General features: G+C 45.0%; 1 protein-coding gene across 1 annotated transcript; it reads left to right on the top strand.

The window, feature by feature from the left end:
* The first annotated feature begins 35,363 nt into the window (after window positions 1-35,363).
* Window positions 35,364-116,527, top strand: LOC140723735 (E3 ubiquitin-protein ligase TRIM69-like). The gene is made up of 7 exons (XM_073038281.1): window positions 35,364-35,402; window positions 36,472-36,567; window positions 105,292-105,525; window positions 106,955-106,977; window positions 107,065-107,183; window positions 112,230-112,361; window positions 115,423-116,527. Exons 1-7 carry the CDS (start codon window positions 35,364-35,366, stop codon window positions 116,004-116,006), a joined length of 1,227 nt encoding a protein of 408 aa, XP_072894382.1. The 3' UTR covers window positions 116,007-116,527.
* The last annotated feature ends 27,652 nt before the right edge of the window (window positions 116,528-144,179 follow it).

A 144,179-nucleotide genomic window follows, 5' to 3' on the forward strand; every position in this document is an offset into this window, starting at 1 on the left:
GTCACTTTTATGTCATAAGGATATACAACACAGCAAAGCAGTAAACTAATCTTCACCTTTCATTCGACAGAAACAGTCACACAGCGTTCAGTCCCACATCACATCCCAGTTTGCTGAACTGCGCCAGATTATCACTGAGAAAGAGCTGAGCTTACTCAGGGATCTCAGGGAAGAAGAGAAGAGGATTCTCAACCCAATGGAGAAAAATCTTCTTAAGATTCAAGAGAATATAAGGATTATTCAAGAGGAAGTCACTAAGTTAAAGGGACAGATGGATCAAAAAGACAGTGTGATGTTTCTCAAGGTGAGGGATTATATTTCAATTTATTTCTGTCAATTTGAACTAAATGAACAGTGTTATATTTGAAATAAACACAGCACAGCGGCCAATTCTACCAAATCAATTGCCGCTGCTGGTGACCTCACACAGAGTGTTCTCCTTGCATGACGAACCTCCAATCACTCCGCTGATGACATTCTAAATATCGGAGATTGATATTCGATCCTTTATTAGCAATATACAATATCTAAGAGATTAATTTTCAGCATAAATAATTGTAGATTAAACTGCAATTAATAGGTCAACAATAGATATGGCATCTGCCAGTCCCTTTATCAAAACAGCCCAGAACAAAGTACGAATATGTAACTTATTCCCTTCACTTTTACCACATACCCACTCACGTGACTGGTTATCGTAATAAACACATAACACAGAATACAATGCAGACAGAAAACAGACGTGTTGCTCCTACACACAGCATTTACAAATGACAGTAAACTGTTTCTCACCAGACAATTGATGCAACTATTCAGGGTTGTTGTTGTCCGAAAACTGGACTTCCACAACTTCTGTACATCCCAGGACAGAATGCAATCTTCTCTGAAATGATTTACTCTGACCATAACACAGAGCTGCTGATTGTGTCCTTAATTCCAGCATTAAATATCCTCAAAAACTCCCATTAACACCCAGTTCCAGTCACAGGCTGTGAGTGTGTCTGGTGCGGTGGGTGTGAGGGTCTCTCTGTCAATCAGTGAGAACAAAGAATGTGACCCACACATCAGACGTATCTTCCATATCCGGTTTCTATCAGATTACAGAAACTTTTACTGCTCTACGTTTTCGGATTAGTTTTACATAAGATTGTGTCCCATTCTCCGCTCATTCCACCCATTCCAAAAAACTTACCCCTGACATCTCCTCTGTACTACTTGCAAGCACTTTAAAATAATAAAGTTTGGCTCTCGGGTTAGCCATAAATGAGGTAATTTTTTCCAACTGCATACAATCAAATCCATCACTAATCTTAAATTGTTCCATTTTTTTCATTCTGACGTCTTATCCAGATGGTAATGCACAGCCTATCCTGTCTTTCCTGTAAGTTTCATCCTCTCAGTAATGGTCTAACTTTCAGAAACTTTCCCTGTAAGTTACCCCATGGTTCTGTATTGTCCGTGTGTGTGAGTGTCTGTGGGAGTGGGAATTTTAAACACCTTGTAATGATTTGGATGAAATTCAGGATGTGGACATTAAGTCCAAGTCTTATCAGATTTGTACTTTTATTTATTTCAGGAGGAAGCTCATCGAAACAGGAGGTAGGACATGCTCTTTACTGAAACCCTGTATGGATTTGTAAAATACTTGAAAATTCCAGTTCATCACCAGCAGTTTAATATTTACAGAATCAGTGACCATGTCCAGGAATTGTCAGTGACAGATGAGGCCCTACCGGTTGAAAAATTCGATCGCTTCTATTTGTTGAACACAGTGCTGAGAGAAACACTTGATGCCATTAGCCGAGGTAAAACTTAGAAAGATTCATTTTTTCTTGTTCATGAAACACAATTAATTTATAATCTGAAGCAAGGATTGGCTGCGATAATGGACTGAAGGCGAACTGAAGTTTATTCCACATCAACCCCACCGACTGGGAGGCATCACTGTCACATGGTCAGCTGGAGATGTCAGACCCCTGAACACACCAGCACAGGGTCACAATACAACCAATACACGGGACTGGCAGATGAACCACTGTGTTCCAATCCCCGGCACACTGCACTAACATACCAGGACATGAGTTTGGATCTACCAGAGGAGCTGGGAATTTAATACTGACGATAATATTGTAGGGAATAAAAAGTAGGTATCAGTGTGGTGACAGGGATTGTCAGGAAAATACAAAAGTCCTTCGTGCACTTGCAGTGCAGATTCTGACTGACACAGGTATTCACCCTTCTGGGTCCACAACTCTCACAGTTGTTAGAGAGAGAAGAGGGGAGCAGTAGTGATAGGGGACTCAATTGTCAGGAGACAGACAGGAGAATCTATGGACGTTAATGGGGCACCCGAATGCTATGCTGCCTCCTAGGTGCCAAGGTCAGGGACGTCTCAGATCGTGTCTGCAGCATTTTGGAGAGGGAGGGTGAAGAGTCAGCCATCTTGTTGCATTTTTGGACCAATTACATCGGAAGTAAAAACAAAGAGGTCCTGAAAAGAATCTGGCTAGCTTGGTAGAAAGATCAGAAGCAGTACCTCCAGGGTTGTAATTTCTGGATTGCTGCCTGTGCACATGCTGGTGAGGGTAGAAACAGGATAATTTGTCAGATAAACATGGCTGAGAAGATGGTGCAGGGGGCAGCGCCTCAGGTTCTTGGATCATTGGGATCTGTTCTGGTGGAGGAATGACCTGCTCAAAAGGGATGGGTCGCACCTGGACCTGAGGGAGAACAATATTCTCACAGAGAGGTTTGATAGAGCTGTCGGGGAGGGTTTAAACTAATTTGTTGGGTTTTGGAACTGGAGTGAAGGGATAGGACTGATGGTAAAAATGCAAAGATAGCGTGCAGTCAGACTGTCAGATAGGGCGGACAGCGAGGACAAAATTGCAGCCAGTTGGGTGAGTATGAGTGCATTAGTGATGCAGAATTTAAAAGGGTAGCAGATACAGTACACAAAGTGTTATATCTCAATGCATGGAGTATGAGAAATAAGGTGGATGATCTTGTTGCACTATTACAGATTGTCAGGTATGATGTTGTGGCCATCACGGAAACATGGCTGAAGGATGGTTGTAGTTGGGAGCTGAATGTTCAAGGTTACACAATGTATCGGAGGAAGGAAGGAAGGCTGATGGGGTGGTGTGGCTCTGCTGGTAAATCAGCAGCAAGATGTGACATAGGATTAGAAGATGTTGAATCTTGCGGGTTGAGATAAGGAACTGCAATAGTAAAAATGCCACTGACACTAGTCATATACAGGCCTCCCAACAGTCAGAGGGATGTGGGCCACTGATTACAACTGGATATAGAAAAGGCTAATGAAAAGGACAATGTTATGATAATCATGGGAGTTTTCAACATGCAGGTCAATTGGGAAAATCAAGTTGGTAAAGGATCTCAAGAGAGTGAGTTTGTTGAATGCAATGTGATGGATTTCTAGAGCAGTTTGTCGTTGAGCCTACTCGGGGAACAGCTCTATTGGATTGGGTGTTATGTATTGAACAAGAGGTGAGTAGTTAAAAGAAACCTTAGGAGGCAGTGCTCACAACATGACTGAGTTCAACTTGAAATTTGATAAGGAGAAAGTAAAGTCTGACATTGTAGTATTTCAGAGGAGTGAAAGAAATTACCGTGTTCTCAGAGAGGAGTTGGCCAAACAAATTGGAAGGAGATGCAGTCAGGGATGAGAGCAGAGCAGAAATGGTGTCAGTTTCTGGGAAAATGAGGAAGGTGAAGGATAGATGTATTCCAAAAATAAATAAGTACTCAGGTGGCAAAATAGTACAACCGTGGCTGACAAGGGAAGACAAGTTAATGTAAAGGCAAAAGAGAGGGCATAAAACTAAACAAAAATTAGTAGGAAGAAAGAGAATTGGGAAGCTTTTAAATATCTACAGAGAGGAACTAAAATAATGATTGGGAGGGGAAAAATAAACAATAAATTGAGTTGAATTGAATTGACTTTATTACTTATATTCTTCATATACATGAGGATTAAAAATCTTTAAGTTATGTCTCCAGCTAAATGTGCACTGTGCGATTTATAGTAATTTATGATGAATAATATGTCCAACAGGCTGATTAATATAACATAGAAATTCAGTTAAGTCCACATGAGTTAATCATTCTGATGGCCTGGTTGAAGAAGCTGTCCCGGAGCCTGTTGCTCCTGGCTTTTAATCTGTGGTACCGTATTCCGGAATGGTAGCAACTAGTACAGTTTGTGGTTGGGGTGACTCTGGTCTACAAAGATCCTTCAGGCCCTTTTTACACACCTGTCTTTGTAAAACAAGTTAGCAAACATTATCAAATTGTTTTTCAAGTATTGTAAAAAAAACAAAACAGAGATGAGAGCGGATATAGGACCGCTAGAAAATGAGGCTGGATATATAATAACGCGGGATAAAGAGATGGCAGATAAACCAAATATTTTGCATCAGTCTTCACCGTGGAATACACGAGCACTGTGCCCGGTGTTGAAGAGTGCGAGGGAAGAGAAGTGAGTGCAGTTACTGTTACAAGGGAGAAGGTGCTCAAAAAGCTGAAAGACCTAAAGGTACATAAGTCACCCGGACCAGATGAACTGCACCCTAGTGCTCTGAAAGAGGTTTTGGTAGACATTTTGGTGGCATTTCAAATGATCTTTCAAAACTCATTGGACCCTGGCATGGTGCCAGAGGACTGGAAAATGGCAAATGTCACTGAACTCTTTAAGTAAGGAGGAAGACAGCAGAAAGGAAATTATTGACCAGTTAGACTCACCTCTGTGGTTGGGAAGAAATTGGAGTCAGTTGTTAAGTATGAGGTTATGGAATACTTGGTGACACTGGACAAGATAGGACAAGTCAGCATGGCTTCGTTAAGGGAATATCCTGCCTGACAAACCTGTTGGGATTCTTTGAGGAGATTACAAGCAGTGGGGATGCAGTGGATGTTGTATATTTGGAATCTCAGAAGGCCTTTGACAAGGAGCCACACATGAAGATGGTAACCAGGTTATGAGATCATGGTATTACAGAAAAGTTACAGGCATGGTTAGAACATTGGCTGATTGGTTGGGAACAGCGAATGAGAGTAAAGGGATCCTTTTTTGGTTGGCTGCCGGTGACTCGTGTTCCACAGGGGTCAGTGTTAGGACACCATCATTTTATGCTGTATATCAAGATTTAGCTGATGGAATAGACAATAAGATATAGGAGCAGAAATAGGCTATTGGGCCCATTGAGTCTGCTCCATATCCAGATCCAATTCTTCCAGTCATCCCCACTCCCCTGATTTCATCCCATACCCTTTGATGCCCTGGCTAATCAAGAACCTATCTATCTCTGTCTTAAATATGACTTGGCCTTAACAGCCACTTGTGGCAACAAATTCCACAGATTTTCCACCCACTGACTAAAGTAATTTCTCTGCATCTCAGTTCTAAAAGGAAGTCCTTCAATCCTGAAGTCATACATTTTTGTCCTAGAGTAGATGGCTTTGTTTCCAAGTTTGCAGATGATAGAAAGTTTGGTGGAGGGGCCGGTAGTGTTGAGGAAACAGTTAGGCTGGACAAGGACTTGAATGAGGAGAACGGGAAAAAAAGTGGCAAATGATATACGATGTTGGAAAATGCATGGCCATGCACTGTGGTCGTAGAATTAATGTGCAGATTTTTTTTTTCAGATGGGGAGAAAACCCAAAAAGCTGAGATTAAAATGGACTTAGCAGTCATTCTGCAGAACACCCTAAAGGTTAACTTGCAGGTAGAGTCAGTGGTGAGGAAGGCAAATCCAATGTTAGCATTCAATTCAAGAGCAGGGATGTGATGCTGAGGCTTTATAAGGCACTGGTGAAACCTCACCTTGAGTATTGTGAACAATTTTGGGCTCCTCATCTAAGAAAAGGTGTGCTGGCATTGCAGAAGGTTCATTTCATAAGGATGATCCCGGGAATGAAAGGGGTATCATCCGAGGAACATTTGATAGCTCTGTGTCGGTACTCACCGGAATTTAGAAAGTTCAGAGGGGGATTTCACTGAAACCTTTCGAATGTTGAAAGTCCTAGAGAGAGTAGATGTGGAAAGGATGTTTCCCATGGTGGAGTTTAGGACAAGAGGGCACAGCCTCAAGCTAGAGGGGTGTCTATTTAAAACAGATGCGTAGAAATTTGTGCCAGCAGCTGGTGAAATTGCGGAACTTGTGTGTATTTAAGGCAGAGCTTGATAGGTTCTGGATTGGACACAGCATCAAAGGTTATGGGGAGAAGACCAGGTGGTCGGGCTGAGGAGGAGAAAAAATTATCAGCCGTGATTGAATGGCGGAGCAGACTCGATAGGCAAATGGCCTAATTCTGCTCCTATGTCTTATGGTGATCAGACCACTACATTGAAGCATTGTGAGAATGAGCTCGGACACACCAACAAGCATTGACATGGGTCAAGATTTCATCTCGGGAGAAACACACACAGCATAACCGGCCTGGCAAAGCTCCCTCACACACATACACAGGAACGATTGGCAGATTGTAGTCAGAGCCTCAGCAACGTACGTTGTTATTTCCCTCAGTAACCAAGAAACCAATTTCTTCATACAGTCATTTATTCAGTTAAACAACTCAATCACGTCACACGTTGACAACACACACCAGACGTATGATGACACACAGAAACAAACAAATTCTTCAATGTGCACTCTCTCCTTCAATGTGTATTGTCACACACACACACACACACACACACACACACACACACACACACACACACACACACACACACACACACACACACACACACACACACACACACACACACACACACACACACACATACACACACACACACACACAATATATACTACCAGAGTGTGACACACAGCCACAGAAATAGGCACAAATTTCCATTTAGTATTGAAATCTGCCATCCTTACCCAGTCTGTCTGTTCTGTGACACTGAGCTGCCCTCCGACATGACGTCACATCAACACTTCACAGACAGACTCCGGGGTGAGATTCCTCAGGAGGATGATCTGGGAGGGTTTGATGGATGTTGAACTCACGGCCCACTTCATCAATCAGCAAGACTAAGATGTCTTCTTGAGCATGGCCCATTTGTGTGTGTTTGCCCCCCTCTATCCGTCTAACCATTTCCCATTTGTGTACCGGCCCAATTTTATTTTAAAATAGTTTATTTTTACCTTTTTTTTACGGTGTTTGAGGGCAAATTCCATTTTCTAACCTCCCTCACTATCAGAATGTTACCCGATAGACCATTCAGAAAAATTTCCCGTCTCACTTCCAGTCCGAGGCCTCTGGTTCTGTACTCCCATTTCTTGCGAAAAGAAACATTATTTAAGCTCCTGATGAATTATTTACCTCGATAAGTGGTCATACCTGAACATCCTACACTACAACTGAATAGCCCAAGCTTATCCTTTCTCTGCTTTTAACCCAAGCCCCCAGTCCTGGTAACATCCTCCTGAAGCCTCCTGTCCAGTGTAATGACATCCTCCTCATATTCGGGAACCGGAAATGCAGACAATGCTCCAAGTGTGGTCTATCATCGACATCAAAGGCCTTGCTGAACTTCATGTGGACAGTGTGGAATAGACTGATGAATACAGGACTGAAGGTGTTTTTTTAGATTGGGTCAAGAAGGGCGGCGTGGGAGCTAAATTCTGAAGGAAGGCAGTTTTTTTAAAACAAAACTTTGCGTACCAGAACGGCGAGACTGCGCAGGACAGCGCGGAGAGTTTAAAAAGATGACCACCCTATACAGAGGGCAGCGGAGTGGGTGGCAGCAGAGTGTAGGGCTTTGGCTCAACGGGCTTAGGTGGTAACGGGAAGAGGCGAGAGCGAGGCACCGACTCTTTTTCTTCCCTTGGCAAATCAGCCTGGACGGACGGGGGAACAACAGGACACATTAGCTAACGGTTTAAAAAGTCCGTGTGTTTGGCGAAGTAAGTGAGTGAGTAGACCTATCTTTCTTTGTTTCATTCTTGTAGAATTAGGTAGCATGTCTGCAGGGTTAGTGTTTTGTTCAGGGTGTCAGATGTGGGAATCCTGGGAGACCTCCAGCCTCCCTGATAGCCATATCTGCACCAGGTGAACCGAGATGCAGCTCCTCGGAGACCGTGTTAGGGATCTGGAGCTGCAGCTTAATGACCTACTGCTTATTAGAGAAAATGAAGAGGTGATAGTCAGGAGCTACAGGGAGGTAGTCATCCCTAGGCTACAGGGGTCAGAAAACTGGGTGACTGTCAGGAGAGGGAAGGGAAATGCCCGGATAGTGGAGAGCACCCCTGTGGCTGCCCCCCTCAGCAACAAGTATATCGTTTCGGATGCTATTGAGGGGGAAGACCTGACAGGGGACGGCCACGGTGACCGGGTCTCTGGCACTGAGCCTGGCGCTGTTGTGCAGGAGGGAAGGAGGGAGAAGAGGAATGCGGTAGTCATAGGGGATTCCATAGTCAGGGGAACAGACAGGAGATTCTGTGAGCCTGGTAGAGATACCCGCATGGTGTACCGTCTTTCAGGTGCCAGAGTACAGGTTACACCTGAACCCGAAGGGGATCAATATCATAGCGGGAATGTTTAACAGAGCTGTTAGAGAGGGTTTAAACTAATTTGGAAGGGGTATGGGAAACCGGAATGATAGAGTGTAGGAGGGGGAAAACAGAAATAAATCTAAGATAGTGAGCAGTAAAGATGTCAGGAAGGACAGGCAGGTGATGGAGCAAATTTGCAGCCAATGGGATGAGTTGCACTGCAATCAAAACAAAAATTACCAAATACTGGACTTAAGGTGTTATACTTAAATACACACAGCATAAGGAATAAGGTGGATGATCTTATCGTACAGCTACAGATTGGCAGGTATAATTTTGTGGCCATCACTGAGACGTGGCTAAAGGATGCATGTCTCTTAGAGCTGAACGTCCAAGGATACACAGTGTATCAGAAGGACAGGCAGGTAGGCAGAGGGGGTGGCGTGGCTTTATTTGTAAGAAATGATATTAAATCATTAGAATGAAGTGACATAGGATCGGAAGAATCTTTATGGGTTGAGCTAAGAAATCACAGGGGTAAAAGGACCCTGATGGCAGTTATATACAGGCCTCCTAACAGCTGTAGTGAGGTGGACTACAAATTACAACGGGAAATAGAAAAAGGCTTGCCAGAAGGGCAGTGTTATGATAATTGTGGGGGATTTTAACATGCGAGTGGATTGGGAAAATCAGGTCAACACTGGATCTCAAGACAGAGAATTTGTAGAATATCTACGAGATGGCTTTTCAGAACAGCTTGTTGTTGAGCCCACTAGGGGATCAGAGGTACTGGATTGGATATTGTGTAATGACCCAGAGGTGATTAGAGAGATTGAGGTGAAGGAACCCTTTGGAGGCAGTGATCATAACATGATTGAGTTCACTGTGAAATTTGAGAAAGAGAAGCCGAAATCCGATGTGTCGGTATTGCAGTGGAGTAAAGGAAATTACAGTGGCATGAGAGAGGAACTGGCCAAATTTGACTGGAAAGGGACACTAGCGGGAGGACGGCAGAGCAGCAGTGGCTGGAGTTTATGCGAGAAGTGAAGAAGGTGCAAGAGAGATATATTCCAAAAAAGAAGAAATTTTCGAATGGAAAAAGGTTGCGACCATGGCTGACAAGAGAAGTCAAAGCCAAAGTAAAAGCAAAGGAGAGTGCATTCAAGGAAACAAAAATTGATGGGAAGACAGAGGATTGGGAAGTTTTTAAAAGCTTACAAAAGGAAACTAAGAAGGCCATTAAGAGAGAAAAGATGGAAGGAAGCTAGCAAATAATATCAAAGAAGATATAAAGTATATACAGAGTAAAAAACAGGTGAGAGTGGATATAGGACCGATAGAAAATGATACTGGAGAAACTGTAATGGGAGATAAGGAGATGGCTGAGGAACTGAACGAGTATTTGCATCAGTCCTCACTGAGGAAGATATCAGCGGTATACCGGACACTCAAGGGTGTCAGGGAAGAGGAATATGCGCAGTCACAATTACGACAGAGAAAGTACTCAGGAAGCTGAATAGTCTAAGGGTAGATAAATCTCCAGGACCAGATGGAATGCACCCTTGTGTTTTAAAGGAAGTAGCTGTGGAGATCGCGGAGGCATTAGCAATGATCTTTCAAAAGTCAATAGATTCTGGCATGGTTCCGGAGGAGTGGAAGATTGCAAATGCCACTCTGGTATTTAAGAAGGGGCAAGGAAGCAAATAGTAAATTATAGACCTGTTAGCTTGAGAAGTGGTTGGGAAGTTTCTGGAGTCAATTGTCAAGGATGAAGTTACCGAGTACCTGGAGGCATATGACAAGATAGGCCAAACTCAGCATGGTTTCCTTAAAGGAAAATCCTGCCTGACAAACCCATTGAATTTTTTTGAGGAGATTACAAGTCGTCTAGACAGGGGAGATGTTCTGGATGTTGTGTATTTAGATTTTCAGAAGGCCTTTGACAAGGTGCCACACATGAGGCTGCTAAAAAAAGATAAGAGCCTATGGAATTACGGGAAAGTTACGTAGGTCGATAAAGCGTTGGCTGATCGGCAGGAAACAGAGAGTGGGAATAAAGGATCCCATTCTGGTTTGCTGCCAGTTACCAGTGGTGTTCTACAGGGGTCTGTGTTGGGGCCACTTCTTTTTACGTTGTATATCAACGATTTGGATTATGGAATAGATGGCTTTGTGGCTAAGTTTGCTGATGATACAAAGATAAGTGGAGGGGGCGGAAGTGCTGAGGAAACAGAGAGTCTGCAGAGAGACTTGGATAGATTAGGAGAATTGTCAAAGAAGTGGCAAATGAAATACAATGTTGAAAAGTGTATGGTCATGCATGTTGTTAGAAGAAATAACCAGGCAGACTATTATTTAAATGGAGAGAGAATTCAAAGTTCTGAGATGCAATGGGACTTGGGAGTGCTCGTGCAGGATGCCCTTAAGATTAACCACCAGGTTGATTCAGTGGTGAAGAAGGTGAATGCAATGTTGGCATTCATTTCTAGAGGAATAGAGTATAAGAGCAGGGATGTGATATTGATGCTGTATAAGGAACTGGTAAGACCTCACTTGGAATACTGTGTGCAGTTTTGGGATCCTTATTTAAGAAAGGATGTTCTGACATTGGAGAGGGGTCAGAGAAGATTCGCTAGAATGATTCCGGGAATGAGAGGGTTAACATATGAGGAACATTTGACCGCTCTTGGACTGTACTCCGTGGAGTTTAGAAGAATGAGGGAGAACCTCACGGAAACATTTTGAATGTTAAAAGGCATTGACAGAGTGGATGTGGCAAAGTTGTTTCCCATGGGGGGGGGAGGGAGAGTCTAGTACGAGAGAGCATGACGTAAGGATTGAAGGGCGCCCATTCAGAACGGAGATGTGAAGAATTTTTTTTTTAGCCAGAGGGTGGTGAATCTGTGAATTTCTTGTGGCAGTGGAGGCCAGGTCATTGGGTGTATTTAAGACAGAGATTGATAGGTATGTGAGTAGCCAGGGCATCAAAGGTCATGGTGAGAAGGTGGGAGAGTGGGATTAAATGGGAGAATGGATCAGCTCATGATAAAATGGTGGAGCAGATTCGAAGGGCCGAATGGCCGGTTTCTGCTGCTTTGTCTTATGGTCTTATTTGAATGCACCAGTATACAGAATGAGGATCTTGTAGCACAGGTAGAGTTTGGCAGACCACACTTGGAGTATTGTGAGCAGTTTTGGGTCCCTTCTATCGGAAAACATGTACTGGCATTGGAGGGGGTCCAGAAGATTCACAAGAATAATTCAGGGAATGAAAGAGTTAACATATGAGGAGTGTTTGATGGTTCTGGGCCTGTACTCAATGGAGTTTAGAAGAATCGCTGATTTATTATCCCTCTCAACCCTATTCTCCCGCCTCCTCCCCATAACTTTTGAGACTCTGACTGATCAAAAAGATTACTTATTAACTTCTGCTTTAAACGGTCGAAAACGGTAAGCGCACCCTCCGACTATAGGGATGTCCATTTAGGACAGAGATGAGGAGGAATTCCTTTATCCACAGGATAGTGAACCTGCCACAGGCAACTGTGGAAGCCAAATAATTGAGTATATTTAAAGCAGAGTAACACACACAAATTGTTGGGGGAACAGTAGGCCCGGAAGTTTCTATGGAAAAGAGTAAACAGTCGACGGTTCAGACTGAAATATTTCATCAGGCCCTGTGTTGCTTAAGGGTTCCTGCAAATTCATCCCCTGTCTTAATGAGAGGCTGTGAGGGATGGGGTTGTGGGAAAGGGGACAAAGTCATCCTCATCTGCCATCTTTGTCCCCTCTAGCTTCTCATTACGTCTACATACACAGTTCACCCACGGGCGTTCCACCCCTCCCTCACCTGGTTCAATCTGCCATTCATCTCTCCCCTACTGGTTCCCATTATCACCTCCTTCACTGTCTCAAACCATCACACTCCCCCACTTCACACTCACAAATGAATGTGAACATTGTATGATTGGCCTGTTCCGGGGCCCCGCTGCCCATCTCTCCCCCCGATCCCCTGGGACTCTCTAATTCTCTGCTTCTCCCCTCAGTGTCTGTCACTCTGAATGTGGAAACGGCGTATCCGTGTCTCGAGGTGTCTGAGGATCGGAAGAGTGTGAGACGGACCGGGACCCGGAGGAATCTCCCGGACACCGGGAAGAGATTCACACACTGGCCTTGTGTGCTGGGATCGGAGGGATTCACATCGGGGAGACATTACTGGGAGGTGGAGGTGACGGGGATTCGGTTCTGGTGTCTGGGAATCGCCGCAGAGTCTGTGGAGAGGAAGGGATTGTTCAGTCTGAGTCCGGAGACCGGATTCTGGATCATCGGGCGGGATGGTGACGTGTTACATCGGGATTATGACGTGTCCCGTGGTCTCCCCTCCCCCGAGTCCCTTCTCGCTGCCGGTCACATCCCCAGGAGGGTGGGAGTTTATCTCAGTTACGAGTCCGGGACAGTTTCATTTTACAACGCGGAGACCAAGCCCCATCTCCACACCTTCACTGGCAATAAATTCACGGGGAAACTTTATCCTGTCTTCGCGACCTGGGATGGAAACCACTGGCTGAGAATCTGCTCCGGTTCCGCTCCGGGTCTGTAAACGGGTCGGGTCCCGGGACCGGCGTCAGGAGTAAAGTCCCTGTAAATATCAAATGTGCGGAGAGTGCAGCTAAATACGTGGCTAAGGAGATAGTGCAGGAGGGAGGGCTTCATGTTTCTGGACAATTGGGCTTTGTTCCCGGGAAGGTGGGACCTGTTCCGACGGGACGGTTTGCCCCTGAATTGGAGGGAGACTAATATTCTTGCGGGTAGATTTGCCAGTTCTGCTCCGGGGAATTTAATCTAGATTTGCAGAGGGAGGGGAACCAGAGTGTTAGAGCAGATAGTGAGGTGGAGGAGGATAAGGAACGTGAGAGGACTGCATGTATAGACGGAAATGAAAAAAAAGCTTTATGCATGATAGAAATATTCTCAGGTACATCTATTTCAATGCAAGGAGTATTGTAGGTCGGGCAGATGAGATTAGGGTGTGGGTTGACACGTGGGATTACGACATTACTGCTACTAGTGAGTCTTGGTGGCAGGAGGGGCAGACCTGGCAGCTTAATGTTCCGGTAAAATTAGAGAAGGACCAATTTTGTGGAAATGAAAAAGGATCTAGGAAGAGCGGATTGGGAAAAGTTTTTTTTTCTGGCAAGGATGTGTTCAGTAAGTTCAAAGGTGAAATTCTGAGAGTGCAGAGTTTGAACGTTCCTGCCAGGATTAAAGGCAAATTTAACAGGCATAGGGAACCTTGGTTTTCAAGGGATATTGGCGATCTGGTTAAGAAAAAGGGAGAAGTGTATAGCAGGTAGAGGCAACAAAGAGCAAATGAGGTACTTGAAGAATATAGAAAATGTAAGAAAATATTAAAGAAGGAAATCAGAAGGCAAAAAGACATGGGGATCCTTTGCAGATAATGTAAAGTTAAACCCAAAGGATTTCTACAAATATATTGAGAGTAAGTGGATAGTAAGGGACAAAATTAGTCCCCTAGAAGATCAGAGTGTGGAGCCTCACGAGATGGGGGAAATCTTAGACAGATTTGTTTGCATCAGTATTTACTCAGGAAACTGGCATAGTGTATATGGAAGGAAGGAAAACAAGCAGTAGTGTCATGGAACATTTGTAGATTAAAGAGGAGGAGATGCTTGCTGCCTTACTGCGAATAAAGGTAGATAAATCCCCCGGGGCTAACTTGATATTTCCTCGGACCTTGAGAGAGACTAGTGTAGAAGTTGCAGGGGCCCTGACAGAAATATTTAAAATGTCCTCAGTCACGGGAGCAGTGCCAGAGGATTGGAGGTTCGCTCATGTTATTCCGTTGTTTAAAAAAGGCTCCAATAGTAAACCAGGTAAATACAGGCCAGTGAGCCTGACATCAGTAGTATGCAAATTATTGGAAGATGTTCTGAGAGATCGGATATACAAGTATTTGGAAAGCCAAGGGCTGATTAAGGACAGTCAGTATGGCTTTGTGCATGGTAGATCGTGTTTAATGAAACTTGTAGAGTTTTTCGAGGAGGTGACCAAGAAAGTAGATGAAGGCTGTGGATGTTGTCTACATGAACTTTAGTAAGGCCTTTGACAAGGTCCCACATGGGAGGTTAGTTCAGAAGGTTCAGACACTAGGTATCCATAGAGAGGTTGGAAACTGAATTCGAAATTGGCTGTGTGGGAGAAGACAGAGAGTGGTACTGGATGATTGCTTCTCAGACTGGAGGCCTGTGACTAGTGGTGTGCCTCAGGGATCTGTGCTGGGACCATTGTTTGTTGTCTATATCAATGATATAGATGTCGTAAATTGGATCAGCAAGTTTGCTGATGATACCAAGATTTGAGGTGTTATAGACAGCGAGGAAGGCTTTCAAAGGTTGCCGAGGGATCTGGACCAACTGGAAAAATGGGCCAGAAAATGGCAGATGGAATTTAATACAGACAAGCGTGAGGTGTTGCCTTTTGGAAGGACAAACCAAGGTAGGACATACACAGGAAATGGTAGGGCACTGAGGAGTGCGGAGAAAAAAAGGGATCTGAGAGTTCAGGTACATAATTCCATGAAAGTGGCGTCACAGGTAGACAGGGTTGTATACAAATCCTTTGGCATCCTGGCATTCATAAATCAAAGTACTGGGTTACGGACTGGGTGCAGGTCAATGGGATGAGCGGAATAAAGTTTCCGCACAGACTAGAAGTGCCAAATGGCCTGTTTTCTGTGCTGTAGTGTTCTATGGTTCTATGGAGTGAAATAAACACGACATGAAAATTATCGATCGATTAATTTTAACTCGTTCACCGCATCCGTCAACGGAACAGAAACACCGGGGATTCAGCAGCAGCTGTGGGCGGCGTGTCCTGAGATCCCCCGGGTCCTAAAGTCCACCCGTAATGAGACAGGTTAAATTGGACAAGTGGGGGCGATGCTGACCGGAAAAGACAGTGAAGATTGTTCATTAAGTTCATCTGCCATTTCTTTGTCCCCCATTACTACTTCACCAGCATCATTTTCCAGTGGTCCAGTATCAACTCTCATCTCCCTTTCACTCTTCATGTAACTGAAAACTAAACTTTTAGTATCCTGATTTATATTATTGGCCAGTTTGCCCTCATATTTCGTCTTGACCATTCTTATGGCTTTTTCCGTTGCTTCTTGTTGGATTTTAAGAGCATCCGAACAATTTAACATCCCACTCACCATTGCTACCTTATATGCCATTTCCTTAGGTTTAACACAATTATTACATGCCTTTTCCTGCTCAAACTGTGAATTAATTTAAAGTCAGTCCCATAATTTAATAAAGTTTTAATCTGAAAACTATCTACCCACGCAAAGATTGTACTGAAGACTGCATTTGATTTTTCTTCAGCCTTATACGCTTCACATTGAAATAGTATGTGTTTCGACAGTTTCATAATGACAAAATGTATACGACACAGAATGTAGTTTTCCAATTAGTTACAAGGCATAATTAAGCATAGTGTGGACATTTCTATGTCATGTCAATAGCATACCTTGCCTTATTTTAAGCCCTTCTTCTATAAACCCAACAGGTTTATGTATTCTGTAAAGGTGTCTGTCCTCATGTCTAATATCCTATGTCTTGCCATAAGCCCCTAATTCTTAACACTACCAACGCTTTAGCTTCTAATTTGCTCACATGAAGTTCGATATCCACAGCTTAACATTTAACAGCTTTTGATGCTAAACAGTCAACCCCATCATTTCCCTCAACAGTGTGATGTGCAGGGCCCATAATGTGCAGACATATGAAGCAAACTTAATATATGAAATACCGTTTGACAAGTTTGCAACAGTCAATCTGACCGACTGCCAGAATGACCTGTTTAAGACTCATCAAAACCGAAATGTATTCTGAGCAAATTATAAGGACCAATTTCCTCCACCCACTGTAAGCCTAAACTGTTGGCAAAGTATTCTGCCTTCTATGCTGATAAATGACTATAAGTCATTTCTTTATCATTACCTGCAATTCAGGCACACAAAAACAGCCACACCAACATCCCCAGTTAACTTTTCTTTTGATTCGTCTGTAAAAATGTTTACTGTAGGATAATAAATTTCATTAATATACTGATGAACCAACAGACTCTCAGGCAGAACCGAATTCGATCATGTAACCTAAAATCAACTGAAGCCATGGGAAAAAACAAGATGGGGTTACAGAGAAAGCTACAGTGGGACATATTGTATCATCAAATACACCCATATTCCAAGCGTGGTAAGAACCCAGCCACCCAAAACAAAAAACACTCTTCTTGTGATGTTCCCAACCGTCCTCTAGCACAACTTTAACAGGATGATCGTTTCCTTGCCCCCCCAAATTAATCCAGTGTGTTGACATCAACTTGAACCTCTGTTACTTTGAGGGCAATTGTCCAATTGCAATCAGTAAAGCCAAAACAGGAGACAACATTACTGCACTAGAAAACAATCTTAAAGTCTGTAATTGTATCACATACAAACATTTTTAATTTGAAGATGAAGCTGATCCATAAGCCACACAGACATGATCAAGAACAGATCAAATTAAACAAATATAATTGGTCAACAATGATGTTCATGTTGCACCCAAGTATACCCACATAGATGTCTGAGGAGATTTAATGCTCCTTTACATGTATCAATTATTTTACTGATGGGTGCTTCCATGTCAGCTTATTATCCATTCACATACTGAGAAATCTTACCACTGACACTTCCCCAAGATATTAATCATATAATTTTTATCAAGTCTATCAAGTGCAAGTCTATTAATGCTGTTTATAAACCACGTCATGTGTTTTAACGACTGAAAGCTTAAAATCCTCATCAATCTGCCCACTGTTTGGCCTGTTAATTGTAAATTGCAATTAATACCTCTAATCCATAAAACGACGTAACCTGTATATTGAGAATTACCCGGGGTAACCCATTTTCCCATCTCAGAGAAAATGTCATTCATCATAATATTAAATAATGAATGGCTACAAATACCGCCCTGTGGGATCCCAGTCTCTATCTCATAGAAACACAAACATAACATGCCGACCCGTACTTGCACAGTCCGTCCAAATAAAAATCTCAGAAAAATACAATCTCCCCTCACTCCTAATTTAATCAAAACTGCTTTCTTCCCTATCATTTCCCTTTACAGTATCAAGAGATACTGCTGTCACAACATCTTTATTTAAATGTGCTTTCCGAATATCATCGTCCAAGCCTAAAACTGAATCTAATGTCATTTCACACTTCCAAAATCCACTCTAATAAAACACTTTATCACCACTCTTTCCAAAATATTACTCAAGCGCTTGATTACCATACGTTCCATAAGTTTACATAAATGAGACATTCACGATATAGGCCTTTAACAAAAAGGATCAAATGGGGATCTGCCAGCTTTTAGAATCGGCACTACTATTTCCATTTTCCATGAGGAAAGTAGATGCACAATTCAAACATTAAATATTTTCACAAAAGAGAATTATATACAATTACAATTTCAAATATCACTCTTTCCTGGGGACACCTGACCTGCATTATTAATTGACTTCTTAAATTCATACAAAGACATCTCTCCATCAGTGATACTATCATTGCTACAGCTGACTTCCAGCACATCAGGGTATTCACTGAAAAACATATTCCTACATTGTTTAACTTCTTCACTTAAATTATCCTGATTATGAATCTCAGCAAATGACCCAGCCAGGAACACAACCTTCCTTGTTTCAGTAACAATCATTTTGCCCTCATTAATCAACACTGGAATATTATGATCCCCACAAAACCCCCCATTTTCTAAATCATACCCCAAACATCTCCAAGTTTAATATCCCTTCCAATATTATCTCCATATAATCTCCTTCCTCACCACGGCCTTTGCCCTTTTATTGTTAATAATGTCACTCTGAGACTGATGCACCATCACATAAAAACTCACATTTCTCCCAATTTGCTTCCTGTACCGTTATAAATCCAAATCCAAACTCATAAAGACAGGAAGGCTGACTGACGTTCACATACACTAATCACCCTCTTAGTTCCCATTTGAGCGACAGGCAAAACAGCCAATGACAGCAGGGGTCAGTGTTACGTCTGAGCTACGATAGGTTGGAGGAAATCGGTCCATGATCAGCCCCTCCTCTTCCGCTCCATCGCCATGGCGGAGATCAGCGTTACGCTTCTGTCGGTGTAGCCGGCCTCGGCGCCCACAAGGACGGGTGTGATTCCCTTTCGCGCCTCGGTGGGTCTGTTTCGGTGACGTCTGTGGTGGCTGACGAAACAGGCTTTGACAGGGAGCGAGCGAGGACCAATGACTACAACTCCCAGAAGCCCCACTGATGACATTGTGGTGTTGTTTAGGGGTAAGGTATAAAAGAAAAATGGAGTAAAATGTAATGCATTACGTTTTCTGTACTGTGTCGTGCCTTCAATAAAAAAAATAAAATAAAAAAGTGATTCCAGCGCGAAATAGATACAATATAGAACAATACAGCACAGTACAGGCCCTTCGGCCCACAATGTTGTACCCACCCTTAAACTCTGCCTCCCTAAGCTTAAATTCCTCCATATACCTGTCTAGTAGGCTCTTAAACTTCACTAGTGTATCTGCCTCCACCACTGACTCGGGCAGTGCATTCCACGCACCAACCACTCTCTGAGTATAAAATATTTCTCTAATATCCCCCTTGAACTTCCCTCCCCTTACCTTAAAGCCATGTCCTCTTGTATTGAGCAGTGGTGCCCTGGGGAAGAGGCGCTGGCTGTCCACTCTATCTATTCCCCTTAATATCAACTATACCTCTATCATTTCTCCTCTCATCCTCCTTCTGTCCAGAGAGTAAAGCCTTAGCTCCCTTATTCTCTGATCATAATCCATACTCTCTAAACCAGGCAGCATTCTGGTAAATCTCCTCTGTACCCTTTCCAGTGCTTCCACATCCTTCCTATAGTGAGGTGACCAGAACTGGACAGAGTACTCCAAGTGTGGCCCAACCAGAGTTTTATAGAGCTGCATTATTACATCGCGTCTCTTAAACTCTATCCCTCGACTTATGAAAGCTAACACCCCATAAGCTTTCTTAACTACTCTGTCTACTTGTGAGGCAACATTCAGGGATCTGTGGACATGTAGCCCCAGATCCCTCTGCTCCTCCATACTTCCAAGTATCCTGCCATTTACTTTGTACTCTGCCTTGGAGTTTGTCCTTATAATGTGTACCACCTCACACTTCTCCAGGTTGAACTCTATCTGCCACTTCTCAGCCCACTCCTGCATCCTATCAATGTCTCTCTGCAATCTTTGACAATCCTCTGCACTATCCACAACACCAGCAACCTTTCTGTCTTCTGCAAACTTGCCAACCCATCCTTCTACCCCCACATCCAGGTCGTTAATAAAAATCACGAAAAGTAGGGGTCCCTGAATTGATCCTTGTGGGACACCACTAGTCACAACCTTCCAATCCGAATGTACTCCCTCCACCACAACTCTCTGCTTCCTGCAGGCAAGCCAATTCTGAATCCACCTGGTCGAACATCCCTGGATCCCATGCCCTCTGACGTTCTGAATAAGCCTACCGTGTGGAACCTTATCAGATGCATTACTAAAATCCATGTTGATCACATCCACTGCACAACCCTCATCTATATGCCTGGTCACCTCCTAAAATAACTCCATCAGGCTTGTTAGACACGATCTGCCCTTCAGAAAGCCATGCTGACTGTCACTGATCAGACCATGATTCTCTAAATGCCAATAGATCCCATCTTTGTGAATCTTTTCCAACAGCTTTCCCACCACAGATGTAAGGCTCAGTGGTCTAAAATTATCCGGCCTATCCCTACTACCCTTTTTGAACAAGGGGAGAACATTCGCTTCCCTCCAATCCTCCGGTACCATTCCCGTGGACAATGAGGACATAATGATCCTAGCCAGAGGCTCAGCAATATATTTTCTCGCCTCGGATGTAGAACTGGGAAGTGGCAGATGGAGTTCAACACAGATGAAGAGATTCATTTCTGCAGGTCAAATTTGAACACAGAATATAATATTAATGGTAAGACTCTAGGCAGTGTGAAAGGTCAGAGAGATCTTTGGGTCCATATCCATACGACACTCAAAGCTGCTGTGGAGTTTGGCAGTGTCGTTAGGAAGGGGTCAGGTGTGATGGCCTTCATCAACCATGGGATTGAGTTCAAGAGCTGTGAGGTGATGTTGAAGCTATATTTCTCCTAACCTGTACATAAGTAATTGTACCCCAACACGGCAGGGGTTGTACCCCAACACTACACCCCAACAGAATAGGATATTTTAAGAGATTCTTCGATAGGTACATGGAGCTTAGAAACATAGAGGGTTATACTTTCTAGAGAGATCTTATGCAGTTTCTGGAGTAGGTTACTTGGTCGGTACAACATTGTGGGCTGAAGAGCCTGTAATGTGCTGTACATTTCTATGTTCTATGTCAAGGGCAGGCAGAGGGATTAGTTTAAATAGACACCAGGACAGGTTGGAAAGGTTGGGCCGAAGGGCCTGTGTCAGAGCCGTAAGGGAGGGGTTCTGTCCCAAACATCGACTCTAGTCCCCTCAATAGATGTTGCCTGACTTGCCAACATTCTTGAAAACTGCATTCAGTTCTGCTGAGCATTTTGTACGAAGGATGTTTTGTGCTGGAATACAGCAGAGGAAATTCTTCATGAATGAGGGGGCTTATGTCCAGAGACCTTCAGTGATAGGAACAGACTCAGCCCATTCAGCCCATCGAGTCCCGGTAGCTTCTTTACTTGTACAGTTGTAGCAGTGTATGCTCATAAGCCTGCTCTCAAAATTCCAACCTGATCACTATGGATCAGCCTGGGGAGGCCATAATAAATGAAATACCGCTCCCAGGAAAATTTGGCCACCGTGGACGCCCTCTGATCCTTGGTAGGGAAAGCCTGAGCATATCTGGTGTAGTGGTCCGTGATGACTAATACATTGGCCGCGTTGCTGCATCGGGGTCTATCAACAGGAAATCCATACACACCAGGTCCAGAGGCCCTGCACTCTGCAAATGTGACAAGGGAGCTGCCCGTGTAGACAGTCTCTTCCGTCTTATGGATCGAATGCACGACTTGCTGTATTCTTCGCCCTCCAGCTTCATTAGCGGCCGGTAGAACCAATCTCTGAGCAATCGATTGGTCTTTTCAAACCCCAAATGGCCAGAGTCATCAGGAAGTGACTTCAACACTGTCCTCCGATACTTCTCAGGCTGAATCGGCTGAGAAGGCCGAGGCTGGTCCGAAGGCGACATGACCCGGTATAAACACCACAGCAGAGACAAAAGAGACACAGACCTTCAGGTAATCTGCTCTACTGGTCTATAAATGATAAAAATATGATTCTAGTCACAGTCATTTCAAAGGGTTTCATTTATTTTCAGTCACACTGTTACAGCGGATTGTAGACAGCAGAATGGCTCGAAAGACACGAGGGACCATCTGGGGTGTCCTGAAATAATAACTGGGTTAGTGGGGTCAGGTGACCCACACCTTGCACAGGTAACACCGCTAGTGGAAGCGGAGGTTTGAAATCGGAGTTTCCCCTCTCCCAGATGAGCAACCATCCGTGGTTAACGGGCCCCATCTGCCCGGAGCAACTGGTTTCAAGGCGCCAGTGGCCCTCCTTTGCCTCTTCTCCTGTCAGTGAGAACAGCTCCGCCAGGTGAAGGCCAGGAGTCGGATCTGGGTGTCAGAAGCTGTTTGAAACGCGCGCCATGAAGAGCATTTGTTTAGCAGTGGGAACTCGTCCCCACTACCACCCTTCGGCTGTGACCACCTTTGGAGCCTAGAGAATGGTTATATGGGAAAGATAAAAAACAAAGTTTTTGTTGTGATGCAAGCCACTGTATATTTGTATTTTTTCTACGTAAGAATATGTTTTCATTCGTTTCTTTGTAAATACTTTTCTTCAGTACAATCTTTTGGCAACTTTTTTACTTTTCCATCTTGCATTAAATAAAACCCCTTGCACTAACGTGCTGGTGCGGACTGATATCGGTTTGATTTTCAACTGGTGACCCTCGTCGTGTACACACCTGATAGCGAGGTGTGACACCCCCAAATACATTTTAGCTTTTCCCAGAGCAAAAGCCATTTCAAACAGTTCACAAATTAGCTGCCTCCACCTTACAGAATAGCAAAACCAAAGTTCAAAATTCAAACTGTATTTATTAGAAAAGTGCCGTGAGATTCATCACACCCCAATCCGTGTGTACCCCAAATGTACAGACACATTCCCAAATCTACCCACTCACCCAAATCTACAGATACACCCACAAATCTACCCACACACCATATCTGTCTGGACAATCAAATTCGAGTGTACGCGCTTATTCGATAATACACCCATAAATTTAAACACATCCCCATATCAGTGTATATCACCATATTAGCCAACACATCCCTAGATCTGTGCCCATCACAAAATCCCAAATGCAGCTCCAAATCTCAATGCATCCCACAAATCAGTCTGCACCGTCAAATCCACCGATATCCCTATATCTGCGTGCAAACATAAATCTATCTGCACCCTCAGATCCGTGTGCAGCCCAACCCCGCTGACACCCCCAACTGAAAATTAGATTATCCCAGAGCAAGAACAATATCAAACAGTTCACAAAATAGCTGGCTCCACCTTACAAATGTAGCAAGAACAAAGTTCAAAGTTCAAAATGTATTTATCAATAAGGTACCTATGACTGAAACAACCCTGAGATTCATCACATCTCAAACCGACCTGCACCCCCCAAACCCCCACATTCGCTGCCACACCCCTACGTCTGTAGACTTCCCCAAACCTGTGCGCACTCCTAAACCCACTGACACCCCACTTACACATTAGATTCTCCCACAGCAAGAATGCCTTCAACTTAAACTAACATCAAGAACAAAGTTCAAAGTGCATTTGTTGTTAAGGTATGAAAAATGAAAAGCGTTCATTTTCATCACGACCCCAAATCTGTGAGCACCTAATTAACTATGCGCATCCCCGAAATCTGTGTACATTCCAGAATCCGTGCGCACCCCAAACCCACTGACACCTTCCAAGTGCACATTAGATTATACCAGAGCAAGAATCATTTCAAACATTTCCCAAATACCTACCGCACCATAAAAAAGTATCAAGAACAAAGTTCAAACTTCGAAGTGTATTTGTTGATAAAGTATCTATAAATGTAACAACCTTGCTCACTCTCACGGGACAGGAACGACACGCTGATGGGTCGAAGCGTTTGTTTCAGCACTGCGGTTTCTTTGACTGTCTCTTGCGTGAGAGGAACAACAGGGTGACGGGCCGAAGGGTAGTCTATGTACTGTCCTGTTTGTGACTGACTCTAACGCTGGGAAATTATATGCAGGATGAAAAGGGCAAAACCTAACTGAGTTATTGGCAGCCTGACAAGTCGTGCTGTGAGAATAAAGCATGAACAAAGAAGTGTTTGTTGCATGAGAAGCTGCACAGTGTCCCTGATCAGAGTGTGTGTGTGATAAGGAATATTTTTAACAGCTGCGGACTCTGTACTCGGGGACTCGCTTGACTTGCAGATTTTCACTAGATCTGTGTGGGTGAACTGAGCAACCCAAGCTTGCTAATAAACAGTATGTACTTTTAAGTAAACTATCTTGTATGTATGTGATAAGGAATATCTTTAACAGCTGCGGACTCTGTACTCAGAAACAGACCCTTCGTACATCATCCTGGCTGTAAGAGTCAATTACAGACACAGCACCACGTAGACCGTCAGGCCCATTATCCTGCTGTTCATGTCACATTAGGGTCAGGCACAAACGTGTGTGTGTATGAGAGAGAGAGAGACAGAGAGAGAGAGAGAGAGAGAGAGAGAGAGAGAGAGAGAGAGAGAGAGAGAGAGAGAGAGAGAGAGAGAGGGAGGGGGGGGAGAAGGAAAGGCCATTCGGCCCATCATCCTATAGATTCTGTCCCATTACAGTGAATCACAGATACGACAGCACAGAAACACTCTTTCAGCCTATCTCGCTATTCGTTTTATCCCATTGTCCACAGGCACTGTAACACTGGCAGAGACACTTCAGCCCATCAAGATACCCATTATATCCCATTATCAGTAGAAACTATAGCACGGGGAGAGGCATTTCGGCCCATTGTCCTGCCGCATCTCCCACATTCGAGTCAGTCACGGACACTATGGCATCGAAACAAACTCTTCGGCCCATTTCTCTGTTGTTCCTGTCATGTTTGCGTCAGTCACAGACACAGTACAGCAACGAAACAGACTGTGACTGAACAGGTTGGTAATGCTCATTCTCCGCTAACCTTGACCCTTTGCCCGGTTAGTCACTCCCCCTCGTTCTGTCCATGGTCTAGTTTCCCCAGTGTTTCACGTCCTTTTCCCTCCCGTTCCGCAACTCTTGGGAGTCCACCGTTTACACACCGCACAGTGAAACAATGGGTAGCTTGGCTAATCAAAACAATCCTTTCTTTTAACTTGCACTGCTGGTCTATAACTCATAAGAATAAGGATTCTAGACACAGTCATTCCAAACATTTTTATTTGTTTTCACTCACACCGTTATAGGGGTTTGTAGACAGCAGAACGACTCCAAAAGACCAGAAAGACTGTTTGAAGCGAACTGGGTTAGTGGTCTCAGGTGCCCCACAGGTAACACCACTGGTGGGGAGTGCATTATTACTTTATATTCATCTGGATCTGTGTGCATCCCAAAATCCATATGCACACCTAAATCCCAGTGCACACCACACATCACTGTGCACAGTGAAATCCACCGACACCCCCAAAACAGTGTGCAACCTCTGTTTAAGGACACCCATAAACCTGTGTGCACAAAATCGGTCTGCACCCCTAAATCAGTGTGCAGCCCCAATACGCTGATACCCCACCTGCACATTAGATTACCCCAGAGCAAGAACAATTTCAAACCGTTTACAAAATACCTGCCTCCACCTGACAAAAACAGCAAGAACAAAGTTCAGAATTCAAACTGTATTTATCAGTAAAGTAACTTTGAATGAAACAACCTTGAGATTCGTCACATCCCGAATCGACCTACAGCCCCTAATTCCCCATATTTGCTGACACACCCCTGAATCTGCGCTTATCCCCAAATCTGAGCGCACTCCTCAGCCCAGTAACACCCCTCATACATGGAATATTATCTCAGAGCAATAATCATGTCAAACTGTTCAGTAAATAGCGGCCTCCACCTTAAACTGATAGCGAAGAAAGTTGAAGGTGCATTTATCATTGGTTTTCAGAAATGAAACAATCTTGGGTTTTGTCAAAGTACCAATTCCGCAGACACGCCAAATCCGTGTGCACCCACATATCAGTGAGCACCTCCAAATCTATGTGCACTGCCGAATCCGTGTGCACCCACATATCAGTGAGCACCTTCAAATCTATGTGCACTGCCGAATCCGTGCGCACCCCAAACCCGCTGACACTCTCCACATGCTCATTAGATTATCCCAGAGAAAGAATGATTTCAAACACTTCACAAATAGCTGCTCCACCCTGAAAAATAGCAAGAACAAAGTTCAAACTTCGAAGTGTATTCATTATTAAGGTAATTATAAATGAAACAACCTGAGATTGGTCACACCCTCAGATCCGCCGACGCTGCCACATTTGCTTTGTGTGAGAAGCCAGAGTGTGGTATTAGATGGTCTCCTCTCTGAATAAAGGCCTGTGACCAGTGGAGTGCCGCAGCGATCGGTGCTGGGTCCGTTGTTGTTTACCATCGGTATCAACGATCTGGATGATAATATGATACAGTACATCAGCAAGTTTCTGAATGCCACCAGGATTGGGGGTGTAGTGAACAGTGAAGAAGGCTTTCACGTTTTTTCAGCATGATCCCATCCAGCTGGAAAAATGGGCTGAAAAATAGCAGATCGAATTCAGTGCAGACAAGAGGGAGGTGTTGCTCTTCCATTGAACCAAACAGGGTCGGTCTTACAAAGTGAACGGAAGGGCACTGAGGAGTGTAGAAGATCAAACGGATCTGGCAATACAGGTCCATAATTCATTCAAAGTGGCTTCAAAAGGATACAGATTGTTTGGAACATTGGCCTTCATAAATCAATGTATCGATTATAGGAGATGGGATGTAACGTGTGAGATACTGATGAGGCCTTGCTACGAGATCTGTGTTCGGTTATCGTCACCTAGCTGCAGGAAAGTTGTAACTAAGGTTGAAAGAGCACAGGGGAAATTTACAAAGATGTTGCCAGGTCTGGATTATCTGAGATAAAGACTGAATAGCTTAAAACTTTATCCTTGCAAAGTGCAAGATTGAGAGTAAATTTGATAGAGGTGTACAGAATTAAGGGGGTATAGATAGGCAAGATTTTTCTGCTGACGTTGTGTGGGACTACAACCAAAAGTCATGGGCTAATGGTGAAAAGTGAAAAGCTTAAACGGAACATGCAGGTACCCTCTTCGCTCAATAGTTGAAATAGTTGCCAGCAGCGGGTCATTGTGAGCTCGATTACAAGGTTTAAGCGAAGTGTGGATAGGTACAAAATGGTAGGGGTAGAGAAGACTATTTAATGGTTCAGCGTGGCCTGCACGTTGCAAATGGCCTGATTCTTTGCTGTACTTCTCTATGATTCCATTTCTATTTTTTGTCCCTAATTCGGCCATACGTTTCCAAATCATTACAAATCGTTACACATCCTTTTAGCAGTACTAAGCGGGGATTCACCAGTTAGGGGGACAGACTGTGGGTTCTGTTGACGAGAATGAGACTCCGGAAAGCAATGATGAATCTCACATGCCAGGGTGAGAAACACTTCGGATCGAGGAAGTAGTGTTCCTCAGTGAGTGGATGAGATGCTGGAGGTCGTAGTTTACAAGTGACAGAAATGTGTTTCCGGGAAAACTCTGTATCTAGTGATCATAATTCTATCAGTTTCAAGATAATTGTGAAGATTGATATAACTGGTCCTCGGAATCTGACTGTAGTTTGGAAACACTACAATTTCGATGTCAACAGCAGAGTTCAGGCCGGTGTAGATTCTGCTGATCTATAACGCATACAAATAAGGATTCTAGGCATAGTCATTGCTAACAATTTTATTCATTTTCACTCGCACAGTTACATCGGTTTGTTGACAACAGAACGGGCCCGAAAGACCCGAGGGACGGTTTGGGGCGTTCTGAACTAATAGCTGGGTCAGTGGGGTCAGACACCCCACACCTTGCACAGGTAACACCACTGGTGGGGAGGGTACTGTTCTTTAATATTCATCTGAGCATGTGGGCACTGATCTATGGTTTAACTGAGGCATTTGTTGTGGAATAAAACTATGGCATTTTAGAATCCCTTTCTAAAATGATCAACTTCTGCATCTGAAATAATTATTATAGTCTGGTCACGTGACCCTCAGACCGACCGGACAATTTCCTGCTCCTTCTCGGTCAGGCGGAGGCGGATATAAACCCAGAGTCTGTCTTTGCTTCAGAGGTGTAGAGGTTGGATTTGACGGTTGGTGAATAGTTACGGTATATGAGAAAGTTAAAAGACACCATTTGTTGTGAAGGAAACCTCTGTATATTTGTAAATGTTTGTGCATACATGTTCGTTTTCAGTTTTCTCTTTGTAAATAATTTCCCTCTGTACAACCTTTTGGCAGCATTTATACTTTTTCCATCTTGCATTAAATAAAACCCCTTGCACTAACGTGCTGGTACGGACTGCCATTGGTTTGATTTTCAACTGGTGACCCTCGTCGTGTACACTTCCCCACACCTGATAGCGAGGTGTGACACCCCCAAATACGCATTAGGTTTTCATAGAGGAAAAATCATTTCAAACAGTTCACAAATTAGCTTCCTCTACTTTACAAAGCAGCAAAACCAAAGTTCAAAGTTCAAACTGTATTTATTAGGAAAGTACCCTGAGATTCATCACACTCCAATCCGTGTGTACCCCAAATCTACAGACACCCCCCAAATCTACCCACACACCCAATCTCTCTGCACAATTAAATTGGAGTGCACGCGTTTATTCGACAACACACCCATAAATTTATGCACATCCCCGTATCAGTGTACATCACCATATTAGCCGACACATCCCGAGGTCTGTGCCCATCTCAAAATCCATGTGCAGCTTCAAATCCCAATGCATCCCACAAATCACTGTGCACCGTCAAATCCACCGACATCCCTAAATCTGGGTGCAAACCTAAATCTATCTGCACCCTCAAATCCGTGTGCAGCCCAATCCCGCTGAACATCCCCACGTAAAAATTAGATTATCCAGAGGAAGAACAATATCAAACAGTTCACAAAATAGATGGCTCCACCTTACAAAAGCAGCGGGATCAAAGGTCGACGTTCAAAATGTACTTATCGCGGTTTCCTGTGACGTCATCGTCGAGAATAGCAGCTTAAGTCACTAGCACCTCTGGAAAAACGCGTATTAAGTCCCGTTAACCCATATTATACTATTTTTCGAAAAATATTTGAAATGAAAAAAGGGGGAAGAATGGTGAAAAATAACGGAAAGAAAAAAGCGACACTGCGGAGCCGGCATCCGAGAGGAGTGCAGCGAGCGGCTCTCCGACCCGACCGTGTGTCACCGACAGCCAACCAAGATAGGATCCTTATTCTCATTCGCTGCTTCCTACTAATCAGGCAATGTGCCAACCATACACGAAACTTTTCCGTAATACTGTGGGCTCTTAAGTTGGTAAGCAGCCTCGTGTGTGCCATCTTTTCAAAGGCCTTCTGCAAGTCGAAATATAAAACATCCGCTACATCCCCTTTACCTATCCTACTTGTAATCTCCTTACGGAATTGCAACAGGTTTTTCAGGCAAAATATATTTCCTGAACGGAACTATGCCGACTTTATCCTATCTCGTCCAGTGTCACCAATTATTCCATAACCTCATACTTAACAATTGACTCCAACATCTTCCCAACACTGAGCAGAGGGTAACTGGTCAATAATTTCCTTTCTGCTGTGTTTCTCATTAATTAAAGAGTGGATTGACATTTTCAGTTTTCCAGTCCTCCAGTACCATTTCATAGCCCAATGATTTTTGAACGATCATTATAATGCCTCCACAATTCCTGCCGCTACCTTTCCAGAGAATGCGGTTCCTCTGCTCTGCCCGATTTGTTTACATTTAGGTCTTTCAACATTTTGAGCACCTTCTCCCGTCTAATAATAAATGCACTCACTTTTCTTCCCTCACACCTTTGTGCTAGTGTCTTCCACAGTGAAGATCGAGGCAAATTACTCATTAGTTCATCTGCCATCTCTTTGTCCCCTGTTATTTTGTATCCGATCTCATTTTCTCGCGGTCCTATATACACTCTCAACTCTATTTCATTTTGTTACATATTTGAGAAAACATTTGCTCTCCATTTTGATATTGTTTGCCAGCTTGCTTTCATATTTCATTTCCCCCCCTCCCAATGATTCTTTCAGTTCCTCTCTGTAGGTATTTAGAAGCTTCCCCATCCTCTGTCTTCCCACTAGTTGTTGCTTTGTTGCATGCTCTTCTTTTTGCTTTCACATTAACTTGACTTCCATCGTCAGCCACAGTTGTTCTATATTTTGACACTTGAGTATTTAATTAATTTTGGAATACATCTGTCCTGTACCTTTCTCCTTTTCACAGAAATTCACACCATTTCTGCTACATCGTCATCACTGCCGGCACCTCCTTCGAATTTGCTGTGCCAACTCCTCTCTCATACCGCTGTAATTTCTTTTACGCTACTGAAATAGTGCAATGTTAGATTTTACTTCCTCCCTATCAAATTTCAAGTGGAACTCAGTCATATTGTGGTCATTGCCTCCTAATGCTCCTTTTATCTTACATTTACTCAGCACCTCTGGTTCAATACAAAGCACCTAACCAAGTCGAGCAGATCCCCTAGTAAGTTCAACAACAAACCGCTCTTAAAAGCCAAGACATAGTATTCAACAAATTCACTCTCCTGAGATCCATTACCAACTTAATTTTCCCAATTGAGCTGAATGTTGAAATCTCCCTTGGATATCATAACATTGTCCTTTTGATCGGCCTTTTCTCTCTCCAGTTGTCATCCGTGGTCCACTTTCGATCTACTGTTGAACGGCCTGTATATAACTGCCATCAGGGTCCCTTTCTCTCTCCAGTTGTCATCCGTGGTCCACTTTCGAGCTACTGCTGGGAGGCCTGTATATAACTGCCATCAGGGTGCTTTTCTCTCTCCGGTTGTCATCCGTGGTCCACTTTCGAGCTACTGTTGGGAGGCCTGTATATAACTGCCATCATGGTCCTTTTCTCTCTCCAGTTGTCATCCGTGGTCCACTTTCGAGCTACTGTTGGGAGGCCTGTAGATAACTGCCATCATGGTCCTTTTCTCTCTCCAGTTGTCATCCGTGGTCCACTTTCGAGCTACTGTTGGGAGGCCTGTAGATAACTGCCATCATGGTCCTTTTCTCTCTCCAGTTGTCATCCGTGGTCCACTTTCGAGCTACTGTTGGGAGGCCTGTAGATAACTGCCATCAGGGTCCTTTTCTCTCTCCGGTTGTCATCCGTGGTCCACTTTCGAGCTACTGTTGAAAGGCCTGTATATAACTGGCATCAGGGTCCTTTTATCTTTGCAGTTTCTTATCTGAACCCACTGGGATTCTTCTGAGTGTACGCCACGTGTCCCTACTGATTTTCCAGCCGAGCCATGTAACACTCTCTGCCTACCTTCCTATACCACAGAAACACTGCGTAACCGTGGACATTCAGCTCCCAAATACCACCATCCTTAAGCCATAATTCAGTGATGGCCACAGCATCATACCGAACAATCTGTAACAGTGTAACAAGATCATCCACCTTATTTCTCATACTTCATGCATTGTGATATAACACTTTGAGTACAGTATCTGCTACCCTTTTTAATTCTGCATCCCTAATGCAGTGATACTCACCCTGCTGACTGCATTTTTGTCCTAGCATCTGCCGCCCTTCCTGACAGTCTGACTGCACGCTATCTTTGCGTTTTTGCGATCATTCCTATCGAGAGTCCCTTCAATCTAGTACCAACCCCCAACACCTGCCAAATTCGTTTAAATCCTCCCCAACAGTTCCAAAAACCTCTCTGTGACAATATTGTTCCCACTCGGGTTCAGGTACAACCCGCCATTTTTGAACAGGTCATAGTTCCCCCTGAAGAGATCCCGATGATCCAAGAACCTGAAGCCCTGTCCACTGCAACAGCTTCACATCCTGTTTCTACCCTCTTTGGTGCATGGCACAGACAGCAATCTAGAAATTACAACCCTGGAGGTGCTGCTTCTCAGCTTTCTACCTAGCTTTCTAAATTCTATTTCCAGGATCTATTTGCTTTTACTTCCCATGTCACTGGAACCAAAATGTACCAAGATATCTGGTTGTTTCCCACCCCCTTTAAAATGCTGCGGACACGATCCGAGACATCCCTGACCCTGGCACCCAGGAGGTAACATACCATTCGGGTGTCCCGTTCACGTCCAGAGATTATCCTGTTGGTTGCCCTGACGACTGAGTCCACTATAAGTACTGCAACCCTTTTCTGCCATTCACATCAGTGAGAGTTGCGGGTTCAGGAGGGTGTGGGGGGAAGACCTGTGTCAGTCAGAGTCTGCACTCACAGCACACGAAGGACTTGTGTATTTTCCTGACAATCCCTGTCACCACACTGATACCCGCTTTTATTCCCTACAAAATCATCAAGTCAGTATTAAATTCCCAGCTCCTGTGGTAGGATTCAAATTCATGTCTTGGCGTGTTAGTGCAGTGTGCCTGGGATCAGGACACAGTGTTTCATCTGACAGTCCTGTGTATTGGTTGTATTGTGACCCTGTGCTGGTGTGTTCAGGGGTCTGACATCTCCAGCTGATCATGTGACAGTGATGCCTCCCAGTCGGTGGGGTTGATGTGGAATAAACGTCAGTTCCACTTCAGCCCATTTTCACAGCCATTCTTTGCTTCAAGTTAAAACTTAATTGTGATCTCACAAATAAGGATAAATGAATCTTTGTAAGTCTGACCTCGATCAATGGCATCATGTTGTTCTCTCGGCACTATGTTCAACAAAGGTGATCGAATTTTTCAATCGGTAGGGACTCATAAAAACACAGATTTGAATTGACTTAGACTTACTGCTCACACCCTGAATTTCAACCTGCATTACAAGGTGTTGAAAAGTCTGTGGTCACTCACTCACGCGAACAATCCAAAACCACTGGGAAAAGTACATGAAATATTTCTGTAAGTTAGACCATTATTGAGAGTTTGAAACGTACAGGGAAGACAGGACTGGTGTGCATTTTGCATTTGAATGCCACATCAGGGTGATAAGATGGAGGAATATAAGATCAGGGATGATTTGGATTGTGTGCAGGTGGGGAAAGCAGCTCTATTTATCGGGAGACATGTGGAGAGATGAAATTCCAGCTGGATTTTAATAAATCCCAGAAGAAATTTAGTGACAGGAGTGGTGGAAGCAGAGCAGCAGAGATTGAATGTAATTTGGAAACTGGACCAGCACGTAAGCGTCCATGGAGTTCGGAGCACTGTTGCTGGGTGAGGAGAGTAGCTGGGAAGAGGATTGTGAAGCAGGGAAATTGACAGCAGAAGATGGACCGAATGGACTATTTATGATGGAGAATCGGATACAATCCCATGTGAAACTTATCTGAAAAAGTAAAGAGACAGTGAACGTTTCCCTAAACTGCTAGAAGCCGGATATGGAGGATAAGTCTGATGTGTGGGTCACATTCTTTGTTCTCACTGATTGACAGAGAGACCCTCACACCCACTGCACCAGACATACTCACAGCCTGCGACTGGAACTGGATGTTAATGAGAGTTTTAGAGGATTGCATTCTGTCCTGGGATGAACAGGTCCAGTTTTGGGACAATAACAACCCTGAGTAGTTACATTAATTGTCTGGTGAGAAACAGTTTACTGCCATTTGTAAATGCTGCGAGCATGAACAACCCATCTGTTTTGAGTCTGCATTGTATTCTGTGTTATGTGTTTATGAGGGTAACTAGTCACGTGAGTAGGGACATAGTAAAAGGGAAGGAAATAAGTTACGTATTCATCTTTTTTTCTGGACAGTTTTGAGCTGGGGACGGGCCGATGTCATATCTTTTGTTGACCGATTCGTTGAAGATTAATTACAATTAATTGTCTTGAGGTTCCATCGCTTCAATATTGTATGTTGCTGCTAAAGAGTCGAATACATATATCTTCGACATTTTGGAAGGACATTATTGAAGTGATTGGAGGGCGCCTAATACAAACATAACAATCTGTGCGACAGGTCGCGCAGGAAAACGGACAGCGAGTGCTGCTGGAAGATCATCAACTCGGGGAAAGACGCCCGAAACTTGTTGGCCTGCCATCACATCGAGATGTCCGGAGAGATCAGTTTGGGAACCCTTGCTCCACGGATTATGTCCATGGCATAAAAAATGTCGGGAACCCCTGTTGTACGGGAATGCTGCCGACTGGCACACTCCAGGCTGCAGGAACTCCATTGAAACAATAGGGTTCCTGTACTACTGGGCAGGGAGGGGCGGGTTGGGTGAGGAAGCCTCTTAATTACTGTAGTAGGGAAGTAGCGACGTGAGCGGCAGCAGTCCTATCGGCTCCAACGAATGTAAAACACTAAATACCACATAGACATTGGCACGGTTTATCCTTGTGAATATTTTTATGGTGAACAAAATTTATTTTGAGAAAGAAATATCAGCTTCTGGCCAGTGTCCTGAGCGAGGGAGACCGGGCCTTCCAGTGGAGATGGATCGGACATGGGTGAAGTCGAGAAGTTTCTTCACACGAAGGGCACTGGAAATCAGGAACTGGCCGAAAAAAATATTCCGAATGATGTCCAGTCCTGTGATTTTTCCTGCAGCCACAGGTCAGACATCAACACTGCACCTGTCTCCTCACTGCACAATATTCTCTCCACATCTCCTTTTTCGTGGCATGAACTAATTTAATGGCTGCTTTCAATAATTACAAATCAATTGTTTTACACCACAGACTGGCTCTCTTTAGACGGGGAAAAACCGAGCTGCTGGAGGAACTGAGCGGGCCAGGCAGCGTCTGTGGAGGGAAATGGACAATCGACATTTCGGGTTTGAGACAGTCCAGATGAAGGATCTCGACCCGGAATATCGGTTATACATTTCTCTTACTCGAGATTCCTGCATCTTCAGTCTCTTGTGCCTCGCTTTTCAGAACTTCCCTTAGACTGAACCAGGCTCTTCTCTCCCGCTTCATTTCTGTTCTGCTTCTTCTTTAGTCCATCACGCCTTCTGGGGCACAGGCCATCAGAGTTCCTTGCCCATGGCGAAAGTTACCTGCCCTGTGGCTTCTCCTTTCACCACACGACTTCAATCGTCTTCAAGTGGAAGGTCCTTCCGATCCCAGGGATGAGGTCTGTGGAGATTCAGTTGACGTTTCTGTAGCACTGGGTTTTTACGGGATGGAGTTGCTATCCCCATGCCCAACCCTCGTCCTCCCGCAGCGGGGTTTGGGCTATCATTGTCCGAGTTTTTATTCCATTTTACCGATTTATTATCCCACCCTGATATGGACATGACCACGATTCCTATCCACTGACATATACAGTACACCGACATAATTTTAATTCCCTGGGGCTGCACCTCCCCTGGTGGCTGACCGCGGTACTGCAGGGGATCGGCTGCTCCCAGGAAGTGAAAGCATTCTGAATCAGGAACTGCTGGGAGTTAACATGGCTTCGAAAGGACAGGCCGAGAGTTTAACCGACGAGGTAATTTGTGCTATCTGCCTGGATTTCTTCACCGATCCGGTTATACTGGAGTGTGGACACAACTTCTGTCGCTCTTGTACCACACGGTTTTGGGAAAGGGAGGAGAGAAACTCCTGCCCGGAATGTAGAGAGGTGTTTGCTGACCGCACCCTCAGGGTGAATCGGGCCTTAGCAAATCTGGCTGAAAAAGTTAGGAACCTAAACCTGAACCCGAAAGGGAAGGAAAGTAAACGTCACTGCGAGGAACATGAGGAAGAACTGAAGCTGTTTTGTGAAACGGACAAGACACTGATCTGTCTGGTCTGTAGGGACGCGCAGGAACACAGAGAGCACCGCTTCATGCCGATTAAAGAAGCTGTTAAAATCTACAAGGTAAAACTAACGTTAATTTGATACTCAACCTATCCTTTCTTGTCCTACATAACACCGCATGAGCCTCCAAAACGCACACATCACTCTCTGTAACTTTCGCCATCTCCCACGGGATTCTAGCATCACTCCGTCCCACAGCCCACCTCCGCACCCCGAACTCTCCGCTCTGTATACGGATCGCGCTCTACGTACTGTATCGCCCTTATCCACTCGCTCCTCCCCACTGATCTCCCTCCCGAAACTGACACCAGTAAGCGGGACAAGTGCTATACCTGACTCCTACACCTCCTTCTTCGTCACCACTCAGGGCCGCAAAAAGTCCCAATACCTCCCGTTTCTTCCATGGCCAATTATCCTCTAGTATCAGAATCCTCCTTCAGCTCTTTACCTCTTCCACCTGTCCCCTCTCAGCTTCTCACTTCATCACCCCACCCCCTACGTTCCCCCTCACGTTGTCTCACCCGTCACCTGTCAGCTGGCTCTCATCCCCAACCTTTTTATTCCGGCTTCTGTTCCTTTCCTTCCCAGTCCTGATGAAGAGTCTCATCCCGAAACACCGACTGTTTATTTCCCCTGAATAGATGCTGCCTGACTCACTGAGTTCCTCCGGCATTTTGGTGTGATTATCGGGTTTAATCGCCTGTTTATTTTGATCCATCGTTTTTTTTTTCTTTTTCCTTCACACTCTGACTTCCAGGATCAGCTAAAATCTTCCTTAGACTCTCTCACAAAAAAGAAATCAGACTTCCAGGAAAAGGAGCAGCAACAGAAAGAGAAGATTTCCGGAATTCGGGTGAGGCTTCCTTAGCGGAATTTCTGACATTACTGTCGAGTTTTGCTCCCTTTAATACAGAATTGGCGAGTATCGCAGCTCCAGTGACCTGGGTTCGATCTGCTGTCTGTGTGGAGTTTGCATGCTCTGCCTGTGATTATGACAGATTAAGACACATTCCAAGGACATGCTGGATGAATGATAGATAGATAGATAGATAGATAGATAGATAGATAGATAGATAGATAGATAGATAGATAGATAGATAGATACTTTATTCATCCCCATGGGGAAATTCAACTTTTTTTCCCAATGTCCCATACACTTGTTGTAGCAAAACTAATTACATACAATACTTAACTCAGTAAAAAATATGATATACATCTAAATCACTATCTCAAAAAGCATTAATAATAGCTTTTAAAAAGTTCTTAAGTCCTGGCGGTAGAATTGTAAATTACAATTAACCCTGTGAAGGTGGAGGAGGGTGCATGTGAATCAGGTGGGAGTTAATGGGTGAATGGGGAGGATAGGTAAACTAATCTTCACCTTTCATTCTACAGGAACAGTCACACAGCCTTCAGTCCTACATCACATCCCAGTTTGCTGAGCTGCGCCAGATTATCACTGAGAAAGAGCAGAGCTTACTCAGGGATCTCAGGGAAGAAGAGAAGAGGATTCTAAATCCAATGAAGAAAAATCTTCTAGCTCTTCAAGAGAATATAAGGATTATTCAGGAGGAAATCACTAAGTTAAAGGAACAGATAGATCAAAAAGACAGTGTGATGTTTCTCAAGGTGAGGGATTCTATTTCAATTTGTTTCTGTCAAAGGGCACTAAATGAACAATGGTATATTTGAAATAAACACAGCACAGCGTCCAATTCTAACAAATCAATTGCCGCTGCTGGTGACCTCACACAGATTGTTAGACGTGTATGACGAACCTCCAGTCACACGAATAATAACCTTCGAAAATGTTGAAGATATGTATTCGATCTGCAACATACAATTATGAAGCAATAAAACTTCAGCGTAATTAATTGAAAATTAATCAGCAACAAAGCGGTTAACAAACGATATGATATCCGTCCGTCCTCAGCTCAAAACTGCCCAGAACAAAGCACGAATACGTAACTTATTCCCTTCACTATTACCACACCCCCACACACGTGACTCATTACCATAACAATCACGTAACACAGAACACAATACAGACAGGGCTATCAAAGACAGAAAACAGATGTGTTGCTCCTGGGCACAGCATTTACAAATGGCAGTAAACTGTTTTTCACCAGACAATTGATACAACTATTAAGGATTGCTGTTGTCCCCAAACTGGACTTCCACAACTTCTGTACATCTCATGACAGAATGCGATCTTTTCTGAAATAATTTACTCTGATCATAACACAGAGCTGCTGATTGTGTCCTTAATTACGACATTAAATATCCTCTAAAACTCCATTAATACCCAGTTCCAGTCATAGGCTGTGAGTGTGTCTGGTGCGGTGGGTGTGAGGGTCTCTCTGTCAATCAGTGAGAACAAAGAATGTGATCCACACTTCAGACTTATCCTCCATATCCGGTTTCCGTCAAATTAGGGAAACTTTCACTGTTTCTTTAACTTTTCAGATGTTTCACATTAGAAACGTAGAAATATAAACATGGAAAACCTACAGCACAATACAGGGCCTTCAGTCCACAATTCTGCATGGAACATGTCCTTACTTTAGGAATTACCTAGGGCTGCTCATAGCCCTCCATCTTTCTGAGCTCCATGTACTTCTCCAGGAGTCTCTTAAAAGACCCTACCGTATCTGCATCCACTACCTTTGTCGGCAGCCCATTCCACGCACTCAGCATTCTCTGCATAAAAATATTACCCCGACATCTTCTCTGTACCTACTTCCAAGCAGCTTAAAACTGTACCCTCTCGTGTTAGCCAATTCAGCCCTGGGAAGAAGCCTGTGACTATCGACACGATCAAACTCTCATCATCTTATACAGCTCTGTCAGGTCACCTCTCTTCCTCCGACGCTCCAAGTAGAAAAGGACGAGTTCACTCAACCTACTCTCATAAGGAATGCTCCCCAATCCAGGCAACATCCCTGTAAATCTCCTCTGCACCCTTTCTATGGTTTCCATGTCCTTTCTGCAGTGAGGCGATTAGAAATGACACAGCACACCAAGTGACGTCTGACCAGTGTCCGATATAGCTGGAACATTCCTTCTCGGCTCGGAAACTCAATCCCATGGTTGATGAAGGCCAATGCACCGTATGCCTTCTTAACCACAGAGTCAACTTGTGTAATAGATTTGAGTGTCCTCTGGACTTGGACCCCAAGATCCCTCTGATCCTCCACACTGCCAAGAATCTCACCATTAATACCATAGTCTGCCATCATACTTGACCTACCGTAATGAACCACATCACACTTATCTGGGTTGAACTCCATCTGCCACTTCTCAGCCCAGTTTTGCATCCTATCGATGTCCCACTGTAAACTCTGACAACCCTCACACTATCCACAACACCCTAAACATTTGTGTCATCAGCAAATTTACTAACTCATCACTCCATTTCCTTATCCAAGTCATTTATAAAAATCACAAAGGGAAGGGGTCCCAGAACAGATCCCTAAGGCACACCACTTGTTACCAACCTCCATGTAGAATTTGACCAGTCCACAACCACACTTTGCCTCTGTAGGCAAAACAATTCTGGTTGCACAAATCAATATCTTCTTAGATCACTTGCTGAAATCCATATACACTACATCTACTGCTCTAATTTCATCAATGTGTTTTGTCATATCGTCAAAAAATTCTATCAGGCTCGAAATGCCTTTGACCTGCCTTTGACAAAGCCATGCTGACTATTCGTAATCATATTATGCCTCTCCAAATGTCCATAAATCCTGCCTCTCAAGATCTTCTCCATCAACTTACCAACCACTGAAGTAACCCTCACTGGTCTATAATATCCTGGGCTATCTCGACTCCCTTTCTTGAATTAGGGAATGACATCTGCATCTCTCCAATCCTCCGGAACGTCTCGCGTCCCCATTGATGATGCAAAGATCATCGCCAGCGGCTCAGCAATCTCCTCCCACAGTGGCCTGGCGTACATCTCGTCCGGTCTCCATCAGAAACAATCTCCTCCCACAGTGGCCTGGGGTACATCTCGTCCGGTCTCCATCAGAAACAATCACCTCCCACAGTGGCCTGGGGTACATCTCGTCCGGTCTCCATCAGAAACAATCTCCTCCCACAGTGGCCTGGGGTACATCTCGTCCGATCTCCATCAGAAACAATCTCCTCCCACAGTGGCCTGGGGTACATCTCGTCCGGTCTCCATCGGAAACAATCTCCTCCCACAGTGGCCTGGGGTACATCTCGTACGGTCTCCCATCAGAAACAGTCTCCTCCCACAGTGGCCTGGGGTACATCTCGTCCGGTCTCCATCAGAAACAATCTCCTCCCACAGTGGCCTGGGGTACATCTCGTCCGGTCTCCATCAGAAACAATCTCCTCCCACAGTGGCCTGGGGTACATCTCGTCCGGTCTCCATCGGAAACAGGCCATTCGGTCCATCATCTTCTATCAATTTCCCTGCTTCAGAATTCTCCTCCCACCTACTCACCACACCCAGCAACAGAGCCCCGAACTCGATGGTCCCTCACGTGTTTATCCAGTTTTCTCATTACATGCAATCTCTGCTGTTCCGTTTCAACCACTCCTGTGGCAGCGAGTTCCTCTTCACTAAATTTCTTATGGGATTTATTAAAATCCTTCTGGAATTTCATCTCCCACAATTCTTCCCATAAATAGAGGTACATCACCATCCCCCCCCCTCACAATTAAATCCATCACTGATCTTAAATTCCTCCATCTTATCACCCTGATGTGGTATCCAGATGAAAATGCACAGCCAGTCCTGTCTTCCCTGTAAGTTTCATCCTCTCAATAATGGTCTGACATTCACAAACTTTCCCTGTAATTTACCCCATGGTTTTGTATTGTCCGTGTGTGTGAGTGATTGCGGGAGTGGGAATTTTCCACATCTTGTAACGATTTGGATGAAATTCAGGATGTGGGCAGTAAGTCCAAGTCTAATCAGATTTATGTTTGATATTTTTCAGGAGGAATCTCGAAGGAACTGCAGGTAGGGCATACTCTTTATTGAAAATCTGTATAGTTCAAAATTGCAATTTATAACCAGCAGTTTAATATTTACAGGATTGATTACAATGTCCAGGAATTGTCAGTGACAGATGATGCCCTACCAGTTAAAAAATTCGATCACGTCTATTTGTTGAAAGCAGTGCTGAGAGAAACACTTGATGCCATTAATCGAGGTAAGACTTAGAAATATTCATTTCTCTTTGTTCAATTGATTTCCAACTTGAAGCAAGGATTGGCTGTGATAATGGACTGAAGGGGAACTGAAGTTTATTCCACATCAACCCCACCGACTGGGAGGCATCACTGTCACATGGTCAGCTGGAGATGTCAAACCCCTGAACACACCAGCTCAGGGTCACAATACAACCAATACACAGGACTGTCAGATGAACCACTGTGTCCTGATCCCAGGCACACTGCACTAACACGTCAAGACATGAGTTTGAATCCTACCACAGGAGCTGGGAATTTAATAACGACTTGATGATATTGTAAGAAATAAAAACAGGTATCAATGTGGTGACCAGGATTGTCAGGAAAATACACAATAGACAATAGGTGCAGAAGTAGAACATTCGGCCCGTCGAGCCTGCACCGCCATTCTGAGATCATGGCTGATCATCTACTATCAATACCCGGTTCCTGCCTTGACCCCATATCCCTAGATTCCCCTATCTATAAGATACATATCTAGCTCCTTCTTGAAAGCATCCAGAGAATTGACCTCCACTACGTTCCGAGGCAGTGCATTCCAGACCTCCACAACTCTCTGGGAGAAGAGGTTTTTCCTTAAATCTGTCCTAAATGACCTACCCCTTATTCTCAAACCATGCCCTCTGGTACTGGACTCTCCCAGCATCTGGAACATATTTCCTGCCTCTATCTTGTCCAATCCCTTAATAATCTTATATGCTGCAATCAGATCCCCTCTCAATCTCCTTAATTCCAGCGTGCACAAGCCCAGTCTCTCTAACCTCTCCTCGTAAGACAGTCCGGACATCCCAGGGATTAACCTTGTGAATCTACGTTGCACTTCCTCTACACCCAGGATGTCCTTCCTTAACCCGGTGAGACCAAAACTGTACACAATACTCCAGGTGTGGTCTCTCCAGGGCCCTGTACAAATGCAAAAGGATTTCCTTGCTCTTGTAGTCAACTCCTTTTGTAATAAAGACCAACATTCTATTAGCCTCCTTCACTGCCTGCTGCACTTGCTCATTCACCTTAAGTGACTGATGAACAAGGACTCCTAGATCCCTTTGTATTACTCCTTTACCTAACTCTACACCGTTCAGATAATAATCTGCCTTACTGTTCTTACTCCTAAAGTGAATAACCTCACACTTATTTACATTAAACTTCATCTGCCAAGTATCTGCCCACTCACTGAGCCTATCCAAGTCACCCTAAATGCTCCTAACATCCTCATCACATGTCACACTGCCCCCCCAGCTTAGTATCATCAGCAAACTTGCTGATGTTATTCTCAATGCCTTCATCTAAATCGTTGATGTAAATCGTAAACAGCTGTGGTCCCAATACCGAGCCCTGTGGCACCCCACTAGTCACCACCTGCCATTCCGAGAAACACCCATTCACCGCTACCCTTTACTTTCTATCTGCCAACCAGTTTTCTGTCCATGTCAGTATCTTCCCCCAATACCTTGAGTTCTGATTTTACCCACCAATCTCCTATGTGGGACCTTATCAAATGCCTTCTGAAAATCGAGATACACTACATCCAGTGGATCTCCCTTGTCTAACTTCCTGGTTACATCCTCGACAAACTCCAATAGATTAGTCAAACATGATTTGCCCTTGGTAAATCCATGCTGGCTGGGCCCAATCCTGTCACTACTATCTAGATATGCCACTATTTCATCTTTAATAATGGACTCTAGCATCTTCCCCACTACTGATGGCAGGCTGACAGGACGATAGTTCTCTGTTTTCTCCCTCCCTCCTTTCTTAAAAAGTGGGATAACATTAGCCATTCTCCAATCCTCAGGAACTGATCCTGAATCTAAGGAACATTGGAAAATGATTACCAATGCATCCGCAACTTCCAGAGCCATCTCCTTTAGTACCCTAGGATGCATACCATCTGGACCTGGGGATTTGTTAGTCTTCAGTCCCATCAGTCTACTCATCACCGTTTCCTTCCTAATGTTAATCTGTTTCTTTCCTCTGTTACCCTATGTCCTTGGCCCATCCATACATCTGGGAGATTGCATGTGTCTTCCCTAGTGAAGACAGATCTAAAATACTTATTAAATTCTTCTGCCATTTCTCTGTTTCCCATAACAATTTCACCCAATTCATTCTTCAAGGGCCCAACATTGTTTTTAACTATCTTCTTTCTTTTCACATACCTAAAAAAGCTTTTGCTGTCCCCCTTTATATTGCTGGCTAGCTTGCGTTCGTACCTCATTTTTTTCTCCCCGTATAGCCTTTTTAGTTAATTTCTGTTGTTCCTTAAAAATTTCCCAATCATCTGTCCTCACACTCACCTTAGCTCTGTCATACTTCCTTTTTTAATGCTATGCAATCTGTGACTTCCTTTGCTAACCACTGTGGTCCCTTTCCCCCCCCCCCCCCCTCTGAATCCTTCCTTCTCCGGGGGATGAACTGATTTTGCACCTTGTACATTATTCCCAAGAATACCTGCCATTGCTGTTCCACTGTCTTTTCTGCTAGGATATCCATCCAGTTAAATTTGACCAGCTCCTCCCTCATGGCTCCATAGTCTCCTTTATTAAACTGCAACACTGACACCTCCGATCTGCCCTTATCCTTCTCAAATTGCAGATAAAAACTTAACATATTATGGTCACTGCCTCCTAATGGCTCCTTTACTTCAAGATCGCTTATCAAATCCTGTTCATTACACAAGACTAAATCCAAAATAGCCTTGTCCCTGGTCGGCTCTCGTACAAGCTGTTCCAAGAAAGGCACTCTACAAACTCCCTATCCTGGGGTCTAGCACCAACCTGATTCTCCCAGTTCACCTGCATGTTGAAATCCCCCATAACTACTGAGACATTACCTTTGCCACATGCCAATGTTAACTCCCTATTCAACTTGCACCCAATATCTTTGCTACTGTTTGGTGGCCTGCAGACAACACCCATTAGGGTCTGTTGCCCTTACTGTTCCTCAGTTCTATCCACACAGACTCTACTTCTCCTGATCCTATGTACCCCCTTGCAAAGGACTGAATATCATTCCTCACCAACAGGGCCACCCCACCCCCTCTGCCCACATTTTAGTCCCTACGATAGCACGTATACACTTGTACATTCATTTCCCAGGTCTGATCTCCCTGCAGCCATGTCTCCGTTATCCCAACAACATCATAGTTACCCATTCGCACCTGAGCTTCAAGCTCATCCGCCTTATTTCTGACACTTCGTGCATTCAGATGTAGAATTTTTAGCCCATTTCTCCTCTCTCTGTTTAAATCGCTGCCTATTGTGCTTAACCCAGCTCCGCGAACTCCCATCGGGCTATACGCCCCTTGAATTTTGTTGTTCTTCCTAAATTTACTTATTCTTTCTGCACATTCAACTCCATGTTCCGTCAGACCATCCCTCTGTACGTGTGTCCTCCTTATCACTTGTTCCGCCTCACCTTTCTCTACTACACACTTAATATTCCGGAACCGTGTAGTCCCCACCTATCCATTATTCTTCATCTCGCTATCCTCTCTCGCATTCTGGATCCCTGCCCCCTGCAAATTTAGTTTAACCCCCCCCCCCCCCCCCCCGAGAAGCACTATCAAACTTCCCTGCAAGAATGTTAGTACCGCTCCAGTTCGGGTGTAAACCGTCCCGTCGGAACAGATCCCACCTTCCCTGGAACAAAGCCCAATGATCTAAAAACCTGAAGCCCTCCCTCCTGCACCATTCTCTCAGCCACGTATTAATCTGTATAATCCTTCTGTTCTTTCCCTTTCTTGCACGTGGCACAGGTAGCAATCCTGAGAATGTTACCTTGGAGGACCTGCCCTTTCGCTTCGCACCTAACTGCCTGAACTCACTACGCAGGACCCCCTCACTCATCCTACCCACGTCGTTGGTCCCTACATGGACCACAACATCTGAGTTCTTGCCCTCCCTCTCAAGAATAACCTGCACCCGATCTGAGATGTCTCAGACCCCGGCACCAGGGAGGCAACATACAATCCGAGACTCCCGATCTTCCCCACAAAATCTCCTATCCGCCCCCGACTATAGAATCCCCTATCTCTACCGCTCTCTTCTCTTCCCTCCTCCCCTTCCGAGTCGAGTGTCCAACCTCAGTGCCAGAGACAGGACCACTGCAACTTGTTCCTTCATGCGCTGTGAGTGCAGACTCTGACTGACACAGGTCTTCCCCCTTCCGGAGCAGCAACTCTCACTGTTGTTAGAGGCAGAAGAGGGGAGTGGTCGTGATCGGGGATTGAATCGCCAGGGGAACAGACAGGAGAATCTATTGATGTGAACGGGACACCCGAATGGTATGTTGCCTCCCAGGTGCCAGAGTCAGGGATGTCTCGGATCGTGTCCGCAGCATTTAGGAGCGGAAGAGAAAACAGCCAGATATCCTGGTACATATTGGTACCAATATACACAGGAATTAAAAGCAAATTGGCCATGAAGATAGAATTTAGAGAGCTCTGTATAAAGCTGAGAAGCAGTACCTCCAGGGCAGTAATTTCTGTAATGATGTCTGTGCCACGTGCCGGTGTGGGTAGGAACAGGGCGTTTTGGCAGATAAATGTGTGGCTGAGAAGCTGGTGCAGGGGGCAGAGCTTCAGCTTATTGGATCATTGGGATCTCTTCTGGGGGAAGTATGACCTGTTCAAAAGTGACGGGTTGCACCTGAACCCGGGGGGGGGGGGGGAACAATATTCTCTGACAGAGGTTCGATAGAGCTGTAGGAGAGCGTTTCAACTAACTTGGCAGGGGGGTGGGAACGAGAGTGAATGGACTCTGGATAGGACTGATGGTAAAAATACAAAGATAGCGTGCAATTAGACTGTCAGATAGGGCGGACAGATGCGAGTACAGAATTGCAGTCAGCAGGGTGAGTATCAGTGCATTAGGGACACAGAATCAAAAAGGATAGCAAATACAGAACTCAAAGTGTTAGATCTCAATGCATGGAGCATAAAAAATAAGGTTACAGGTTTTCGGGTGTGATGTTGTAGCCATCGCTGAATCGTGACTGAAGGACGGTTGCAGTTGGGAGCTGAATGACCAAGGTTACACAATGTATCGGTGGTATAGGAAAGTAGGCAGAGGGGGTGACATGGCTCTGCTGGTATATCAGTAGAAAGTTGTGACATAAGATACGAAGATGTTGAATCCCTGTGGGTTCAGTTATGAAACTACAAATGTAAAAGGACCCTGATGGCAGTTATATACAGTCACTCCATCAGTAGCTGGGATGTGGACCACAGGTTACAACTGGAAATAGAAAAGGCATGTCAGAAGGACAAATGTTATGTTAGTCATGGGAGATTTGAACACGCAGGAGAATTGGGAAAATCAGGTTGGTAATGGATCTCAAGAGAGTGAACTTGTTCAATGCTTAAGAGATGGCTTGTTAGAGCAGTTTTTCCCTGAGCCTACAAGGAAATCAGCTCTACTGGATTGGGTGTTATGTATTGATCCGGAGGTGATTAGGAAACTTAGGGTAACATTAGGAGGCAGTGCTTACAACATGACAGAGTTCAATTTGAAATTTGATATGGAGAAGGTAAAGTCTGATGTTGTAGTATTTCACTGGAGTAAAGGAAATTACAGTGGTCTGAGAGAGGAGTTGGCCAAAGGAAATTGGAAGGAGATGCTGTCAGGGATGAGAGCAGAGCAGAAATGTTGTCAGTTTCTGAGAAAATGAGGAAGGTGAAGGATAGGTGTATTCCAAAAATAAATAAATACTCAAATGGCAAAATAGTACAACCGTGGCTGACAAGGGAAGTCAAGGTGATGTAAAAGCAAAAGAGAGGGTATTCAACAAAGGAAAAGTTAGTAGGAAGGCAGTGGATTGGGAAGCCTTTAAGTACCTACAGAGAGGAACTAAACGAAATATTGGGAGGTGAACAATGAAACATGAAATTGAATTGAATTGAATTGACTTTATTACTTTCGTCCTTCATATACACGGAGTAAAAATCTTTCTGTTACGTCTCCATCTAAATGTGCTAAGTGCAATTTATAGTAATTTATTATAAATAATATGTATAACATGCTAGTCAATATAACATAGAAATACAGTTGTCTCAGCACGAGTTAATCAGTCTGCTGGCCTGGTTGAAGAAGCTGTCCTAGAGCCTGTTGCTCCTGGCTTTTACGCTGCGGTACCGTCCGGATGGTAGTAACTGGTACATTTTGTGGTTGGGGTGACGCAGGTCTCCAATGATCCTTCAGGACCTTTTTACACACCTGTCTTTCTAAAACAAGCGAACAAACAATATCAAATTGTGTTTCGTATTGTAAATAATAGAGATGAGAGTGGATATAGGATTGCTAGAAAATGAGGCTAATTGGGGAGAAAGAGATGGCAGATGAACTAAATGAGTATTTTGCATCAGTCTTCACTGTGGAAGACACTAACACTGTGCCAGATGGTGAAGAGTGTGAGGGAAGAGAAGAGAGTACAGTTACTGTTACAAGGGAGAAGAAAAGCTGAAAGGCTTAAATGTGCATGTCACCTGGACCAGATGGACTGCACCCTAGCGTTCTGAAAGAGGTAGCAGTAGACATTGTGGGGGCATTTGAAATGATCTTTCAAAAATCATTGCTGCCAGAGGACTGGAAAATTGCAAATGTCAATCCTGGGGGGACCAATATCCTAGCGGGGAGGTTTGCTAGGGCTACAGGGCAGACTTTAAACTAGTAAGATGGGGGGGGGGGCGGAAATCAATTTGAGGAAACTATGAGAGAGGAGGTTAGTTCACCAGTAGAGCAAGTAAGTAGACAGTGTGTGAGGGAGGAAAGGCAGGTGATGGAGAAGGGATGCGCTCAGCCCGAAGTTGTAGGGGAGAAGAAAGAAAAGGATAATAAATTTGAATGCATTGCTAGGGATGAAAAGAGAGGAGGAGGTGGAGAGTATCTTAAATGTATCTATTTTAATGCTAGGAGCATTGTAAGAAAGGTGGATGAGCTTAAAGTGTGGATTGATACCTGGAATTATGATGTTGTAGCTATTAGTGAAACATGGTTGCAGGAAGGGTGTGATTGGCAACTAAATATTCCTGGATTTAGTTGCTTCAGGTGTGATAGAGTAGGAGGGGCCAGAGGAGGAGGTGTTGCATTGCTTGTCCGAGAAAATCTTATGGCGGTGCTTTGGAAGGATAGATTACAGAGCTCCTCTAGGGAGTCTATTTGGGTGGAATTGAGGAATGGGAAAGGTGTAGTAACACTGATAGGAGTGTATTATAGGCCACCTAATGGGGAGCGTGAGTTGGAAGAGCAAATGTGTAAGGAGATAGCAGATATTTGTAGTAAACACAAGGTGATGATTGTGGGAGATTTTAATTTTCCTCACATAGATTGGGAAGCTCATTCTGTAAAAGGGCTGGATGGTTTAGAGTTTGTGAAATGTGTGCAGGATAGTTTTTTTGCAACAATACATAGAAGTACCGACTAGAGATGGGGCAGTGTTGGATCTCCTGTTAGGGAATGCGATAGGTCAGCTGACAGATGTATGTGTTGGGGAGCACTTCGGGTCCAATGATCACAATAGCATTAGCTTCAATATAATTATGGAGAAGGACAGGACTGGACCTAGAGTTGAGATTTTTGATTGGAGAAAGGCTAACTTTGAGGAGATGCGCAGGGATTTAGAGAGAGTGGATTGGGTCAAGTTGTTTTATGGGAAGGATGTAATAGAGAAATGGAGGTCATTTAAGGGTGAAATTATGAGGGTACAGAATCTTTATGTTCCTGTTCGGTTGAAAGGAAAGGTTAAAGGTTTGAAAGCGCCATGGTTTTCAAGGGATATTAGAAACTTGGTTCGAAAAAAGAGGGATGTCTACAATAGATATAGGCAGCATGGAGTAAAGGAATTGCTCGAGGAATATAAAGAATGTAAAAGGAAACTTAAGAAAGAGATTAGAAAAGCTAAAAGATGTTACGAGTTTGGTTTGGCAAATAAGGTGGAAGTAAATCCGAAAGGCTTCTACAGTTATATTAAAAGTAAGAGGATAGTGAGGGATAAAATTGGTTCCTTAGAGAATCAGGGTGTTCAGCTATGTGTGGAGCCGAGGGAGACGGGAGAGATTTTGAACGATTTCTTCTCTTCGGTATTCACTAAGGAGAAGGATATTGAATGGTGTAAGGTGTGGGAAACAAGTAAGGAAGTTATGGAACCTATGACAATTAAAGAGGTGGAAGTACTGGCGCTTTTAAGAAATTTAAAAGTGGATAAATCTCCGGGTCCTGACCGGATATTCCCCAGGACCTTGAGGGAAGTTTGTGTAGAGATAGCAGGAGCTCTGACGGAGATCTTTCAGATGTCATTAGAAACGGGGATTGTGTCGGAGGACTGGCGTATTGCTCATGTGGTTCCATTGTTTAAAAAGGGTTCTAGAAGTAAGCCTGGCAATTATAGACCTGTCAGTTTGACATCAGTGGTGGGTAAATTAATGGAAAGTATTCTTAGAGATAATATTTATAATTATCTGGATAGACAAGATCTGATTAGGAGTAGCCAGCATGGATTTGTGCGTGGAAGGTCATGTTTGACAAAACTGATTGATTTTTTTGAAGTAGTTACGAGGAATGTTGACGAGGGTAAGGCAGTGGATGTAGTCTATATGGACTTCAGCAAGGCCTTTGACAAAGTTCCACATGGAAGGTTAGTTAAGAAGGTTCAGTCGTTAGGTATTAATGCTGGAGTAATAAAATGGATTCAACAGTGGCTAGATCGGAGATGCCAGAGAGTAGTGGTGGATAATTGTTTATCGGGATGGAGGCCGGTGACTAGTGGGGTGCCTCAGGGATCTGTTTTGGGCCCAATGTTGTTTGTAATATACATAAATGATCTGGATGATGGGATGGTAAATTGGATTAGTAAGTATGCTGATGATACTAAGGTAGGAGGTGTTGTGGATAATGAGGTGGGTTTTCAAAGCTTGCAGGGAGATTTATGCCGGTTAGAAGAATGGGCTGAACGTTGGCAGATGGAGTTTAATGCTGAGAAGTGTGAGGTTCTACATTTTGGCAGGAATAATCCAAATAGAACATACAGGGTAAATGGTAGGGCATTGAGGAATGCAGTGGAACAGAGAGATCTAGGAATAACAGTGCATAGTTCCCTGAAGGTGGAGTCTCATGTAGATAGGGTGGTGAAGAAGGCTTTTGGAACGCTGGCCTTTATAAATCAGAGCATTGAGTACAGAAGTTGGGATGTAATGTTAAAATTGTACAAGGCATTGGTAAGGCCAAATTTGGAATATTGTGTACAGTTCTGGTCACCGAATTATAGGAAAGATATCAATAAATTAGAGAGAGTGCAGAGACGATTTACTAGGATGTTACCTGGGTTTCAGCACTTAAGTTACAGAGAAAGGTTGAACAAGTTAGGTCTCTATTCATTGGAGCGTAGAAGGTTGAGGGGGGATTTGATCGAGGTATTTAAAATATTGAGAGGGATAGATAGAGTTGACGTGAATAGGCTGTTTCCATTGAGAGTAGGGGAGATTCAAACGAGAGGACATGATTTGAGAGTTAGGGGGCAAAAGTTTAAGGGAAACACGAGGGGGTATTTCTTTACTCAGAGAGTGATAGCTGTGTGGAATGAGCTTCCTGTAGAAGTAGTAGAGGCCAGTTCAGTTGTGTCATTTAAGGTAAAATTGGATAGGTATATGGACAGGAAAGGAGTGGAGGGTTATGGGCTGAGTGCGGGGAGGTGGGACTAGGTGAGATTAAGAGCTCGGCACGGACTAGGAGGGCCGGAATGGCCTGTTTTCCGTGCTGTGATTGTTATATATGGTTATATGGTTACTCTTTTAGCAAGGAGGAAGGCAACAGAAAGGAAACTATAGACCAGTTAGCCTCACCTCTGTGGTTGGGAAGAAGTTAGTGTCAATTGTTAAGTATGAGGTTATGGAATACATGGTGACACTGGATAAGATAGGACAAGTCAGCCTGGATTTCTTAAGGGAATATCTTGCCTGACAAACCTGTTAGGATTCTTTGAGGAGAATACAAGTAGGATAGATAAAAGGGATGCAGTGGCTGTTGTATATCCAGAATCGCAGAAGGCCGTTGACAAGGTGCCACACATGAAGCTGCTTACCAAGTTAAGAGCTCATGGTATTACAGGAAGTTATTGGCTTAGCAAGAGCATTGGCCGACTGGTAGGAAACAGCAAATGAGAGTAAAGGGTTCCTTTTCAGGTTGGCTGCCAGTGACTAATGGTATTCTACAGGGGTCGTCATTTTATGCTGTATATCCGTACACCCACCTCCCTCTCTCTCTGTCGGAATGTTACCCCATAGATTCCTCAAAAAATGTTCTGTCACTTTCAATCTGAGCCCTCTGGTTCTGTACTCCCATTTCTTGGGAAAAGACTCAGCTTATCTGAGCCCCTTATGAATTATTTACCTCCTGTCCAGTGTAATATACCTCCTGTCCAGTGTATTTACCTCCTGTCCAGTGTAATGACATCCTCCCCATATTCGGGGAACCGCAAATGCAGACATTACTCCAAGTGTGGTCTATCATCGACATCAAAGACCTTACTTCAGTTTATGTGTCGAATAGTCTGATGAATACAGGACTGAAGGTGTTGTATTTGAATGCACCAGTATAAGGAATAAGGGAGATGATGTTGTAGCACAGGTAGAGATTGGCAGTTACAACGTTGTTGGCATCACTGAGTTATGGTTGGACGGAGATCCTGGCTTGAATACACCTAACTAAGTCAATAACTTTCTGTAATACCATCAACTCTTAACTTGGTAAGCAGCTTCATGTGTGGCACCTTGTCAGCGGCCTTCTGCGATTCCGAATATACAACTTCCACTACATTCCCTTTATCCATCCTACTTGTAATCTCCTCAAAGAATTCCAACAGGTTTGTCAGGCAAGATATGAAATGAAATCCTTACAGATAGGTGACATAGGATTGGAAGATGTAGAATCATTGTGGGTAAAGTTCAAAAACTGCAAGGGTAAAAAGACCCTGATGAGAGTTATGTACAGGCCTCCAAATAGTAGCCATGAATAGAAATGGGGTACAGATTACACCAGGAGATAGAAAAAAGGACAAGGAGGTAGATTGGGAAAATCATGAAGGTGCTGCCTTCCAAGAGCGCGAATTTATACATTGCCTCCAAGATGGCATTTTAGATCCGCTTGTGGTTGAGCCCAATGGGAGAAAGGCAATTCCAGAGTGGGATTTGTATAATGAACCAGATATGATTTGGGAGATTACGGTAAAAGAACCTTTAGGAACCAGTGATGATTAAATGATAGAATTCACCCCAGAGTTTGAGAGGAAGATAACGTCAGATGTATCAGTATCAGAGTGGAGTAAAGTTATTTATGGAGGCATGAGGGAGGATCTGACCAAAGTAGATTGGAAGGGGACACGAGCAGGGATGATTGCAGAACAACAAAGACTGGAGCTCCAGGGGAAATTCGGATAGATAAAACCCAAAGATGAAGAAGTATTATACAGGGAGGATGAGGTAACCGTGTTTGACAGGGGAGCTCAAAGACAGCATAAAAGCAGAAGAGAGGGCATACATTAGAGCAAAAATCAGCAGGATGTTGGAGTATCAAGAAGATTTTGATCATCAACAGAAGGGAATTACAAAACCATAAGGAGTGAAACATAAGGAGGACATAAAAATGTAAAAAGTAAATGAGAGGTGAGAGTGGGTATTGGACCCCTAGAAAATGAGACTGGAGAGGAGAAATGTGAGATAAAGACATGGCAGAGTTACTTATATAGTTTTATGTGTCACTGTGGAAGATACCAGCTTTACATCAGAAAAGTGAGAGTGTCAGGGGACAGAAATGACTGTTGTTGCTAATACTAATGAGAAAGTGCGTGGGAAGATTGAAGATCTGAAGGTCCTGGACCAGATGGACTACACCCCAGTGTTTGAAAAAATTTAGCTGAAGAGAATATGGGGACGTTCGTAATGATCTTTCAAGAATCACCAGATACTTGGTCATTCAAGATGACTGGAAATTGCAAAGGTCAGATTACTCTTTAAGAAGGGAAAGCAGCTGGGGAAAGAAAATTATAGGTGAGTTAGTCTGGATGGGATGATCTTGGGAAGGTGTTGGAGTCCAGTATTGAGGACAAGCTTTTGGGTACATGGAGGCACATAATATAATAGGGCAAAGACAGCATGCCTTCCCTTAAGGGGAAATCTTGCCTGACAAATCTGTTGGAATTCTTCGAGGAACACAAAGCCAAGATAGACAGAAGGATGATTTGGATGACGGAATTGTTGCCTTTGTGGCCAAGCTTGCAGATGATTTGAAGATAGGTGAAGGGGCAAGTAGTGCTGCAGAAGCTCGGAATCTGGGGAAGGACAGAGGCAAATGGGCAAATAAGTGATAGATGGAATATTGAGTAGGGAAGTTGTGCATGCACTTTTGTAGAAGGAATAAAGGCATAGACAATTTTGTAAACAGGCCTAAAATTCAAAAATCAGAAGTGAAAACGTACTTGGGGCTTATGGTGCAGTTTGTGTCAGTGGTAAGCTTGACAAACTCAATGTTTGCTTTCACTTCGAGAGGATTAGAATACAAGAGCAAGGATGTAATGCTGAGGTTTTATAAGGCATTGTTCAGACCACACTTCGAGTATTGTCAGCAGGTTTGGGTCCCTGCTGTGGGAAAAGATGTGCTGGCATTGGAGAGGGTCCAGGATGTTCACATTAATGATTCCGGAAATGAAAGAGTTAACATATGAGGAGTGTTTGATGGTTCTGGGCCTCTACTCACTGGAGTTTGGAAGAATGGCTGATTTATTATCCCCCTCAACCCTATTCTCCCGCCTCCTCCCCATAACTTTTGACGCCCTGACTGATCAAGAAGTTTACTTGTCAACTTTTGCTTTAAAAATCAAACACTAGAAAATCTGCAGATGCTGGTAATCCAAGCTACACGGGTCCTGATGAAGGGTCTCGCCAGATCTCTCTGACACCTGTCTGAAGAGAGTTGATGTTGGGAGGATGTGGGTGGGTCGAAAACGGTAAGCACAGCCTCCGACTATAGGGATGTCCATTTAGGACAGAAATGAGGTGGAATTCCTTTATCCACTGGATAGTGAATCTGCCACAGGCAACTGTGGAGGCCAATAATTGAGTATATTTAAAGTAACACACACAAATTTTGGGGGGAACAGCAGGCCGGGATGTTTCTATGAAAAAGAGTAAACAATCGACAGTTCAGACTGAAACACTTCATCAGGAAGTGTGTTGCTTAAGGGTCCCTGCAAATTCATCCCCTGTCCTAATGAGGGGCTCGGGGGATGGGGCTATGGGAAAGGGGACAAAGTCATCCTCATCTGCCGTCTTTGCGCCCTTCCAGCTTCTCGTTATGTCTACACACACAGTTCACCCACAGGCTTTCCACCCCGCCTCCACCTGGTTCAATCTGCCATTCATCTCTCCCCTACTGGTTCCCATTATCACCTCCTTTACTGTCTCAAACCATCACACTCACAAATGAATGAGAACATTGAATGAAGGGCCTGTTCCTGTGCTGTACTGTTCTATGTGCTCTGTTCCCTGTTTAGAAGAATGAGAGATCTCAGGGAAAGACAAATTTCTTTCAGGGGTCAACAGGCAGGATACAAGGAGGATGTTTTCCCTGTCTGAGGAGTCAAGGGTCAGGGGTCACTCTGTTTGGAATTCTCACCACCCATGGGGGGTGTTTCTGGGGTTCTTAGCCATTCAGTTCACAGAGCCATCGCCGTACTGCATAGAAATCTGCCCTTCGACCCATCACCTCTGTGCTGACCTATTTACCCATCTACATTCATCCTATTGGCCGGTATTAGATCAGTTTCCCTCTGTGCCTTGTCTATTAAAGTGTCTGTCAAATGTCTCTTAAACACAGAGGACTGGAGGCCTGTGACCTGCAGAGGTCGGTGCTGAGGCCGTCTGTGTTTGTCATTTATATTAATGATTTGGATGAGAATGTAAGTGACAAAGTTAGTAGGTTTGTGAGAGACACTAAAATTCATGGTATAGTGGACAGGGAAGAGGATTATCTAAGTATACAACGGGCTCTTGATCAACTGTAGAGGTGGGTACAGTGGCAATGTTTTAAAATGTTTTAGATGTTTTAGCTGTTTAGAAAAATGAGAGGAGATCTCAGGGAAATACCAAATTATTTCAGCAGTTAACAGCTAGTAAGGATGCAGGGTGGATGTTTCCCCGTCTGAGGAGTCAAGGGACAGGGGTCCCTGTGTTTGGAATTCTCAGCACCCGTGGGGAGAAGGGTTTGGGGGTTCTTAGCCATTCAGTTCACAGAGCCATCGCTGTACAGCATAGAAATTTGCCCTTCGACCCATCACCTCTGTGCTGACCTATTTACCCATCTACATTCATCCCATTGACGGGCATTAGGTCAGTCTCCCTCTGTGCCTTGTCTATTGAAGTGTCTGTCCAAGTGTCTCTTAAACACAGAGGACTGGAGGCCTGTGACCTGCAGAGGCCGGTGCTGGGACCGGGTTGTTTGTCATTCATATTAATGATTTGGATGAGAATGGAAGTGACAAAGTTAGTAGGTTTGTGAGAGACACTAAAATTCATGGTATAGTGGACAGCGAAGAGTGTTATCGCTGTTTGCAATGGTCCTTTCAATAACTCTAGAGCTGGGTATAGGAACTATGTTTTCAAATACATCTTGGCAGGGACGTGGATCGGAAGGTTGAAAGGAATAATGGGCAAATGGGATTAGCTCAATACTGCAAGCTGGTCGGCACGAACAAGTTGGGCCGAAGAGCCTCCGTGACCTCCTTTTTAAATCCATTCACTCACTCCCTTCCCATCTGAATGCCGCACTCGTTTCTGCTGTCTCTCTCCCCTATTTATTTCTGCTCTTGAGGGAAGATGTCAACCTGAAACGTAGACTGTCCATCTCTCTCCACACATGCTGCCTGACCCGCTCGGTTCCTCCAGCATTGTGTGTCTGTTTGATCGGGAAATCTCTGCTCTCCGTCCAGCGGAAAACTCTTGGGTAGACATTAGTTGTCCATCCGCTTTGATCAGGTCAAACCGCGAGAAGGGTTTGTGTCGGCCACCCGAGGTCCTGAGGTCCAGCGGCCTTTCCAGCGATCCCCGGGGACTCTCTAATTCTCTGCTTCTCTCCCCAGTTTCAGTCACCCTGGATGTGGAAACAACGAGTCCGTATCTCGAGGTGTCTGAGGATCGGAAGAGTGTGAGATGGGGCGAAATCCGGAAGAATCTCCCTGACACCGGGAAGAGATTCACAAACTGGGCTTGTGTGCTGGGATCGGAGGGATTCACATCGGGGAGACATTACTGGGAGGTCGAGGTGACGAGGAATCGGCGCTGGTGTCTGGGAGTCGCCGCAGAGTCTGTGGAGAGGAAGGGAGGGGTCAAACTCAGACCGGAGACCGGTTTCTGGGTCATCGGGCGGTATTATGACGTGTTACATCGGGATTATGATATGTTCCGTGGTCTCACCTCCCCCGAATACCGTCTCGCTGCCGTACCCATGCCCGGAAGGGTGGGAGTTTATCTCAGTTACGAGTCCGGGACAGTTTCATTTTACAACGCGGAGACCAAGTCCCAACTCCACACCTTCACTGGGAATAAATTCACGGGGAAAGTGTATCCTTTCTTCGCGAATTGGGATGGAAACCTGTGGCTGAGAATCTGCTCCGGTTCCGCTCCGGGTCTGTAAACGGGTCGGGTCCCGGGACCGGCGTCAGGAGTAAAGACACTGTAAATCTAAATGTGCGGAGATGGTGCAGGAGCGAGGGCTTCATGTTTCTGTACAATTGGGCTTTGTTCCCGGGAAGGTGGGACCTGTTCTGGAGGGGAACGAACATCCTTGCGGGCAGATTTGCTAGTGCGTCTCTGAGGGGTTTAAACTAGATTTGCAGAAGGAGTGGAACCAGAGTGTTAGAACAGATAGTAAGGTGGAGGAGGATAATGGTCACGCCAGTACTGCATGTATAGACAGAAATCAAAGGTTTATACGGGATAGGAATGTTCTCAGGTGGGATTAAGACATTATTGCTATTAGTGAGAATTGGTTGCAGGAGGGGCAGGACTGGCAGCTGAATGTTCCGGGGTTCCGTTGTTTCAGATGTGATAGAGGGGGAGGGATGAAAGAGGGAGGAGCGGCATTACTAGTCAGGGAAAATATCACAGCTGTGCGTAGACAGGACAGCCCGAAGGGCTTGTCTACAGAATCCATATGGGTGGAGCTGAGGAACGGAAAAGGTGTGACCACATTAATAGGGTTGTATTATAGACAGCCCAATAGTCAGAGAGAATTGGTGGAGCAAATCTGTAGAGAGATGGTAGAACGATGTAAGAAACAGAAAGTTGTAATAGTAGGGGATTTTAACTTTCCACATATTGACTGGGACTCCAAAAAACTGTAAACGGGCTAGATGGCTTGGAGTTTGTCAAATGTGTTCAGGAAAATTTTCTAAATCAATATAATCATATGACCATAGAACAATGTAACAATTCCAGCACGAAAACAGGCTATCTCGGCCCTTCTAGTCCGTGCAGAACGCTTACTCTCACCTAGTCTCACTGTCCTGCACTCAGCCCATAACCCTCAATTTAATTCCTGTCCATATACCTGCCATGTTTAATTTAAATGACAATACCGAACCTGCGTCTACTACTTCTAGTGGAAGCTCTTTCCACACAGCTGCGCACCTAATATATAGAGGTACCTACGAGAGAGGATGCAATACTTGATCTCCTATTAGGAAACCAGACAGTCAGGTGACAGAAGTATGTGTGGGCGAACATTTTGGGTCCAGTGACCGTAATTTCATTAGTTTCAAGTTAATTATGGATCGGGATAGGTCTGGTCCTCGAGTTGAGGTTCAAAATTGGAGAAGGGCCAATTTTGTGGAAATGAAAAAGGTTCTAGGAAGAGTGGATTGGGAGAAGTTTTTTTTCTGACAAAGTTGTGTTCAAGGATGTGAAGGTCTTCAAAGGTGAAATTTTGAGAGTGCAGAGTTTGCATGTTCCTGCCTGGATTAAAGGCAAAGTTAACAGGCATAGGGAACCTTGGTTTTCAAGGGATATTGGCGATCTGGTTAAGAAAAAGGGAGAAGTGTATAGCAGGTCTAGGCAACAAAGAACAAATGAGGTACTTGAAGAGTATAGAAAATGTAAGAAAATACAAAAGAAGGAAATCTCGAAGGCAAAAAGACATGAGGATTCTTTGCAGATAATGTGAACGTAAACCGGAAGGGTTTCTACAATAATATTAAGAGTGAAAGGATAGTAAGGGACAAAATTGATCCCCTAGAAGATCAGAGTGGTCGTCTATGTGTGGAGCCTCACGAGATGGGGGAGATCTTAAACAGTTTTATTGCATCAGTATTTACTCAGGAAACTGGCATAGTGTATATGGAAGGAAGGGAAACAAGCAGTAGTGTCATGGAACATTTGTAGATTAAAGAGGAGGAGGTGCTTGCTGCCTTACAGCGAATAAAGGTAGATAAATTTCCCGGGCCTGACTTGATATTTTCTTGGACCTTGAGAGAGACTAGTGTAGAAATTGCAGGGGCCCTGGCAGAAATATTTAAAATGTCCTCAGCCACGGGTGCAGTGCTGGAGGATTGGAGGGTAGCTCATGTTGTTCCGTTGTTTAAAAAAACGATCCAATAGAAAACCAGGTAACTACACGCCAGTGACCCTGACATCAGTAGTAGGTAAATTATTGTAAGGTGTTCTGAGAGATCGGATTTACAAGTATTTGGACAACCAAGGGCTGATTAAGGTCAGTCAGTATTCTTTGTGCTTTGTGCGTGGTAGATCGTGTTTAACGAATCCTGTGGAGTTTTTCTAGGAGGTTACCAAGAAAGCAGTTGAAGGAAAGTCTGTGGATGTTGTCTACATGAACTTTAGTAAGGCAATTTACAAGGTCCCACATGGGAGGTTAGTTCAGAAGGTTCAGACACGAGGTATCCACGGAGAGGTTGTAAACTAGATTCACAATTGGCTGTGTGGGAGAAGACAGAGAGTGGTAGTGGATGATTGCTTCTCAGACTGGAGGCCTGTGACTAGTGGTGAGCCTCAGGGATCTGTGCTGGGACCATTGTTGTTTGTTGTCTATATCATTGATATAGATGTGGTCAATTGGATCAGCAATTTTACTGATGGCACCAGGATTGGAGGCGTTGTGGACAGCGGGGAAGGCTTTCAAAACTTGCAGAGGGATCTGGACCAACTGGAAAAATGGGCCAGAAAATGACAGATGGAATTTAATGCAGACAAGCGTGAGGTGTTGCATTTTGGAAGGACAAACCAAGGTAGGACATACACAGTAAATGGTAGGGCACTGAGGAGTGCGGAGGAACAAGGGAATCTGGGAGTTCAGGTACACAATTCCCTGAAAATGGCGTCACGGGTAGACAGGGTTGTAAAGAAGGCTTTTGGCATCCTGGCATTCATAAATCAAAGTACTGAGTATAGGAGTTGGGATGTTATGCTGAGGTTGTATAAGGCATTGGTGAGGTCAAATTTGGAGTATTATTTGCAGTTCTGGTCACCTAACTATAGGAGGGATTTCAGTCAGATGAAAGAGTGCAGAGAGGATTTACTAGGATATTGCCAGGTCTTCAGGAGTTGAGTTACAGGGAAAGATTGAACAGGTTAGGACTTTATTCCTTGGAGCGTAGAAGAACGAGGGAGATTTGATAGAGGTTTACAAAATTATGAGGGGTATAGACAGGAAATGCGAGTAGGTTCTTTCCACTTAGATTAGGAAAGATAAAAACGGGAGGACATGGCTTTAGGGTGAAAGGGGAAAGGTTTAGGGGGAACATTCGGGGGAACTTCTTCACTCAGAGAGTGGTGGGAGTGTGGAACGAGCTGCCATCTGACATGGTAAATGCGGGCTCACTCTTAAGTTTTAAGAATAATTTGGATAGATACATGGATGGGAGAGGTTTGGAGGGTTACGGACTGGGTGCAGGTCAATGGGACGAGCGGAAGAAAGTTTCTGCACAGACTAGAAGCGCCGAATGGCCTGCTTTCTGTGTTGTAGTGTTCTATGGTTCTACGGAATGAAATAAAGATGAGATGAGAATTATCGATCGATTAATTTTAACTCGTTCACCGCATCCGTCAACCGAACAGAAACACCGGGGATTCCGCAGCAGCTGCGGGCGGCGGGTCCTGAGCTCCCCCGGGTCCTAAAGTCGACCCGCAATGAGACAGGTTAAATGGGGCAAGTGGGGGCGGTGCTGACCGGAAAAGACAGTGAAGATTGTTCATTAAGTTCATCTGCCATTTCTTTGTCCCCCATTACTACTTCACCAGCATCATTTTCCAATGGTCCAGTATCAACTCTCGTTTCCCTTTCACTCTTCATGTAACTGAAAACTAAACTTTTAGTATCCTGATTTATATTATTGTCCAGTTTGCCCTCATATTTTATCTTTACCATTCCTATGACTTTTTTCATGTGTTTTGTTGGATTTTAAGAGCATCCAAATAATCCAACATCCCACTCATCTTTGCTACCTTATGTGCCATTTCCTTAGGCTTAACACAGTCGTTAACTTCCCTTGTCAACCACGGATGTCTACGCCTGCCATTTGAGAACCTTTTCAGTGGGACACGTCTATCCTGTGCCTTGTGAACTATTTCTAGATATTTCAGCCACCTCTCTTCAGCCATCATCCAGCAATTCACTCGGGGAAGTTCCTCTCTCATGTAATTCCCTTTATTCCATTGCGAAACTGATACATGTGACTTGGGCTTCTCCCTCTCAAATTGCAGTTTGAATTCAATTGTATTATGATCACTGCGTCCTCTGGGTTCCTTTACTTTAAGCTCCCGAATAAGATCAAGGTTATTAAACAACACCCAATCTAAGATAGCCTTTACCCGAGTAGGCCCAAACACAGGCTGCTCTAAAAAGCCGTTTTGTAGGCATTCAACAAATGCCCTCTTGTGATCTGACAACAACCTGATTTCCCCAATCCTCTTGCATATTGAAGTCCCGGATACAATTGTGACATTGCAATTATTACATCCATTTTCCAGCACAAACTGTGAATGAATTTAAAGTCAGTTCCATAATTTAATAAAGTTTTTATCTGAAAATTATCTACCCTCTCACCGATTGTATTGAAGACTGCATTTGACTTTTCTTCAGCCTTATGTGCTTCACATTGAAATAGCATTTGTTTCGACAGTTTCGTAATGACAAAATATACATGACACAGAATGAAGTTTTCCAGTTAGTTACAAGGCAGAATTAAGCATAGTGTGGGCATTTCTAAGTTGTGTCAGTATTATTCCTTCCCTTGTTTTAAGCACTTCTTCTGTAAACCCAACAGGTTTATGTATTCTGTAAAGGTGTCTGTCTTTATGTCCATTATCCAACAAGTCTTGCCATAAGCCCCTAATTCTTAACATGACATAATTCTTTAGCTTCTGATTTGCTAAGTGGAAGGTCTATATCCACAGCTTAACATTTAACAGCTTTTGGTGCTAAACAGTCAACCCCATCATTTCCCTCAACAATGTGATGTGCACAGCCCATAATGTGCAGACATATAAATCAAACTTTATAGTTGAAATACCGTTTGTAGAGTTTCCACCAGCCAATCTGACCTACTACCAGAATGACCTATTTAAGACTCATCAAAACCGAAATGTATTGTAAACAAATTATAAGGACCAATTTCCTCCACCCTCTGTAAACTTAAACTGTTGGCAAAGAATTCTACTTTTTATGCTGATAAATGGCTGTAAGTCATTTCATTATCATTTACCTGCAATTCAGGCACACAGAAAGAGCCACACCAACATCCCCAGTTAAATAATCTTTTGATTCATTTGTAAAAATGGTTACCGTATTATAATAACTTTTATTAATATACCAATGAACCAACAGACTCTCAGGCAGAAACGAATCCGATCGTGTAACCTAAAATCAACTGAAGCCATTGGAAAAAACAAGGTGGGGTTACAGAGAAAGCTACAGTGGGACATATTGTATCATCAAATACACCCATATTCCCAGCGTGGTATGAACCCAGCCATCCAAAACACAAAAACACTCTTCTTGTGATGTCCCCAACCGTCCTCCAGCACACCTTTAACAGGATGATCATTTCCTTGCCCCCGCAAATTAATCCAGTATGTTGACATCAACTTCAACCTCTGTTACTGTGAGGGGAATTGTCCCATTGCAATCAGTAAAGCCAAAACAGGAGACAACATTACCGCACCAGAACACAATCTGAAAGCCTCTAATGGTATCACATACAAACATTTTTAATTTGAAGCTTAAGCTGATCCATTAGCCACACAGACATAATGAAGAACAGATCAAATTATTCAAATATAATTGGTCAACAAAGATTTTCATGTTGCACCCAAGAATACCCAGATAGATGTCTGAGGAGATTTAAAGCTCCTTTACATTTATCAATTATTTTACTGATAGGTGCTTCCATGTCAGCTTATTATCCATCCACATACTGAGAAATCTTACCACTGACACTTCCTCAAGATAGAAATGATATAATTTAAAATCAAGTGCAAGTCTATTAATCCTGTTTGTGATACACGTAATGTGTTTAGCGACTGAAAGCTTAAAATCCTGTTTGACCTATTAATTGTAAATTGCAATTAATGCCTCTAATCTATAAAGCTACGTCATCTGTATTTTGTGATTTACCCAGGGTATCCCATTTTCCCATCTCAGAGAAAATATCATTAATCACAATATTAAATAATGAAGGGCTACAAATACTGCCTTGTGGGATCCCATTCTCTATCTCATAGAAACACAAACATAACATGCCGACCGGTACTTGGACAGTCCATCCAAAAAAATCTCAGAAAAATTATACAATCTTCCCTCACTCCTAATTTCGATAATTTAATCAAAAGTCGTTCCTTCAATAATATATCATTTTTCTTTTCAGTATCAAAAAATACTGCTATTACAACGTCTATTTAATTTTCCAGTCCTAATATCATCTTCCAAATCTAAAACTGAATCTAATGTCATTTTAACCTTCCATAATCCACTCTAATAAAACACTTTATCACCACTCTTTCCAAAATATAACTCAAGCGCTTGATTACCATACATTCCATCAGTTTACATAAATGAGACATTCACGATATTGGCCCATAACTAGAAGGATCAGACAGAGACTTCCCAGGTTTTAGAATAGGCACGACTGCTGCCATTTTCCGTGAGGAAAGTAGATGGCCTAATCTCCAAGCACTATTCAATTAATTAATATTTGCACAAAAGAGAATTATATACAATCACAAATACATATATCACCCTTTCCCAGGGACATCTGACCTGCATTATTAATAGACTTCTTTAATTCATACAAAGAAATCTCTCCATCAGTGATACTATCATTGCTACAGCTGACATCCAACACATCAGGGTATTCACTGAAAAACATATCCCTACATTGTTTAACTTCTTCACTCAAATTATCCTGATTATGAATCTCAGCAAATGACCCAGCCAGTAACACAACCTTCCCTGTTTCAGTAACAATCATTTTGCCCTCATTAATTAACACTGGAATATTATGATCATTTCAATTCCCATTTCCTTAATCATACCCCAAACATCTCCAAGTTTAACATCCCTTCCAATGTTATCTCAATTTTACCTACAGTAAATCACCGCCTTCCGCACCACGGCCTGTGCCCTTTTATTCTGAATAACGTCACTCGGAGACTGATGTACCATCACATAAAAAGTTACTTTTCTCCCAATTTGCTTCCTGTCCCGGATACAAATCCAAACTCAAGCTCATAAAGACAGGAAGGCTGACTGACTTTCACATTATCTTAACACTGTGTGAGTTCCCATTTGACTAACAGGCACTACATCCAAAGACAGATGACAGCAGGGGTCAGTGTTGAGTCTGAGCTACGATAGGCTGGTGGAAATCTGCCCATGATCAGCCCCTCCTCTTCCTCTGCATCGCCATGGCGGAGTTCATCGAGTCACTTCTGTCGGTGTCACTGGCCTCGGCGTTCACAAGGTCGGATGTCATTCCCCTTCGCGCTTCGATGAGTCTTTTTCGGTCATGTCTGTGGTAGCAGAGAAAAAATGCTTTCGCAGTGAGCGAGAGAGGAGGCTAGGATTATTGACTACAACTCCCAGAAGGCCCCGCTGATGACACAAAAGTTGGGGGTGTTGTTTAGGGGAAAGATATAAAAGCAAAACGGAGGAACATGTAATGCATTCCGTATTCTGTATTGTGTCATTCCTTCAATAAAAAATAAATTAAAAAAGAGATTACAGCGGGGAATAGATAAGATGCAGAACTGGGCTGAGAAGTGGCAGATGGAGTTCAGCCCAGATCCGTGTGAAGTGGTTCATTTCGACAGATCAAATTTGAACACCGAATATGATTTTAATGGTAAGACTCTTGGCAGTGTGGAGGGTCAGAGAGATCTTGGGGTCTGTGTCCCCAACCTGCTGCGCAGGTTGGCAGTGTTGCTAAGAAGACGTCTAGTGTGATGGCCTTCATCAACCGTGGGATTGAGTTCAAGAGCTGTGAGGTGATGTTGAAGCTATATTTCTCCTAACCTGTGCATAAGTAATTGTACCCCAACACGGCAGGGCTGTGGGCTTAGTTGGACCCCACTTGGGAGTCCTGTGTTCAGTTCTGGTGACCTCACTACAGGAAGGATGTGGATACTATAGAGAGTGTAGAGTAGATTTACAAGGATGTTGTTCTTGGATTGGAGAGCATGCCTTATGAGACTAAATTGAGTGCACTTGGCCTTAATCGTTTCCTGATCGGTCCGGGCATCAAAGGATATGGCGATAAAGCAGGTGTATGGGGTTGAGTGCGATCTGGGATCAACCATGATGGAAAGGTGGCAGACTCGATGGGCTGAATGGCCTGAGTCTGTTCCTATCACTGAAGGTCTCTGGACACAAGCCCCGTCAGTCATGATGAATCTCCTCTGCTGTCTTCCAGCACAAAACATCCTTTGTATAGAATGCTTAGCAGAACGGAATGCACCTTTTCAAGGATGTTGGCAAGTCCGGCAGGGGAATTGAGGGGAATAGAGTCGATGTTTGGGACAGAAAACCTCACTTATGGCACTAACTCAGGCCCTTCGGCCCAACCTTTCCATGCTGTCCTGGTGCCCATTTAAACTAATCCCTCTGCCTGTCTTTCATATAGAACATGGAAATATACAACACTTAACAGGCCTTTTGTCATGTAACCTACTCCAGTAACTGCCTGTCCAAGAAACTCTTAAATGCCCCTAATGTTTTAGCCTCCACCACCATCCCTAGCAAGTCATTCCAGGCACTTACAACCCTCTGTGTAAAAAACTTACTCCTGATGTCTCCCCTAAACTTCCCTCCCTTAATTTTGCACATATGCCCTCTGGTGTCTGCTATTGGTGCCCCGGGAAACAGGCACTGACTATCCACCGTATTTATGCATCTGGAGAACTGGATTTCAAAGACAGGCATTATGTGGAGGTTTTGGATGCTGCCTGGATAAAGTGAGACCGGACAATCGCGGGGAATTTTCTCCGGAGTGGCAGAGGCTGAGGGAGGTCTGACAGACGTTTACAGGAATGTGAGAGGCACAGACAGAGTGGACAGCCGGGATTTTTTCTCTAAGGAGGAAATGTCCAATGCCAGTGGGCATGCACTTCAGGAGAAAGGGGGAACACATCCTCATTGGTCCTTTTTGCACTATTTAAGTATTTTGTAATTTAGTGTAAATTTGTACATTTTCTCTGCATAGCTGCTGCTAAAAAACAATAAGAAAAGACAATGATGTTAAAAACCTGACTCAGGATGTTTAAAGGAGATTTGCGTTTCAAGTTTTGTTTTTCATTCCCATCGTGGTGGGTGTCTGGAGTGAATATTGGGGGTGGTGGTGGAGGCAGATGCGAAAGAGGCTATTAGATACTACGTGAATATGAGGAGAATTGAGGGATGTGTTCCTTGTGTCGGCAGAAGGGATTGGTTTAGTAAGGCATGAAATGACCAGTTCAATTGGTTCAGAACAACATAGTGAGCAGAAGGGCCTGTTCAAGGACAAGTACAACAAGCAGAGCAGGTAACCTGGATAAAGTGACCCCACTCAGAGAACAGACTGTGACGTCAGTGGATATATACCGGCATCACAGTTCTTTCACCAAAGATACTTCACTGCTGGATAAAATGAAGTTTGTGATGTTTATAACCGATGTGGTGAATTGTACTGCTCAGACATCTCATCGTACTGAGGAAATTAAAATTATTGTGAAAGCTGCAGAAAGGTATCTTGGTGTAACTGGTGTTATGTGGGAAGCTGTAAATGAAGCTCTGATTTGTGGGGGTTTCTGCATCCCAGTCTACTTGTGAAGATATGTAATGGGATTGAAATATTGAAGTGAAATGCAAGAAGCCTGATTTTACTTGGTCAACACATTTAAGCAGTTTATTTCTGATTTGTCAGATTCTTCCGATGTTATATCTGTTCAGGAAACCTGCACATTTTAAGTTTTATTCCCGTGCAGGATTATATTGTCGTTTGGCTTGACGGGTTGGTTGGTAGAGGGGTGGTGTTGTCAGTTTTATAAGGAAACGGCAGAGTATAGTGTTGTGAATGGGAATAAAATGTATCATGAACTTGTAGTAGAAAATCTTGATTCAACAGGCATGTGTGTAATTTTCTTTTGTGAAAATATTAACTTTCTGAATCGTATTTGGAGGTTTGGCCATCTGCTTTTCTCATGGAAAATGGTTGTAGTAGTTCCCATTCTAAAACTTGGATCTCCCCGTCTGATCCTCCTCCTTGTAGGCCAATATCATTAGTGTCTCATTTATGTAAATTTGTGGACTATATGGTAATCGACTGTTTGAATTATATTGTCGATAAAAGAGATAATTTCACGTTTTATCAGAGGGGAATTTGGAACTGTAGAATAAGACCATAAGACAAAGGAGCATAAGTCTGACATTCGGCCCATCGAGTCTGCTCTGCCATTTTATCATGAGCTGATCCATTCTCCCATTTAGTCCCACTCCCCCGCCTTCTCACCATAACCTTTGATACCCTGGCTACTCAGATACCTAGCAATCTCCGCCTTAAATACCATTGGAATCAGTTTGGATTTGGAAGATCATATTAGGAAAGTACAGTTAAATAAAGATGTTGTAATAGCAATATTTTTGATATTGAAAAGGCAAATAATATTTATTGAAGGATGGACTTTTGATTAATGTTTGGAAATGCATTTGAGAGGGCTATTGTTCAATTTTTGCTGATTGTTTCTATTTGTACGTCTTGTAAAGGTATGGGTGGGCAAGTATGACATTGAATTCATTTTTATATTTGGAATATGGTATTAGTAAAGCCAGTTAAGTATAGATTTTGTAACAGCAGTTTTTGTACTATTCAAAAGACGGATGGTATTTATGGAAGGAAATAATTTTTATGAAATTGTGGAAATGAGGATGGAAGGGCTATTATCTAACTTTGAGTTGTTTTAATTGAATGTTTTGTGTCAGGTATGGGTGGGAAAGTTATATTCAGGTTGTTATGAGATAGAGACTGGGATCCCACAGGCAGTATTTATTATTTTATAATTCGTAATATTTTTCTCTGAGACAGGTTTTGGAGTGTGTAAATCACTGTATGCAGATGATGGGGGTTTATGGATTAGAGGTAGAAATTTCAATTTTACTGTATATAGGATGCATTCGCAATTAAAAGATCGAAAAGTCGGCAAATAGATGGGACAAATTAAGTGTTTTACAGACAGAATTAATGAACCTGCACTTGATTGGAAATGATAGGAACTGATATGGTCAAACTCCATAAAAGGTGTCGGTGGTAAGGTTTCCAGGCATGTGGACGGATAATAAGCTGACATGGAAGCACGGGATCAGAAAATAATTGATAAATATAAAAAAAACATTAAATATTCTCAGTTATCCCTGCGGGTATTCTAGGGTGTTACATGAAAATATTTGTTGACCAATTTCGTTTGTTTAATTGGATCTGTTCTTGATTATGGTTGTGGTTTATAGATCAGCTTCATCTTCAACTTTATTATGTTTGGGTGTGATACAAGCACAGGCTTTGAGATTGTGTTGTGGTTCAGTTAGGTCGTCCCCTGTTTCGGCTTTACTGGTTGAAATTATGGAGTTTGAATTTAATGTTAACATACTGGGTTAATTTAAGGGGGAAGAAATGAGCATGCTGTTAAAGGTGTGTTGGAGGACTGTTGGGAACTTCACAAGAAGAGTGTTTTTAGTTTTCGTTGCCTGGATTCTTATCACATTTGAAATATGGGTTCGTTGGGTTGTGAAAAATGTCCCACAGTCGTGTTCTTGGTAACCCCACCTTGTTTCTTTCAATGCCTTTAGTTGATTATAGGATACACGATTTAATGAAGTCTAACAATTCTGTTCTGCCTGAGAATTTGTTGGTTCAGTGTATATTAAGGAAATTATTGAGAAAGTCATTTTCCAGAGGATCAAAATATAATTTAACTGGGATTGTTGATGTTGCTGTGTTATGCGTGAGTTATTGGTAACGATAAAGAAACGACCTACCAGCTATTTATCAGGATTTACAGATCGAGCGCCGTCTGCGAGCTGGTCTCTGACACAAAAACATACAGAAACATGAAAAGACGGACAGACACATACACATACGTGGACACATATAAACTGAGATGCAGACATACAGAAATACTTTAAAAATGAGTACAGTTTGCATTTTCATCGTTTTAAGATGGAGGCAGCTATTTTGTGAACTGTTTGAAATGATTCTTCCTGTGGGATCATCTAATGTGCATGTGGGAGAGTCTGTTGATTTGGAGCTGTGACGAGTCTCTAGGCAGATTTACAGTGGAATCATATTCAATTGATCAGTCAACTTTGTTGAGACAAATTAACTCCCACATATGGTCTAAATATTAATTCATTAATGTAATCACAATCTGTCTCCGCGGGGATTGCGCCGGTCAGACGTTATCAGGTGATGAGCCGGTGAAATATCCGGTCACCTCGGGGCTTCAGTTCATTAATAAAGCCGCGTCCTGAGCACACGGCAGAGGCGGCCGCAGTGTCTCCGGTCCGGGCTCCAGCTCCTCACATTCACCGCCTCATCTCCCAGGTCTTATTCCCGGGCGGATTGTTCCTTTGACCAGCAGCGGCGGGACATTAGGAAAGTGTGGGTGGGGGGAGGGGGGCGTGGGGGTGGGAGTGTAAATGCACCGTCCTGCAGAGTCGATAACTCAAAGGACCCGTCAGATGTCAGTCAAACAACTAGTCCGGATGCCCCCCGCCCATTGGTCGGTAGATACGTCCATTCTTTTTCCCCATTCCCTCCCACCGAACTCACTGCTCGACCTTCCCACACAATGGCGACGGTCTAGTTGAATGCTGGTTGGCTAATCCACTGTCAATCACAGCAGTCTCCGCCTTCCCCTTGAATGACTGGCTAACGTGAAGCACGAGGGCGGGGTTTTGATAGACTGCGGTTACACTCCAACTTGAAGCCGCAGTCCAGCCACTAACTGTACTGGAGTGTGGTGTAGAGAATTGGGACATAAACCCTCACTGCTTCCTTTTTCAAATGAAACCTAAATTATCCCCTAAAAGTCCTATAGATTGTACGTAACAAAACACAATACCGTGAATTAAATTAAAGTTACTGCTATTACTTAAGAAAGCTTTTAAATAATAACTACACGACCCAGAGTAATGTTTTCCAACACGAACGAATGAATAGTGGCAGAGTGTGCCAAATTCTAAGTCCTGTCAGTGTAATTCCTTATCTTCTTGTTTTACCCCCAATCTCCCATAAACCCAACAGGTATGTATTCTGCACAGGTGTCTCCTTTGAAGCCCTTTATCCCACCAGTCTGGATATAATTATTAACCCACCAACCCCTTAGCTTCTGATGTGCTAGCTGAAATTTTAACAGCTTTTGTAACTGAACCGCTGTGTGCAGGGACCCAAAAGAAGTGGAAATATAACCCAATACACTACGTATGAAATAATGTTTGATGAGTTTCCAACAGTAAATCTGTCCTACTGCGGGAATTACCTGTTTTAAGACTCATCAAAACCGAACAGGCATCTGAACAAATGACAACTTTACATGAACAAATTTCCACCACCCACTGTAAGCCTCAAATGATGGAAACAAATTCTACTATATATACTGATAAATTGTTTCTTTATCGTTACTTGTAATTCATGAACAAAAAACAGCCACACCCTCATCCCGGTTAAGTTATCTTTTGATTCTTCTGCAGCAATGTTTAACATATCATAATAATTTTCCACAATATACCACAAATCAAGATTGTCCAGCAGAACAGAATCCTGAGACCTCATTAAATCGTGTATCCTAAAATAAACTAAAGGCATTGAGAAAAACAATGTGGGGTTACCAAGAACGCGACAGTGGGACATATTGCATAATCCAACGAACCCATATTCCCAGCGTGATTAGAACCCAGTCCCTGGACAACAAGCTGTGTGAACTGACAGCCAGAATCTCTCACCAGCGGGAAACAAAAGAATATAACGTTTTGTGCTTTGTGGAGACCTGGTTGACGGAGGAGACACCGGACCACGCCATCGAACCCTCTGGGTTCTCCCTGTTCCCTGGGGACAGGTGGAAACCCCTCACTGGGACGAGTAAAGGAGGTGGGGTATGCTTCATGGTCAACAATGCTTGGTGCAACCCCCAGAATATGCATGTGCTCCAATCCTTTGTTGCCCAGATGTGGAGCAGCTGTTTAGACCCTACTGGCTGCCCAGGGAGTTCACGGTGTTATCATCACAGCGGTGTACATTCGGCCCCAGGCAGATACTGACCTGGCTCTCAAGGAACTGTACGAAACCCTTAACACGCTGAAGACAGCCCACCGAGAGGCTGCCTTCATTGTCGCCGTGACTTTAATGCAGCATCGCTGACTGAAGTCCCTCCGAAGTGTTGTCAGCACATCCAGGTGAGCGCTCAGGGAACTGGCACACTCGACCTTTCCATAACGCTTACAAAGTGCTCCTCCGACCACACTTCAACAATCAGATCACTCTCTGATCCGGCTTCTGCCGATGTACAGGCAAAAGCTGAAACAAGAGGCGGCCATAGGTGATCCGCCCACTGTTGGTCCGACCAATCGGTCTTCATGCTACAGGACTGCTTGGATGACATCAATTGGATTGTCTTCCATGATGAGGATGTGACCAAGTTCACGATGGGATCACGTGCTTCACCTGAAAGTGCATCGAGAATGTTGTTCTCCAGAAATCGGTCAATGTCGTTTCTTTATCGTTACCTATAATCTGGGCACAAAAGCAGCCACACCGACAATCCCAGTTAAATTAAATTTTGATCCTTCTGAGACTTTGTTAAATCGTGTATCCCAAGATCAATAAAGGCATTGAAAAAACAAGTTGGTGTTACCGAGAATGCCACAGTGGAACATGTTGCATAATTCAACGAACCCACGTTCCCAGCGTAATAAGAACCCAAGCACCCAAAACTATAACACTCTTCTTGTGATGTTCCCAACAGTCCTCCGACACACCTCTAACAGGATGATCATTTCTTTGCTCCTTCAAGTTAATCCAGTACGTTAACATTAAATTCAATCTCCGCAAAATCAATCAGTAAACCTGAAACAGGAGACGACCTTACTGCACCACAACAGAATCTTAAAGCCTGTGCTTGTATCACAGCCAAACATTTGAAAGTTGGAGATGAAGCTGATCCATGAGCCATAGAATCAAGACAAGAGCTAATGAAACAAATGTAAATGGTCAGCAGAGATTTTCATGTCGCTCCCGAAGAATATCCACAGAGACACCGAGAATATTTATTGCTCCTTTATATTTATCAATTATTTTACTGACACGGTGCTTCCATGTCAGCTGATTGTGCATCCACCTGTCTGGAAATCTCACCACTGACACGTCTTCAAGAGTTTGATCAGATGATTTCAGATCAAGCGCAGGTCTAGTAATCCTGTTTATAAAACACTCGACTTGTGTTTTTTGCTACTGAAAGCTTAAGTCCCATCGATTTGCCAAATGATTAATTCCTAATGGCATCCCATAGACAGTTAAATTGACATTTCTACCTCTAATCCATAAACCTCCGTCATCTGCAAATAGTGATTTACCCACCCCTTCTTAATTATAATAAGAAATAATAAATACTGCCTTGTGGGATCCTAATCTCTATCTCAGAAACCCGTGTATAACTTGCCCACCGGCACCTGCACAAAAAAAACCTCATAAAACTTTACAGTCGAACTTCCAAAAAATAATCATAAGTACTATGTAAAAGCTAAGGAAATGGCATATAAGTAGCAAAAGTGAGTGGGATGTTGGATCATCGGGATTCTTTTAAAATTCAACAAAAGGCAACGGAGAAGCCATAAGAATGGTAAAGGTGAAACACGAGAGCAAACTCGCCAATAATATAAAACAGGATACTATATTTTCAGCTACATAAGTAGTGAAAGGGAGATGAGAGCTGATATTGGACCATTGGAAAATGATGCTGGTGAGGTAATAATGGGGAACAAAAAATGGCAGATAAACTTAATGAATACTTTGCATCATTCTTCACTGTGGAAGACACAGAAGGAGTGAGTGCCTTTGCTATTACAGAGGGAAAAGCATGTGACTAACTCAAAGGTCTGAAGGTGGACAAATCACCTGGAACAGATGGACAACAACCCAGAGTCCTGAGAAAAGCTGTTGAAGAGATACAGATGCATTGGTCACGGTCTTTCAAGAATCACTTGATTCTGGCATGGTCCCGGAGGATCGGAAAGTAGAAAATTGCACTCTTTACGAAGGGGGCAAGGCAAAAGAAAGGAATTTCTAGGCCAGTCAGCCTGACTTCAGTGGTTGGGAAAGTATTGTAATTATTTAGCGAAGATGAGTTTCCGAGGTACTTGGAGACTGATGATAAAACAAGTTAATGTCAGCATGGTTTCTGTAAAAGGAAATCGTGCCTGACAAACCTGTTAGAGGTTATTGAGGAAGTGAAAAGGAGGATGGACAAATGAGAGGCAGTTGATATCATTTACTTCGATTTTCAGAAGGCCGTTGATAAGGTACCACACATGAGGTTGCCGAGAAAGATAAAATCCTATGTTGTTATAGGAAAGATACTGGCATGGACAGAGGAATGTCTGACAGGCGGGAGGCAGCAGGTGGGAATAAAATGAGCCTTTTCAGGCTGGGTGTCAGTGACTAGTGTTCCTCAGGGGTCAGTATTGGGACCGCTACTCTTCACATTGTGTGTCAACGATTCAGATAATGGAATTGATAGATTTGTGACAAAGGTTGCGGACGATACAAAGATAGGTGGAGGGGAAGGTAGTGCTGAGGAAACAATGTGATTGCAGCAGGACTTAGACAACAGAAGGATTGGTAAAAAAAAAGTGGCAGATTGAATACGGTGTTGGGAAATGTATGATAATGCATTTTGGTCAAAGGAATAATAGTGTGGACTATTGTTTAAATGGGGAGAAAATTCAAACATCAGAGAGGCGGGGGGACTCGTGCAAGAGTCTCAGAAAGGTATTTCACAGTTTGAGTCTCTGGTAAAGAAAGAAAATACATTGTTGGCTTTTTTTTTGAAGGGGAATAGAATATTTAATTAAGGATATAATCCTGATCCTTTATAAGACACAGGTCAGGCCGTACTTGGAGTTTTGTCAACGTTTTGGGTCCCATATCTAAGAAAGGAAGCGGGATCTCATTGAAACCCAACGAGTGTTGAAGCGACGAGATAGGGTGGATGTGGAGAGGTTGTTTCATGCGGTGGGGGTAACCAGTCTGGAGGACGCAGCCCCAACATTGAGGGGAGATGTTTTTGAACAGAGGGAAGGAGGAATATTTTTAGCCAGAGAGAAGTGAACCGGTGGAATACCCTGCCACGGGCTGCGGTGGAAGCTGTCTGTGGGTATGTTTATGGTGGAAGCTGATCATTTCCTGATCGATCAGGCCATCAAAGGATATGGCGAGAAGGCAGGTGTATGGGGTTGAGTGGGATCCGGGATCTGCGATGATAGAATGGCGGAGCAGAATCGATGGGCTGAACGGCCACATTCTGCTCTTATGTCTTACGGTCTTTCCAAGTTTCAACTTGACCTCCGTTTTCCAGTCAGCACCGCCCCGACTTGACCCTTTTAAACTGTCTCAGTGCGGGTGGACTTTAGGACCCGGGGCAGCTCAGGACCGAATCCACGGTGTTTCTGTTCTGTTGATGGACGTGGTGAGCGAGTTAAAATTAATAGATCGATAATTCTCATCTCGTGTTTATTTCACTCTCCGCACATTTATATTTACAGGGACATTACTCCTGACACTGGTCCCAGGACCCAGCCTGTTTACAGAACCGGAGCGGAACTGGAGCAGATTCTCAGACACTTGTTTTCATCTCAAGTCCCTACAGGATAACGTTTTTCCGTGAATTTATTCTGAGTGAAGTTGTGGAGTTGGGAGTTGGTCTCCGCGTTGTAAAATGAAACTGTCCCGGACTCTTAACTGAGATAAACTCCCACCCTCCCGGGGATGGGACCGACAGGGAGACGGGGACCAGGGGAGGTGGCAACACAGAACACGTCATAATTCCGCCTGACCACGTCATAACCCTGTCGGATGACCCAGATTAACGAGATCTTGGCGTCTGTGTCCACAGGACACTCGAAGCTGCTGCGTAGGTTGACAGTGTTGTTAAGAAGGCGTATGGCGTAATGGGCTTCATCAACTGTGGGATTGATTTCAAGAGCTGTGAGGTGATGTTACAGAGAAACAACGCCTTAGTTAGACCCCACCTGGAGTACTGTGTCCAATTCTGGTTACCTCACTACAGGAAGGATGTGGATACTATAGAGTAAGTGCAGAGGAGATTTCAAAGGGTGTTGCTTGGTTTGGAGAGCATGCCTTATGATAATAGGCAGAGTGAACTTGGCCTTTACTCCCTGGAGGGCCGGAGGGTGAGAGGTGACCTGATACACGTGTATAAAATGATGAGAGGCACTGATTGTGTGGATTGCCAGAGGCTATTTCCCAGGGCTGAAATGGCTAACCCGACGGGGCACAGTTTTAAGGTGCTTGGAAGTAGGTACAAAGGGGGTGTCAGAGGAAAGTGTTTCACACAGAAAGTGGTGGGGGCACGGAATGCATTGCGAAAATGGCAGAGGCGGAGAGAATAGGTTTTGTTAAGAGACTCTTAGTTTAAGTACATGGAGCTTAGAAAAATAGAGGGCTATGCGGTAGGGAAGTTCTTGGCAGTTTGCAGAGTATGGTACATGGTCGGCATAACATTGTGGGCCGAAAGGCCTGTAATGTGCTGTAGATTCCATGTTCACTGCTAACGGCAAGATGCCGAACAGTTTTGCGGAGAGAGAGATCTTGGATGCAAGTTCACAGCTCGTTGGATGTGGCTAAACAGATCGATTAGGTGGTGAAGGAGGCTTACAGAATACCGGCTTTTATTCGTGAAACACTGAGTTCAAAAGCCAGGAGGTTATGTTGTAATTTATAACACTCTGGTCAGACCATGTCCGGAATATTTATCTGAGGCTTCTGTGGTGCATATCTGGACAGTTCGGACGCAACATCCATGGTCGACCCTCTCCGACGGAGGCCTCACACACTCACATTGAGAAATATACAAATAACCAATGTCCCAGCACCCGACCCTGCGGTACACCACTTGTTCCAAACTTCCCTCAGAACAGAGATGAGGAGGAATTTATTCAGAGTGGGGTGGTGAATGTGAGGCATTAATTGCCCTAATTCCTGTGATCGGTGTTTGCCGGCCTCTGCGTCCACAACGATAAGCGTATTTCTCCTCCGACGTCACGGTGAATCTGTTCCAACAGATGTTTGTGATGGCTGAGGAATAGTGTTGAAGCAGGGAGCGAGTGAGAAGCTGAGACATTTGGACTACAACTGCCAGATGGCCCCGCGGCCCCGCATATTCGGCAGCTGAAGCTGACTGAGCGCGGTGCCCGATGGGAGCTGTAGTTCCGATGAAAGCGGGTGTTTGTCACATGTGTAACCATTCTATCAATTTGTGTCATTTGTCACCCTTTATGTAACCCGACAATTACAGCGTGACAATGGGGCCTGTGGTGGCGGAGGGGAGAATCGGTGGTGCATCATGCTCAGTTTTGGGGTCAGTGCACAGTCACAATCGAGTCTCCTTTTGACTCCCGTTCTCCCCGGCCGGCAACAAAAGTCGTGAATCTTTACTGCGAATTCCAGGTTAATCACGTCCTTTCTGAGGCGGTCGGCCAGAGTTGCACAGTTCTCCAGCCGTGGTTTCACTGACATAGAACAATGACAGCAGGGGAACAGGCGCTTCTGATCACTGTGTTGTTCTGAACCAATTGAACCGGTCACTTTATGTCTTACTAAACCAGTCCCCTCTGCCTACACATCCCTCCATTCACGTGGTATCTAATAGCCTCTACCACATCTGCCTCCGCCACCACCCCCGGAATTCCTTCCAGACACCATCACTATGAGTCCAAAAAAAAAACAAAAGTTGCAACACACATCTACTTTAAACATTCAGAGTCAAGTTGAACATTACAGTCTAATATAAGGTGTTTGTTTTACAGCAGCAGTGTCATGAAAAGGGAGAAAAATGCACTAAATTACAAAATAAATAAACATCGCAAAAAGGACCAGTAAAGTACTGTTCCCCGTTTCTGCTGAAGTGCGTGTCGTCTGGTAGTAGACATTTCCTACTTGGAGACACAATACCGGCTGTCCACTCTGTCTGTGCTTCTGAGGTACCCATAAACTTCTGTAGGGCTTCCCACAGCCTCTCCCGTACAGAGCAAATTCCCCTGGATTGTCCAGTCTTACTTTATCCAGGCAGCATCTTGTTAGGCGTCCTCTAATTACCATCCAAAGCTTCTGCATTATTCCAGTATTAGAATGCAATTCTCCAGATGTGGTTAAAATGGAGATTTTTAGAATTGCAACATAACTGCCTGACACTGGAACCACTATCTGGGAGTTATGAACTCGGATTCCCTCTGTAGATCAGCCCATGAATACAGAAGCAAAGGGATAGCGTTGAGCCTTTATAAGGCACTAGTCTTGCTGTACTTGGAGTATTGTGAACATTTTTGTGCCCCGTATCTCAGAAAGGAAGTGTTGTCCTCGGAGAGAGTTCAGAGGAATTTCACCAGGATGATTCCGGGAATGAAAGGGTTAAAATACGAGAAGCATTTGGCGGCATTGCGCCTGTACTGACTGGAATTCAGAAGAATGCGGGGCGATCTCATTGAAACCTACCGAGTGTTGAATGGACTAGATCGGGTTGATGTGGAGGGGATGTTTCCTCTGGTGAGCGTATCCAGCACTAGAGGGCGCAGTCTCAAAATTGAGGCGCAACCTTTCAGTACTTTCCTTGTTTTTACTGACTCTGTCTCGGGAGACAGCTTATCCACTGATGTCTACTGCAAACCCACGGACTCTCAAAGCTGCCAGGGTTATTACTATTCCCATCCTGTTATCTGTAAAATCGCGATGCATTTCTCTCAATTCCCCCGTCCCCAGCACATCTGATCTCAGGATGAGGCTTTTTATTCCAGAGCGAAGGAGATGTCCTCCTTTTTCAAGAAAGCGGCTTCCCTTCCTCCAGCATCAACACTGCCCTCAACCGCATCTCTTCCATGTCGTGCACGTCTGATCTGACCCCATCCTCCCGCCACCCTACCCAGGATAGGTTTCACCACCCCAACAGCCTCCCGCCACCCTACCCGGGATAGGTTTCACCACCCCAACAGCCTTCGCGACCAGCACAGAAATCAGACCCTGTCACTGATCTCCCTCCTGGGGCTTATCCTCGGAAGCAGAGCAAATGCTACACCCGCCCCTACATCTCCTCCCTCTTTACCATTCAGGACCACAAACAGTCCTTCCAGGTGAGGCGACTCTTCACTGGTGAGGCTGTTGGGATCGTTTACTGTGTCCGGTGCTCCTGCTGTTCCTCCTGTTTAACGCTGAGACCGGACGGAGGTTGGGAGACCGCTTCGCTGAGCACCTATTCTCCGTCCTCCAGAAGATCCTCTACTATCGCGATGAGGCCACATTCGGGTTAGAGGAACAAAACCTTATATTCCGCCTGGGTTGCCTCCAACCTGACGTCATGAACATCGACTTCTCGAACTTCTGGTAATGCCCCCCCCCCCCCCTTCACCAGTCCTCATCCCATTTTCACTCTCTTACCTTACTCTCTGCTTGCCCATCGCCTCTCATTTTTTTCTTTCTTCCATGGCCGACTATCCCCACCTATCAGCCCAAGAGTAGTGAACCTGTGGAATGCTCTTCCACACACTGCGGCGGAGGCCGAGTCTGTGGGTGTATTTAAGGCAGAAGTTGAAGGATGTGGAGAGAATGCAGGTGTTTGAGGTTGAGTGTGATCTGGGATCAGCCATGATGGAAAGCGTAACAGGTGGCTTGGATGACTAATTCTGCTCCGATGTCTTATGGTTGTATGGACGCAGGCCCGCACAATCATGAGGAATCTCCTTTGCGGCACAAAACATCCTTTGTATAGAATGCTGAGCAGAACTGAATGCAACTTTTCAATAAACTTGGCCATCAGGCAGCATCTACTGAGAGAAACAGAGTCGACGTTTGGACGAGACCCCTCTTTTACAGCGTGGACACCGGCCCTTCGGCCCAACCTCTCCATGCTGTCCTGGTATCCATTTAATCTGGTTCCATCTGCATGCGCTGGGGCGAGAATGACCCTGAATCTACATCCAGGTGACATGGGCTGAAGGGTCTTTTCCCTACTGTAAGAGTCGATGATATGACCATCCTGTACTTAACAACAGCACTGGAGACATGTGCTCCGGAACTTGCCGCGCCGCTAGGAAAGCTGTTCCAGTCCAGATGCAACTCCGGCATCTACCCGACAATGTAGAAAATTGCCCAGGTATGTCCTATACACCATGGAACAGAACAAATCCAACCCAGCCAATGGCCTCCCAATTACCTACTCTCAATCTTCACCAAAGGAATGGGGAAGGGATATCGGCAGTCCTCTCAGGCAGCACCTACTTGGCAATAACCTGCTTACGGATGACCAGTTTGGGTTCCGGCAGGGCCACTCAGCTCCTGACCTCATCACCTCCTCGGACCTAATCCGGACCAAAGAGCTAAATACCAGTGGTGAGGTGAGATGACGGCCTTCGACATCGAGGCAGCATTTGTCCGAGTATGACATCACTTGCTAAAATGGAGTCAATAGGAATTAGGGAGAAACCCCTCCACAGGTGAATCATACCTGACACAAGGAAAAATGGTTGTGGTGGTTGTTGGTCAATCCTCAAGGCATCACTGCAGGAGTTCCTCAGGGAAGTGGCCGAGGACCAACCATCTTCAGCTCCTTCATCAATGACCTTCCTTCCATCAGGAGTTCCTCAGGGAAGTGACCTAGGACCAACCATCTTCAGCTCCTTCATCAATGACCTTCCTTCCATCAGGAGTTCCTCAGGGAAGTGACCCAGGACCAACCATCTTCAGCTCCTTCATCAATGACCTTCCTTCCATCAGGAGTTCCTCAGGGAAGTGACCTAGGACCAACTATCTTCAGCTCCTTCATCAATGACCTTCATTCCGTCATAAGGTCCGAAGTGGGAATGTTCGCAGATGACTGCACAGTGTTCTGCCCCATCCGTGATTCCTCTGATACTGAAGTAGTTCATACCCAAACGGGATAGGACCCGGGCAATATCCAGACATTCGAGCCATGCACTGCCAGGCAATCACAATCTCCAAGAGGAGAGGATCCAACCATCGTCTCTTGACAATCGGTGGCATCAAGACCACTGAATGCCCTATTATCAGCGTACTGGGGATTACCATTGACAGAAACCTGAACTAGTCTAGCCAATTAAACACCGTGGCTTCCAGAGCAAGTCAAGGGCTAGGAATCCTGCGGCGTGTTACTCACCCCTTGACTCCCCAAAGCCTGCCCACCATCTACAAGGCTTAGGTCAGGAGGGTAATGGAATACTCGCCACTCGCCTGGATGAGTGAAGCTCCATCGACACTCGAGAAGCTTAACATCATCCAGCACAAGGCAGCCCATTTGATTGGTACCGTTCACAAGCATCCAATCCCCCCACCATCGACGAACAGTTGCAGCACTGTGTACTGTCTACAAGATGACCTACAACAACACATCAAAGTTCCTAAAGCAGCACCTTCCAGATACACGACCACTACCATCTAAAAGGACGAGAAAAGCAGATACCCGGGATCACCACCACTTGGAAATCCCCCTCCAAGTCCCTCACCATCCCGACTTGGAAATCCATCGCCTTTCCTTCATTCTCACTTGGTCAAAATCATGGAATTCCCTTCCTAACAGCACAGTGGGTGTACATACACCTCAGTGACTGCAGCGGTGCAAGAAGGCAGCTCGTCACCACCTTCTCAAAGGGCAACTAGCAAAGAGCAATATCTGCTGGCTTAGCTGGCGACCGAAGTCCAAATTCTCAGCTATGGTCGGCTCCGCTTATTCACCTTCACAGACCGAAAACCGTGAAATACGCGCGCACCTGAAATCTGTGTGCATAACAAATCCATGAGCAACTCCACATCCACCAACTCCCCAAATCCGTGTGCAAACCCCAAATCTGAGCACATTCAAAAACCCATCTTCACCCCCGCGTCAGTGGATGCCCCAAATCCACCGACACCCCCATGTTCGCTGAGAAAACCCCTACTTCTGCGTACATCAATAAGACCCTGCACCGCATCCCCACCCCCGCCACTTTCACCAAAACATCCCTAAATCCGTCAGCATCCACAATCTGTTCACACCCCCGAACCTGGCAATAGCCTCACATACACATTAGATTATCTCAGGGTGAGAACCGTTTCAAGCAGTTCACAAAATATCTGCCTCCGCCTCAAAAAGAAGCAAGAGCAGAGTTCAAATGTCAGGGTGCGTTTACTATTAAAGTCTGTATCAGTGAAACAACCTTCAGATTCAACACACCGGGATTCCCAAATCTGCGCCTCTCTGCAAATCTCTGCGCATTCTTAAATCTGTGCACAGAGGCATAGAGGCAAAACCGCATGCAACCCCAACTCGGTGTTCAGCCCCAATCAGGGTAATTCCCCAAATCCGTGCCGACACCCCGACATCCACCTACGTACCCGGATCTGTGCGCACCCCAAACACCTACATGCACATTAGATTATCCCACAGCCAGAATCATTTCAAACAATTCACAAAATAGCTGCTCTACCTGAGAGCAAATCGTAGGAACAAAGTCCACAGTTTGAGGAAATTTTTTGAAATTATATTGAGGAGAATCAATCTGTCACTAACGACACTTGCAAATTTCTACAGATGTACTGTGGAGAGCATTCGAACTGGTTGCATCACTGCCTGGTGTGGAGAGGCCACTGCACAGGATCGGAAAATGCTGCAGAAAGTTGTAAACTCAGCCAGCTCCTTCATGGGCACTGGACTCCACAGCATCCAGGACACATTCAAAAGATGATGACACAAAAGATGATGCCATCATTAAGGACCCCCATCACCCAGGACATGCCTTCGTCTCATTGCTACCATCAAGGAGGATGTACAGGACCCTGGAGACACACTCACCAGTTCAGGAACAGCTTCTCCCCCACCATCAGATTTCTGAATGGACAATGTGCCGATAAACACTTCCTCAGAATTTTCCCTCACTTTTTGCAACACATTTTAAATATAATTTTACACATACTAATTGTAATCTGGTGTTTTTATTACTAAATATTGCAATCTACTGCTGACAAATTTCACCACATGTGCCGGTGATATTAAACCTGATTCTGATACACAAACACACACAGCTGGGCTCAGACATACAACACTCCCACATTCCTCCCTTTGTGACCCCCTGCTTGCTCCGTGGCCCCCGGTATGAAGCTCAAACTGTTGTAACACCTGCCCTTTAAATTCATGGCTGAGGCTGTGTTGTGTCTGCTCACTGTTTGAGTTCGATATTAAATGAAGAGCATTGAATGGGAAGGAAGGTTTGAATAGAAGAATAAAGATCTCCTCTGAAGGTATATGGGGTCCTGGTGAGAGCGTACATGGAACACTGTGCACAGGTCTGGTCTCCCTCCCGGAGTCAGCCAGTGGGATGAAGGGAATGAAGAGATTTCCCAGATTGATTTAGGAGGTGAGGTAGTGTCCTCGGAGAGATTATACTGACCGGGCCTGTCTCAAAATTAGAGAAATAAAAGGTCGTCTGACTGAGACAGACGCAGTCTCACAGGGTATTGACAGGGTAGAGGCAGGAATGGCTGTTGTGAGGAATGGGGGTCACAGAATCCGAGATCACCTCAGCAGGACTCAGATGAGGAGAAATTTCCTCACCCAGAGGTCAGCGAATCTTTGGAATTTTCTCCACAAGATTTCTAAATTCGAAGGACAAATTTTGTGGCTCTGCGATGCTGGGAACGTTGCGCGAAAGTGGCGCTGAGGTCAAAGATCAGGCATGTTCTGAGTGAAAGGCGGAACAGACACAAAGGGCCGAATGGCCTGCTCCTGCTTCCATTTTCTAAAGACCGAGTTTACCTTTGCGGCTGGTTCTCCCTTTACCTTCAGCCTGTCCTTTTGCACAGGGGAGCGCTCACAGCACCGGAGTCCCATCGGCAGCCGCTGCGGGCCAGCTCCCGTATCCCAGCAGCAGGAGACAGGACTGGGAGGAAACTCCGGACAACAGGCCCCGATCCACGGCGGGGAAAGACCGGGCACCCTCTGTGTGGCTGAAACATCTCACGGAATCTCCGCCCGAATCTTCACCTCCGCCATCGGAAGGATTCAAAACTCCGGCCGCTGTTGCAGCCTTTACCCGGGGAGCTGCTCCCAATCTCGGGTCTCTCACCGGGTCCACTCGTTCCCGGTTCCAAACTTCGGTCCGCTCAGCGTCCCGCCCACTGACACTCATCAGCCAATGAAGGCAAGATTCTCCGAGGTGTTCTCTGAGGCGGGCTGCTGCCGGAAGCCGGAGATATCAGTCACAATTTGTTCTCAGAATCAAAGCAAGTTCCCCGAGGCTCAAAGTTCAAAGTAAATTTTATTATTATTTTTTAATATTTTAAATTTTTATTGAACACAAACAAAAACAGAAACACTAAACATATGCTAACAAAGCCAGGGAATCACACAAAAGCAGCAACGAATATATAACTATTAACTTTAAATATGCAAATAAACAAGGAAATCCGCTCTAAATATTGTTGGACAGAAGGAACTGTATCTAAGAGGAGTCACAAAACAGGAACATTGACAGAGATAACCCAAAACGTTGACAGATTTGTACAGTCTTTACAGCTTTCTGTTTATGGGAAGTTTTCAGAGTATAAAAGTATAGTTTGAAGTCTGATGTAAAAAATATAAATGAAGGTTTCTTATTGCTGTGATTGCATTTATGGATATAAAATCTGCTGCAAATTAACAAAAGATTTATGCTAAATAAATGATCCCTATGAGATTTGGTGTTATTAGTAAACCCAAATAAGACATTTTGAAAACAAAAAGTAAAATCCACATTAATATATTGATCTATAAATTGACAAGCAACAACCCAAAATGTTTTAACACATTCACAATCCCAAAATAGATTAAATAAATCCTCTGGATATAAACTGCAGAAAGAACAGTTAGTTTCAATAAATAGATTAAATAAATCCTCTGGATATAGACTGCAGAAAGAACAGTTAGTTTCAATATCAGAATTAACCCTTGTCAAATAAACATTGTTTGGATAATATCTATGTATAATTTTAAATAAGCCCCAGATACTCCTCCACCTCAGATTCCCCAAGCGACTATTCCAAAAACCAACAGAGTCACCACATACAATTCCTACAAACATACAGAGCAAAGCTACAGAACGGTAACGATATCTGGATCAATGAAAGATCAACCAGAGTGCAGAAGACAACAAACTTCGCCAATGCAAATAAACAACGAGAACATGAAATAACCGCAGTGGCTGCCGATAGATGTCCGGTGCGCTCAGCGCTCCCTGTTCAATCTGACAGGCCAAGAAACAGTGAGGCACAAAGGTACACTCGTGTTTCAGAAGATAAGAAATACAGAAAGCGTGGCCATTCGACCCCTTGCACCTCTTCTGCCCTTCACTCAGAACATGCTTGTTCTTTGACCTCAGCACCACTTTCCTGCAACTTCCCATCACCGCTGAGCCCCAGGATATGTCCATTCAATTTAGAAACCTTGTGGGGATAATTGCAATGATTCACTGCACTCTGGGTGAGGAAATTTCTCCTCATCTCAGTCCAGCTGAGTTGTCCTCGGATATTAAGTCTGTGAGCGCTGGTTCCACACCTTATGGGAAACATCATTCCAGCCCTTTCACTGTAAATATCCTGTGAGATTGTATTTCTCTAATTCTGAGACAGGAATGTGATCTGTCTCAGTCATACCACCTCTTATTTCACTCATTTTGAGACAGTCCCAGTACGATGATTTGTTGTGGGAGCATCTCTATGGACAGCAGGTGAGTGCAGTTATCCTGTATTGTTCCACAGCCTGACGGTTGAGGGGTAGTAACTGTTCCTGACCATGGTGGGGCGAGTCCTGAGGCTTTCGTACCTGCTACCTGATTACAGCAGTGAGAAAAGAGCCTGCCTGTGTGGTGAGCCTGATCACAGCCGCCTGTATCACCGTCCCCTCTGGCCTGCCCTATCCGGGACCAAAGGGATTGCAGAGAGTAAATGTGGTAAACTGTCGAGTATCACTGTGATCCGTCCCCTCTGGCCTGCCCTATCCGGGACCAAAGGGATTGTTGAGAGTAAATGTGGAACTCTGTCGAGTATCACTGTGATCCGTCCCCTCTGGCCTGCCCTATCCGGGACCAAAGGGACTGTGGAGAGTAGATGTGGTACTCTGTCGAGTATTACTGTGATCCGTCCCCTCTGGCCTGCACTATCCGGGACCAAAGGGATTGTGGAGAGTAGATGTGGTACTCTGTCGAGATTTACTGTGATCCGTCCACTCTGGCCTGCCCTATCCAGGACCAAGGGGATTGTGGAGCGTAAATGTGGTACTCTGTCGATTATTACCGTGATCCGTCCCCTCAGGCCTGCCCTATCCGGGACAAAAGGGATTGTGGAGAGTAAATGTGGTACTCTGTCAAGTATCACTGTGGTACTTCCCCCTGGCCTGCCCTATTTGGGACCAAAGGGATTGTGGAGAGTAAATGTGGTACTCTGTCGAGTATCACTGTGATCCGTCCCCTCTGGTGGCTCCCGGTCACCTTCGGGCGTCTGCCTGAGAAAGGGGAACCCACTCCCTGTCCCTGTCCGAGAGGTTCCATATATAACCCTGCGGAGTGGCACAAGTCCCCGGGCAGGGTCTGGAAAGGGGAACCCACTCCTGTCCCTGCCCGAGAGGTTCCATATATAACCCTGAGGAGTGCAGACAAGTCCCCGGGCAGGGTCTGGAAAGGGGAACTCACTCCCTCTCCCTGCCCGAGAGGTTCCATATATAACCCTGAGGAGTGGCACAATTCCCCGGGCAGGGTTTGGAAAGGCGAACCCACTCCTTGTCCCTGCTCGAGAGGTTCCATATATAACCCTGAGGAGTGCAGGCAAGTCCCCGGGCAGGGTCTGGAAAGGGGAACCCACTCCCTGTCCCTGTCTGAGAGGTTCCATATATAACCCTGAGGAGTGGCACAAGTCCCCGGGCAGGGTCTGGAAAGGGGAACCCACTCCCTGTCCCTGTCCGAGAGGTTCCATATATAACCCTGAGGAGTGGCACAAGTCCCCGGGCAGGGTTTGGAAAGGCGAACCCACTCCCTGTCCCTGCTCGAGAGGTTCCATATATAACCCTGAGGAGTGCAGGCAAGTCCCCGGGCAGGGTCTGGAAAGGGGAACCCACTCCCTGTCCCTGTCTGAGAGGTTCCATATATAACCCTGAGGAGTGGCACAAGTCCCCGGGCAGGGTCTGGAAAGGGGAACCCACTCCCTGTCCCTGTCCGAGAGGTTCCATATATAACCCTGAGGAGTGGCACAAGTCCCCAGTCATTGTCTGGAAAGGGGAACCCACTCCCTTTTTCAATGAATTCAGGTAAAGGCCCTGGTCCAGATGGTTATACTGCTGAATTTTTAAAATCCTTTTCTTCTATACTCGCTCCTTGGCTTTGTAAAATTTTTAAAGATGCGTTAACCGTAGGTAAATAACCACAATCTTTTTATGATGCCTCCATTTCTCCAATTCTTAAAAAAGATAAAGACCCCACTGAATGTGCATCCTATCGGCCAATATCCTTGCTGAATGCGGATTCTAAGATTTTTACCAGAATTTTGCCCACTAGATTAGAAAATGTATTACCTCAAATTATCTCTGAAGATCAGACCGGATTTATTAAAAACTGTTATTCATCTTTTAACATTAGAAAATTAATTAATATAATTTATACTTCTTCATCTAAAATACCAGAATGTCATTTCCTTAGATGCTGAAAAAGCATTCGATAGAGTTGAATGGCCATATTTATTTAATACGTTGCAGAATTTTAATTTTAGCTTGAAATTTATATCATGGATTAAATTAATCTATTATAATCCTTTTGCTTCAGTTCTTACCAATAATCAAAGATTTCCTTTTTTTCAGTTGTCCCGTGGTACGAGGCAAGGCTGTCCTTTAAGTCCTCTATTATTTGACATTGCTTTGGAACCTTTAGCCGTTGCCATTCGTGAATCACCTAATATTTTTGGTACTACCCATGGGTAAGGGACTTATAAGTTATCATTATATGCTGATGATTTGTTACTATACATATCTGACCCTGAGAGATCTATTCCTGATATTTCATCCTTGCTTGCTCAGTTTAGTAGCTTTTCTGGCTACAAACTGAATTTTAATAACAGTGAATTATTTCCATTAAATATGCAAGTTCCAATTTATAAACACTTACCATTTAAAGTTGTCACAGATCATTTTACTTATTTGGGTATTAAAATTACCAAGAAACATAAGGGTTTATTTAAAGTTAATTTTTTACCTTTAATTGAACAAATCAAGCAACTTGTTACCAGGTGGTCCCCATTATCTCTGTCATTGGTTGGTCGAATTAATACTATCAAGATGATAGTATTACCCAAATTTTTATATTTATTCCAAGCATTACCAATTTTTATTCCTAAATCTTTTTTTGATATTATTGACTCCTAAATATCCTCGTATGTGTGGCAGAGTAAAAATCCAAGATGAAGTAAAAAATATTTACAGAAGCCTAAGAAGGAAGGTGGTTTTGCTTTGCCAAACCTGAGATTTTACTATTGGGCAGTTAATATTCAGTATTTAATATTTTGGACACAAGAATCGGTCATAGTACCTTGCCCACAATGGGTAAATCTGGAGTGTAAATCTGTACAAGACTTCTCATTGTTTTCTATTTTAGGATCTTCGCTTCCTTTTGCTTTATCTAAACTGAATAAACAAATAACTAATCCTATAGTTAAACATACATTAAGAATATGGTTTCAATTTCGTAAATTCTTTGGCTTGAATAATCAAGCCCTATTATATCTAACTTCTTTTTCCAGCCCTCTTTTATGGACCAAGCCTTTGTGTTATGGAAAACAAAAGGTATAACTTGTTTTCGTGATCTATTTTTAGATAACAGTTTTATGTCCTTTGAACAGCTATCCAGCCGAAAACTTTTTTTTTTAGATACTTGCAAGTTAGAAATTTCTTGAATGTTAGTATTTTCTGAAATTACGTCCAATGGACATTACAGAAAAAATTCTATCTCTGAATCCTTGCCAGAAGGGTTAAGTAGCCATCATTTATCATATGATCATGAAAATACAGCCAGGAGTATCAGAAATAATTAAGAAGGAATGGGAAAAAGAACTTCACTGTCTTATACCCACAGAGCAGTGGGAGAAAATTTTACAATTAGTCAATTCTTCTTCTATTTGTGCTAAACATGCCTAATACAATTTAAGGTTATGCATAGGGCTCACATGTCCAAGGATAAACTCGCTCAATTTTATTCTTATGTTAATCCAACCAGTGACAGATGTCATTCTGAAGAAGCTTCATTGACCCACATGTTCTGGTCCTGCCCTTGTTTGAAAAACTATTGGAAAGATCTTTTTGGTATTATTTCAACAGTTCTGAATATCAAAATGCAAACACATCCTATTACTGCAATTTTCGGTTTACCAATGGTGGATAATAGTCATTTATCCCCCCTCAGCCCGGCGGATGATTGCATTTGTTACATTAATGGCCAGAAGATCTATCCTATTGAACTGGAAAGAAATTAATCCTCCAACTATATTTCAGTGGTTTTCTCAAACTATTTCTTGTTCGAGTTTAGAAAAAATTACAAGTGTTGTCTTTGTCCCTCCAGTTGAATTTGAAGAAACTTGGAGACCATTTATTCAACATTTTCATATGAGCTAAACTGACTTTTCCTAAACCTTACTTTTATTGTCCTTAATTATTTGGATGGAGGTGCTGAGTTATTGACGCTACTGTGTATAATTGATATAATGCAATGGCCCATGTCGGTTAGGATTTTTTTCATTTTTTTGGGGGGGAGGGTTTCTTATTTTCTCTATTTTTTGTAACCACTATGAGTTTGGGAGGTTATCATCTATTTGTATTTATACCTTAACCTATTAATTATGTACTCTCAAGCTCTTTGTATTCATGTTTCATTTATGTTTGTTTAAAATCAATAAAAAGATTTAAAAAGAAAGGACTATTCGGAGGAAAGGGTGGAATAGGCGCAACGTGCCGAGTGGCCAGGCATGCTCCTGTTACTTATTTTCTAAAGCACGAGTTTACCTTTGCGCCTTGTTCTCCCTTGGTTTTCAGCCGTTCGGATTGCACAGGGGAGCGGTGAGAGCTCCGGAGATCCATCGGCAGCCGCTGCGGGCCAGCTCCCGTATCCCAGCAGCAGGAGACAGGACTGGGAGGAAACTCCGGACAATAGGCCCCGATCCACGGCGGGGAAAGACCGGGCACCCTCTGTGTGGCTGAAACATCTCACGGAATCTCCGCCCGTCTCTTCACCTCCGCCATCGGAAGGATTCAAAACTCCGGCCGCTGTTGCAGCCTTTACCCGGGGAGCTGCTCCCAATCTCGGGTCTCTCACCGGGTCCGCTCGTTCCCGATTCCAAACTTCGGTCCGTCCATCGTCCCGCCCACTGGCACCCGTCAGCCAATGGAGGCAAGGGTCTCCCAGTGGTGTCCTCTGATTGGCTGTGAGTGTGTCCGAGGGAGGGCTGATGCCGGGAGCTGGAGATGTCAGTCACAGTTTGTTCTCAGAATCAAAGCAAGTTCCCCGAGGCTCAAAAATACTCCTCTACCTCAGATTCCCCAAGCGACTATTCCAAAAATTAACAGAGTACATATAAGTCGCCACATACAACTCCTACAAACATACAGAGCAAAGCTACAGAACGGTAACTATACCTGGATCACTGAAAGATCAACCAGAGTGCAGAAGACAACAAACTTCGGCAATACAAATAAATAACGAGAACATGAAATAACCGCAGTGGCTGCGGATAGATGTCCGGTGCTCTCAGCGCTCCCTGTTCAATCTGACAGGACAAGAAACAGTGAGGCGCAAAGGTAAACTCGTGTTTCAGAAAATCAGAAATAGAGAAGGCGTGACCATTCGGCCCCTTGCGCCTCTTCTGCCCTTCACTCAGAACATGCATGACTTTTGACCTCAGCACCACTTTCCTGCAACTTCCCATCACCGCTGAGCCCCAGGATATGTCTATTCAATTTAGAAACCTTGTGGAGATAATTGCAATGATTCACTGCACTCTGGGTGAAGAAATTTCTCCTCATCTCAGACCTGCTGAGTTGTCCTCGGATTTTGAGTCTGTAAGCACAGGTTCCACACCTTATGGGAAACATCATTCCAGCCCTTCCGCTGTAAATATCCTGTCAGATTGAATTTCTCTAATTCTGAGACAGGAATGTGATCTGTCTCAGTCAAAGCACCTCTTATTTCACTCATTTTGAGACAGTCCCAGTACGATGATTTGTTGTGGGAGCATCTCTATGGACAAGTGAGTGCAGTTATCCTGTGTTGTTCCACAGCCTGATGGCTGAGGGGTAGTAACTGTTCCTGACCCTGGTGGGGCGAGTCCTGAGGCTCGTGTACCTTCTACCTGATTACAGCAGTGAGAAATGAGCCTGCCTGTGTGGTGAGCCTGATCACAGCCGCCTGTATCACTGTCCCCTCTGGCCTGCCCTATCCGGGACCAAAGGGATTGCAGAGAGTAAATGTGGTAAACTGTCGAGTATCACTGTGATCCGTCCCCTCTGGCCTGCCCTATCCGGGACCAAAGGGATTGTTGAGAGTAAATGTGGTACTCTGTCGAGTATCACTGTGATCCTTCCCCTCTGGCCTGCCCTATCCGGGACCAAAGGGATCGTGGAGAGTAAATGTGGTACTCTGTCGAGTATCACTGTGATCACTCCCCTCTGGCCCGCCCTATCCGGGACCAAAGGGATTGTGGAGAGTAAATGTGGTACTCTGTAGAGTATCACTGTGATCCGTCCCCTCTGGCCTGCCCTATCCGGGACCAAAGGGATTGTGGAGAGTAAATGTGGTACTCTGTCGAGTATCACTGTGATCACTCCCCTCTGGCCCGCCCTATCCGGGACCAAAGGGATTGTGGAGAGTAAATGTGGTACTCTGTCGAGTATCACTGTGATCCGTCCCCTCTGGCCTGCCCTATCCGGGACCAAAGGGATTGTGGAGAGTAAATGTGGTACTCGGTCGAGTATCACTGTGATCCGTCCCCTCTGGCCTGCCCTATCCGGGACCAAAGGGATTGTGGAGAGTAAATGTGGTACTCGGTCGAGTATCACTGTGATCCGTCCCCTCTGGCCTGCCCTATCCGGGACCAAAGGGATTGTGGAGAGTAAATGTGGTACTCGGTCCAGTATCACTGTGATCCATCACCTCAGGCCTGCCCTACCCGGGACCAAAGGGACTGTGGAGAGTAAATGCGGTACTCTGTCGAGTATCACTGTGATCCGTCCCCTCTGGCCTGCCCTATCCGTGACCAAAGGGATTGAGGAGAGTAAATGTGGTACTCGGTCGAGTATCACTGTGATCCGTCCCCACTGGCTTGCCCTATCCAGGACCAAAGGGATTGTGGAGAGTAAATGTGGTACTCTGTCGAGTATCACTGTCATCCGTCCCCTCTGGCCTGCCCTATCCGGGACCAAAGGGATTGAGGAGAGTAAATGTGGTACTCTGTCGAGTATCACTGTGATCCATCCCCTCTGGTGGCTCCCGGTCACCTTCGGGCATCTGCCTGGGAAAGGGGAACCCACTCCCTGTCCCTGTCCTAGAGGGTCCATATATAACCCTGAGGAGTGGCACAAGTCCCCGGGCAGGGTCTAGAAAGGGGAACCCACTCCCTGTCCCTGTCCAAGAGGTTCCATATATAACCCTGAGGTGTGGCACAAGTCCCCGGGCAGGGTCTGGAAAGGGGAACCCACTCCCTGTCCCTGCCCGAGAGTTTTCATATATAACCCTGAGGAGTGGCGCAAGTCCCCAGGCAGGGTTTGGAAAGGGGAACCCACTCCCTGTCCCTGTCCGAGAGGTTCCATATATAACCCTGAGGAGTGGCACAAGTCCCCGGGCAGGGTCTGGAAATGGGAACCCACTCCCTGTCCCTGTCCGAGAGGTTCACTATATAACCCTAAGGAGTGCAGGCAAGTCCCCGGGCTGGGTCTGGAAAGGGGAACCCTCTCCCTGTCCCTGTCCGAGAGGTTCTATATATAACCCTGAGGAGTGGCACAAGTCCCCGGGCAGGGTCTGGAAAGGGGAACCCACTCCCAGTCCCTGCCCGAGAGGTTCCATATATAACCCTGAGGAGTGGTACAAGTCCCCGGGCAGGGTCTGGAAAGGGGAACCCACTTCCTTTTTCAATGAATTCAGGTAAAGCCCCTGGTCCGGACAGTTATACTGCTGAATATTTTAAATCCTTTTCTTCTATACTCGCTCCTTGGCTTTGTAAAATTTTTAAAGATGCGTTAACTGTAGGTAAATAACCACAATTTTATGATGCCTCCATTTCTCCAATTCTTAAAAAAAGAAAAAGACCCCACTGAATGTGCATCCTATCGGCCAATATCCTTGCTGAATGCGGATTCTAAGATTTTTACCAAAATTTTGGCCACTATATTAGAAAATGTATTACCTCAAATTATTTCTGAAGATCAGACCAGATTTATTAAAAACTGTTATTCATCTTTTAACATTCGAAAATTAATTAATATAATTTATACTTCTTCATCTAAAATACCAGAATGTCATTTCCTTGGATGCTGAAAAAGTGTTCAATAGATTTGAATGGCTATATTTATTTAATACGTTGCAGAATTTTAATTTTAGCTTAAAATTTATATCATGGATTAAATTAATGTATTATAAACCTTTGGCTTCGGTTCTTACCAATAATCAAAGATCTCCTTTCTTTCAGTTGTCCCGTGGTACGAGGCAAGGCTGCCCTTTAAGTCCTCTATTATTTGACATTGCTTTGGAACCTTTAGCCATTGCCATTCATGAATCACCTAATATTTTTGGTACTACCTGTGGTTAAGGGACTTATAAGTTATCATTATATGCTGATGATTTGTTACTATACATATCTGACCCTGAGAGATCTATTCCTGATATTTCATCCTTGCTTGCTCAGTTTAGTAGCTTTTCTAGCTACAAACTGAATTTTAATAAGAGTGAATTATTTCCATTAAATATGCAAGTTCCAATTTATAAACACTTACCATTTAAAGTTGTCACAGATCATTTTACTTATTTGGGTATTAAAATTACCAAGAAACATAAGGGTTTATTTAAAGTTAATTTTTTACCTTTAATTGAACAAATCAAGCAACTTGTTACCAGGTGGTCCCCATTATCTCTGTCATTGGTTGGTCGAATTAATACTATCAAGATGATAGTATTACCCAAATTTTTATATTTATTCCAAGCATTACCAATTTTTATTCCTAAATCTTTTTTTGATATTATTGACTCCTAAATATCCTCGTATGTGTGGCAGAGTAAAAATCCAAGATGAAGTAAAAAATATTTACAGAAGCCTAAGAAGGAAGGTGGTTTTGCTTTGCCAAACCTGAGATTTTACTATTGGGCAGTTAATATTCAGTATTTAATATTTTGGACACAAGAATCGGTCATAGTACCTTGCCCACAATGGGTAAATCTGGAGTGTAAATCTGTACAAGACTTCTCATTGTTTTCTATTTTAGGATCTTCGCTTCCTTTTGCTTTATCTAAACTGAATAAACAAATAACTAATCCTATAGTTAAACATACATTAAGAATATGGTTTCAATTTCGTAAATTCTTTGGCTTGAATAATCAAGCCCTATTATATCTAACTTCTTTTTCCAGCCCTCTTTTATGGACCAAGCCTTTGTGTTATGGAAAACAAAAGGTATAACTTGTTTTCGTGATCTATTTTTAGATAACAGTTTTATGTCCTTTGAACAGCTATCCAGCCGAAAACTTTTTTTTTTAGATACTTGCAAGTTAGAAATTTCTTGAATGTTAGTATTTTCTGAAATTACGTCCAATGGACATTACAGAAAAAATTCTATCTCTGAATCCTTGCCAGAAGGGTTAAGTAGCCATCATTTATCATATGATCATGAAAATACAGCCAGGAGTATCAGAAATAATTAAGAAGGAATGGGAAAAAGAACTTCACTGTCTTATACCCACAGAGCAGTGGGAGAAAATTTTACAATTAGTCAATTCTTCTTCTATTTGTGCTAAACATGCCTAATACAATTTAAGGTTATGCATAGGGCTCACATGTCCAAGGATAAACTCGCTCAATTTTATTCTTATGTTAATCCAACCAGTGACAGATGTCATTCTGAAGAAGCTTCATTGACCCACATGTTCTGGTCCTGCCCTTGTTTGAAAAACTATTGGAAAGATCTTTTTGGTATTATTTCAACAGTTCTGAATATCAAAATGCAAACACATCCTATTACTGCAATTTTCGGTTTACCAATGGTGGATAATAGTCATTTATCCCCCCTCAGCCCGGCGGATGATTGCATTTGTTACATTAATGGCCAGAAGATCTATCCTATTGAACTGGAAAGAAATTAATCCTCCAACTATATTTCAGTGGTTTTCTCAAACTATTTCTTGTTCGAGTTTAGAAAAAATTACAAGTGTTGTCTTTGTCCCTCCAGTTGAATTTGAAGAAACTTGGAGACCATTTATTCAACATTTTCATATGAGCTAAACTGACTTTTCCTAAACCTTACTTTTATTGTCCTTAATTATTTGGATGGAGGTGCTGAGTTATTGACGCTACTGTGTATAATTGATATAATGCAATGGCCCATGTCGGTTAGGATTTTTTTCATTTTTTTGGGGGGGAGGGTTTCTTATTTTCTCTATTTTTTGTAACCACTATGAGTTTGGGAGGTTATCATCTATTTGTATTTATACCTTAACCTATTAATTATGTACTCTCAAGCTCTTTGTATTCATGTTTCATTTATGTTTGTTTAAAATCAATAAAAAGATTTAAAAAGAAAGGACTATTCGGAGGAAAGGGTGGAATAGGCGCAACGTGCCGAGTGGCCAGGCATGCTCCTGTTACTTATTTTCTAAAGCACGAGTTTACCTTTGCGCCTTGTTCTCCCTTGGTTTTCAGCCGTTCGGATTGCACAGGGGAGCGGTGAGAGCTCCGGAGATCCATCGGCAGCCGCTGCGGGCCAGCTCCCGTATCCCAGCAGCAGGAGACAGGACTGGGAGGAAACTCCGGACAATAGGCCCCGATCCACGGCGGGGAAAGACCGGGCACCCTCTGTGTGGCTGAAACATCTCACGGAATCTCCGCCCGTCTCTTCACCTCCGCCATCGGAAGGATTCAAAACTCCGGCCGCTGTTGCAGCCTTTACCCGGGGAGCTGCTCCCAATCTCGGGTCTCTCACCGGGTCCGCTCGTTCCCGATTCCAAACTTCGGTCCGTCCATCGTCCCGCCCACTGGCACCCCTCAGCCAATGGAGGCAAGGGTCTCCCAGTGGTGTCCTCTGATTGGCTGTGAGTGTGTCCGAGGGAGGGCTGATGCCGGGAGCTGGAGATGTCAGTCACAGTTTGTTCTCAGAATCAAAGCAAGTTCCCCGAGGCTCAAAAATACTCCTCTACCTCAGATTCCCCAAGCGACTATTCCAAAAATTAACAGAGTACATATAAGTCGCCACATACAACTCCTACAAACATACAGAGCAAAGCTACAGAACGGTAACTATACCTGGATCACTGAAAGATCAACCAGAGTGCAGAAGACAACAAACTTCGGCAATACAAATAAATAACGAGAACATGAAATAACCGCAGTGGCTGCGGATAGATGTCCGGTGCTCTCAGCGCTCCCTGTTCAATCTGACAGGACAAGAAACAGTGAGGCGCAAAGGTAAACTCGTGTTTCAGAAAATCAGAAATAGAGAAGGCGTGGCCATTCGGCCCCTTGCGCCTCTTCTGCCCTTCACTCAGAACATGCATGACTTTTGACCTCAGCACCACTTTCCTGCAACTTCCCATCACCGCTGAGCCCCAGGATATGTCTATTCAATTTAGAAACCTTGTGGAGATAATTGCAATGATTCACTGCACTCTGGGTGAAGAAATTTCTCCTCATCTCAGACCTGCTGAGTTGTCCTCGGATTTTGAGTCTGTAAGCACAGGTTCCACACCTTATGGGAAACATCATTCCAGCCCTTCCGCTGTAAATATCCTGTCAGATTGAATTTCTCTAATTCTGAGACAGGAATGTGATCTGTCTCAGTCAAAGCACCTCTTATTTCACTCATTTTGAGACAGTCCCAGTACGATGATTTGTTGTGGGAGCATCTCTATGGACAAGTGAGTGCAGTTATCCTGTGTTGTTCCACAGCCTGATGGCTGAGGGGTAGTAACTGTTCCTGACCCTGGTGGGGCGAGTCCTGAGGCTCGTGTACCTTCTACCTGATTACAGCAGTGAGAAATGAGCCTGCCTGTGTGGTGAGCCTGATCACAGCCGCCTGTATCACTGTCCCCTCTGGCCTGCCCTATCCGGGACCAAAGGGATTGCAGAGAGTAAATGTGGTAAACTGTCGAGTATCACTGTGATCCGTCCCCTCTGGCCTGCCCTATCCGGGACCAAAGGGATTGTTGAGAGTAAATGTGGTACTCTGTCGAGTATCACTGTGATCCTTCCCCTCTGGCCTGCCCTATCCGGGACCTAAGGGATCGTGAAGAGTAAATGTGGTACTCTGTCGAGTATCACTGTGATCACTCCCCTCTGGCCCGCCCTATCCGGGACCAAAGGGATTGTGGAGAGTAAATGTGGTACTCTGTAGAGTATCACTGTGATCCGTCCCCTCTGGCCTGCCCTATCCGGGACCAAAGGGATTGTGGAGAGTAAATGTGGTACTCTGTCGAGTATCACTGTGATCACTCCCCTCTGGCCCGCCCTATCCGGGACCAAAGGGATTGTGGAGAGTAAATGTGGTACTCTGTCGAGTATCACTGTGATCCGTCCCCTCTGGCCTGCCCTATCCGGGACCAAAGGGATTGTGGAGAGTAAATGTGGTACTCGGTCGAGTATCACTGTGATCCGTCCCCTCTGGCCTGCCCTATCCGGGACCAAAGGGATTGTGGAGAGTAAATGTGGTACTCGGTCGAGTATCACTGTGATCCGTCCCCTCTGGCCTGCCCTATCCGGGACCAAAGGGATTGTGGAGAGTAAATGTGGTACTCGGTCCAGTATCACTGTGATCCATCACCTCAGGCCTGCCCTACCCGGGACCAAAGGGACTGTGGAGAGTAAATGCGGTACTCTGTCGAGTATCACTGTGATCCGTCCCCTCTGGCCTGCCCTATCCGTGACCAAAGGGATTGAGGAGAGTAAATGTGGTACTCGGTCGAGTATCACTGTGATCCGTCCCCACTGGCTTGCCCTATCCAGGACCAAAGGGATTGTGGAGAGTAAATGTGGTACTCTGTCGAGTATCACTGTCATCCGTCCCCTCTGGCCTGCCCTATCCGGGACCAAAGGGATTGAGGAGAGTAAATGTGGTACTCTGTCGAGTATCACTGTGATCCATCCCCTCTGGTGGCTCCCGGTCACCTTCGGGCATCTGCCTGGGAAAGGGGAACCCACTCCCTGTCCCTGTCCTAGAGGGTCCATATATAACCCTGAGGAGTGGCACAAGTCCCCGGGCAGGGTCTAGAAAGGGGAACCCACTCCCTGTCCCTGTCCAAGAGGTTCCATATATAACCCTGAGGTGTGGCACAAGTCCCCGGGCAGGGTCTGGAAAGGGGAACCCACTCCCTGTCCCTGCCCGAGAGTTTTCATATATAACCCTGAGGAGTGGCGCAAGTCCCCAGGCAGGGTTTGGAAAGGGGAACCCACTCCCTGTCCCTGTCCGAGAGGTTCCATATATAACCCTGAGGAGTGGCACAAGTCCCCGGGCAGGGTCTGGAAATGGGAACCCACTCCCTGTCCCTGTCCGAGAGGTTCACTATATAACCCTAAGGAGTGCAGGCAAGTCCCCGGGCTGGGTCTGGAAAGGGGAACCCTCTCCCTGTCCCTGTCCGAGAGGTTCTATATATAACCCTGAGGAGTGGCACAAGTCCCCGGGCAGGGTCTGGAAAGGGGAACCCACTCCCAGTCCCTGCCCGAGAGGTTCCATATATAACCCTGAGGAGTGGTACAAGTCCCCGGGCAGGGTCTGGAAAGGGGAACCCACTTCCTTTTTCAATGAATTCAGGTAAAGCCCCTGGTCCGGACAGTTATACTGCTGAATATTTTAAATCCTTTTCTTCTATACTCGCTCCTTGGCTTTGTAAAATTTTTAAAGATGCGTTAACTGTAGGTAAATAACCACAATTTTATGATGCCTCCATTTCTCCAATTCTTAAAAAAAGAAAAAGACCCCACTGAATGTGCATCCTATCGGCCAATATCCTTGCTGAATGCGGATTCTAAGATTTTTACCAAAATTTTGGCCACTATATTAGAAAATGTATTACCTCAAATTATTTCTGAAGATCAGACCAGATTTATTAAAAACTGTTATTCATCTTTTAACATTCGAAAATTAATTAATATAATTTATACTTCTTCATCTAAAATACCAGAATGTCATTTCCTTGGATGCTGAAAAAGTGTTCAATAGATTTGAATGGCTATATTTATTTAATACGTTGCAGAATTTTAATTTTAGCTTAAAATTTATATCATGGATTAAATTAATGTATTATAAACCTTTGGCTTCGGTTCTTACCAATAATCAAAGATCTCCTTTCTTTCAGTTGTCCCGTGGTACGAGGCAAGGCTGCCCTTTAAGTCCTCTATTATTTGACATTGCTTTGGAACCTTTAGCCATTGCCATTCATGAATCACCTAATATTTTTGGTACTACCTGTGGTTAAGGGACTTATAAGTTATCATTATATGCTGATGATTTGTTACTATACATATCTGACCCTGAGAGATCTATTCCTGATATTTCATCCTTGCTTGCTCAGTTTAGTAGCTTTTCTAGCTACAAACTGAATTTTAATAAGAGTGAATTATTTCCATTAAATATGCAAGTTCCAATTTATAAACACTTACCATTTAAAGTTGTCACAGATCATTTTACTTATTTGGGTATTAAAATTACCAAGAAACATAAGGGTTTATTTAAAGTTAATTTTTTACCTTTAATTGAACAAATCAAGCAACTTGTTACCAGGTGGTCCCCATTATCTCTGTCATTGGTTGGTCGAATTAATACTATCAAGATGATAGTATTACCCAAATTTTTATATTTATTCCAAGCATTACCAATTTTTATTCCTAAATCTTATTTTTTTATATTATTGACTCCAAAATATCCTCAGATGTGTGGCAGAATAAAAATCCTAGATTAAGTAAAAAATATTTACAGAAGCCTAAGAAGGAAGGTGGTTTTGCTTTGCCAAACCTGAGATTTTACTATTGGGTAGTTAATATTCAATATTTAATAATTTGGACACAAGGATCGTTCATAGTGCCTTTCCCACAATGGGTAAATTTGGAGTGTAAATCTGTACAAGACTTCTCATTGTTTTCTATTTTAGGATCTTCATTTCCTTTTGCTTTATCTAAACCGAATAAACAAATAACTAATCCTATATTTAACCATACATTAAGAATATGGTTTCAATTTTGTAAATTCTTTGGCTTGAATAATCAAGCCCTATTATATCTAACTTCTTTTTCCAGCCCTCTTTTATGGACCAAGCCTTTGTGTTATGGAAAACAAAAGGTATAACATGTTTTCATGATCTATTTTTAGATAACAGTTTTATGTCCTTTGAACAGCTATCCATCCTAAAACTCATTTTTTTTAGATTCTTGCAAGTTAGAAATTTCTTGAATGTTATATTTTCTGAAATTATGTCCAATGGACATTACAGAAAAAATTCTATCTCTGAATCCTTGCCAGAAGGGTTAAGTAACCATCATTTATCATATGATCATGAAAATACAGCCAGGAGTATCAGAAATAATTAAGAAGGAATGGGAAAAAGAACTTCACTGTCTTATACCCACAGAGCAGTGGGAGAAAATTTTACAATTAGTCAATTCTTCTTCTATTTGTTCTAAACATGCCGAATACAATTTAAGGTTGTTCATAGGGCTCACGTGTCCAAGGATAAACTCGCTTGATTTTATTTTTATGTTAATCCAACCAGTGACAGATGTCATTCTGAAGTCGCTTCATTGACCCAAATGTTCTGGTCTTGCCCCGGTTTGCAAAATTATTGGAAAGATATTTTTGGTATTATTTCAACAGTTCTGAATATCAAATTGCAGCTGCATCCTATTACTGCAATTTTCGGTTTACCAATGGTGGATAATAGTCCTTTATCCCCCCCCCCCCCCCCCCCAGCCCGGCGGATGATTGCATTTGTTACATTAATGGCTAGAAGATCTATCCTATTGAACTGGAAAGAAATTAATCCTCCAACTATATTTCAGTGGTTTTCTCAAACTATTTCTTGTTTGAGTTTAGAAAAAAATACAAGTGTTGTCTTTGACCCTTCAGTTAAATATGAAGAAACTTGGAGACCATTTATTCAACATTTTCATATGAGCTAAACTGACTTTTCCTAAACCTTACTTTTATTGTCCTTAATTATTTGGATGGAGGTGCGTAGTTATTGACGCTACTGTGTATAATTGATATAATGCAATGGCCCATGTCGGTTACGATTTTTTTCATTTATTTTCTCTATTTTTTTGTAACCACTATGAGTTTGGGAGGTTAATATCATCTGTTTGTATTTATACCTTAACCTGTTAATTATGTACTCTCAAGCTCTTTGTATTCATGTTTCATTTATGTTTGTTTAAAATCAATAAAAAGATTTAAAAAGAAAGGACTATTCTGAGGAAAGGGTGGAATAGGCGCAACGGGCCGAGTGGCCAGACATGCTCATGTTACTTATTTTCTAAAGCACGAGTTTACCTTTGCGCCTTGTTCTCCCTTGGTTTTCAGCCGTTCGGATTGCACAGGGGACCGGTGAGAGCTCCGGAGATCCATCGGCAGCCGCTGCGGGGCAGCTCCCGTCTCCCAGCAGGAAGGGACGGGTCTGGGAGACAACTCCAGACAACAGGCCCCGATCCTCGGCGGGGAAAGGCCGGGCGCCCTCCGTGTAGCTGAAACATCTCACGGAATCCCCGCCAGTCGCTTCAGCTCTGCCTTCGAAAGGATTCACGACCCGCCGGTGGTGCAGCCGAAACCCGAGGCTCAGCTCCCGGTCTCCGGCCTCACTCGGTCCCGGTTGCAAACACAGGCCCGGCCGGGCGCACAGCGTCCCGCCCACTCACACCCCTCAGCCAATGAGAGCATCCTTCTCCCAGCGGTGATCGCTGATTGGCTGCGAGTGTGTGAGGCCGGGCTGCTGCTGGGAGCTGGAGATGTCAGTCACAGTTTGTTCTCAGAATTGAAGCAAGTTTCCCGAAACTCAAATTTCAAAATAAATTTTATTTTCAGAGTCCAGATAAGTCACCACATACAACCCCGAGAAGCATTTTCCTGCGGACATACTTAGAAAAAGTATAGAATAGTAACCACAACAGAAGCAGGCAGTGAAAGATCAGCCAGAGTGCTGAAGGTAACAAACTGTGTAAATGCAAATATGGAGAAACAGGATAAATAACAGGAACATGAAATAATCGCAGCGGCTGCTGATGGATCTCCGGAGCTCTCACCGCTCCCCTGTGCAATCCGACAGGCTGAAGGCCAAGGGAGAACAAGGCGCAAAGGTAACCTCGTGATTTAGAAAATAAGAAACAGGAACAGACGTTGCCATTCGGCCCGTTGCGCTGTTCTGTCCCTCACTCAGAACATGGCTGATCTTTGCCCTCAGCACCACTTTCCTGCAACGTTCCCAACATCGCCGAGCCCCTAAATATGTCGGTTTAATTTAGAAAACCTGTGGAGAAAACTCCAAATATTCACTGCACTGTGGGTGGGGAAATTTCTCCTCATCTCAGTCCTGCTGAGGTGACCTCGGATTTTGAGTCTGTGATCCCCGGTTCCACTGCCCAGCCAGGAGAAACTTCATTCCTGCCCCTACCCTGTAAATACCCTGTGAGACTGTGTCTGTCTCAATCAGGAAGCTTCTCCATGTGAACCTTGTGTTAATGAAATTGGTGACAGTTCTTTCAGACCAGCTGCCTTGTCCACAAGAACACCAGACAGTGGTCAGCACGGAATGTCCTACAGTTACTGCAGGAGAAGGACTGGATGGACACAGTGGACTGGTTCCCTTAGCAGACAGTCCAGACCATCTGGCAGAATGCCTCATCACCAGATCTCACCAACAGGCAGCAAGACCTCACCTGTCTGGCAGCGAGAGGGCCCCTCCCAGTCTGATCTTTGCTGCATGCCCGGAGATCACTCCCACAGCGCGCTGCCCCGAGATTACTGCAGTGGAGACGAGATGGCCCCTCCCAGTCTGATCCTTGCTGCATGCCCGGTGATCACTCCCACAGCGCGCTGCCCCGAGATTACTGCAGTGGAGACGAGAGGGCCCCTCCCAGTCTGATCCTTGCTGCATGCCCGGAGATCACTCCCACAGTGCGCTGCCCCGAGATTACTGCAGTGGAGACGAGAGGGGCCCTCCCAGTCTGATCCTTGCTGCATGCCCGGAGATCACTCCCACAGTGCGCTGCCCCGAGATTACTGCAGTGGAGACGAGAGGGGCCCTCCCAGTCTGATCCTTGCTGCATGCCCGGAGATCACTCCCACAGCGCGCTGCCCCGAGCTAACTGCAGTGGAGACGAGACGGTCACTCGCCTCTTTGCGGACTGTGGGCTGGCGAAGATATGTGGAGAAAGATGCAAGAGCCTGTGCCACAGCAGCTGCGTGACAGAAGGCTCACTGATCCTCGGGCTGTTCCCAGGACGCACAGGAAAACGGACAGCGAGTGCTCCTGGAATATCATCAACTCGGGGAAAGACGCTCGAAACTTGTTGGCCTGCCATCACACCGAGATGTCCGGAGAGCAGCGGTTCCCAACCAGGGGTCCACGGTTACTGGTACTGGTGTTTAGCACAAAATGCTGGGAACCCCTGTCGTACAGGAATGCTGCCGACTGACACATTCCAGACTACAGGGACACCATTGGAACTATCGGGTCTATCTACTGCTAGACTGGGAGAGGCCGTGTTGGCTGAGAAAGCCTCTCAATTATTGTTCACCACCCCAGGGGGCACATGGGCGACAACAGACAACAGAATACCCAATAGAGAATGAATGTAAATTCATTGGGTAAAGGTATTGGCACGTTTTATCATTCTGAATAAAGAGTATAAAGTTTATTTTGATACAAAAAAAAGTATCAACATCTGATCTGTGTCCAGAGTGAAGGAGACCAGGGCTTCTATTGGAGACAGGACAGACATGGGTCAAGTCATTAAGTTTTTCTCACGAAGGGCTGTTGAAATCAGGACCTTACCGAAAAATTAACATTTTCCACCCTATGACGTAGAAAGTCCAGTCCTGTGCTTTTTCCTGCAACCACAGGTCGGTCATCACCACTGCATCTCTCTCCTCACAGCACAATATTCTCTCCGCATCCCCAGTTTAATGGCATGTTTTCACTGTTTACTTATCCACCGTTTTACACTCCACTCTGAATCTGTTAGACATGGAGAAAGATAAAAAACGAGCTGCTGGAGGAACTCAGGGGGTCGGGCAGCATCTGTGGAGGGAAATGGACAATCGGCATTTCGGGTTGAGACAGTTCAGATGAAGGATCTCTATCCGGAAAGGTCCTTCCGATCGGAGCGATGGGGCCTTTGGACATTCAGCTAACGTTTTTTGTCGCTCTAGGTGTTTACGAGATGGGGTTGCTGGGCATATGGCCAACTCACCTACGCTCGTCGCCGGGCTTAGACAGTCCATTGGGCGTTTTCTTATCTTTTCCCTGTTTAATTTGTTTTTGATCCCACACTAACATGGAAATAGCCAGAATTTCCACTGAACACATCCAGCAGCAGAATGTTCACTCCCTGAGTCTGCAGCGCGCGTAGTGGACAATCGCGGTACTGCAGGGGATCAGCAGCTCCCGGAAAGTGAAATCATTCTGAATCAGGAAGTGCTGGGAGTTAACATGGCTTCGAAAGGACAGGTCGAGAGTTTGAGCGAGGAGGCAATTTGTCCCGTCTGCCTGGATTTCTTCACCGATCCGGTTATACTGGAGTGCGGACACAACTTCTGTCGCTCTTGTATTACACTGTGTTGGGAAAGGGAGGAGAGAAACTCCTGCCCGGAATGTAGAGAGGAGTTTGCTGACCGCACCCTCAGGGTGAATCGGGCCTTAGCAAATCTGGCTGAAAAAGCTCGAAATCTAAACCTGAATCCGAAAGGGAAGGAAAGTAAACTTCACTGCGAGGAACATGAGGAAGAACTGAAGCTGTTTTGTGAAACGGACAAGACACTGATCTGTGTGATCTGTAGAGACGCGCAGGAACACAGAGAGCACCGCTTCATGCCGATTAAAGAAGCTGTTAAAACCTACAAGGTAAAAACTAACGTTAGTTCAATACTTAAAATATTTCCTTTGTCCTACATATCATCGCACGAGCCTCTATAACTAACACATCATTCTCTGCAACTTTCGCCTTCTCCCACGGGATTCTAGCATCTCTCCGTCCCACAGCCCTCTTCCTCACCCCGCAACTCTCCGCTCTCCATACGGATCGCGGTCCACGTCCTGTATCGCCCTGATCCACTCGCTCCTCCCCACTGATCTCCCTCCTGGCACTGACACCTGCAAGCGGGACAAGTGCTACACCTGACTCCTAACCTCCTCCCTCGTCACCATTCAGGGCCGCAAACTGCCCAGTTCCTCCCGTTTCTTCCATGGTGAATTGTCCTCTCGTATTACATTCCTTCATCTCCAGCCCTTTACCTCTTCCACCTGTCCCCTCCCAGCTTCTCACTTCATCACCCTCCCCCACGTTCCCCCTCACATTGTCTCACCCGTCACCTGTCAGCTGGTTCTCATCCCCAACCTTTTTATTGTAGCTTCTGTCCCGTTCCTTCCCAGTCCTAATGAAGGGTCTCATCCCGGAACACCGAATGTTTATTTTCCCTGAATAGATGCTGCCTGACTCACTGAGTTCCTCCGGCATTTTGTGTGATAATCGGGTTTGATCACCTGTTTCTTTTGATGCATCTTTGTTTCTATTTCCTTCACTCTCTGACTTCCAGGATCAGCTAAAATCTTCCTTAGACTCTCTCACAAAAAAGAAATCAGACTTCCAGGAAAAGGAGCAGCAACAGAAAGAGAAGATTTCCGGAGTTCGGGTGAGGCTTCATGAGCGGAATTTCTGATATTACTGTCGAATTTTGCTCCATTTAATGCAGAATAGCAGAGTATCGCAGCTCCAGTGACCTGGGTTCGATCCTGACCTCTGCTGCTGTCTGTGTGGAGTTTGCATGCTCTCCCTGTGGTCATGACAGTTTCAGACACATTCCAAGGACATGCTGGATGAATGGTTAATTACAATTAACCCTGTAAAGGTGGGGAGGGTGTGTGTGAATCAGATGGGAGTTTATGGGTCAATAAACTGAGAATAGGTTTCAGGAAAACGTGAGGGAATGGTGTTGACGGGAATGCACTCAGAAGTAGCATGGACTCCAATAGACCGAACTTAACGACAAAAGGAAACAGAGCACAGCAATGCAGTATATTAATCTTCACCTTTCATTCGACAGGAACAGTCACACAGCCTTCAGTCCCACGTCACATCCCAGTTTGTTGAACTGCGCCAGATTATCACTGAGAAAGAGCAGAGCTTACTCAGGGATCTCAGGGAAGAAGAGAAGAGGATTCTCAACTCAATGGAGAAAAATCTTCGGGAGATTCAAGAGAATATAAGGTTTATTCAGGAGGAAATCTCGAAGTTAAAGGAACAGATGGATCAAAAAGACAGTGTGATGTTTCTCAAGGTGAGGGATTATATTTCAATTCGTTTCTTTCAGAGGGCACAAAATGAACAGTGGTATATTTGAAATAAACACAGCACAGCGGCCAATTCTAACAAATCAATTGCCGCTGCTGGCGACCTCACACAAGTTGTTATACTTGCATGATGCACCCTCCCATCACTCCAATAATGACATTTCAAAATGTCCAAGATACGCTTTCAGTCCTTCATTAGCAAAATACAATCTTGAAGCGATGAAACTTCAGGGTAATTCATTGTAAAGTAAGCTGCAACACAAATACAGAATGACATCCGCCCGTCCCCAGATCAAAACTGTGCCGGACAAAGTATGAATACGTAACTTATTCCCTTCGCTTTTACCACGTCCCCACTCACGTGACTGGTTATCGTAATAAACACGTAACTCAGAATACAATGCAGACAGAAAACAGATGCTTTGCTCCTACACACAGCATTTACAAATGTCAGTAAACTGTTTCTCACCTGACAATTGATGCATCTATTCAGGGTTGTTGTTGTCCCAAAACTGGACTTTCACAACTTCTGTACATCCCAGGATAGAATGCAAATTTCTCTGAAATTATTTACTCTGATCGTAACACAGAGCTGCTGACTGTGTCCTTAATTCTGCATTAAATATCCCCTAAAACTCTCATTAACTCCCGGTTCCAGTCACTGGCTGTGAGTGTGTCTGGTGCGGTTGGTGTGAGGGTCTCTTTGTCAATCAGTGAGAACAAAGAATTTGACCCACACATCAGACTTATCTTCTATATCCGGTTTCCGCCAGATTAGGGAAACTATTACTGTCTCTTTACTTTTACAGATAACATTCAAATGAACGTTCAATCATTCAAAACATAACCAGGCCATTCGGCCCATTTCCTCCTCTCAATTTCCCCTCTGCACAATCCTCCTGCCACCTACTCACCACAACCAGCAACAGTGCCCCGAAATCTCTGGTCCCTCACGTGTTTATCCAGCCTCCGCATTACAGTCAGTCTCTGCTGTTCCATTTCACCCACTCCTGTGGCACTGAGTTCCACATCCTCTTCACTAAATTTCTAGTGGAATTTGTTAAAATCCATCTGGAATTACATCTCCCCACGAGTCTCCCCATAAATAGAGGTACTTCCTCCACCCGCACACAATCACAGACATCACTGATCTTAAATTCCTCCATCCTATCAGCCTGACGTCATATCCAGATGAAAATGCACAGCCTGTCCTGTCTTCCCTGTAAGTTTCATCCTCTCAGTAATGGTCTGACATTCAGAAACTTTCCTTGTAATTTACCCCATGGTTCTGTATTGTCCGTGTGTGTGAGTGACTGCGGGAGTGGGAATTTTCAACACCTGGTAATGATTTGGAAGAAATTCAGGATATGGACAGTAAGTCCAAGTCTAATCGGATTTGTGTTTTATTTATTTCAGGAGGAAGCTCGTCGGAACAGAAGGTAGGACAGGCTCTTTACTGAAACCCTGAATGGATTTGTAAAATAGTTCAGAATAGCAATTTATAACCAGCTGTTTAATATTTACAGGATTAATGACAATGTCCAGGAATTGTCAGTGACAGATGAGACCCTACCGGTTGAAAAATTCGATCACCTCTATTTGTTGAACACAGTGCTGAGAGAAACACTTGATGCTATTAATCGAGGTAAAACTTACAAAGATTCATTTCCCCTTGTTTTATGAAGCTCAATTTAGTTCCAATTTGAGGCAAAGATTGTCTGTAATACTGGGGTGAAGGGGAACTGAAGTTTATTTCACATCAACCCCACCGACTGGGAGGCATCACTGTCACATGGGCAGCTGGAGATGTCAGACCCCTGAACACACCAGCACAGGGTCACAATACAACCAATACACGGGACTGGCAGATGAACCAGTGTGTCCTGATCCCAGGCACACTGCACTAACACACCAGGACATGAGTTAGGATCTACCAGAGGAGCTGGGAATTTAATACTGACGATGATATTGTAGGGAATAAAAGCAGGTATCAGTGTGGTGACAGGGATTGTCAGGAAAATACACAAGCCCTTCATGTGCCCTGTGAGTGCAGACTCTGATTGACGCAGGTCTTCCCCCTTCCGGATCAGCATCTCTCACTGTTGTTAGAGGCAGAAGAGGGGAGTGGACGTGATCAGGGACTGAATCGTCAGGGGAACAGACAGGAGAATCTCTTGATGTGAACGGGACACCCGAATGGTATGTTGCCTCCTGGGTGCCAGGGTCAGGGATGCCTAGAATCGTGTCCGCAGCATTTTAGAGAGGGAGGGAAAAGAGGCAGATATCTTGGTAAATTTGTGACAATGACATTGGAAGTAAAAGCAAAGAGGTCCTGAAAATAGAATTTGGAGAGCTTGGTCGAACGCTCAGAAGCAGCACCCCCAGGGTTGTAATTTCTGGATTGCTGCCTGTGCCACGTGCTGGTGAGGGTAGAAACAGGATAATTTGGCAGATAAACATGGCTGAGAAGATGGTGCTGGGGACAGGGATTCAGCTTCTTGGATCATTGGGATCTGTTCTGGTGGAGGAATGACCTGCTCAAAAGGGACCCGAGGGAGAACAATATTCTCACAGAGAGGTTTGATAGAGCTGTTGGGGAGGGTCTGAACTAATTTGGTGGGGGGGGGGGGGTGCACGGGAACTGGAGTGAAGGGATAGGACTGATTGTAAAATGCAATGATAGCGTGCAGTCAGACTGTCAGATAGGGCGGACAGATGCAAAGAGAAAATTCCAGCCGGCAGGGTTAGTATCAGAACATTGGGGATGCAGAATTAAAAAGGGTAGCTATTATTACTACTATTACCGATTGTCAGGTATGATGTTGTGGCCATCACGGAAACGTGGCTGAAGGATGGTTGTAGTTGGGAGCTGAATGTTCAAGGTTTCACAATGTATCGGTGTTATAGGAAGGTCGGGTGAGGGGGTAGCGTGGCTCTGTTGGTAAATCAGCAGCAAGATGCGACATAGGATTGGAAGATGTTGAATCTTGTGGGTTGAGGTAAGGAACTGCAAAAGTAAAAATGACACTGACAGCAGTCATATACAGGCCTCCCAACAGTCAGTGGGTTGAGGCCCACAGATTACAGCTGGAAATAGAAAAGGCTGATGAAAAGGACAATGTTATGATAATCATGGGAGATTTCAACATGTTGGTCAATTGGGAAAATCAGGTTGGTAAAGGATCTCAAGAGAGTGAGTTTGTTGAATGCAATGTGATGGCTTTCTAGAGCAGTTTGTCGTTGAGCCTACTCGGGGAACAGCTCTACTGGATTGGGTGTTATGTATTGAACCAGAGGAGAGTAGTTAAAAGAACCCTTAGGAGGCAGTGCTCACAACATGACTGAGTTCAACTTGAAATCTGATAAGCAGAAAGTAAAGTCTTACATTGTAGTATTTCAGAGAAGTAAAAGAAATTACAGTGGTCTGAGAGAGGAGTTGGCCAAAGCAAATTGGAAGGAGATGCTGGCAGGGATCAGAGCAGAGCAGAAATGGTGTCAGTTTCTGGGAAAATGAGGAAGGTGAAGGATAGATGTATTCCAAAAATAAATAAATACTAAAATGGCAAAATAGTAAAACCGTGGCTGACAAGGGAAGACAAGTTAATGCAAAGGCAAAAGAGAGGGCATACAACTAAACAAAAATTAGTAGGAAGACAAAGGATTGGGAAGCTTTTAAATATCTACAGAGAGAAACTAAAAGGATGATTGGGCGGGAAAAAATAAACAAGAAATTGATTTGAATTGAATTGACTTTATTACTTACATCCTTCATATACATGATTAAAAATCTTTACGTTACGTCTCCATGTAAATGTGCAATGTGCAATTTATAGTAATTTATGATGAATTATATGTATAACATGCTAGTCAATATAACATAGAAATACAGATGTGTTAGCATGAGTTAATCAGTCTGATGACCTGGTTGAAGAAGCTGTCCCGGAGCCTGTTGCTCCTGGCTTTTATGCTGCTGTACCGTATCCCGGATGGTAGCAACTGGTACAGTTTGTGGTTGGGGTGACTCTGGTCTCCAATGATCCTTCAGGCCCTTTTTACACACCTGTCATTGTAAAACAAGTTAGCAAACAATATCAAATTGTTTTTCAAGTATTGTAAAAAAATAAAACAGAGATGAGAGTGGATATAGGACCGCTAGAAAATGAGGCCGGATAAATAATAATGCGGGATAAAGAGATGGCAGCTAAACCAAATATTTTGCACCAGTCTTCACTGCGGAAGTCCTCATGGAGGAAGATATCAGAAGGCCTTTGACAAAGTGCCACACATGAGGCTGCTGAACGAGATAAGAGCCCATGGAATTACGGGAAATTTACATATGTGGATAGATCGTTGGCGGATTGGCAGGAAACAGAGAGTGGGAATAAAGGGATTCCATTCTGGTTGTCTGCCAGTTACCAGTGGTGTTCCACAGGGGTCCGTGTTGGGGCCGCATCTTTTTACGTTGTATATCAATGATTTGGATGATGGAATAGATGGCTTTGTAGCTAAGTTTGCTGATGATACAAAGATAGGTGGAGGGGACGGTAGTGCTGAGGAAACAGAGAGTTTGCAGAGAGACTTGGATAGATTATGAGAATGGTCAAAGAAGTGGCAAATGAAATACAATGTTGAAAAGTGTATGGTCATGCACGTTGGTAGAAGAAATAAATCGGCAGACTATTATTTAAATGGAGAGAGAATTCAAAGTTCTGAGATGCAAAGGGACTTGGGAGTACTCGTGCAGGATACCCTTAAGGTTAACCTCCAGGTTGAGTTGGTGGTGAAGAAGGTGAATGCAATGCTGACATTAATTTCTAGAGGAATATAGTATAGGAGCAGGGATGTGATGTTGAGGCTCTATAAGGAACTGGTAAGACCTCTCTTGGAATACTGTGTGCAGTTTTGGGCTCCTTCTTTAAGAAAGGACGTTCTGACATTGGAGAGGGTTCAGAGAAGATTCGCTAGAATGATTCCGGGAATGAGAGGGTTAACATACGAGAAACATTTGACCGCTCTTGGACTGTACTCCATGGAGTTTAGAAGAATGAGGGTAACCTCACAGAAACATGTCGAATGTTAAAAGGCATGGACAGAGTGGATGTGGCAAAGTTGTTTCCCATGATAGGGGAGTCTAGTACGAGAGAGCATGATTTAAAGATTGAAGGGCGCCCATTCAGAAGGGAGATGCAAAGAATTTTTTTTAGCCAGAGGGTGGTGAATCTGTGAATTTCTTGCGGCAGTGGAGGCCAGGTCATTGGGTGTATTTAAAGCAGAGATTGATAGGTATGTGAGTAGCCAGGGCATCAAAGGTCATGGAGAGACGGTGGGGGAGTGGGAATAAATGGGAGAATGGATCAGCTCATGATAAAATGGTGGAGCTGATTCGAAGGGCCGAATGGCCGGCTTCTGCTGCTTTGTATTATGGTCTTATTTGAATGCACCAGTATACGGAATAAGGATCTTGTAGCACAGGTAGAGTTTGACAGGTACAAACTTAGGCAGGTACGTCTTTGATTGAAGGAATAAAAGCAGAGACAACTCTGTAAACAGGGCGAAATTCAAAAATCAGAGGTGCAAAGGGACATGGGTGTCCTTGTGCAGGATTCCCTGAAGGTTAACTTGCAGTTTGTGTCAGTGGTAAGATTGGCAAACTCAATGTTTGCTTTCATTTCGAGAGGATTAGAGTACAAGAGCAAGGATGTAATTCTGAGGTTTTAATAAGGCATTGTTCAGACCACACTTGGAGTATTGTGAGCAGTTTTGGGTCCCTTCTATCGGAAAACATGTGCTGGCATTGGAGGGGGTCCAGAAGATTCACAAGAATAATTCCGGGAATGAAAGAGTTAACATATGAGGAGTGTTTGATGGTTCTTGGCCTGTACTCACGGGAGTTTAGAAGAATGGCTGATTTATTTTCCCTCTCAACCCTATTCTCCTGCCTCCTTCCCATAACTTTTGAGACTCTGACTGATCAAGAAGTTTACTTATTAACTTCTGCTTTAAAAATCAAACGGGAGAAAATCTGCAGATGCTGGTAATCCAAGCTACACCGGTCCTGATGAAGGGTCTCGCCAGATCTTTCTGACACCTGTCTGGAAAGAGTTGATGTTGGGAGGATGTGGGTGGGTCGAGAACGGTAAGCACAGCCTCCGACTACAGGGATGTCCATTTCGGACAGAGATGAGGAGGAATTCCTTTATCCACAGGATAGTGAATCTGCCACAGGCAGCTGTGGAGGCCAAATAATTGAGTATATTTAAAGCAGAGTAACACACACAAATTGTTGGGGGCACAGCAGGCCGGGAAGTTCCTATGGAAAAGAGTAAACAGTCCACGGTTCAGACTGAAACACTTCATCAGGACCTGTGTTGATTAAGGGTTCCTGCACATTCATCCTCTGTCCTAATAAGGGGCTGCGGGGGATGGGGTTGTGGGAAAGGGGACAAAGCCATCCTCAACTCCCATCTTTGCCCCCTCCAGCTTCTCATTACGTGTACACACACAGTTCACCCACGGGGTTTCCACCCCTCCCACTCCTGGTTCAATCTGCCATTCATCTCTCCCCTCCCATTATCACCTCCTTTACTGTCTCAAACCATCACACTGCCCCACTTCACACTCGCAAATGAATGTGAACATTGTATGAAGGGTCTGTTCCTGTGCTGTGCTGTTCTATGTTCTCTGTTACCAGTTTCGAAGAATGAGAGGAGATCTCATGGAAACACAAAATTCTTTCAGGGGTCAACAGGCAGGAGTGAGGGAGGATGTTTCCCCTGTCCAGCGGAAAACCCTTGTGGAGACATCTGCTTTCCTCGAGTCAAAGGTTCGTGTCGGCCACCGGGGCTCCGCTGTCCGAGTCTGCCCACGATCCCCGTGGCCGCGCTGTCCAGTCTCCCCCCCGATCCCCGTGGCCGCGCTGCCCGAGTCTCCCCCCCCCCCGATACCGGGGCCGCGCTGCCCGAGTCTCCCCCCGATCCCCGGGGTCGCGCTGTCCGAATCTCCCCCGATCCCCGGAGCCGCGCTGCCCGAGTCTCCCCCCCCCCGATACCGGGGCCGCGCTGTCCGAGTCTCCCCCCGATTACCGGGGCCGCGCTGCTCGAGACTCCCCGGGGCCGCGCTGTCTGAGTCTCCCCCCGATCCCCGGGGCCGGGCTGCCCGAGTCTCCCCCCGATCCCCGGGGCCGCGCTGCTCGAGACTCCCCGGGGCCGCGCTGTCTGAGTCTCCCCCCGATCCCCGGGGCCGGGCTGCCGGAGTCTCCCCCGATCCGCGGAGCCGCGCTGCCCGAGTCTCCCCCGATCCCCGGAGCCGCGCTGTCCGAGTCTCCCCCCGATCCCCGGGGCCGCGCTGCCCGAGTCTTCCCCCGATCCCCGGGGCCGCGCTGCCCGAGTCTCCCCCCGATCCCCGGGGCCGCGCTGTCCGAGTCTCTCCTCGATCCCCGGGGTCGCGCTGTCCGAGTCTCCCCCGATCCCCGGAGCCGCGCTGTCCGAGTCTCCCCCCGATTACCGGGGCCGGGCTGCCCGAGTCTCCCCCCGATCCCCGGGGCCGCGCTGCTCGAGACTCCCCGGGGCCGCGCTGCCCGAGTCTCCCCCGATCCCCGGGGCCGCGCAGTCTGAGTCTCCCCCCGATCCCCGGGGCCGGGCTGCCCGAGTCTCCCCCCGATCCCCGGGGCCGCGCTGCTCGAGACTCCCCGGGGCCGCGCTGTCTGAGTCTCCCCCCGATCCCCGGGGTCGCGCTGTCCGAGTCTCCCCCGATCCCCGGAGCCGCGCTGTCCGAGTCTCCCCCCGATCCCCGGGGCCGCGCTGTCCGAGTCTCCCCCGATCCCCGGAGCCGCGCTGTCCGAGTCTCCTCCCGATCCCCGGGGCCGCGCTGCCCGTCTCCCCCCGATCCCCGGGGCCGCGCTGCCCGAGTCTCCCCCCGATCCCCGGGGCCGCGCTGTACGAGTCTCCCCCGATCCCCGGAGCCGCGCTGTCCGAGTCTCCCCCCGATTACCGGGGCCGGGCTGCCCGAGTCTCCCCCCGATCCCCGGGGCCGCGCTGCTCGAGACTCCCCGGGGCCGCGCTGTCTGAGTCTCCCCCCGATCCCCGGGGCCGCGCTGCCCGAGTCTCCCCCCGATCCCCGGGGCCGCGCTGCTCGAGACTCCCCGGGGCCGCGCTGTCCGAGTCTCCCCCCGATCCCCGGGGCCGCGCTGCCCGAGTCTCCCCCCGATCCCCGGGGCCGCGCTGCTCGAGACTCCCCGGGGCCGCGCTGTCTGAGTCTCCCCCCGATCCCCGGGGTCGCGCTGTCCGAGTCTCCCCCCGATCCCCGGGGCCGCGCTGCCCGAGTCTCCCCCCGATCCCCGGGGCCGCGCTGCCCGAGTCTCCCCCCGATCCCCGGAGCCGCGCTGTCCGAGTCTCCCCCCGATCCCCGGGGCCGCGCTGTCCGAGTCTCCCCCCGATTCCCGGGGCCGCGCTGTCCGAGTCTCCCCCCGATCCCCTGGGCCGCGCTGCCCGAGTCTCCCCCCGATCCCCGGGGCCGCGCTGTCCGAGTCTCCCCCCGATCCCCGGGGCCGCGCTGTCCGAGTCTCCCCCCGATTCCCGGGGCCGCGCTGTCCGAGTCTCCCCCCGATCCCCTGGGCCGCGCTGCCCGAGTCTCCCCCCGATCCTGGGGCCGCGCTGTCCGAGTCTCCCCCCGATCCCCGGGGCCGCGCTGCCCGAGTCTCCCCCCGATTCCCGGGGCCGCGATGTCCGAGTATCCCCTCCCCCCAGATCCCCGGGGCCGCGCTGACCGAGACTCCCCGGGGCCGCGCTGTCTGAGTCTCCCCCCCATCCCCGGGGCCGCGCTGCCCGAGTCACCCCCCGATCCCCGGGGCCCCGTTGTCCGAGTCTCCCCCGATCCCCGGCGCCCCGTTGTCCGAGTCTCCTCCCGATCCCCGGGGCCGCGCTGCCCGTCTCCCCCCGATCCCCGGGGCCGCGCTGCCCGTGTCTCGCCCCGATCCCCGGGGCCGCGCTGCCCGAGTCTCCCCCCGATCCCCGGGGCCGCGCTGCTCGAGGCTCCCCGGGGCCGCGCTGTCCGAGTCTCCCCCCGATCCCCGGGGCCGCGCTGCCCGAGTCTCCCCCCGATCCCCGGGGCCGCGCCGCCCGAGTCTCCCCCCGATCCCCGGGGCCGCGCTGCCCGAGTCCCCCCCCCCCCGATCCCCGGGGCCGCGCTGCCCGAGTCTCCCCCCGATCCCCGGGGCCGCGCTGCCCGAGTCTCCCCCCGATCCCCGGGGCCGCGCTGCCCGAGTCTCCCCCCGATCCCCGGGGCCGCGCTGCCCGAGTCTCCCCCCGATGCCCGGGGCCGCGCTGCCCGTGTCTCCCCCCGATCCCCGGGGCCGCGCTGCCCGAGTCTCCCCCCGATCCCCGGGGCCGCGCTGCCCGTGTCTCTCCCCGATCCCCGGGGCCGCGCTGCCCGAGTCTCCCCCCGATCCCCGGGGCCGCGCTGCTCGAGGCTCCCCGGGGCCGCGCTGTCCGAGTCTCCCCCCGATCCCCGGGGCCGCGCTGCCCGAGTCTCCCCCCGATCCCCGGGGCCGCGCCGCCCGAGTCTCCCCCCGATCCCCGGGGCCGCGCTGCCCGAGTCCCCCCCCCCCCCGATCCCCGGGGCCGCGCTGCCCGAGTCTCTCCCCGATCCCCGGGGCCGCGCTGCCCGAGTCTCCCCCCGATCCCCGGGGCCGCGCTGCCCGAGTCTCCCCCCGATCCCCGGGGCCGCGCTGCCCGAGTCTCCCCCCGATCCCCGGGGCCGCGCTGCCCGAGTCTCCCCCCGATCCCCGGGGCCGCGCTGTCCGAGTCTCCCCCCGATCCCCGGGGCCGCCCTGCCCGAGTCTCCCCCCGATCCCCGGGGACTCTCTAATTCTCTGCTTCTCCCCCCAGTCTCTGTCACCCTGGATGTGGAAACGGCGGGTCCGTATCTCGAGGTGTCTGAGGATCGGAAGAGTGTGAGATGGACCCGGACCTGGAGGAAACTCCCTGACACCGGGAAGAGATTCACACACTGGGAATGTGTGCTGGGATCGGAGGGATTCACATCGGGGAGACATTACTGGGAGGTGGAGGTGACGGGGAATCGGTTCTGGTGTCTGGGAGTCGCCGCAGAGTCTGTGAAGAGGAAGGGACGGTTCAGACTGAGTCCGGAGATCGGATTCTGGGTCATCGGGCGGCGTGGTGACGTGTTACATCGGGATTATGACGTGTTCGGTATCCCCTCCCCCGAGTCCCGTCTCGCTGCCGGTCCCATCCCCAGGAGGGTGGGAGTTTATCTCAGTTACGAGTCCGGGACAGTTTCATTTTACAACGCGGAGACCAAGTCCCATCTCCACACCTTCACTGGGAATAAATTCACGGGGAAACTTTATCCTTTCTTCGCGACCTGGGATGAAAACCAGTGGCTGAGAATCTGCTCCGGTTCCGCTCCGGGTCGGGTCCCGGGACCGGCGTCAGGAGTAAAGTCCCTGTAAATATAAATGTGCGGAGAGTGCAGCTAAATACGTGGCTAAGGAGATGGTGCAGGAGGGAGGGCTTCATGTTTCTGGACAATTGGGCTTTGTTCCCGGGAAGGTGGAGCCTGTTCCGACGGGACGGTTTGCCCCTGAACTGGAGGGGGACTAACATCCTTGCGGGTAGATTTGCAAGTGCTGCTTGGGGGGGGGGGGGGGGGGTTAAACTAGATTTGCAGAGGGAGGGGAAGCAGAGTGTTAGAGCAGATAGTGAGGTGGAGGAGGATAAAGGTCATGCGGGGACTGTATGTATAGACAGAAATCAAAGGTTTGCACATTAGGTTGTAAATTAATTTTCAGAGCTTTAGAAATTGTAGAAAATAAAGATTTCCAAAAAGATTTTGATGAAGAACATGACCAGAACATATGTGAAAAAGTGGCTACTTCACTTTTACACCTATCGCAATAATTGTCTATGTTAGGAAATATTTTGGATAGTCTCTCCTTTGTTAAATAGTAACAGTGAACAATTTTAAATTGAATTAAACACTGATTGGCACATATTAAAGAAGAATTGACCATCTTCATTAACAAAGGTCATATTAAGTTCTCTCTCCCAAACTTGTTTAATCTTTCGTGATTAAGGGGATCTGCTTTTTTTTTGCAGATTTATTTATTTTTATTTTCATTTATTTTGTGATGGTCGATTGATGACTTTTGAAGAGTTAATTAGCAAATATTCTCTCTCTCATACAAAAAATAATTATCTAAGTTCCCATATATGCAAGAATCTGATTTGTTGGATAATATTTTGAATATGAATCCTTCAGTAAGAGAATTTGTAATTCTCATTGGTAGAATTTATAATTTATTTTTAATACATTATTACAAAAAGATAATCTCTCACCTAAGGTTTATACATGATAGAATTATTTGTTGTTTCAGACGTGATAGAGGGGGAGGGATAAAAGGGGGAGGAGTGGCATTACTAGTCAGGGAAAATATCACAGCTGTGCGTAGACAGGACAGCCCGGAGGGCTTGTCTACAGAGGCCATATGGGTGGAGCTGAGGAACGGGAAAGGTGTCACCACACTAATAGGGGTATATTATAGACTGCCCAATAGTCAGAGAGAATTGGAGGAGTGAATCTGTATAAAGATAGTAGACCGATGTAAGAAACAGGAAGTTCTAATATTAGGGGCTTTTAACTTTCCACATATTGACTGGAACTCCCAAACTGTAATAGGGCTAGATGACTTGGAGTTTGTGAAATGTTTTCAGGAAAGTTTTCTAAATCAATATATAGAGGTACCTACGAGAGAGGATGCAATACTTGATCTCCTATTAGGAAAACCAGACAGGTCAGGTGACAGAAGTATGTGTGGGCGAACATTTTGGGTCCAATGACCATAATGTCATTAGTTTCAAGTTAATTATGGATAAGGATGGGTCTGGTCCTTGAGTTGAGGTTCTAAATTGGAGAAGGGCCAATTTTGTGGAAATGAAAAAGGATCTAGGAAGAGTGGATTGGGATAAGTTTTTTTTTTCCTGACAAGGATGTGTTCAGTAAGTGGAAGGCCTCCAAATGTGAAATTTTAAGGGTGCAGAGTTTGCATTTTCCTGCCAGGATAAAAGACAAAGTTAACAGGCACAGGGAACCTTGGTTTTCAAGGGATATTGGCGATCTGGTTAAGAAAAACAGAGAAGTGTATAGCAGGTAGAGGCAACAAAGAGCAAATGAGTTACTTGAAGAGTATAGAAAACGTAAGAAAATACTAAAGAAGGAAATCAGGAAGGGAAAAAGACATGAGGTGGCTTTGGCAGATAATGTGAAGGAAAACCTGAAGGGTTTCTACAAGTATATTAAGAGTAAAAGGATAGCAAGGGACAAAATTAGTCCCCTAGAAGATCAGAGTGGTCGTCTATATGTGGAGCCTCACGAGATGGCGGAGATCTTAAACAGTTTTTTTGCATCAGTATTTACTCAGGAAACTGGCATAGTGTATATGGAAGGAAGGGAAACAAGCAGTAGTGTCATGGAACATTTGTAGATTAAAGGGGAGGAGGTGCTTGCTGCCTTACAGCGCATAAAGGTAGATAAATCCCCCGGGCCTGACTTGATATTTCCTCGGACCTTGAGAGAGACTAGAGTAGAAATTGCAGGGGTCCTGACAGAAATATTTAAAATGTCCTCAGCCACGGTTGCAGTGCCGGAGGATTGGAGGGTAGCTCTTGTTATTCCATTGTTTAAAAAAGGCTCCAGTAGTAAACCAGGTAATTACAGGCCAGTGAGCCCGACATCAGTAGTAGGTAAATTATTGTAAGATGTTCAGAGAGATCGGATTTACAAGTATTTGGACAGCCAAGGGCTGATTAAGTATAGAATCTTGAAGAGTTTTCGAGGAGGTTACCAACAAAGTAGGTGAAGGAAAAGCTGTGGATGTTGTCCACATGAACTTTAGTAAGGCCTTTGACAAGGTCCCACATGGGAGGTTAGTTCAGAAAGTTCAGACATGAGGTATCCATGGAGAGGTTGGAGAGATTGAAAGAGTGCAGAGATTTACTAGGATGTTGCCAGGTCTTCAGGAGTTGAGTTACAGGGAAAGATTGAACAGGTTAGGACTTTATTCCTTGAAGCGTAGAAGAATGAGGGGAGATTTGATAGAGGTTTACAAAATTATGGGGGGTATAGACAGAAAATGTGAGTAGGTTCTTTCCATTTAGATTAGGACAGATAAATACGAGAGGACATGGCTTTAGGGTGAAAGGGGAAAGGTTTAGGGGGAACATGAGGAGGAACTTCTTCACTCAGAGAGTATTGGGAGTGTGGAACGAGCTGCCATCTGACGTGGTAAATGCAGGCTCACTCTTAAGTTTTAAGAATAAATTGGATAGATACATGGATGGGAGAGGTTTGGAGGGTTACGGACTGGGTGCAGGTCAATGGGACGAGCGGAATAAAGTTTCCGCACAGACTAGAAGCGCCAAATGGCCTGTTTTCTGTGCTGTGGTGTTCTATGGTTCTATGGAGTGAAATAAACACGAGATGAGAATTATCGATCGATTAATTTTAACTCGTTCACCGCATCCGTCAACCGAACAGAAACACCGGGGATACAGCAGCAGCCATGGGCGGCCGGTCCTGAGCTCCCCCGGGTCCTAAAGTCCACCTGTAATGAGACAGGTTAAATGGGACAAGTGGGGGCGGTGCTGACCGGAAAAGACAGTGAAGATTGTTCATTAAGTTCATCTGCCATTTCTTTGTCTCCCATTACTACTTCACCAGCATCATTTTCCAGTGGTCCAGTATCAACTCTCATCTCCCTTTCACTCTTCATGTAACTGAAAACTAAACTTTTAGTATCCTGATTTATATTATTGGCCAGTTTGCCCTCATATTTCGTCTTGACCATTCTTATGGCTTTTTTCGTTGCCTTTTGTTGGATTTTAAGAGCATCCCAATAATCCATCATCCCACTCACCTTTGCTACCCTATATGTCATTTCCTTAGGTTTAACACAATTATTACATGCCTTTTCCAGCTCAAACTATGAATTGATTTAAAGTCAGTCCCATAATTTAATAGTTTCTATTTGAAAACTATCTACCCTCGCAAACATTGTACTGAAGACTGCATTTGATTTTTCTTCAGCCTTATACGCTTCACATTGAAATAGTATGTGTTTCGACAGTTTCATAATGACAAAATGTACACGACACAGAATGAAGTTTTCCAATTAGTTACAAGGCATAATTAAGCATAGTGTGGACATTTCTATGTCATGTCAATATCATTCCTTCCCTTGTTTTAAGCCCTTCTTCTATAAACCCAACAGGTTTATGTATTCTGTAAAGGTGTCTGTCCTTATGTCCATTATCCTACGTCTTGTCATAAGCCCTCAATTCTTAACACTACCAGCCCTTTAGCTTCTAATTTGCTAAGTGGAAGGTCTATATCCACAGCTTAACATTTAACAGCTTTTGGTTCCATCATTTCCCTCAACAGTGTGATGTGCAGGGCCCATAATGTGCAGACATGTAAATCAAACTTTATATACGAAATACCGTTTGACAAGTTTCCATCAGTCAATCTGACCTACTGCCAGAATGACCTGTTTAAGACTCGTCAAAACCGAAATGTATTCTGAGCAAATTATAAGGACCAATTTCCTCTAGCCACTGTAAGCCTAAACTGTTGGCAAATAATTCTGCTTCCTATGCTGATAAATGGCTATAAGTCATTTCTTTATCATTACCTGCAATTCAGGCACACAAAAACAGCCACACCAACATCCCCAGTTAACTTATCTTTGGATTCATCTGTAAAAATGGTTACTGTATGATAATAACTTTCATTAATATACTAACGAACCAACAGACTCTCAGGCAGAACCGAATCCGATCGTGTAACATAAAATCAACTGAAGTCATTGGAAAAAACAAGGTGGGGTTACAGAGAAAGCTACAGTGGGACATATTGTATCATCAAGTACACCTGTATTCCCAGCGTGATAAGAACCCAGCCACTCAGAACAAAAAACACTCTTCTTGTGATGTCCCCAACCGTCCTCCAGCACACCTTTAACAGGATGATCATTTCCTTGCCCCGCAAATTAATCCAGTATGTTGAGATCAACTTGAACCTCTGTTACTTTGAGGGCAATTGTCCCATTGCAATCAGTAAAGCCAAAACAGGAGACAACATTACTGCACCAGAACACAATCTTAAAGTCTGTAATTGTATCACATACAAACATTTTTAATTTGAAGATGAAGGTGATCCATAAGCCACACAGACATAATCAAGAACAGATCAAATTAAACAAATATAATTGGTCAACAAAGATTTTCATGTTGCACCCAAGAATACCCACATAGATGTCTGAGGAGATTTAAAGCTCCTTTACATTTATCAATTATTTTACTGATAGGTGCTTCCACGTCAGCTTATTATCCATCCACATACTGAGAAATCTTACCACTGACACTTCCACAAGATATTAATGACATAATTTAAAATCAAATGCAAGTCTATTAATGCTGTTTGTAAACCACATAATGCGTTTTAACGACTAAAAGCTTAAAATCCTCATCAATCTGCCCACTGTTTGACCTATTAATTGTAAATTGCAATTAATACCTCTAATCCATAAAGCGACGTCATCTGTATAGTGTGATTTACCCAGGGTATCCCATTTTCCCATCTCAGAGAAAACATCATTAATCATAATATTAAATAATGAACGGCTACAAATACTGCCTTATGGGATCCCATTCTCTATCTCATAGAAACACCAACATAACATGCAGACCGGTACATGCACAGTCTGTCCAAATAAAAAACTCAGAAAAATTATACAATGTCCCCCTCACTCCTAATTTAATCAAAAGTCCTTTCTTCCATATCATTTCCCTTTTCAGTATCAAGAAATACTGATATTACAACATCTTTATTTAATTGTGTTTTCCGAATATCGTCTTCCAAATCTAAAACTGAATCTAATGTCATTTCACCCTTCCAAAATCCACTCTAATAAAACACTTTATCACCACTCTTTCCAAAATATAACTCAAGCGCTTGATTACCATACATTCCATAAGTTTACGTACATGAGACATTCACGATATAGGCCCTTAACTAGAAGCATCAGATGGGGATCTGCCAGGTTTTAGAATTGGCACTACTATTTCCATTTTCCATGAGGAAAGTAGATGCACAATTCAAACATTTAATATTTTCACAAAAGCGAATTAGAAACAATTACAATTTCAAATATCACTCTTTCCTGGGAGCACCTGACCTGCATTATTAATAGACGTCTTAAATTCATACAAAGAAATCTCTCCATCAGTGATACTATCATTACTACAGCTGACTTCCAACACATCATTCCAGCACTGAAAAACATATCCCTACATTGTTTAACTTCTTCACTTAAATTATCCTGATTATGAATCTCAACAAATGACCCAGCCAGTAACACAACCTCCCCTGTTTCAGTAACAATCATTTTGCCCTCATTAATCAACACTGGAATATTATGATCCCCACAAATCCCCCCATTTTCTAAATCGTATCCCAAACAATTCCAAGTTTGATATCCCTTCCAATATTATCTCCATATAAACTCCAGTAAATCACCTACTTCCTCACAACGGCCTTTGCCCTTTTATTGTTAATAATGTCACTCGGGGACTGATGCACCATCACATAAAAACTCACATTTCTCCCAATTTGCTGACTGTCCCGTTATAAATCCAAATCCAAACTCATAAAGACAGGAAGGCTGACTGACGTTCACATAAACTAATCACCCTCCGAGTTCCCATTTGAGCGACAGACATTACAGCCAATGACAGCAGGGGTCATTGTTAATTCTGAGCTACGATAGGCTGGAGGAAATCGGCCCATGAGCAGCCCCTCCTCTTCCGCTCCATCGCCATGGCGGAGAACAGCGTTTCGCTTCTGTCGGTGTCACCGGCCTCGGCGCCCACAAGGACGGGTGTGATTCCCCTTCGCGCCTCGGTGGGTCTGTTTCGGTGACGTCTGTGGTGGCTGACGAAACATGCTTCGACAGGGAGCGAGCGAGGACAAATGACTACAATTCCCAGAAGGCCCCACTGATGACATCGTGGTGTTGTTTAGGGGTAAGGTATAAAAGCAAAATGGAGGAAAATGTAATGCATTACGTTTTCTGTACTGTGTCGTGCCTTCAATAAAAAATTAAATTAAAAGAGAGATTCCAGCGAGAAACAGATAGAACAATACAGCACAGTACAGGCCCTTCGGCCCACAATGTTGTGCCGACCCTTAAACTCTGCCTCCCTCAGCTTAAATTCCTCCATATATCTGTCTAGTAGACTCTTTAACTTCACTAGTGTATCTGCCTCCACCACTGACTCGGGCAGTGCACTCCATGCACCAACCACTCTCCCAGTATAAAATCTTCCTCTAATATCCCCCTTGAACTTCCCTCCCCTTACCTTAAAGCCATGTCCTCTTGTATTGAGCAGTGGTGCCCTGGGGAAGAGGCGCTGGCTGTCCACTCTATCTATTCCCCTTAATATCAACTATACCGCTATCATTTCTCCTCTCATCCTCCTTCTCTCCAGAGAGTAAAGCCCTAGCTCCCTTAATCTCTGATCATAATCCATACTCTCTAAAGCAGGCAGCATTCTAGTGAATCTCCTCTGTACCCTTTCCAATGCTTCCACATCCTTCCTATAGTGAGGTGACCAGAACTGGACAGAGTACTCCTTGTGTGGCCCAACCAGAGTTTTATAAAGCTGCAACATTACATCGCGACTCTTAAACTCTTAAATCCCTCGACTTATAAAAGCTAACAACCCGTAAGCTTTCTTAACTACTCTGTCTACCTGTGAGGCAACTTTCAGGGATCTGTGGACGTGTAGCCCCAGATCCCTCTGCTCCTCCACACTTCCAAGTATCCTGCCATTTACTTTGTACTCTACCTTGGAGTTTGTCCTTCCAAAGTGTACCAGCTCACACTTCTGCAGGTTGAACTCTATTTGCCACTTCTCAGCACTCTCCTGCATCCTATCAATGTCTCTCTGCAATCTTTGACAATCCTTTTCACTATCCACAACACCACCAACCTTTGTGTCTTCTGCAAACTTGCCAACCCATCCTTCTTCCCCCACATCCAGGTCATTAATAAAAATCACGAAAAGTAGGGGTCCCAGAACTGATCCTTGTGGGACACCACTAGTCACAACCCTCCAATCCAAATCTACTCCCTCCACCACAACTCTCTGCTTTCTGCAGGCAAGCCAATTCTGAATCCACCTGGTCAAACATCCCTGGATCCCATGCCTTCTGACTTTCTGAATAAGCCTACAGTGTGGAACCTTATCAAATGCATTACTAAAATCCATGTAGATCACATCCACTGCACTACCCTCATCTATATGCCTGGTCACCTCCTAAAAGAACTCCATCAGGCTTGTTAGACACGATCTGCCCTTCAGAAAGCCATGCTGACTATCCCTGATCAGGCCATGATTCTCTAAATGCCAATAAATCCTATCTTTGTGAATCTTTTCCAACAGCTTTCCCACCATAGATGTAAGGCTCAATGGTCTATAATTATCCAGACTATCCCTACTACCCTTTTTGAACAAGGGGACAACATTCGCCTCCCTCCAATCCTCCGGGACCATTCCCGTGGACAATGAGGACATAATGATCCTAACCAGAGGCTCAGCAATCTATTTCCTCGCCTCGGATGCAGAACTGGGAAGTGGCAGAGGGAGTTCAACACAGATGAAGAGGTTCATTTCTGCAGGTCAAATTTAAACACAGAATAAAATATTAATGGTAAGACTCTTGGCAGTGTGGAGGGTCAGAGAGATCTTGGGGTCCATGTCCATACGACTTTCAAAGCTGCTGTGGAAGTTGGCAGTGTTGTTAGGAAGGCGTCTGGTGTGATGACCTTCATCAACCGTGGGATTGAGTTCAAGAGCTGTGAGGTGATGTTGAAGCTATATTTCTCCTAACCTGTACATAAGTAATTGTAATAAGATGATGAGAGGCTTTGACCATGTGGATAACCAGAGGCATTTTCCCATGCTTGAAGTGACTAACATGAGGGGACGTAGTTTTAAGCTGCTCGGAAGTCGGTACTGAGGGAATGTCAGGGGTAAGTTTCTTACACAGAGAGTCGTGGGGGCATGGAATGCACTGCCTGCAGCGATGGTGGAGGTGGATACAATAGGATATTTTAAGAGACACTTAGATAGGTTCATGGAGCTTAGAAACATAGAGGGATATACGATCAGGAAATCCTAGGCAGTCTCTAGAGTAGGTTACATGGTCGGTACAACATTGTGGGCTGAAGAGCCTGTCATGTGCTGTAGATTTCTGTGTTCTGTGTCAAAGACAGGCAGAGGGATTAGTTTAAATGGACAGGAGGACAGCATGGAAAGGTTGGGCCAAAGGGCCTGTGTTAGCGCCGTAAGGGAGGGGTTCTGTCCCAACCATCGACTCTATTCCCCTCAACAGATGCTGCCTGACTTGACAACGTTCTTGAAAAGTTACATTCAGTTCCGCTTAGCATTCTGTACAAAGGATGTTTTGTGCTGGAAGAGTGCAGAGGAGATTCATCATGATTGAGGGGGCTTGTGTTCATAAGTCCATAAGGCATAGGAACAGAATTAGACCATTCAGCCCATTGAGTCAGCCACCTTTCCATCATGGCTGATCCCAGATCGCACTCAATTCCAGATATCTGACCTCCCGCCATATCCTTTGATGCCCTGACCGATCAGGAAACGATCAACTTCCGCCTTGAATATACCCACACACTCGGCCTCCACCGCAGTCTGTGGCAGCGCATTCCACAGATCCAATACACCTCGGCTAATAAAAAAAATAAGCTGCTTACCTCTGTTTGAAAATGTGGCCCCTCGACTTTGTGGCTGTGCCCCACCACAGGAAATACCTTCTCCACATCCACCTTATCCAGTCCTTTCAACATTCGGTAAGTTTCAATGAGATGCCCCCGCATTTTTCTGAGTTCCAGTGAGCACAGGGTCAAAGCTGCCAAGTGCTCCTCATATTTTAACCCCTTCATTCCCGAAATCATCTTTCTGAACCTCCTCTGAACTCTCTCCAATGACAACACATCCTGTCTGAGATGTGGGGCCCAACACTGTTGACAATACTCCAAGTGTGGCCTGACTCGTGTCTTATAAAGACATTATCTCGTTGCTGTTGTATTCATGGGGCGAGATTGGACTGTGTTGATCTACAGGGGGACCTTGGAATCCGAGTTCATAACTCCCAGATAGTGGTTCCATTGTCAGGCAGGTATGTTGCAGTTGTATAAATCTCTAGGTTAACCACATCTGGAGAATTGCATTCGAAGACAGGAATAATACGGTGGCTTTGGATGGTGAGTGGAAGAGGCTTAACAGGATGCTGCCTGGATAAAGTGAGACCGGACAATCTTGTGGAATTTTCTCCGGCGTGGCAGAGGCTGAGGGAGGTCCGACAGACGTTTACAGGAATGTGAGAGGCACAGACAGAGTGGACAGCCGGGATTTTTTCTCTAAGGAGGAAATGTCCAATGCCAGTGGGCATGCACTTCAGGAGAAAGGGGGAACACATCCTCATTGGTCCTTTTTGCACTATTGAAGTATTTTGTAACTTAGTGCATTTTGTATCTTTTCTCTGCATAGCTGCTGTTGGAAAAAAAACAATTAGAAAAGACAATGATGTTAAAAACCTGACTCAGGATGTTTAAAGGAGATTTGCGTATCAAGTTTTGTTTTTCATCCCCATAGTGGTGGGTGTCTGGAGTGAATATCGGGTGGTGGTGGAGGCAGATGCGAAAGAGGCTATTAGATACCACGTGAATGTGAGGAGAATGGAGGGATGTGTTCCTTGTGTCGGCAGAAGGGATTGGTTTAGTAAGGCATGAAGTGACCAGTTCAATTGGTTCAGAACAACACAGTGAGCAGAAGGGTCTGTTCAAGGACAAGTACAGCAAGCAGAGCAGGTAAACTGGATAAAGTGATCCCACTCAGAGAACAGACTGTGATGTCAGTGGATATATGTCATCATCACAGTTCTCTCACCAAAGATACTTCACTGCTGGATAGAATGAAGTTTGTGATGTTTATAACGGATGTGGTGAATTGTACTGCTCAGACATCTCATCCTACTGAGGAAATTAAAATGATTGTGAAAGCTGCAGAAAGGTATCTCGGTGTAACTGGTGTTATGTGGGAAGCTGTAAATGAAGCTCTGATTTGTAGGGGTTTCTGCATCCCAGTCTACTTGTGAAGATATGTAATGGGATTGAAATATTGAAGTGAAATGCAAGAAGCCTGATTTTACATGGTCAACACTTTAAGAAATTTATTTCTGATTTGTCAGATTCTTCCGATGTTATATCTTTTGGAAGTGGACAGCGAGGCTTTGAGAAGAAGTGCGGCGGCGGCCATTTTCAAATTGCTTCTCAGATCGGAGTTCTGAGAGGCGGGACTGCGCAGGCGCGTGAAGGAGGCCTGGGAAGGAGGGAAGATATAAAAAGAACGCAGCCTTAAGCAGCGGGCAGCGGAGTGAGCCGGGAGCAGAGTGTAGTGCTTGGGCTCAGAGGGCTTAGGCAGAAGAGGGCACAGTAGGCTTATCTTTTAGTTCTTGTTATTTTCAGTTATTCGGGAAGTATGAGTGTGAGGGCAGCTTGTTGTTCTCGGTGTCGGATGTGGGAGGTCCTGGAGTCTCCGAGCCTCCCGGACGTCCACATCTGCGCCAGGTGTGTCGAACTGCAGCTCCTGAGGGACCGAGTCAGGGAGAGTGAGGAGGTGATAGAGAGAAGTTACAGGCAGGTGGTCACTCCGGGGCCACGGGAGGCAGATAGGTGGGTCACGGTCAGGAAGGGAAAGGGGCAGGTACTAGAGAGTACCCCAGTGGCTGTACCCCTTGACAATAAGTACTCATGTTTGAGTACTATTGGGGGGGACAGCCTACCTGGAGGAAGTGACAGTGGCCGGGCCTCCGGCACAGAGGACGGCCCTGTAGCTCAGAAGGGTAGGGATAGAAGAAAGAGGACCATAGTAATAGGGGACTCGATAGTCAGGGGTTCAGACAGCCGGTTCTGTGGAGGTGATCGGGAGTCCCGGATGGTAGTTTGCCTCCCTGGTGCCAGGGTCCGGGATGTTTCTGATCGCGTCCAAGATATTCTGAAGTGGGAGGGTGAGGAGCCAGAGGTCGTGGTACATGTAGGTACCAATGACATAGGTAGGAAAGGGGAAGAGGTCCTGAAACGAGAGTATAGGGAGTTAGGAAGGCAGTTAAGAAGAAGGACCGCAAAGGTAGTAATCTCGGGATTACTGCCTGTGCCACGCGACAGTGAGAGTAGGAATGGAATTAGGTGGAGGATGAATGCGTGGTTAAGGGATTGGAGCAGGGGGCAGGGATTCAAATTTCTGGATCATTGGGACCTCTTCTGGGGCAGGCGTGACCTGTTCAAGAAGGACGGGTTACACTTGAATCCTGGGGGGACCAATATCCTAGCGGGGAGGTTTGCTAGGGCTACAGGGCAGACTTTAAACTAGTAAGATGGGGGGGCGGAAATCAATTTGAGGAAACTATGGGAGAGGAGGTTAGTTCACCAGTAGAGCAAGTAAGTAGACAGTGTGTGAGGGAGGAAAGGCAGGTGATGGAGAAGGGATGCACTCAGCCCGAAGTTGTAGGGGAGAAGAAAGAAAAGGATAATAAATTTGAATGCATTGCTAGGGATGAAAAGAGAGGAGGAGGTGGAGAGTATCTTAAATGTATCTATTTTAATGCTAGGAGCATTGTAAGAAAGGTGGATGAGCTTAAAGTGTGGATTGATACCTGGAATTATGATGTTGTAGCTATTAGTGAAACATGGTTGCAGGAAGGGTGTGATTGGCAACTAAATATTCCTGGATCTAGTTGCTTCAGATGTGATAGAGTAGGAGGGGCCAGAGGAGGAGGTGTTGCATTGTTTGTCCGAGAAAATCTTATGGCGGTGCTTTGGAAGGATAGATTACAGAGCTCCTCTAGGGAGTCTATTTGGGTGGAATTGAGGAATGGGAAAGGTGTAGTAACACTGATAGGAGTGTATTATAGGCCACCTAATGGGGAGCGTGAGTTGGAAGAGCAAAGGTGTAAGGAGATAGCAGATATTTGTAGTAAACACAAGGTGGTGATTGTGGGAGATTTTAATTTTCCACACATAGATTGGGAAGCTCATTCTGTAAAAGGGCTGGATGGTTTAGAGTTTGTGAAATGTGTGCAGGATAGCTTTTTGCAACAATACATAGAAGTACCGTCTAGAGATGGGGCAGTGTTGGATCTCCTGTTAGGGAATGCGATAGGTCAGCTGACAGATGTATGTGTTGGGGAGCACTTCGGGTCCAGTAATCACAATAGCATTAGCTTCAATATAATTATGGAGAAGGACAGGACTGGACCTAGAGTTGAGATTTTTGATTGGAGAAAGGCTAACTTTGAGGAGATGCGCAGGGATTTAGAGAGAGTGGATTGGGTCAAGTTGTTTTATGGGAAGGATGTAATAGAGAAATGGAGGTCATTTAAGGGTGAAATTATGAGGGTACAGAATCTTTATGTTCCTGTTCGGTTGAAAGGAAAGGTTAAAGGTTTGAAAGCGCCATGGTTTTCAAGGGATATTAGAAACTTGGTTCGAAAAAAGAGGGATGTCTACAATAGATATAGGCAGCATGGAGTAAAGGAATTGCTCGAGGAATATAAAGAATGTAAAAGGAAACTTAAGAAAGAGATTAGAAAAGCTAAAAGAAGTTACGAGTTTGGTTTGGCAAATAAGGTGGAAGTAAATCCGAAAGGCTTCTACAGTTATATTAAAAGCAAGAGGATAGTGAGGGATAAAATTGGTCCCTTTGAGAATCAGGGTGGTCAGCTATGTGTGGAGCCAAGGGAGATGGGAGAGATTTTGAACGATTTCTTCTCTTCGGTATTCACTAAGGAGAAGGATATTGAATGGTGTAAGGTGTGGGAAACAAGTAAGGAAGTTATGGAACCTATGACAATTAAAGAGGTGAAAGTACTGGCGCTTTTAAGAAATTTAAAAGTGGATAAATCTCCGGTTCCTGACCGGATATTCCCCAGGACCTTGAGGGAAGTTTGTGTAGAGATAGCAGGAGCTCTGACAGAGATCTTTCAGATGTCATTAGAAATGGGGATTGTGCCGGAGGATTGGCGTATTGCTCATGTGGTTCCATTGTTTAAAAAGGATTCTAGAAGTAAGCCTGGCAATTATAAACCTGTCAGTTTGACATCAGTGGTGGGTAAATTAATGGAAAGTATTCTTAGAGATAGTATTTACAATTATCTGGATAGACAGGATCTGATTAGGAGTAGTCAGCATGGATTTGTGCGTGGAAGGTCATGTTTGACAAACCTTATTAAATTTTTTGAAGTAGTTACGAGGAATGTTGACGAGGGTAAGGCAGTGGATGTAGTCTATATGGACTTCAGCAAGGCCTTTGACAAAGTTCCACATGGAAGGTTAGTTAAGAAGGTTCAGTCGTTAGGTATTAATGCTGGAGTAAAAAAATGGATTCAACAGTGGCTAGATGGGAGATGCCAGAGAGTAGTGGTGGATAATTGTTTATCGGGATGGAGGCCGGTGACTTGCGGGGTGCCTCAGGGATCTGTTTTGGGCCCAATGTTGTTTGTAATATACATAACTGATCTGGATGATGGGGTGGTAAATTGGATTAGTAAGTATGCTGATGATACTAAGGTAGGAGGTGTTGTGGATAATGAGGTGGGTTTTCAAAGCTTGCAGGGAGATTTATGCCAGTTAGAAGAATGGGCTGAACGTTGGCAGATGGAGTTTAATGCTGAGAAGTGTGAGGTTCTACATTTTGGCAGGAATAATCCAAATAGAACATACAGGGTAAATGGTAGGGCATTTAGGAATGCAGTGGAACAGAGAGATCTAGGAATAACAGTGCATAGTTCCCTGAAGGTGGAGTCTCATGTAGATAGGGTGGTGAAGAAGGCTTTTGGAACGCTGGCCTTTATAAATCAGAGCATTGAGTACAGAAGTTGGGATGTAATGTTAAAATTGTACAAGGCATTGGTAAGGCCAAATTTGGAATATTGTGTACAGTTCTGGTCACCGAATTATAGGAAAGATATCAATAAATTCGAGAGAGTGCAGAGACGATTTACTAGGATGTTACCTGGGTTTCAGCACTTAAGTTACAGAGAAAGGTTGAACAAGTTAGGTCTCTATTCATTGGAGCGTAGAAAGTTGAGGGGGGATTTGATCGAGGTATTTAAAATGTTGAGAGGGATAGATAGAGTTGACGTGAATAGGCTGTTTCCATTGAGAGTAGGGGAGATTCAAACGAGAGGACATGATTTGAGAGTTAGGGGGCAAAAGTTTAAGGGAAACATGAGGGGGTATTTCTTTACTCAGAGAGTGATAGCTGTGTGGAATGAGCTTCCTGTAGAAGTGGTAGAGGCCAGTTCAGTTGTGTCATTTAAGGTAAAATTGGATAGGTATATGGACAGGAAAGGAGTGGAGGGTTATGGGCTGAGTGCGTGTAGGTGGGACTAGGTGAGATTAAGAGTTCGGCACGGACTAGGAGGGCCGGAATGGCCTGTTTCCGTGCTGTGATTGTTATATGGTTATATGGTTATATCTGTTCAGGAAACCTGCACATTTTAAGTTTTATTCCTGTGCAGGATTGTATTGTCGTTTGGCTTGACAGGTTAGTTGGTAGAGGGGTGGTGTTGTCAGTTTTATAAGGAAAGGTGCAGAGTATAGTGTGAATGGGAATAAAATGTATCATGAACTTGTAGAAAATCTTTATTCAACAGGTATGTGTGTAATTTTCTTTTGTGAAAATATTTAAGTTTCTGAATCGTATTTGGAGGTTTGGCCATCTACTCTTCTCATGGAAAATGGTTGTAGTAGTTCCCATTCTAAAACCTGGATCTCCCCGTCTGATCCTCCTTCTTGTAGGCCAATATCATTAAAGTCTCATTTATATAAACTTGTGGAATGTATGGTACTAGAGTGTTTGAATTATATTTTCGATAAAAGAGGTAATTTCACGTTTTATCAGGGGAATTTGGAACGGTAGAATAAGACCATAAGACACAGGAGCAGAAGTCGGTCATTCGGCCCATCGAGTCTGCTCTGCCATTTTATCATGAGCTGATCCATTCTCTCATTTAGTCCCACTCCCCCGCCTTCTCACCATGACCTTTGATACCCTGGCTACTCAGATACCAAGCAATCTCTGCCTTAAATAACATTGGAATCAGTTTGGGTTTGGAAGATCATATTAGGAAAGTACAGTTAAATAAAGATGTTGTAATAGAAATATTTTTCATATTGAAAAGGCAAATAATATTTATTGAAGGATGGAAATGCAATTGAGAGGGCTATTGTACAATTTTTTCTGATTATCTCTATTTGTATGTCTTGTAAAGGTCTGGATGGGCAAGTATGACATTGAATTCATTTTTATATTTGGAAGATGATATTAGGAAAGCACAGTTAAATATAGATGTTGTAACAGCAGTATTTTCACTATTCAAAGGGCAGATGGTATTTATGGAAGGAAAGAATTTTTATGAAATTGTGGAAATGAGGATGGAGGGGCTATTACTAACTCTGAGTTGTTTCAATTGAACGTTTTGTGTCAGGTATGGGTGGGAAAGTTATATTCAGGTTGTTATGAGATTGAGACTGGGATCCCATAGACAGTATTTATTATTTTATATTATAATTAATAATATTTTTCTCTGAGATAGGTTTTTCATTCTGTAAATCCCTATATGCAAATGATGGAGGTTTATGGATTAGAGGTAGAAATTTCACTTTTATTGTATATAGGATGTGTTAACAATTAGTAAGGTCGAACAGTCGGCGAATAGATGGGATTTAAGTTTTCAGTAGCAAAAACAGAAATTATGTGCTTTACAAACAGGATTAGCAGACCTGCACTTGATTGGAAATGATATGGTCAAACTCCTTAAAAGGTGTCAGTAGTAAGATTTCCAGGCATTCCAGCTGACATGGAAGCACCGAATCAGAAAATAATTGATAAATGTAAAGAAACTTTAAATACTCTTCATTATCTCTGTGTGTATTCTGGGGTGTTACATGAAAATATTTGTTGACCAATCTCTTTTGTTTAATTGGATCTGTTCTTGATTATGTTTGTGGTTTATAGATCACCTTCCTCTTCAACTTTATGATGTTTGGGTGTGATACATTTCGTGCTTTAAGATTGTGTTGTGGTTAAGTCAGGTCGACCCCTGTTTTGGCTTTACTGGATGAAATGGGACAATTGCCCTTACAGGGACAGAGGTGGAAGTTTACGTTAACAAATTGGATTGAATATCCTGTGCTAAAGGGTGATTGGGAACATCACAAGATGAATGCTTTTAGTTTTGTGTGGCTGGGTTCTTATCACGCTGGGAATATGGGTGTATTGGATGATACAATATGTTCCACTGTAGCTCTCTCGGTAACCCCACTTTGTTATTTTTTCCAATGACTGTAGTTAATTTTAGGTTTCATAACCGGATTCTGTTCTGCCTGAGAGTCTGTTGGTTCACGAGTATATTAATGAAAGTTATTAACATACAGTCAGCATTTTTACAGATGGATTAAAACATAATTTAACTGGGAATGTTGGTGTGTCTGTTTTCATTGTTTGTGTGTGCCTGAGTTGCAGGTAATGATAAAGAAATCACTTACCAGCCATTTGTGGGTCTATGGAGCAGAATTCTTTGCTTTGATTTTAGGGTTACAGTGTGTGGAGGAAATTGGTCCTTGCAAACTTGTAATTTGTTCAGATTCTCTTTCAGTTTTGATGAGCCTTAAAACAGGACATTCTGGCAGTAGGGAAATGATGGGGTTGACTGTTTAGCAACAAAACCTGTTAGAAGATCAACTGTGGATATAGACATTCCACTTCGTAAATCAGAAGCTAAGGGGATGGTAGGGTTAAGAATTCAGGACTTATGGCAAGATCTGTAGGAAAATTGACATAAGGACTGATGCCTTTACAGAATACATAAACAAGTTGGGTTTATGGAAGAAGGGCTTAAAACAGGAAGGGAAGGGATGATATTGACATGACTTAGAATTGCCAACACTATGCTTAATTATGCCTTGTATCTAATTAGAAAACTTCATTCTGTGTCATAGGACCATAGAACCATAGAAGACTACAGCACAGAACAGGCCCTTCAGCCCTCCATGTTGTGCCGACCCATATAATCCTTAAAAAAAGTTCTAAACCCACACTACCCCATAACCCTCTAATTTTCTTTCATCCATGTGCCTCTCCAAGAGGTTCTTAAATACCCCTAATGTTTTAGCCTCCACCACCATCCCTGGCAAGTCATTCCAGGCACTCACAACCCTCTGTGTAAAAAACTTACCCCTGATGTCTCCCATAAACTTCCATCCCTTAATGTTGTACCTATGCCCTCTGGTGTTTGCTATTGGTGCCCAGGGAAACAGGTACTGACTATCCACCCTATCTATGCCTCTCATAATCTTGTAGACCTCTATCAAGTCCCCTCTCATTCTTATACGCTCCAAAGACAAAAGTCCCAGCTCTACTAACCTTGCTTCATATGACTGTCGTGTACATTTTGTCATTATGAAACTTTTAAACACATATTATTTCAGTGTGAAGCAGATATGGGTGAAAAAAATCAAATGCAGTTTTCAGTACAATCTTTGAGGGGTTGATAGTTTTCAGATAAAAACTTTATTAAGTTATAGGACTGACTTTAAATTAATTCACAGTATTGAACAGGCAAAGGCATATAATAATGGAAACGTCCCAATTGTATCGGGACGTTACTCTAGGGATGACGGCTTAACAGAGGTGGCTGACGGATGTGGGAATACCAGGAGAGACATGTCCCACCGAAGAAGTTCTCAAATGGCAGGGGTAGGAATCCGTCTCTGACAAGGGAAGTTAACGACTGTGTTAAGCCTAAGGAAATGGCATATAGGGTAGCAAAGGTGAGTGGGATGTTGGATTATTGGGATGCTCTTAAAATCCAACAAAAGGCAATGAAAAAAGCCATAAGAATGGTAAAGACAAAATTTGAGGGCAAACTGGCCAATAATATAAATCAGGATACTAAAAGTTTAGTTTTCAGTTACATGAAGAGTGAAAGGGAGATGAGAGTTGATACAAGACCACTGGAAAATGATGCTGGTGAAGTAGTAATGGGGGACAAAGAAATGGCAGATGAACTTAATGAACAATCTTCACTGTCTTTTCCAGTCAGCACCACCCCCACTTGTCCCATTTAACCTGTCTCAGTTCGGGTGGACTGTAGGACCCGGGGGAGCTCAGGACCCTATTCTATTCTGTTGTTGGACGCGGTGAATGAGTTAAAATTAATGGATCGACAATTCTCATCTCAAGATTATTTCACTGTCTGCATATTTACATTTACAGTGATCTTACTCCTGACGCCGGACCCAGGACCCAACCCATTTACAGACCCGGAGCGGAACCGGAGCAGATTCTCAGCCACTGGTTTTCATCCCCAGTCGCAAAGTAAGGATAAAGTTTCCCCGTGAATTTATTCCCAGAGAAGCTGTGGAGATGGGACTTGGTCTCCGCGTTGTAAAATGAAACTGTCCCGAACTCGTAACTGAGATAAACTCCCACCCTCCCGGGGATGGGACCAGCAGTGGATGGGACACTGGGGAGGTACGAACTTTTATCATGTCATAATTCCGAAGTAACACGTCATAATACCGCCCAATGACCCAGAATCCGGTCTCCGGACTCAGTCCGACCCCTCTCTTCCTCTCCACAAACTCTGCGGCGACTGCTAGATACCAGTCCCGATTCCCCGTCACCTCCACCTCCCAGTAATGTCTCCCCGATGTGAATCCCTCCGATCCCAGCACACAAGCCCGATTTGTGAATCTCTTCCCGGTGTCAGGGAGATCCCTCCGGGTCCCGGTCCATCTCACACTCTTCCGATCCTCAGACACCTCGATCCATGGATTCGCCGTTTCCACATCCAGGGTGACAGAGACTGGGGAGAGAAGCAGAGAATTAGAGAGTCCCCGGGGATCGGGGGGAGACTCAGGCAGCGCTGCTCCAGAGATTGGGGGAACACTCGGGCAAAGCGTCCCCAGGACCAGTGGAAAACCCGTGGGCTTTAGGTGCAGTTGGGTTGCCGACAGGCAACCTTTCCCAGGGAAGCGGGTGGGCAACTAATATCTCTCCAATATCTTTCCGCTGGATGGAGAGCAGAGATTTCCCGATCAAACAGACACAAAATGCTGGAGGAACTGAGCGGGTCAGGCAGCATGTGTGGAGAGAGATGGACAGTCTACGTTTCAGGTCGATATCTTCCCTCAAGGACAAAAATGAATAGGGGAGAGAGACAGCAGAAACGAGTGCGGGAAAGGGGTGGATTAAGATGGGAAGGGGTTGAGTGAATGGATTTAAACAGGAGGTCACAGAGGCTCTTTGGCCCAACTTGTTCATACCGACCAGCTTGCTTTAATGAGCTGGTCCCATTTGCCCATTATTCCTTTCCCCCTTTGTTATCCACGTCCCTGGCAAGATGAATTTTAAAACATTGTCACTGTACCCAACTCTACAGTTGATCAAGAGCCCGGTGTACTATACCATGAATTTTAGTGTCACCCACAAACCTACTAACTGTGTCATCTACATTCTCATACAAATCATTAATATGAATGACAAGCAACCCGGCCCCAGCACCGACCTCTGCAGGTCACAAGCCTCCAGTCCTCTGTGTTTAAGAGACACTTGGACAGACACTTCAACAGGCAAGACACAGAGGGAGACTGACCTAATGCCGGCCAATGGGAAGAATGTAGATGGGTAAATAGATCAGCACAGAGGCGATGGGTCAAAGGGAACATTTCTATGCTGTACGCACCCCCGTGCTGATAATTCCAAACGGACAGTGACCTCTGACCTTTGACTCCTCAGACAGGGGAAACATCCTCCCTGTATCCTGCCTGTTGATCCCTGAAAGAATTTTGTGTTTCCCTGAGATCTACTCCCATTCTTCGAAACTGGGACCAGAGAACATAGAACAGTACAGCACAGGAACAGGCCCTTCATTCAATGTTCACATGCATTGAGTGTGAAGTGGGAAGTTGAAGGTTCAAGATAGTAAAGGAGGTGATAATGGGAACCAGTAGGGGAGAGATGAACGGCAGATTGAACCAGGAGGGGGAGGGGTGGAAAGCCTGTGGGTGAACTGTGTGTGTAGACGTAATGAGAAGTTGGAGGGGAACAAAGATGGAGGATGAGTATTCCTTTGTCCCCTTTCCCACAACCCAATCGCCCACAACCCCTCATTAGGACACGGGAGGGAAATGCACAGATCCTTAAGCAACACAGGTCCTGATGAAGGGTTTCAGCCCAAGCCGTTGACTGTCTACTCTTTTCCAGAGATGCTTCCTGGTCTGCTGAGTTCCTCCAGCATTTTGTGTGTGTTAATCGACTTTAAATATACTCAATTATTTGTCCTCCGCAGCTGCCTGCTGCAGGTTCACTATTCTCTGTCGAAAGGAATTCCTCCTCATCTCTGTTCTAAATGAGCGTCCTCCAGTCGGAGGCTGTGCCATCTGGTCCACCCACATCCTCCAGACATCAACTCTCTCCAGACAGGAGACCAGGCAAGACCTTCATCAGGACCTGTGTAGCTTGGATTACCAGCATCTGCAGATTTTCATCCTCCAGTCGGAGGCTGTGCCATCTGGTCCTCGACCCACCCACATCCTCCAGACATCAACTCTCTCCAGACAGGAGACCAGGCAAGACCTTCATCAGGACCTGTGTAGCTTGGATTACCAGCATCCGCAGATTTTCATCCTCCCGTCGGAGGCTGTGCCATCTGGTCCTCGACCCACCCACATCCTCCAGACATCAACTCTCTCCAGACAGGAGACCAGGCAAGACCTTCATCAGGATCTGTGTAGCTTGGATTACCAGCATCCGCAGATTTTCTCATGTGTGATCTTTAAAGCACGTTGATAGGTAAACTTCTTGATTAGTCAGAGTCTCAAACGTTATGGGGAGGAGGTGGGAGAATAGGGTTGAGGGGGATAATAAATCAGCCATTCTTCTAAACTCCAGTGAGTACAGGCCCAGAACCAACAAATATGTCTCATATGTTAACTGTTTCATTTCCAGAATCATTCTTGTGAACCTCCTGGACCCTCTCCAATGCCAGCACATCTTTTCCGATATAAGGGACCCATAACTGCTGACAATACTGCAAATATGGTCTGACTAATGCCTTATAAAACCTCAGCATTACATCCTTGCTCTTGTATTCTAATCCTCCCGAAATGAAAGAAAACATTGAGTTTGCCTATTTTACAACTGATACAAACTGCAAGTTAACCATGAGGGAATCCCGCACAAGGACACCCAAGTCCCTTTGCACTTCTGATTTTTGAATTTTCTCCCTGTTTACAAAATTGTCTATGCCTTTATTCCTTCTACCAAAGTGCATGCACGACTTCCCTACTCGATAATCCATCTATCACTTATTTGCCCATTTCCTGATCTGTCTCTGTCCTTCCCCAGATTCCGAGCTTCTGCAGCACTACTTGCCCCTTCACCTATCTTCATATCGTCCGCAAGCTTGGCCACAAAGGCAACAATTCTGTCATCCAAATCATTCTTTGTCTATCTTGGCTTTGTGTTCCTCGAAGAATTCCAACAGATTTGTCAGGCAGGATTTCCCCCTAAGGGAAGGCATGCTGTCTTTGCTCTATTTTATCATGTGCCTCCATGTACCCAAAAGCTCGTCCTTAACACTGGACTCTAACATCTTCCCAAGCACACCACATCCAGACTAACTCACCTGTAATTTTCTTTCCCCAGCTGCTCTCCCTTCTTAAAGAGTGAAGTGACCTTTGCAATTTCCAGTCATCTTGAATGATCTAGTGATTCTTGAAAGATCATCACTAATGTCCCCATATTCTCTTCAGCTAACTCTTTCCAAACTCTGGGGTGTGGTCCACCTGGTCCAGGTACCTTCAGACCTTCAATCGTCCCATGTACTTTCTCCTCAGTAACAGCAACAACACGCATTTCTGTCCCCTGACACTCTCACATTTCTGACGTACAGATGTTATCATTCACAGTGAGGATTGACACACGATATTAAATAAGTACCTCTGCCATGTCCTTTGTCACATCTCTCCTCTCCAGTGTCATTTTCTAGGGTAGTGGTCACCAACCTATATAAGCCCAACATCTACTACCTCGGCCGCAGTAAAAGGTGAGATCGACTCCAAATTGATTAGTCACACGTATGCACACCGGGGCAGAAAAGACCAGAAGTAGCAATAATGCATAAGTGCCAGGGGTACCCACTCTGTTTTGTACCGTGGACTGGTTTAATGTTGAGAATATTATGTGGACAGCGGGGCGGGGGGGGGGGGGGGGGTGCGGGTGTGTTAAACACGACCTTCGCAACTCTTGGCACCAAAAGTAATATTGCACATGGCCTGTCCTACCACACTGAAGTCTACTGGTTGAGCATAGGTGTTGTGCTCAAACATTTTCTTTCAATTACGTGCGGAAATTTGACTATTCATCAATCAGAAAGGGAAGCCAGTGGCAGAGTTCGATGACCCAGACTGGCTTCACGATCTTGCATTTTTGGTGGATATAACAGGGCACTTAAATGTGCTTAATGTTAACATGCAAGGCCCAAACAAACTTGTTACGGAATATTACGACAGCATTTGTGCCTTTCAAATTGAATTAGGCCTGTGGGAGATGCAACTATCCCGGAGCAACCCAGCTCATTTCCCCTCTTTGCAGTCTGTGTGTGTCACTCATGGTAATAATGACAACATGGACAGCTATAAGGACAAAATATCACGGCTGGAAAGTAAGTTTCAGAATCTTTTTCAAGTCTTCAGTCAGCTCGAGAAGGAATTCTCACTATTTTGCCCGTGACCTAAAATGAGTTTGACACCCCTGATCTACTACATCCCCTTTATACTACTTGTAACTCCTCAAGGAATTCCAACAGGTTTGTCAGGCAAGATTCTCCCTTGAGGAAACCATACTGACTTTGTCCTACCTTGTCCTGTGTCACGAAGTATTCCATATGGGCATACTTAACAATTGACTCCAACATCTTCGAAACCACAGAGGTGAAGCTAAGTGGTCTATAATTTCCTTTCTGATGCCTTCCTCCTTACTAAAAGAGTGCAGCGACAGTTGAAATTTTCAGGTCCTCTGACACGATGCCAGAAACAAATGATTTTTGAAAGATCATTTCAAATGCCTCCAGAATGCCTATTGCTACCTCTTTCAGAACACTAGGGTGCAGTTCATCTGATCCGGGTGACTTATGTACCTTTAGGGCTTTCAGCTTTTTGAGCACCTTCTCCCTTGTAACAGTAACTGCACTCACTTCTCTTCCCTCGAACCCTTCAACACCGGGCACAGTGCTAGTGTTTTGCACGGTGAAGACTGGTGCAAAGTACTCATTTAGCTCATCTGCCATCTCTTTGTCCCCCGTTAATGTATATCCAGCCTCATTTTCTAGCGATCCTGTTACCACTCTCATCTCTTTTATTTTATTTACCTACTTGGGAAAAATACTTCTACTATCCACTTTGATATTGTTTGCTAGCTTGGTTTCAAATTTCATTCTTCTCCTCCCAATGATTATTTTAGTTCCTCTCTGTAGGTATTTAAAGCTTCTGAATCCTCTGTCTTCCTACTAATTTTTGATTTGTTGTAGCCTCTCTCGTTTGCCTTTACAATAGCTTGTCTTCCCTTGTCTGCCACAGTTGTACTATTTTGCCATTTGAGTATTTATTTATTTTTGGAATACATCGATTGTTGTCATCATTGCCAGCATCTTCTTCCAGTTTGCTTTGGCCAACTCTTCTTTCAGACCGCTGTAATTTCCTTTACTCCAGTGAAATACTACAATTCCTTTACAACATCAGACTTTACTTTCTCCTTATCAAATTTCAAGTTGAACTCAGTCATGTTGTGAGCACTGTCTCCTAAGGGTTATTTTACCTAATCACCTCTGGTTCAATACATAACAGCAGTAGGAGACAGGTAGGAGACAGGTGTAGCACTTGTCCCGCTTGCAGGTGTCAGTGCCGGGAAGGAGAGGAGTGAGTGGATAAAGGAGTTACAAAGACAGCGATTCTGAGTGGGCTGGGTGTAGGGAGAGATGTGTTTGGTGGTAGAATCCGGCTGGAGATGGTGAAAGATGTCAAGATGAGTTGGATATAGAGGCTCGTGTTGCGGTAGGTCGGACTTTGGAGATACACTTGACGATGGGGTCAGTATCGAATTCAGGTTGATTTTACCTTGTAGATTTTAACAGCTTCTTTAATCAGCTTGAAGCGGTGCTCTCTGTGTTCCTGCGCATCTCTACAGACCAGACATCAGTGTCTTGTCCGTTTTACAAAACAGCTTCCGTTCTTCCTCATGTTCGTCGCAGAGAAGTTTACTTTCCTTCCCTTTCGGATTCAGGTTTAGATTTCGAACTTTTTCAGACAGATTTGCTAAGGCCCGATTCACCCTGAGGGTGCGGTCAGCAAGTACCTCTCTACATTCCAGGCAGGAGTTTCTCTCCTCCCTTTCCCAACACTGTGTGATACAAGAGCGACAGAAGTTGTGTCCACACTCCAGTGACAGCAGATCGGTGAAGAAATCCAGACAGATGGGACAAATTACCTCCTCGGTCCAACTGTCGACCTGTCCTTTCGAAGCCATGTTAACTCCAGCACTTTCCTGATTCAGAATGCTTTCACTTTCGGGGAGCTGCTGATCCCCTGCATGCTGCAGTGTCGGGCACTGACCGTGTTTTTGCTAGATGTGTTCATTGGGGAAAAATGTGGCTATCTCCATATCAGGGTGGGATCAGAAAAATGTTAAACAGGTGGGAACTGTAAGGAAAACGTGGCCCTGGACTGCTTAAGCCCGGCTGCGAAAGGAGGAGGGTTGGGCTTGTGAAAAAAAAACATTGCGACAGAAACGTCAACTGAATCTCCAAAGGCCTCATCCCCGGGATCAGAAGGAACATCCCCGGGATCAGAAGGAACATCCCCGGGATCAGAAGGACCATCCCCGGGATCAGAAGGACCATCCCCGGGATCAGAAGGACCATCCCCGGGACCAGAAGGACCATCCCTGGGATCAGAAGGACCATCCCCGGGATCAGAAGGACCACCCCTGGGATCAGAAGGGCCATCCCTGGGATCAGAAGGACCATCCCCGGGATCAGACGGACCATCCCCGGGATCAGAAGGACCATCCCCGGGATCAGAAGGACCATCCCCGGGATCAGAAGGACCATCCCCTGGAAGACGATTGAAGTCGTGTGGTGAAAAAAGAAGCCACAGGGCCCATCAGCCCAGGCCCTGGATTGGGGTCTCTGGCGAGCTGATGTTGGCGACCCGTAGGCGTGATGGGCTGAAGAAGAAGCAGAACAGAATTGAAGCCGGAGAGAAGAGCCTGGTTCAGTCTGAGGCCGGACTGAAAGGGAGAAGTTCTGAAAAGAGAGGCCCAAGAGACTGCACATGCTGGAACCTGCAGTAAGAAACATCATCCTGGAAGAATTGTGGTGAGAAATGTACAGTCGCCCTTCCTGGTCGAGATCCTTCATCTGGAATGTCTCAACCCAAAATGTCGATTGTCCACTTCCCTCCACAGATCGCTGCAGTTGCTGCCTGACCCGTTGAGTTCCTCCAGCGGTTTGTTTGTTTTTATTTTTCTCGGGAAATAAATAACGAGAACATGAAATAACTGCAACGGCTGCTGATGGATCTGATGTGCTCTCACCGCAAAGGCAAACTTGTGCTTTAGAAAATAAGAAACAGGAGGATGCATCGCCATTCGGAACATGCCTGACCTTTCACCTCAGCGCCACTTTCATGCAACGTTCCCAACATCGCCGAGACACCAAATTTGCCTTTTCAATTCAAAAACCTTGTGGAGAAAATTCAAAAATATTTACCACACTCTGGGTGAGAAACTTTCTCCTCATCTCTGTCCTGCTGAGCTGACCTCTGATTTTGAGTCTGGATCCCTGGTTCCAAACCACAGCCAGGAAACATCATACCTACCGCTACCCTGTCCGTATAATCTCTCTAAGGACACCTCCTCATCCTTCCCTCCCCCAAAATCGATCTGGGAAACCTTCTCTTCATTCCCTTCATTCCACAGAGTGACTCTGTGGGAGAGAGACCAGGCCTGTATACAGTGTTCCATTGTACGCTCTCACCGGGACCCCATATACATTCAGAGATCTTTATTTGTGTATTCAAACCTTCCTTCCCATTCAATTCTCTTCATTTAATATCGAACTCAAACAGTGAACAGACACAACACAGCCTCAGCCATGAATTTAAAGGGCAGGTGTTGCAACAGTTTGAGCTTCATACCAGGGGCCGCGGAGCAAGCAGGGTGTCACAAAGGGAGGAATGTGAGAGTGTTGTATGTCTGAGCCCAGCTGTGTGTGTTTGTGTATCAGAATCAGGTTTAATATCACCAGCATATGTCTGAAATTTGTTGTTTTGTGACAGCAGTACATTGCAATGCATAGTAATAAAAAGTATAAATTACAAGAAGTATGTACAACATTATTTTTAAAAAGTAGTGCAAACGAGATACAAAATACTGAGCAAGTGGCTCATTGTCCATTCAGAAATGTTATAGCAGAGGGAACAAAAGCTGTACCTGAAACAATGAGTGGCTCCTTGGGACCCTGTACGTCTCCTTGATGGTCGCAATGGGAAGAAGGCATGTCCCGGGTGATGGGGGTCCTTAATGATGGATGCCACCTTTTTGTGGCATCATCTTTTGAATGTGTCCTGGATGCTGTGGAGTCCAGTGCCCATGAATGAGCTGACTGAGTTTACAACTTTCTGCAGCATTTTCCGATCCTGTGCAGTGGCCTCTCCATACCGTTATATCACCTTTCTCACTTTTCGTTGTTTAAGGATGAGCACATTACACATGTGCTACATTTACTGAAATTATGCAGCGTATTAATTGAAAATAAAGGACCCAGTGATTTCCCGGCGTAGATGACGTTTAAACTCCTCTCAGGCTTCCAACCGGGTACAGGTGTCTATTTCAATCAGCATGTCAATACCAAACTCTGCATCTTCGTCAGGGACGACACCTGGGCATGTCTAATCGGGGCGGCTGACGGAAATATATATACCACTGGAATAGACATGCCCAGGCATCATCCCCAATGAAGGTGGCAGAGTTTGTAATGGAAACATCGGTTAAAGTTGACACCTGTACCCGGCTGGAAGCAGGAGAAGAATTTATTAGCCTGTTAATTAATTCGTCATCATCAAAGTAAGTTCCTTTATCTTATGATAGAAGTGATAGATTTTTCAGAATGCTGACTTTTTTGCCTTACACTTCTTGCCATCATTCTCAGCTCTTTGCTAAGTTTGCTGAGAATTTGTATGTTTGTTTGTACTTTAAGATAAACTGAAATTTTGAAATTAATGTCACTCATTATTTTTAAATCCCGGGAGAACTCTAAGGATCAGAAATTAAACAGTTTCCACAGGAGAAGAAATCAGTCATGATGGGATGACAGGCAGACTGGAAGGGCCTAATGTTCTAATTTTGCTCCTTTATCTCAT

Source organism: Hemitrygon akajei, unplaced genomic scaffold (genome assembly GCF_048418815.1).
Source record: "Hemitrygon akajei unplaced genomic scaffold, sHemAka1.3 Scf000131, whole genome shotgun sequence".
Classification (NCBI taxonomy): Eukaryota; Metazoa; Chordata; class Chondrichthyes; order Myliobatiformes; family Dasyatidae; genus Hemitrygon; species Hemitrygon akajei.

What these genes read in the sequence shown, in the direction of transcription:
- LOC140723735 (XM_073038281.1), top strand. Translation starts at nt 35,364, where the DNA reads ATGGCTTCGAAAGGACAGGCCGAGAGTTTAACCGACGAG. An exon ending in CCGAGAGTTTAACCGACGAG is followed by an intron (nt 35,403 to 36,471) that starts GTAATTTGTGCT and finishes TCTGACTTCCAG; the next exon opens with GATCAGCTAAAATCTTCCTT. An exon ending in ACTTGATGCTATTAATCGAG is followed by an intron (nt 107,184 to 112,229) that starts GTAAAACTTACA and finishes CTCTGTTACCAG; the next exon opens with TTTCGAAGAATGAGAGGAGA.